The sequence below is a fragment of the Zalophus californianus genome, chromosome 6 (genome assembly GCF_009762305.2).
Source record: "Zalophus californianus isolate mZalCal1 chromosome 6, mZalCal1.pri.v2, whole genome shotgun sequence".
NCBI lineage: Eukaryota > Metazoa > Chordata > Mammalia > Carnivora > Otariidae > Zalophus > Zalophus californianus.
The window spans coordinates 57000286-57144464 of record NC_045600.1 but is presented as its reverse complement, the minus strand read 5'-3'; the positions used below and the strand labels follow the sequence as shown (position 1 = coordinate 57144464).

Sequence of the window (144179 nt, the reverse complement as noted above, 5' to 3'; positions counted from 1 at the left end):
TTTGCTAAGATGGAACTTTATTTTGGCAGACAATAGCACAACTCTAATGTATCAATTTAGTCAACATTCTATTAAAATAAATATATTTGGAACAACTGGGTAGTTTTTTGTTTGTTTTGTTTTGTTTTTAATAGTAAAGGAGCACTTTTTGAAAACACCTTAAATGTGTTTTTGTATGTTTGGAGTGGTATTCAAGGGAAGCAGCATCAGAAGGGACATGGGTTGGTATGAGGAGACAAGGTGGTAACAGAATCCATTGAAAATCTATTCTACTACAGACTGATAGAAAATTTAGTTGTGATAAAAATGATATTTCAAAATGGTATCTAAGGACATTTTAAAATGGATGTTCTAAGTGTCTTTAATACCTCACCATTGTTAAACTGGACCATTTCCTTACACCACACACAAAACTAGACTCCAAATGGTTAAAAGACCTAAACGTGAGATAGGAGTCCATCAAAATCCTAAAGGAGAACACAGGCAGCAACCTCTTCGACCTCAGCCGCAGCAACTTCTTCTTAGAAACATCGCCAAAGGCAAGGGAAGCAAGGGCAAAAATGAACTATTGGGATTTCATCAAGATAAAAAGCTTTTGCACAGCAAAAGAAACAGTCCACAAAACCAAAAGACAACTGACAGAATGGGAGAAAATATTTGCAAATGACATTTACCACAAAGATACAAATGTAGGGATCCGAAGGGGTACGTACACCCCAATGTTTATAGCAGCAATGTCCACAATAGCTGAACTGTGGAAAGAGCCAAGATGTCCATCGACAGATGAATGGATAAAGAAGAGGTGGTATATATACACAATGGAATATTATGCAGCCATCAAAAGGAATGAGATCTTGCCATTTGCAATGACGTGGATAGAACTGGAGGGTGTTATGCTGAGTGAAATAAGTCAATCAGAGAAAGACATGTATCATATGACCTCACTGATATGAGGACTTCTTAATCTCAGGAAACAAACTGAGTGTTGCTGGAGTGGTGGGGGGTGGGAGGGATGCGGTGGCTGGGTGATAGACACTGGGGAGGGTGTGTGCTATGGCGAGTGCTGTGAATGGTGCAAGACTGTTGAATCACAGATCTGTACCTCTGAAACAAATAATGCAATATATGTTAAGAAAAAAAAAAGAAGAAGATAGCAGGAGGGGAAGAATGAAGGGGGGGGAATCGGAGGGGGAGACGGACCATGAGAGATGATGGACTCTGAGAAACAAACTGAGGGTTCTAGAGGGGAGGGGAGTGGGGGGATGGGTTAGCCTGGTGATGGGTATTAAAGAGGGCACGTTCTGCATGGAGCACTGACATAACAATAAAAAATTAAAAAAAATACCTCACCATTGTTTAAATGCAGTTGACACTTGAACAGTATAGCGGTTAGGAGTGTCGACCACCTGTGCAGTCAGAAATCTATGCATAATTTTTGAATCCCAGAAAACTTAACTACTCATAGCCTACTGTTGACCGGAGGCCTTACCAATAACATAAACAGTTGATTAACATACATTTTGTATGTTTTTTGTGTTATATATTGTATCCTTATAATAAAGGAAGCTAGAGAAAAGAAAATATTATTAAGAAAATCATAAGAGATGCCTGGGTGGCTCATTTGGTTAAGCATCCAACTTTTGATCTCAGCTCAGGCCCTGATATTAGGGTCATGAGTTCAAGCTCTGCATTGGGCTCTATGCTGCGCTTGGAAACTACCTAAATAAAAAATCATAAGAAAAAATACATTTACAGTACTGTATGCCTGTAAGGGGGACCTGGGCAGTTCAAACCCATGTTGTTCAAGGGTCAAGTGTATTTATTATTACTCTTTTATTGGTGATGGCTTTGTACTCACTGTTATTTTTACTTGAGTGGCTTTAAAAACCAACAGTGTGAAGAAATTAATGTAAAGGGTTGGTATAAGAAGATCTGTATTCCAGGGGCTAATGGCATAGAGCCACATAGGTGAAAATAAGGGAGATTAAGTTAGAAATATCAGGTTAGCAACAGGAAAGTGATATTTGAATACCCCAGCATATTTAAACTGATAGCAAATATTTGACAATCTATAGGCATATCAATTAGTGGCTAAGGCATTTGCTTGTTTGTTTTTTAAGTATAAGGACTCTGATAAAGACTTCTGATTCTGTACACAGTCTTTTTGGCATCTGAGTCTACTTCTATAATATCTATCTTAATCTTGTGTTGCACATATGATGTTTGAAAACTGATGAATCTTGTTAAATTCTCAGCTGTAGATTAAATACCTACCAGCACACCTATTCATTTTCCTCAGGTGCTGTGGGACTGCTTCAATAGAGAGGAAGCATCCATTTTGTGCTAAGCTAGCAGAAACATTAGAAATCAGTTAGTCAAGGTCATTCCATATACTCAGGGTAATTCAAACAGACTAGAAGAAGCCTCAGCTCTTTTGATCTTCTTTCTGTATGCATTGAAAAAAACATATAGATGATGAAAATAAAAATGTTAAAGAAAATAATATCCCTTGGTCAGTTCATTCAAGGGTAGTTCTGAAACAGCTAAAGTAGAGAGGTGGCTTCCTCATCTAAGCATTGGACCCTGAACAGCTGTTTGCAGTAAGCTTATGTAACCTTGGCACTGTGCTGTGCTTGTAATTGAAGTTCATCTTTATGGGATTTCAGCAGAGCCTGGTCAAAGAGGTTGGTCATTAAAGGCAAGAAGCACAGCAACTTTAGTAAATATAGTAGAAAGAAAAGCAATTTTCCTTAGCAAGGTGTTACGGAGAGAACTTTTGAAATTTATCTTAATTTAGCCTTCAGAAGATATGACCTTGCTCCTACATCTTGCTGTAGAGTTGCCTTTTGATGTACTTGCTTTACATACTAAGGGAGATGACTGTGTTACCTTAATTGAGTTTGTGTTCTATTGCTTTCTCGGTAAATTCTATTTTAGTAGCTTTATAAATTGACCATAAAAACCTACACTAGACTGAAATTTCAGGGACCTAGGAGAAAACTATTTCTTTTATTTAAAAAGACATTTATTTATAAGGTTCAAGGTCATTTAGGTATTAATTTTCTATAACTCTTAGAGTTTATTTGTTTTCCTCTTCAGAAAATAATATTCTCCAACTTTCAGTAAAGGAACACATCATCAGTTTAGGTGCAAGCATAGGATGTAGTGTAAGAATCACAAAAATCTGATTTTAGGGCACCTGGGTGTCTCAGTCGGTAAGCGCCTGCCTTCGGCTCAGGTTATGATCCTAGAGTCCCGGGATCGAGTCCCACATCGGGGTCCGTGCTTAGCACGGGTTCTGCTTCTCCCTCTGACCCTCCCTCCTCTCATGTGCTCTCTCTCTCATTCTTTCTCTCAAATAAATAAATAAAATCTTAAAAAAAAATCTGATTTTAGAAACCCTGGAGAGCAGTAGTACCTTGAGAAGCTGAGTAATACAGCAATCTGCCAGGAGGTAGGGATTTCACGGGGCAGGTAATGTTTGGGCACAGTTCTAGTTCAGAGAGCTTTAACTGAAAATTTGCAAAGCTGCTCAGCTAGGAACAGAAGATGCTGTGATGAAAAGAGGAAATCATGTCAAACTAGGTGGGTTCCCTTTCTTTAGCTCTTTGAATATCCCCTATCACTTTTCTTTTCCTTTTTTTTTTTTTTTTTTGCCACCATTCCAGGGCATGAACCTAGGGGATACAATGCCCCATTACATGCATTCCTCCAAGTTCTAGACCTTTCCACATTTCGGTCTTGCTGCTTTGTGGCCCTCTTTTCCTTATCACCCTTTCCTGATGTCCACATATTAGACATACACGTTGGCTGAAGTGTACAACTGAATACGGCTATGGTCTCTGGTGCTACAATGATCACATGAAGATAGGATACAGAAAAGCACAAGTGCTCTTTCCTGCTGCTCAAGTGTGACCAGTCTTAGCTGGGGGCTTGCTGATCTTATTTCCCTTTCATTTTAGAAGTCCCCCACTTCCCCCCACCCCCACAGCCTGGCCCTTAGGGTATGGTTTTTCCAGGTAATCCCATCAGTGAACTGTAAGTATATAAAGATACTTACTGCAGACACACAAGGAATACTTGACCCACAGAACAGGAAGCCTGTGAAAATAGATGCAGAGATAGGAGTAATATGGCCTCAGGGCAAGGAAGCCAAGGATTGCTGATAGTCATCAGAGGATGGACAAGGCAAGGGCACTTTCTCCCATGGAGCTTTTAGAGGGGGCATGCCCTTGCTGACACCTTGATTTGGAATTTTTGGCCTCTAAAACTGTGAGAGAATAAAATTCTGTTGCTTTAATCTACCAAGTTGGTGATAATTTATTGTAGCATCCATAGGAAATGAATACAGATTTTGCTTCTGGGAAGTGGGATGCTGGTAATAACAAATGCCTAAAAGTGTAGACAAGGGTTTAGAATTAGATGATGGGTAGAGGTTGGGAGAATTTTCAGGCATATAATAGAAATAAAACCTAGATTCCAGTGAGTGCTCAAAAGGAAGTAAGGACCACGAATGAGAAAATTTCTTAGAGAATACATATATTGTCATGAGCAGAGTGCTGATAGAAATAGGAATGTTAAAAGTGTTTTTGGTGAGGACTCAGAAGGACATGGGGAGCACATTATTTTAAACTGGGTGAAAAGTGATCTTATACAGCTGGGACAAAACTTGGCTGAATTGTGTTCTATAGTAGTAGGCAAAATAGGACTTGACTTGTTAATGAAGGCCTTGGATATTTAGCTGAGGAGATCTCCAAGTAAAGTGTTGAAGGTATGGCCTGGTTTCTTTTTTTCTGATTACGGTGAAGTGCAAGAGGGAAGAGATAAATTGAGGAAGAAACTGTTAAGGCAAAGCAACCAGCACTTGATGATTTGAGAAATTTGCAGCCCATCCAGATTGTAGAAAATGCTAATGTTAGGAAATTTACTGTTAGGAAAGCATGCTCTGGAGAGAAGCCCAAAGTGTAGCTGGACCACCTTTTGCTGAAAGGATTACATGTGTTGCTCATGGATTCACACAGCAAATAGAGAGGGAGTTATCCAGGAAACTTCTGTGGAGGACCCGCTTGTCTAATGACATGAATCCCCTGGACATACACAGGAGAGCCGCCACGTTTGTGAGAATGTGGCCTGTACTGAAAGGGATTGAGACAGGATGAAATAAAGGAAAGCTGTCTTTTCCCCTAGAGCCTCTAGAGGCAGTGCAACCCTGCTGACACCTTAATTTTGGGCTTCTCATCTCCAGAACTGTGACAGAACAAATTTCTGTTGTTTTAAGTCCCTAAGTTTATGGTAATTTGTTATGGCATCCCTAAGAAACTAATAGTGTATCGACTTCAACCTGCTTTTTTTGTCTGAGGAACCGAAGCTAAAAAGGTCATGGTTGCATATTACACCTTTGGATTGGTGGTGACAACCAGACCCACTTCTCGACATTCCCTCCAAGTCAGCCGTTATCTCCAGGCATTCCCAGAGGAGCTCATTGCTTATTGTCAATTCCCAAGTTGTTGGAGCACCTCCTTGTTAGCTTCTACTTCTTTCACTCTTCTTTATTTTCTCAAAAAACACATTAGCTTAGTAAAGCACACACCCTACTCTTTACCCTCATTCCCGTCATCTGGTCACAGGGATCCCCCTGCTCCTCTTCCTGCACTCTGCAGCCCATTCCTCTTTGTAATGTATCCCTGCAGGAATTCAAATGTACATTTGCATTTTAATGGAAATATAATTGACTTCCCCAGAACATTTAAATAATTAAGACCTAACATTTACATTTTAATCCAGATACCCGCTATGGCCCTTTTTAACTTTTGGGGAAAGAGATCTTTTCTGACAGGTAAAAAATTGTAGTTATGTGCTCTGAGCACCTACTGTGTGCCAGGCATCTTGTTAGTCACTTTGTAGATTTCATAGCATTTAATCCTCACAGTAGTCTTTAACTTCAACCCCAGTTTTCAGACTAGGACCAAAGACATAGAGACAGTAGGTGATCTACACAAGCTCACATGACTCAGGGAACCATAGTATAGACTAAGAGACCCAAGATTTTTTCTGTCTTCTACTTATGTTTTAGATTTTATATTCTCTACTGTGAAAGCTTGTTATGCAGATTTTTACGTTCTCTCATTTTGGACTATTGCTGTCTCAATGGCAGAAATAATAGTAACTCATATTTGACTTTATTGAGTCAAATATGAGTTACAGTCCAGAAGACTAGACTTCTCACATTTACTATAATGTATGATCTTTACCACAACCTAATTAGGTGCTTACCAGTTTCCTGATTACAGATGAAGAAACTGAATCTTAGGTTAAATATCTTACTCAAAAGCACACCGCTAGTTTGATGTAGGATAAATATATTTGAATACAGATTTGTCCAAATGCAGAGAATGAGTCCTTGACTAAAGAGTACAATAACTCAAGAACTTCAAAGATAAATAGTGTCTTATTATATACACGATCCCAAGTTATAGCAGAATAGCATACTTTGTAGTAAATAGACCGATGTGTTCAATAGATGCTTTTTGGTCACACACCGTATTAATCATTACTAATCAAAGTAAATGGCAGAATGTTATTTATATATCATGACCTTCTGAAAGTCATTTGAAACAGCTTTCAGTTAAAAGGTAATAAAAACTAAATTCAAACTCCTGAAACAAGAATAATGAGAAGAGAGATGAAATCTTGAAGCATGTTAGAAATAAGACAACAGGCCCCAAATGGTGTGGCCCACATCACCAGTGACTTAATTACAATTGCAACTTTCCCAGAAATGGAGTCTTAACCCAGTAAATCAGAAGTCACTTGGTCAGCACTAGTTAGGTCATCTGCCTGGTAGACCTCTGACATTCGCTAAAGAAAAATAACTTTGCAATAACCAACCTACTTTTTTGTCAGTATAACTTCCTTGTTCCTGATCCTTTCTGCCTAAAAAGTTTTTCATCTTGTACAGCTCCTCAGAGCTCCTTTCTATCTGCTAGTTTGGATGGTTCCTGATTCGAATCAATTTTTGCTCAAATAAACTCTTAAAATTTAATTTGCCTCAGTTTAACTTTTAGCAAGCACAAATGAAAAAGGAGAATAGCTGTGAGGAAGCTTGGCTGAATAATCACCCCTTAGATATGTGCCAATGTGAAGCGTTCTTATTTGAAACTCTCCATGAGCTATACTTGGCCTTGAGTACCTAATCTTTGTTAAGAAGATAGCTTATATGGTGTTCCAGTTTAAATATCAGCCCAATTCTATAATTTTTTTTAAGCCAAATCTTTGCCACTTTCCAATTTATAGGATCAGTCTCAAGTTCAACATAGTCTGAATAGATGTAACAGTGAGTTTCCTGAAGGTGTAAATCTGTAAGTTTATTTTCCCATACTCTCTCTTTCCTCCGGGGCCTGCTTTCCCATTCCTGCCCTGGACTGATGACATGTGTCTAGACTGTGACTGTGTGCATGGCTGGAAATATCTACATGCATGTGGCCCTGAATCAGTGGGAGGCAAGTTTGCTCTTCATTCGCTGTTGGTCACTGCTGCACTTGTGTGAGCCTGATTATTGATTCTCTGAGTGACCAGAGTCTATGTTCTGAGTCTTAGCTGCAGTATAGTTATTGATCCTCTGGGGCTCTGCTCAGCTTTGTTGTGCACAGTAAATTGTCCATAGTAAATTGTCTTGCTACCAAAGATTAGAAAGATGAGACCTCTTGCTTCTTGGGTCCGTATGCACTGTTGAGCACCCATTCTACTTCTTCTTGATTGAAGAGGTTCTCATAAATCTTAGCCATGCCGGCTCTCAGCTTTACTTGCTTTTACCTCTCCTGGCAGCTTTAGTGACTCAGCAAATGACTTAGCAAATCAAGAAAAATGCCACCACTTACTACATAGCAGTAGATAACTGTGCAAGCGCCCCTACTCTGCCCCTCACTGAGGGAATGAGTTGAATGACCCTTTTTCCTCCATAGCAAGATGAGTCTTATAAGCAGTTGATAATGCTCCACATTCTGCTAAAGTCAGTGTTCCATATGCTGTTCAGCCCCCTTATATAAAAGACAGTGATTTGTAGACTGATCTTCAGAATTTGCTGGAATATTTTGTTTTAATAAGCCCCAAGAAAAGATGGTTAGCAACACAGTGGGCTTCTAATGTTTTGTTCTCAGCTGAAGCTATTCCTATAGTGACTCTAGGCGTTCTGTTTAATTGTTGATATGAGAGGGCTGTGTTAATAGTTCTATGGCCTGGCTGAACATTAGACACCCCTGGAAGCATTTTCACACTACTCAGCATCCACCCCAAACTACTAAGTCAGAATTTGGGGGAATATTTTCCCAGCACAGTATTTAACCAGTGGGATAGAAGGGAAGCCCAGTGAAGATGAGTGAATATCCTGTTTGCTCATTACAACCTCATAATCTCATAATAGGAAGAAAATATTTTACTAGAAAACTTGAAGTGAAGAAGCTGACATAATTGAGTAAAGGCTCTTCGTTCTTAGCTTCCAGGTAGCCAAGTAAAGAGAGAAACAGATTGTATAACTCCATCTTCAGTGTCTAATTAAAGGACAATAATTATTCAGAGTTAAAACTTTTTTTCCAGATAGAAGGAATTGACAACATGAGTCTTAATCTAAGGAACATTCAAAATCATGATGGTTCATGTCTTAGATAATGCTTTTATAATATAAAAAAGTGCTTAGATGTATTGCTATTGCTTTTATTTTCAATAAGAACTGAAAACTAATATATAATGGTGGAAAAGTTGACAATGATGTGATGTCATTAATCCACTCTGATTTTCCAGTCAACATGTTAGTTTATAGATGCTAATGATGCTGTATGATCATTGTTTGGGCAGTCATGTAAATGAGAATGTTGGGAAAGGATGCATTTGCCTAGATTGGCTTGAACACCCCTTTTTTTCTTCCCTGAATGGGTTACTTTGAAAAAGAATGAAATGTAGATATGTTGATGAGTTTTGTAACTAGAAAAATTAAGTTAATATCTGTTTCATAATTTGCTACTTATGCAGTCTTGGAAAAGTTGCTTAATTTATTTGAGCCCTAGTTCCTCATTTTTAAACAGTAGTAACAATCTCTCTTTAAATGCCTATTGTGATGATTAGGTAAGAGGTACACACATGTACCTGTAAACATAGGTGAGGATTATTGTTACCATTTAAACTGATCCATTGGGGGAGATTATCAGTTCCTTGGGGGACTTGAATATGTATATGGTCCTGACTATTACATTTTCAGATTCTGGCACCAGGCCTCTCCCATGAAGTACATATCAGAATATACGATGATAACCTTAAAAATTAAATGCTTTGTAAACCTTATTTATTTTGCTGCTGTTGTTTGTCCTTATTTTTAGGTATATAAAGAGCTTTACTTTCGATAAGAGTGAACCCTCAGCCTGTTTGTTTTCTGTAAACACATGAAGTAAAGGCAGAATGAGAATGTGTCAAAAATACTTGTTTAATTTATAATAGGGATTGTCATTGGAGTATTAAGAATTTGATGGATTATACCACAGTCTCTTTCATTTTATGGAGTTTCTTTGTAAAAAAGAAACATTACTATCTTTTCATGGGCTTTTACTACCTTTTCAATCTACCAGCCCTGCCACAAACATCAGATTACTATAACTTAAAAAAATATTGTTCCCTTGTAGCATAATTCATGCTCCTGCAGATTGTGCAGACTGCATCCTTTATGGATTATATTGCTGAAATAGCACATATGTGGTTAAATTTCCTATGGCTTTGGCATTAATACTAATTCTGCTCATGCCTTGGCTGGGTTTTGTGGTCAAGGGATTTAGAAGTGTGTGCGTGTGTGTGTGTGTGTGTGTGTGTGTGTGTGTGTGTTCCCCCCTCCATAAGTAGGAACAAGCACAGCAAGTGTGGGTATTTATTTGTTTTTATAAAAATATCTGCATAAACCCAGCCCAGTCAGTCAGGCCTGTAGCTGTCAATCAGTAGTGTAGGAATCAGCCTTAATCTCTCTCTCTGTTTAAGAGCTCACATTTTTATTGGCATAAATTTCTGTTAGTAAAAATAAATCATCATCCCTCCTCTTTTTCCTTCTCAAGTACTGATACATTTAGAGGAAAGAATTATATGCCTGATGAAACTTAATATTAAACATAAACATTAGTAAGAAATGTGAAGACGAAAGTATCTTAAAATCTATACATTGAAATAACTTGTAGCCTAGCACCCATATTATTGGACCATTTATATTTTGTAATTCACACCAACCTATGATAACTGACTATGGCTATAAATCTCATTTCTTAGGAAAAAATAAGCTTCCAAGGGAAATATCAATTTCATGTCTTACTTTCCAAAACTTCACTGTCTATAAAGTCATTTATAATTGTCACCGGTGAAGTCATCATCATTTTTTTCCTGGTGTCTGTGGACTGGCTAAACCCCTTCTGCTTTTCAATTTTATATTCACCTTTTCCTGTTTCTTCTGGAGAGTGAGCAAAAGGAACTTGTAAAAGACATAAAATGAGTCATCCTTCAACAAAAGATTTCTCCTGAGATGGTACTTCTGAGTGTAAATTGCCTTCTTTCTCATCTGCTCAGAATAAGGACTAGGGGCTGTTTATTCTCTCTACTGCTTTGACTATTGTGCCTATAATCTCTCTCTCTCCCCCACCCTTTTTCTCTGTTAGTTTAGTGGATGGCAATTATGTATTGTTTTTCTAGGTGCCAATTGTAACTGCCATTTTGCTATCACAGTCGTGGGAGGCAATTGTGTATCCTTTTTCTTTTGAAAAGGTTATATATAATCAGTAATTCTATCTATTACAATGGCAAGTGGGTGGTGTCTACAGCAGACTCTCATTTTTCAAAATAAAATGATATATGTGTTAGTTGTCCAACTGTTAAGTGAACTAGAAAAACTTAAAAAGTCAGAAAATCAAATGATATATTATTTCAAAGATTCTTTTTGTTGTTGACCATAAAGAGCAACGCATGGAATTTATAGTGAGACTGTATAGAAAGTCAGATGTACATTGAAAGTATGATGAAAAGATTTACAAAGGTATTTATCTGTAGTTAAGCAAACATGGTATATATTGGTTAGAAATTATATTTAAAATTGGAAGTTGATCTTACCACTTTATACTTATAACTTGACAAATATGACATAATGATTTGTTTTTCTGGTTTTCTTTCTTTCTTTCTTTCTTTTTTTTTAAGAAGATGAGTTGACACAAGTTCAGTGTCTGTAGTTTTGAGAGCTGAGTGCCACACTAGGGGTGCATCATAATGTTTCAGACTTGTTATTCTGTACTTAATTGTTTGTTGTTGACTGGAAATAAGCAATCTGGAATAGGAAATTATAAATACACCAGCTGTTGTGCTGAACAAATCACTTAACCTCTCTGAGCTTTAGTTTTCTAATTTTTAGAATGGGGGTAAAATACTTGCCTCATAGGACTATTGGAATGATTAAATGAGACTTAGAAGATGAAACACTTAGCCCAGTTCCCAGGATGAATGAAAACATGTCATTCCTGTATCTGTGATTGTGAGATAATGGTGATGAAATGTGAGAGCTGAGAAGGACTGCAAAGGTCTTTATCTTACTAGAAGATCAGAGATGTAAGGGGATGTGACCAAGGTCACACAGTTGGTGGCAGACCACTGATAACTCTCACTTAGATCACTACGTATGATATTACAGTCTTACTCTGCAGGATTTTCTGCCAGTAACTCAGAATCCCATATGTTGTCGTCATAGTGCTGCTATTCCATGATAACCTTGTAAATGGCAGTAATCATAGCTGCGGCATTTTTGATTATAAGCAGTAAAGAGAACAAGTAAGAATTTCAAAGAGAACTGTCTTTACTGCTCAGTTTTCTTTGTGAATCTCTGGAATTTGATCTGTGTTGGGCTCAATGGCCAATCAATAGCAAATTTAGGGATTGGGGAATGGGTTCAGATTTCTTACCCTGACTACTAAAGTACATTGCTTCTGACCTGAGGCTACTGAAAAATATATTCTACTTTTTATATGTCACCTATACATTTTATATATACATAATGTAGAAATATTTGTTTTCATTTTTGAAAGGAAATCATTTTTTGACTCTAGAAATCCTTAATTTGTTACAACTTCACATCATTATTTTATCTTTAGTCACTAAAGTTGAAACATTTCAGAATTACAATATCAGTATTTTGAAGACAAGTTTATTCCTCTGATGATTTGGGTTTGGATTGCTTCATGATAGTGCTAAAAATAATTTAGTTATAGAGGTCTCACCATACTGCTAATTTCCCTCTATTAAATAAATCCTGAACAGTTTGATACATAACCATTCTATCCAAATTATGTCCTACAAAATTTCACAATGAAAAAATTTCTACTTAGACTGTATTATTTGGTTAGAATGTTTTCTACTATATATAACAGAAAAGCCCCAATCCCAAAAAGTTTAAACAGAAGAAATTTATTTTGCGATGTAGAGTAGGGATGCTCCAGGGTTGGTTAATTAGGGGAGATAAAGAAGTCCTCAAGAACCCAGTTTCCTTCTATCTTGTCTCTCAGCTATTTTCATTATTGTGGCTTCTTTCCCACATGGTTAAAAGATGGTTGCTACAGTCCCAGTTATCACATGGAGATACAATGATATCCAGCAGCAGAAGTGGGGTCATCCTTTCCTTGTCTCTCTTTCTGACCATAGAAACTTCTTTCAGAAGCCTTTCAGTAGATTTGTTCTTCTGTCTCATTGGACAAAATCACACGCGTCCATGCCAGTGGGGAATGGAACTACCAGGATTGGCTATATTATTCAGGTTGCACTTCTGGCCTTGAGCAGGGACCACTGTTCATTAGGAAGGAGGAGAAAAGGGGCAATGCCTGTTAGATAGGTAACTGAGAGTGTCTGATATTTGGAGGGAGCTTGACAATAAGTGATGGTAATACTAGGCAAGAAAAGAAAATAACAGAGAACTCTGAAAATCATAAATAACATTAATGCTTATCTTTTAATTTATCTGGAGTAAAAGGGGAAGAAATGTAACTTAATTGTGCCATCTAAATGGTTTCTTCTTCTGGTAAATTGTCCTCCTGCTGTTGATGAAGACAATTATTCCATATATGTATTAGAGTCCTGCTAGCTTAATAGATCCCTAATGATATTAGCAGAGTTTGTGCTTCATTATGCTACTTTATAGGCAAAAAAAAAAAAAAAATCATTATTAGAGACACCTTCAAGTATTTTAATGCTATGTACTTACATGTTTTATTTAATTTTTTGTTACAAAAGGCCATTTGGCAATAGTCCTTTATAAGAATCCATTCATTTAAAGAGTTGCAAAATAAATTGTATCTTGTGGGATTTTTAAAAAAATTTCTGGCATTAATTTGATATCAGTGTCTGGAATTTTGTTTTTTGTTTTTTTTTTTTTTTGGTGAGGTCATCACAGTAGTAGTGAGAATTTGAAGTCAGACTCTTAGTGTTTTCAAAGCACACTAATAGTAATAGCACTTAATATCAAAAGTAAAAGAAATACCTGTTCTCTCTATGAAGCCTAAGACATTGGAGGTGATGCATAGGCAAGGGAGGATAAGATATAAACACTCAAGTGAATCCTGGAAGTAGAAAAGTAGAGAGAGATGAGGTGCTTAGAGGGTAAACTAGTTGGAAAGAGGTACAGAGGGTATGGTCAGTGCAGTGTGGCCAGGATACAGGAAGATAAGTTGGAACAGAGACCAGTAGAAAGTCAAGAAAGGTGACAGCACTGAATCCTGATAACATGTGGTCTCAGATATGCCCTGTGTTATTAGAAGAGAACAAAAGAAAAGGGATCTAGATACTTCTTTTTTGGTACATGTTCACTTTTTCTTCTGCAGATTTTGTCCTCATTAGCTACTCATGTTATAAGACTTTGCTTTCTCTGATGCCATTGTAACCTATGGTTTCTTCATCATAAACTTACCATGCTCTATTATAAACATTTTCTGGCTTGTCTGTATACTTCCTTGGACTTTAGTTTTCTTGTCCCTATTTTTTTTCTCAAACCTCTAATACATTCTATATACTATTGTGATGATTTTACTGTATATCAGGGAGAAGAAGGAAAAAATAAAGGAGTTAATATTCATTGAGTTCCCTACTCTGGAGGAGATGCTGGGCTGCATGTTTTCGTCACTCTTTTATTCAGAAATGTATTGTTAATAACTACTAGGGCAATAGTGGTTTTAGGTACTAATAATACCAAGATGTGTTGAGTGAAACATATATAATTTCTGCCCTCACAGAGCTAATAATTTACCAGGTGAGAGACTGACAGTGCACAAATAAATAAGCCAACAAAAAAAGATTTTCTAAAAAGAAGACCAGTTATAAGGTATGTGTAGGAGTACATGTTCAAACTCTTCTTATACCCAGAGAAATGATAGAAAACATATTCTTAGAAAGTTAACTGATACATGGCCACTTTTCAAAATGAGAAAGTGAATTCTCCTTGGACTGAATACTGTGAAACAATCTATGTGGAGTAAAGCAGGTAGGAGCTTCAATAGTAATCTAAGGATGGTATCTCAGATGTCTGCTCCGTGGAGAAACAACACAACCAAACTGCGTGGTGAGCCACCAAAGCTTAGGACACATTCAGGAAAGTTCTATTGTGAAAAATGAGTTCACAGCCCCCCTGCCCCAAAGTAATGAAGATCAGCGTGAAAAAGTGCATTATAGAGTAAAACTAGAAGATCTTGGGCCTAAGAAAACAAAAGAAAGTTCCATGCCTGTTTTTGAGATTCAAATTAAAGCTGGATGAGGATTAGAAATAGAAAGGAAGTTCCATATCTAGCTAACAAATTATGAAGAGATGCTCAAACACTTGGTTTCTGGAAAAATGCAGATTAAAAAACAATGGAATATCACTTTATACTTAGCAGAGGGAAAAAAAAAGGAAAATAGGATAATCATCTAGTATTGTTTGGGACATAAGACTATAGGAACCCCTGTGGGAATGTGGATTGCTGCAGGCATCCTGGAGGGCAGTTTTATAGCACTCAGTGACATTAAATAATGACATTTCCTATGGCCTATAAACTCATGGACTTCTTACCCCCAGAGAAGCAATTCCATAAGTAATGTGTGCGAATATATTTGTTGCAGGCTTATTGGTGGTAGTGGCATATTTGTTGTCATAAGGCAACAAATAGATCAAATACAGTAGAATAGAGTGTAGACTGTAGAACTTTGAACCAATGGCTAGATGGACAAACAACATAGTTAGAGTTCTAAAACATGTAGCAGAGTAAAAACAGCAAGAGGTAGAAGTATGTCTACAAACCAGTAGCATTTATGTCAGTTACACATCCATGCGCACAAACTAGCACTGCATATTTAAAAGGACGTACACAATTAAAGAGATACATATCTAAAGCATTAAAAGGGTTGTCCTGTGATGGAGCAGGGAATGGAGATGGTCTTGGGGGACAAAAAGGATTTTAAAAAAGAGAAAACAGACTAAAAATAAAATATAAATGATGAGATTACTTCAAGAGATAAAAGAAGTAATCACTTCTAAGAAACAAGAATAAGAGATTAGGAAATTGAACCAATTAGAAGTTATGAATATGATGATGCACTTGACACAAAGTACTATGAAGCAAACAGGTCATACGTTCTCATGGAAAATAGTGGTGGCAACGTGGAAATAGGACTCTCCATGGTCAAAAAAGGGCTCTCTGAGCTGATGAAGTTTAAGTCAAAACTAGTAAGAGGAGAAGAAGTCGGCCATGTAAATACTCTTGAGAAGAGCCTCCTCGACACACAGGTTGGCCTGTTCTAGACAGAAAGGCCAGGGTGACTGGTGTGTGGTAAACAGGGGAAGAAGCTACAATTACAGGTTAAGGCATGTAGAGCCTTTGGATTTCATTCCAGTTATAGTGAGAAACCCTACAAGGTATTAAGCAGATGTTAATATTTGATTTACATTTTTTAAGAGTTTACTCTGCTGCTCTGAGTACAATGGAGTAGAAGGGAACAACAGAAAGAACAGGAAGCTGCTTGGGAGGCATTCCATGAGAAAGATGATGTCTTGGACTATAGCAGTGCCATGGAGATGGAGAGAAACAGAGGCAAGATATAATTTGGAGATAGAATTAACAGGAATTACTGATGTGCTGGTTTGGAAAGTGAGGGAGAGGGGAGAATAAAGGCTTTTAGGTTCTTAGCTTGCCATTCACTGACAGAGGAAGAGTAGGTGAGAAACATTTTGAGTTCAAATCAAGAATTTGATATCAGATAGACTACATTTGGCCTCTGGTGAGACATCCATGTAAAGGTGTCAAACAAAGTATTGGATAAAAAAGACAAGAGTGAACATAATGGATTTAAGGTAGAGATGTAAATAGGAGAGACAATTTTTTATGGGCCATATTTAAGCCATGGAAATGATTAGCCAGACAGAGTGTTTACAGGGAGAAAAGAACACTTATACAGAATCTTGAGGAACTCTCATCATTTAGATATCACGTATGGACAGAGGAGCTGGTATGTGATATCAGATATCAGACTGGAAAGGAAATTTTGTGTAATGCCTTCTTTCCCTTTGTCCCTGATTTACATTAGAGAAATTTAAAGACAATTTACCTATTTTCTTCTCACATCCAAAGTGTGTCACACTGACGTCTTAGTAAAAACAAGGAACAAAGCTTTGATAAATTTTTGAAAATCTGGAGTCGTGCAGAACTGTTTTAGAACCCTACTTCTGTCATTTACAAGCTTTGCAGTTAAGGTCATGCTTATTAATCACTCTGATCCCTGTTTCCTTCTGTCGAGTGGAAATAACCTATTTCTTTGTGACACTTTAGTAAGTTAATTTTGAAAAGATCATAATAAGGGTGATCACCATGAGTTATTAATTACCATGAAAGTAGTAATAAAACAAAGTCAAAAATTTTGGCTGCCCAAATTGAAATTAGGTCCCCTGGTCTCTTCAGCTTTATGCCTCTGTGATACAATCTGGGTGATTTATATCAAAGGGCTTATTTCATTTATTTTTCAAGTGGGGTAGGAATTTTCTCATTTATAAACACCGTGCTTTTTAGCACTTGAAGAAATTCAATAAGTTTCCGTTGAACTGAATTTCAAGTGATCATTTGGCTTGCAAATGTATATGTGTGACCCTGATGTTAGCATTCCTTCCTCTTGCTCTAGCCCCTTCAAAGATGACTTCTCACTAGGATATCCAGGGGAAGAACTTTCATGTATTATGTTCACTTCTAAGTCAGTTCTAGTCTACATTTTGATCTGACTTAGGCTAAAAACCTGGATTAGTACTGGAAACTTCTCACAATTTCTTTACTACCATTTTCCTCTCATGATGCTGTTACATTGGGGCTTAAAGAAATGAATGTGAAAAGCCTCTATTCTATTTTATCTTTCCCAGATTCTAATGTACTATTTACAAAGTCTAGATAAGTATAACAGACTTTACCAAGGAATTGATATATCTACTAGAAGTTACTATATGGGAGACAGAGAAATACATTTTAAATCAAACTTTGAAATATGATACTCCTAAACCATGGCAGGAGAATAAGAAGGTTAAATTTATTTCAGATCTCACAGATGTGCCTTAGAGCTTTACTCTTCAGGACCTCTTCAAAGTGTTTCATTCTTCAACACTTCTGCATGTAAGTTTCCATCCCCCTTTAGGAAACCCCGCTCCTGTCCTTGCTTTTGTTAATGGGACATAAAAATTTCCCAGAAGGCTGTGAGGCGGGGTTCTAGCCCTTCAAATCTAGTTCCCTTGGAGGATTCCCTCCAGTAAGATATACTTACTCCTCTCCATTGTTTTTCAGTACCCAATGGGTTACACACATGTACACAAATACAAGTGGTAAAACCAAAATCCCTGTTACAAATAGCAACATTTTCCTCACTTTGATTGTAATCCCGTAGAACCACCCTTCAACAAATGGGAGAAAATGAGTCATTATGTCATGATGTTGAGCATTGTTAGGTATTCTTTGTTTTTCCTATTGTGTTTAGGTTGTGCCTCAGTTTCTCCAGTACATAAAATTCAGGAGCTTTGAAAATTGTAACATTACTTGATGGACAGCACTTCTTAACTATGCAAATCCTCTGCAGTAACACTGAGCTCTTATGGATCTTTCTTTTTTTCCTTCCCTCCCTCCCTTCCTTCCCTCCCTTCCTCCCTCCCTTTCTCTCTCCTTTCTTCCTTTCTTCCTTCCTTCCTTCCTTTCTTTCTTTCTTTCTTTCTTTCTTTCTTTCTTTCTTTCTTTCTTTCTTTCTTTCTTTCTTTCTTTCTCTTGTCAGATTAAATTTTGGGTTACTGTAAATGAAAGAAAGACTACATAAAGAATCATTATCTCTCATCAAAGCAACCTCTAGGAAATTGGAAGGATGTTTTAAAGGAAGTAATCAACTAAAATTTTACCAACTGTAGCTGCAGAACATATTAGGGAAAAAAAAATCAGGACTCATATGGATATATTTCTATAATCAAAAATTCAAATTATTGTGATAAAATATCATTCATTGTAGAAAATCTCAAAAATTATGTTCCTAGACACATAAAGAAGAAATAAAAATAAATGTCACAGTGAAGATATAAAGCCACTGTCAACAATTTGGTGAACATTTAGGTCTACCAACATATCTATAATTTTTCTATTATCTGTATGAAATTTTGATCAAGTTATATTAATCATTTTATAATTCAATTATTCTAAATATAATAAATCACAATAATTCTCACATAGTAAATATTTTTGAGGACTGATTTTTGACTAGGGTATTAGGCTATAAGTATGTGCTGTGATTTAATTTATTTAATCACTTGTTGTTCCACAATTAGAGAGTTTTCAAGAATTGTTTTACTTCTTACAATAATAGTTTAATTACTATTTATATTACTTTACAATAATAGTTGCCTACTTATATTTATTTACAATAATAGTTGACTTGTTATCTTTGCGTCATTTTCTTGCAAAATAGAAAATTGGGATCTAATAATTCTTAATTTTTTTGTTAACGAGGCTCTTATATGATTAAAAAAAATCTGCAGTTATGGGCTAAAGTCACAGATCTGACACAAACATTTGAAAGTAAATCATGGTTCTTAGAAAAATTTTATTAATAAGAAAAACTTTAACTTATGGCAACTATTTCTTCTAGTAATTTTCTCCCTCAAGATACTGAAAAATAGGAATTTACTGTAAGTGTAAGCCATCTTGATGTTTGTGTGTGTGTGTGTTAGGGGGGAGGTCTAAAGCAACTTTATACCAGAAAAAAATGTACCAAGGGAATGTCAGTATTTTTCAGTGGGTCAGGATTAATAGAGCACCAAGTTGAACATAATAATGTTTCTTTGTTAAAAAGATTCATTTTCTCTGTTGGTCATCGTGTTGACATTTCCAACAGATGGCATTATTACACTGAAGAACCAAATAATATAGGCCAGGCATTCTTTTAGTCAATGAACATTTTAGAAAGGAAGAGAAGAGGGGAAGGAATTATTACCTATTGAAGGTGTTCATCCTTTCTATGTGTAATTACCCTTAATGCACACAGCGACCTTTATAGGTAGGTATTATTATAAACTGAGGCTGAAAGAATTTAAGAAATTTAGTGTTCACAAAGCAAGTAAGTGACAGGTCCAGGATTATAATCTAGATCTGGCTGATTCAAAATACCTGGGTGGCTACTATGTTTAGAATCTGTGGCATTACAATGAAAATATTCATTCTATAGAAACAATTTCAAATGAATGAAGTTGGTACCTTCCAAATGTTTTTGGGGTGGGGGAGAGTTTCGAGTTTTGTTGTTGTTGTTTTAATGAAATATTCTCAACTTTTTTTTTTCTTTAAGGATAGAGGCATTTCTGTCCCAGTGGAACAGAGACATCTGAAAATCTATTCCTTTTTAAAAGCAATGAGAATACTCCCCCCATCCCCTCAAAAGTAAAAATCAATGTTTTCAGAACTCTGGGAATTAATTAAATATTGCAACAATCTGGAGAGGGTTTATACAAGAAACATTACTGAATATTGGTAAGAACAGCAATACTGTGGCCTTGTAAGTTGTTCAGTTCTCATTCCCTTTTCCCCAGCACCATGGTAGTTTTGAAAACCAGTAGCCTTGTAGTCATAATAGTTGTGGAATCCAGCAGCTTAGAGATACTTAGAGAAAAGAAGAATGGGGTTGAATATCTCCCAAGTGCCCCATTCCAGGAGAGTTGTTAATATTCAACCTGTCTAGATCTCTGGAAAAGCCCTTCACAGAATGTGTTTATATTCAGTCTGACTCAGAGCCCTACTCAGTGAGAGAAGCTCTTTCCCCTGGAGTCTTTGGTCAAAAAGCCATCAGCATCACAGCTATCTGAGAAAATACCAGTTGACCAAAACAAGAGTCTCAATGTAAAACCTAAATGAAAAATTAGGGAGATAGAATTTCATTGGAGGCTTTTAGAAGCTTGAATTTATTATGGGGGATCTTAAAATCCACGTGCATGTGAGAACTGTCAACATGCCTGGAGAGACCTGGGAGAGCACTGATTTCTCATCTCTGGGTGAATATGAAGTTTATGCAACCTGGAAGCAAAGGCTAAGGTAGAGTTGTAAATCACCAAGCATTGAAGTTTTGCACTGATACTTTTTGCTGATGATCTCTCTGTGTAAAATGTTTACTGGTTCAAGGTATTTAAGGACATTTCTATCCAATCATTAGTTTGCCATTAAGCTAAGCAAACAGAGACATTAGTGGCTGCACACACACAAAATAAAGACTATAAAAACTATAAAAGAATTAGCCCAGGAAAGTTCCAAGCAAACAGTAACTACTATTACAACAAAAACTACAAACAGCAATGAAAATAAATGCTTGGTAAGGAGGAATCTCATTTTTAAAGTTACCACATTATAATATTATAACACCAGTTTTTTGGCAAAAACATTATCAAGCAAGTAGAGAAACAAGGAAATCTGATTCATACAAAGGAAGAAAATCAATCAATGAAAACTTATATAAAGAACAAACTCAACCCATAGGTAAGTAGAAGGAAGGAAATAACACAGACGAGAGAAGAAATAAATGGAAATGGAAAGGCAAAAAAGCGAATCCAGAAAACGAATGTTTGGTTCTTGAAAAGATAACAAAATTGACAAATTATTAGCTAGAATAAACAATAAAGAGCTAGACTCATTACTAGAGTCAAGAGTGAAAGTGGGTATCACTACTGTGAACAATCATGCCACAAACTGCATAACCTTTGTGAAAAGAAAAAGTTCCTAGGAATCCCACCTGCCTCTTTTGAAAAATGGCCCTAACGGTCATATGGAAATGCAAGGAACGCAGATCACTAAAACATATTGAAAAAGAATAAAGTTGGAGGATTCACATTTCCCAATTTCAAACCTTTCTATAAAGCTACAATAATGAAAACAGTGTGTTCACTGGCACAAAGATCGATAAATGGAATCGAATATAAATTCTAGAAATAGCTTCTTACCTTTGTCAATTGATTTATAAAGAGTGTCAAGACAATTTAATGTGAACACAATAGTGTTTTTAACAAATAGTGCTGGGGCAACTAGATTTTTATATGTGAAAAAATGGACTTGGACCCCATGTCACACCATATAAAATATTAACTCAAAATAGATCAAAGTCATATATTTAACAGTCTATATAGCTCTTAGAAGAATCATAGGGGTGATTCTTCATGACTTCGGGTTAGGCAACAGTTTGTTAGATATGATATCAAAAGTACAAGAGACTATATTATATGTCAACCATACTCCAATTTAAAAAATTGACATAAGAGGCAAAAGAAAAAGATAGATAGATTGGACTTTAGAAGCAAAACTTCTGTGCTTTAGAGGACACTATCAAGAAGTGGAAAGGCAATCTACAGAATGAGAGAAAATATTTGCAAATTGTATATCTGATTGAAAAGTATATGTCTAGAAGATAACAATCTTAAAACTCAAAAATAGAAAAGACAACCCAATTAAAGATCGGTAAAGGATTTGAATAGATATTTCTCCAAAGAAGATACAGAAGTGACCTACCTGTTAGCACATGAAAAGATGCTCATCATTAATTATTAGAGTAATACAAATTAGAACCACCATCTGAGATACTATGTAATACCCCTTGATAGCTAAAATTAAAATTAATAGGCAATAACAAGTGTTGGTAAAGGAATGGAGAAATTAGTATCCTCCCATATTGCTGCTGGAATTGTTAATGGTACAGCACTTTGGCGAACCGTTTGGCAGTTCTTCCAAATGTAAAACACAACGTTGCCATGATTGGATCCAGAAATTTTACCCTGTCAGTATAAAGCCCCTGTACACCAATGTTCAGAACAACATTATTCTTACTACCCCAAGTGTAAACAACACAAGTGTCCATCAGCTAATGAGTGGATAATTAAAAGGTGGTATATGAACATTGGGGAGGGTATGTGCTATGGTGAGCCCTGTGAATTGTGTAAGGCTGATGAATCACAGACCTGTACCTCTGAAACAAATAATACATTATATGTTAATAAAAAAAGGTGGTATATCAATACAGTGGAGTATTACTCAGCAATAAACAGGAATGAAGTGCTGATACATGCCACAGCTTTGAAAACATTATGCTATGTGAAAGAAGCTAACAAAAAAGACAACAAAAGACAGCACAATGTATAATTCCACTGATATGTAATGTCCAGAATAAGCAGATCTGTAGACCCAGAAAGATTAGTTGATGCCTAGGCTTGGGGGTTGGGGAAAGAGCATTGACTGACTGCTAATGGGTATGGGATTTTTTTGGGGGGTGATGATTCACAATTCTGTGAATATACTAAAGCCCACTGAAATATACACTTAAAAAAGTGAACTGTATGGTGCGGGTATTATCTCAATAAAACTTACAAAAATATATAACACAAATGCAGGTTTGCTTTTCAAACTGAGATAGAGTGTCCCTATCCTTGGGGGGTGTGTAGGAAGACTAGCATATATTCAATACTTTCTTTGGGTCAATGACTTTAGAAATATGATCTCACTTAAAATGACCATCTTTGTCATATTATTGTTATCCTTGTCATTTTACAAGAAGGAGATGTTATGTTAGAGGGTAACTACTTTCCACAGGGTCACACATCTAATAAGTGCTGGAGCCCAAGTCTGTCTTTTTTGCAAAGCCTGTATACTTTTTATCCTTCATTCTGTGATTCACTGAAAAGATGTTTCATTGTTTTCATTGTTAATGTTGTAGATTGTTCTGTATATATGCATGTTTTTGCTCCAGGAAGGGTGAGAACTGCCCCCATGTTAGTTTTGATTATTGGCAAAAACAAATTGAGAAAAAATGTCAATTTTCTCTTTTCACACCACTTTATTAATAGCTAATTTCAAAGCTGGCCAGCCTGTGACATTCTCTTTGGTATACTGAATAGACTTGGTACTTTGTCGACAGATGCTTCTTGTCTGTCTGCAAAGTGAAATTGAACTACAAAATAAGGAAGACATGTTTCAGGGGAGGGGATTTTTCTTGGTATAAAAATAATTTTCTCTCAAGTTGATTAATAGTGTAGGCCTTCACTTCCACAAAACAGTTTAGAAAAGCAAGAAATAATCTTAGTTTTCAAATATAGGCATTGTTTTGGGAGTTGGTATTATCACATTAAAGTTGAGCTGGTTTTGAGAAAATTATATCTGCATCTATGTGGGGTTTGTTAACATTTTTCAATCATAAAGAAATTACATAAAATATTCTTTTAAGAGGCAGATTACCTTAATACATTGATAATGATTCTCCATACAGAATGTTAGAGGAACAGGGTACTTACTCTCCCTGGGTCTCATTTTCTAAAACGAAGCACTGTATTAGCCACTCCTGAGGGCCCTTTCTTGCTTTTCGATTATATAACACTCTGACTAGCACACAGGCACACCTGCAAACCTGTGGAGTGTTCCTCAGAATCATTAATGATTATTCATGGCAAGGGAAGTGGAGGTAACATTGACTCTGAAAGCTGATCCTTCTCACTGGAGAAGTGCGCTCTTGTGTTACAGTGTTTTTGTGTATGAGAAATGCCACCTGCCAGTACTTGAAGGTCCCTGAGCACAAGGGATCGACTCAGTGCCCTTCATGTTAAAACATCTGCAAGCCTAGCACAGTGTACCTGTGGTGAGGGCTGTAGTAGTGATGCTCACCGTGGTGTTTTTGAGAGTTTCTGCCACACATACCCAGCTTGATCTTCGTCTCTTGCCAAAAGATTCATGACAAATCTAGGATGTCTTTTTTTTTCTTTTAAGATTATGGCTGTTTTGCTTTTAATCAGAATTGTTTTGAAGTACACTAAGCTGAACGTCCTCTTGGTGCCTTACACATATCTTTAGTGGGATTCTATAGTAAAAAAAGAGTATATTATTTGAAAGGAGAACGATATGTGCTAATATTATCTCAGAAAGAAAAATTATAAATGATTCACAGAATCACAAGAGTTTTTATTCTTGATCCTCTTCTTGTCATTGTAGATCAAATTCATTTTTAGTGATATAAGCTACAAATTATTCATGAATTCTCTACTAGCATAATCAAGAGTCGAAAATTAGGACAATATCTAAAAAATTAGGATAATATTTTAAGTTTAACTTTGTTTTTAGTTAGCAAGATGAGATAAAATAAAAATAGATTAATACATCATTTAAAGATCAAATTTGCTTTCAAGCCTGTTCTATTTGTTTCAATTCCCAGGATAGTTTGGGCGAGGACTGGAACGAATCAAGGTTGCCATAATGAGCAGCCATATGCTGGGAAGGGCTGAACAGGATTTCTAGGGACTGGTCATTTTGGTTGCTGGATGTAGGGCTAGCTGTATTCTGAATTATTGCTGCTTATAACTTCAGGAGCTTAAAGAATCAGAAACCAAGAGGAATGAACTAGACACTGTTTGAACCTTAGAACACTTTAGAACGTACAAAGCCATTCTCTCCCTATAATCACATCTTACAATTTTTTTTCTAAGAAAATAAAAATATATGCTCAATGTAAAAATTTTGGAAAATACAAAATACAGAGCGAAGAAGGTTAAAATGTTCTTGTTAATATTTTGGTATGTTTCATTGTAGCTCTGATAGTTTTTTAATAAACTTTTGTACTTAGTGAATCCAGCCCGTATTTGTGAGGAATTTTGCTGAAACAGTTAATAATGAGATAATCCTGGGGAAGTTGTATCAAATGATTCTGTATCCTGAGAGAAACCTGTATTGATATGAAATGAACAAACCTGTTAGAATTTCTAAAAAAGAAAAAGAGTTTTCTTTAAGCCCAAGTGAGGACAGCTGCCCTAGATATATAACCTTCACAAAGAAGAGAGTGCTCCAGAGAAGGGATGTTTGGTACAGGGTTACATATGTTTTTTGTTACGTCAAGAGTTACAGATCACTTTGATGAAGGGCGTTTCGGAAAATTACAAACTTTATCTTGTGGATTTAGTATGTGCAAGGTTGCAGGCTTCAGGGGTACGGGAATAGAACTTAGGGAGATTTTTATTCTTCAGTTTGAAATGTTTCTTGTGGTATTTGCTAACAAAGCAGATGTACAATGTGTGCTCAGGGCTGAAATAGAGCCCATGCTTTGAAGTTGGGTGAAGTCAGTTTGACCTTGGTAAAAGTATAGCTTCCCAGGGAGCCCAGAGGCAGGACCCACAAACATTAAAAGTTGAAAATTTTCTTTCTCACGTTTACAACTGATGAAATGTATGGTAGCTCCTGGTTCACCGGCTTTCTGGGTCTTGTATAGTACAAGCTTCTGAGTTATTTACTTGGGAAAGTTAGGTGCGGTTAATGGGTTACGTCTTAAAAGATAGGCAAATACCTTGGCTTTACTCTATGGAAAAAAGAAGATATTGTAAAAATGAGCAAAGGATAAATATAGGCAAGGATGTGTGGAAGGAAAAATTTCAGGCAAACCTTGAGATGTTGTCCTATGAGTAATTTAGAAAGGCCATTTGAACTGTGTATCAGACACATCTTGCTCACGTTCTCAGATTTTTGTGGTCTCATGTGTGTCACCCTTGGCCACTGCTCCACCTATGTCACTTCTGTGGTGACACACTCCATGAAGGCTGAGTGATACCACTGCCTGAAGCCAGCAACCATACACCCAGACTTGCTGACGTTCCCCAAAGAGTAAAATATGCAATTTGGTAAGTACTGTTTGGAGCATGAAAGAACACTAAAGGTGGCAAGGAGAGCTTTGCTGGGGCTTGAAAATTTAATAGGATTTTGTTAGATGAACAAATTGGAGAGGAGGGATTGCTATGGAGAAGAGAACAGACATGGAGCTCAATTAGGAAGTTGTTGCAACAACAGATAACAGGTAAAATATGATGATGGTTTCAGGATGGTATCAGTGAAACAGAAATAGATGGATTATGGATATATTAGGAATATGGAGTCTACAGTATTTCCTTTGTGGTAAAACAATTTTGTATAGTAGTCAGCTACACCAGACGTTTGGCAAAGGACCTTATGAAAAGAATATTTTGCAAGGTATTTTAATCCAATGTTAATATGTTACCATCAGATTCATCCTCCTCCTAAAATTTATGCTAATTGGTGTTGTAGTTATCGCTGTGTTTAAGTCACTAGGCTCTGCAAATATGTGTCCGACAGGGTTTCATGGTGTGTAAACAGGATTAACTTGTGAGGTGGTAGAAATTATACCTGCTCTCTTCCCAATGGTTTTAGATGGAATATACTTTCAGGTTGTTTCTCCCTTCCACAGATTCAGTGCTTCGAATCCCTGAATATCTAAATAATTATCTTGACATGACTCTTTCAGATATGCTGGTCTAGTTGGTATACTTTGCATGTTATAAACTATAGTCATTTTAAGTTAATGCCTTTAAATTATGAAACCTATAGTATTGTATTATTACTGGCCAAGGCCTTTGTGAGAGGCTGTTATGAGTGCAAAATTTGGTTCAGTTGAGAGGAACATTTGGATGACTTCATAAATATTGATTGAAATACATGCTGGTCTAAGAAAATTACAATTTCCATGGTTTGATCAAATAATGTAGTTCTGCATTTTTTTTTTTTTTTGGTCAAATTTAAGTTTTCCTCAACAGATAGCATTGGAATGCTCTTCTGTTTAAGTTAAACATGGCATCATATTTAATTGTCCAATTATCTTTTAGTGGCATCTTTACTACAGGAGTATATTATCTTGGGCAAAAACAAGTACGTGTAATAAGCAAACCCTTACAACTAGTCTTTTTATTTTGTTTTATTTTACTAAAATAAAAATAGTAAAAACTACTTTTGGCTAACAGTCTAAATTGTTACAATATATAACCAAATGAGCTCAATGTATATGTGCATACACACACACTGATAAGTGTATGCATGTGCACATATACACATATGCAAGCCCATGATGTTTAACCATATCATCAGCTAGTGGAATTAAGCTCAACAGAGCTATTCTATTTGTAGCCATTGTGCATTGTGTTTTCATTAAGTACAGGCAAATAATGAAATAATTTGGTTTTCTCTAGTTAACCTATGGACTAAATCTTACATTTAACCTGAATATTATGAATGTCTGTGTTTAATTAAGGGCATGACAAATGTATCATTTGTTTTAGGGTTAAAAAGAATAGAAATGTAAAGATGTTAAGTAACTAGGCAGGTCACATTTCTTCTTGTGGTTTGTAATATAAGTGAATAAATTATTGCTGACATTATGCTTTCTGAGACAGGTATTGCAATAGCATGGTTGTCAAGGAATGCTCTTAAATCTTTGAGTTAACTTTTTGTTAATACATGCATTTTGTTTGGATAACAAAACAGAGCTGGAGTGATAAAAAAAAAAACAACACTATTTTAAAAATACAACTGAAGGTCACTGCTCTGCCCCTCTGGGCACTGGCATGATTTCTCTCCTAAAGTACCTGGACAGTTTTTAACAAGACACCTTGAGAGACCTCTTTATGTTGGAAAGCAAGAGCCCCCCAGGGTATGGTTTGAAGGAGACTGATGGCTGGACTGCTCAGCATAAGAAATAAACTGTTACTTGAAGGTGGGGGTGACCCAGGAGAGAGAAAGAGGGTCAGAAACATAATAGCAGGTAGGGACAGTAGAGAAATACCAAGAGTGAGAAATTCCTAGGAGAGGGATAAGTAAAGGTCTGTCCTTATTTTTGTTGTTGCTGTTGGGAGCCATAATCATCTGCATCTTGCTCCATCACACACCCATTTAGCAGTGTCTGCTCTATACACAAATTTCTTGGCTAAATGCTTTTTTGATAAATCAAAGGAAAAGGCTGTATGTCTGTGATGGCTGCTGAATACAGAGAAGAGAATAAATATGTTGGGTCAAACACAAATAAGAATTTAGCAAGAGAGGAAATCAGAATTAGAGATAACAGAAGGCACACTTCCAGGTTTGGGGAAAATTCTTTCTAAGGAGATTCTTTTCCCTGGACATGAGATAGAAATTAGAGGAAACCATAAAGCAGAGAATGATGCCTGGATTCTACTTGCCTTGGTTGTTGCTTTGAATCTTCACTTCTTTTGGGGCACCTGGGTGGCTCAGTTGTTAAGCGTCTGCCTTCGGCTCAGGTCATGACCCCAGGACCCTGGGATCGAGCCCCGCATCGGGCTCCCTGCGTGGTGGGAAGCTTCTTCTCCCCCTGCCTCTCCCCCTGCTTGTGTTCCCTCTCTCACTGTGTCTCTCGCTCTCTGTCAAATAAATAAATAAATAAATAATCTTAATCAATCAATCAATCAATCTTCACTTCTTTTATATTCAAAAAGCTTCAACAGCAGTTTTAAATGTAGAAGGATTTGTTCTAACTCCATTCGTGGAGGTAGGTTGGCATTCCTGTGCTCCTTGCTGCTTGGGAATATAGTAGGGAATCTCTGAGACATTTCAAATATTCAGAAAAACTAACAAAAACTGAAAAGCTTCTCATGATGAGGTGACATGAGCTAACTAATCTGTCAAATATCTCCTCTGTGATAGAATTATATCTACTCAGTTGATAATTGTGTAATGGTATCTCATGCCTATCAGAAGCTCTGATTAGCAGTTAGATGTATTTGATGGAAAAAGGAGGAGAAAACAATTATTAAAAATTTCAATTTATATTTCTGCTCTTTCCTCCTGGGCTGAGGTGAGCCTTCTCATTTTGAAGTCCTCAGTGTTCCTTGGGCAGATAATGAGACTACAGAACTCCAACAGAGACAGAGGTCTGTTAACTCCTAAAGCCAATCCCTTCATAGAAGTCTACTTCACTGTGAAATGGGTGGAAGTGGCTCAGCAGTCTTGTTAACTATAGGCAGCTTCTCAAGGATGTCAGTAAAACTCTCAATAGAAGCATCTACAAATTTATGGTGGTGACTACAGACACAGAGCCCTTGAAGATTTCTCACATCTCCTATTGTGGTTTGAAAAGCATGCTTCAAATAGGACCTGGGATGATCGTTGTCTGCTCCGTCACCAGCAAAAAAGATTTGCAGCTGAAACCCAGGATTCGGTCCATCCTGCAGTCCCTGGAAGAATCTTAGTCTAAACCACAGATCTCAGTCAAATCTCCTACTGACTTCCACCCTCCCCACCCCTGGAAAATTGTGCAATATATATTGTCTTTGAATCAGTCCATTTTTTGTTTTGTTTTTTCAATTTTCATATTTTAAAACTGTAGTCCAGAATCTGACTTCTTGATCTTTTTTAAGTACAATGTTCACACAGCTATTTTAAACATTAAGAAAGAACTAGAAAGGGCACAGTTGGCCTAGGGAAGGTATCTAGTCACAGTTTTCATCAACGAACTTTTGTTGAACACCTGTTATGTGTGGAAATACAAGGTACATAGTGATACTTTTGGGACTAGTTTCCTCTTCTAAAATGTGATGCCCTTGAGAATAAGCATCGTCACCTTTTTATTCCCTGCCTGACATAGTGTTCCATACATGTGAGATGAATGAAGAGGTTTCCTTTTTCTCTCTAAAGACTTAAAATATGAGACCTTGAAGGAAGAGGAGGAGAGGCAAGGTGTTGGAGGATTTGGGGAAAGACTGGTCCCTGGCTCCAGCCAACAACTGAGATCTTGAATCTGAGGAAATATCTTTTCTTTGTGGGTGGACAATTTGTTACCTCATTTGGGATATTTGTGTCAGCTCTCAGAGCTCTTAGAAATGCATCCTGCCAAAACAGAGATTCTTTACTGAATCAGAAATAGTGTTAAATAAGTCATTTATTCTTGTGAGTACCCTAGTTAAGATTATATTTTAATTCAGAGGTTTTTTTTTTTCTCCAATTTCTATGATCTTTTTCAAAACATGTTAATGGAGTTCGTGGAGAAAATTCATTAAAAAAGTACTTGAAATCAGCAAATCTGACTTTATCACTAATTAGCAGTGTCTGCCCTGACATCCCATTGGTGGTGTTTTGAGGACCATAACATGTTAAAGTTTTGTTATAAATTTTAAAAGGCTGTATAGGTTCAGATCTTGCATTATAAAACAGTGGTTAAGATCCTGGTACTTGAAGTCAGATCCTGGGTTTGAGTCTTGTTTCTGCCTTGCGTTAATTGTACAACTTTGGGCATGTGACTTAGCCTCTCTCTGAGGCTTCGTTATTTCATTGCCTGATACCTACTAAGTGCTCAGCAGATACTATTTATAATCACAGTATTATTTTTATTGTATTATGCTGCAACTTATTTTAAAGCAAATTTATTCTATAAAATAATATAAAGAACCCTGTGCTGTCAGTCATTTTCTGGGCAAGGATTTAGGGTTAGTTTTCTTGGGAATGCATTATAAGATGATGAATAGCATGATTTTTAAAAAATTGATCTTATAACAAAGAGTAGAAAGTCTTCTATATTAAGAAAAAGAAAGTTATATTAAATTTGTCCAGGTAAGGAATAAACAAAATTCTACCGTGTTACATAAACTGTTCAAACACCATGAATTAACATTCTTTTAGTACATAGGGGATTTTAGGAAAGAAAGAGTTTAGAGTAACAGCGAAGTTATTATATATTCCCTTACAGATAAAATATTGAAAACAAGGAAATGAATACAAGCAAGAAAAATCTAGCCTGTGCTGGCTGAAGTGTACAGAATAGCCCTATTTCCTATACTGCCAATTGTGGTAAGTAATGGTTGTGGTAAAGGCAGTGGTCTGTGTGCAGAGCACGAGAGGGAGGAAGGTCAGAGGGAGAAGCAGACTCCCCACTGAGCAGGAAGCCCGATGTGGGACTCGATCCCAGGACTCCAGGATCATGACCTGAGCCGAAGGCAGTTGCTTAACCAACTGAGCCACCCAGGCGCCCCAAAGAGGACATATTATTGACAAAATTTGAAGACTGTTACTGGGTTGCCATGAGGAGTCTACATAAATGTGTACTATGAAGTAAAGTCAAAGAGTCTTGTGGAATTATGTGAGATAATGGTGGTCTTAGAGGTCATGGCTCTTTAGTATGGGAAGCATTAAGGAAAGAATGGAGTTACATTATTATGCAGCAGCTCTGTCAAGTAGAGCAGAGTGTTTTAAGGGATAGTGCCAATTCCTGGAAGATTTGACAAAGTTCTCTGATTTTTATTGAAAAAAGTATCTTCCAAACTTCACAAAAGATGAATTTTATTGTATTTAAAAAAAGATTGAACTTGACATATTTAACCAATGTGAAGGTGGTAACTAAAGAGAACTCTCCAGTCAATATTAGGAGACATCATCACCCTTTTAAAATACAAATAACCATTTTGTTTCCTTAATCTCCCTCATTTCTTCTTTGGTCTGCTTCTTAAAGGTGTATGATTCCTATTTTTTCTTCAGAGTCTCTCTATCTTCCTCCTTTCTTCCTTTTATTTCTAGTAATTACATTGTCATTTAAATATTATGCTAAATATTCAAGGCACGACTGGATATAAGAAATTAATAAGACCTGATCTTTGCCCTAAGTTCACGTGTTAGGACAGAAAGATAAGATGATTTGTAATAATATGTGATAAAGGCTATGTGCTTTGGAAACATACAAGAGGTGACATTTGAAGTTCCATAAAGTCTAAATGGGTGTTGAGGAACAGGGCATTTCAGGAATGGGAAATGCACAAAGACTCGGCATGGGGTGTGAAAAATGCATAGTGTCTTGGGAGACCCATAAGTCATTTTGTGTGTTTGGAATATAGAATGTATGTTGAAATGTGCAGCAGCTGAAGCTAGATAAGTGGGTAACTAATCATTTTGTATTTTATTCTGCAGGTAGCGTAGAGTAATAAGAGGTTTTTAAGCACTCAGTGGGCTATCTCATTTCTTTTCATGGCTTAACCAGCATCCCTAAATTAGCTATTCCCAAATCTTAATCTGCAGTTCTGACTTTGTTCCTTAGTATCATAATCATATTTGAAACTGTTGACTTATTATTATCCTGCTGTTACTCAAATGAGTCCACTTCAAAAGAACTTACTTTCCTCCTTTAAATTTTTCCTCCATTTGTGGTCCCTTCCTTGTTTCATGTTGCCGTTTCTCTCAAGTCAGCCAGGCTGAACATCTCAGTGCCACTTTTACCTTCCCTCTTTATTTCAATTTCCTGGTAGTCTTCTGTTCACCAAATCCTACCAGTTTTGCTCCCAAGCGCCTCACACCCATTTCTCCATTTCTGTTCCCACTGCCACTTCTATAGGGCTCAGACTCTCATTCCTTCTCATCCAGACTTTTCCAATGGACTTTTAAATGATTTGGTTATTTTCTTTTTCATTTCCAGTCCATTTCAAATATAATGACATCAGAATTTTCTCACAGAAATGGAGGTCTCATCTTATAATTCCTATGCTCAAGGGGCGCCTGGGTGGCTCAGTCATTAAGCATTAAGTGTCTCTCTTCGGCTCAGGTCATGGTCCCAGGGTCCTGGGATCAAGCCCTACATCGGGCTCCCGGCTCCGCGGGAAGCCTGCTTCTCCCTCTCCCTCTGTTGCCACTCTGCCTACTTGTGCTCGCTCGCTGTCTGTCAAATAAATAAATAAAATCTTCAAAAAAATAATATCTATGCTTAAAAACATTTAATGGTTCTTCACGTACAGAATAAAGTACTGATTCCTTAGGGCCACAATGCAGGGTCCATGATCATCATCTGTGTTCTTTCTTTTTAAAAATATCTCCTTCCTTTTTCCTTCTTCTTTTGGTAATCTCTTTCCTAATAAATATTCCTTGTCAGAAATCATCATTCTTAGGTCCACCATAATGCTTTATGCTTAACTGACTGTGCCACCCAAGTGCCCCTCCCCCATCACTTTTGCCATAGTCTGTTTGTTAGAATCAACACCACTACATTCAGCCCACACTCAAGGAGAGTGAATTACACAAGGTCATAAATGCCAGATGGCTGGTATCACACAGAGCATTTATATTTTTAGTCTTTACCTCTGTGTCTAATGATTTAGGCATTGCAGGTCTTTCATAATTATCTGGTGAACTGAATGAAAAACACTATTCCAGTTTGCAACTCAAATTCTATGTTAATAATTTCAGTTAATAATATTTTATTAGAATCAGTCAACTCCTTTGGAATTTTTTATGTAATAAAAAATGAGGGAAAAAAATGGAAAGATAATAAGGGATTCGGTTGGGAGCTCACCAAATGAAACCCTCTCATTTCATTTGGTCAAGATGGCTACAACCTGCTAGATAGGGAGGGACACAGGATAGTGTGAGGGAAATTACCCCATGATACCATTTTCTTGAATTTCACTTGAGGTCAACAATAAAATACATACTGGAATCAGTTCCAGGTAATTTCTTTCTTTTTTTTTTTTATATTTTATTTTATTATGTTACGTTAATCACCATACATTACATCATTAGTTTTTGATGTAGTGTTCCATGATTCATTGTTTGCGTATAACACCCAGTGCTCCATGCAGTACGTGCCCTCTTTAATACCCATCACCGGGCTAACCCATCCCCTCACCTCCCTAGAACCCTCAGTTTGTTTCTCAGAGTCCATAGTCTCTCATGGTTCATCTTCTAATTTTTTTCAATATTTTAGTTATTTGGTTTCTTAATTTTATATAATTGTGTGCTTCTTTAAACATTTTAAAATTTAAGGCATTGCTAGGTTTAAAATGATATTTCTCTATAAGGTATAAATTTGAGGTATTGATAGTTTTGAAATTTAATACTGCTTATTAAAAGTTTCAGAAATAGTGCACTTTTTTTACATTAGTTTAAAATAGTTAACTTTTTATGTCATCTTTATAAGCTAAAGATTATTTTGATAGGTATTATAGGCCCAATTCTTGTGGCCTATTATTGTATTATAGCTACCTCATTTTATAATTCAGAAATATTATACTTTGACTCCAACGAATTATTTTTATATGCCTTTTCAATGTTATAAACAGATTAAAAGAGCATAATGTGAAGAAGAGAATAAATTCTTTTAGAAATATTCCTGGTTTCACTTAAGGTTTTATTCATTACTTAGTTCAAAATAACCTCAGCTTGATCTTTTTTATGTATGTATTATCTATTTTTGAGATGTTTGAGACCAAAAGAATAAAGCCGAAGTTCTCAGGAGCAGCCAAATAATTGCATTTTGAATTTATAAAATCCTTTCTTTTTAAGCCAACAATAGTGATGAAACATTTGCATTTGAACCTGGAACATATAAATTTGAAAGTTTGTAATGAATAAAATTGTGAATTAAATGAAGAGAAATATTACTCTTTTAAAAAAAAAACTTTAATGGAACCATTAAATATGGATTATAAACCAATTTATTTTTCAAGCAACACATTATCAACTTTTTCAGATCCTTACAAATTTGTTCAGATATTTCCTTCCCTAAACTTCTCTCATCTTCAGGTGTGATTTTAAATGCATGTTTTCAGTTCTCTTTAAATATATTATCAAGTCCTATAACCAAGCCCAGTTGTATATATTTATACTTTGTACCTCTTCCTCAATTTGGCTTAATGATCAAGCCCATTTAGAATTTAAGAATTTGGAATATAGGATAAAAATGGATTTTAAACTGGTTACAGGTAATGCCAATTTTACCACATTGTCACCTGTTTTCTCCATAATAAGAAATTAAGCACAATGTCAAATATGAACTAAATTTGATGCTTCTTATAAGAAAGTGGATTTTTTCCCTAAATATTAATGATTATATGGGCACTAAATTTTTCAGAACTGCCTTTGAGATATGTTTGATTACACATTACGTTTTGAAGAAAAATAAGAAAAAATACTATTGATTATTTTTGAGATAGTTATAATAAAAAAAGAATACCCACAGAAATCCATATTGATTTTCCCCAACTGAATTGACAGTTCAGTTGTTCAAGTTGACAAAATTAGCTAAAAGTATAGAACATATAAGAAATGCAAAGCTTCAAAAACAAACAGTATTTTTTTTTTTTTTTGACTAATGGCTAGTTTGTCTTTTTCATTCTAAGAAGACATAAACTGATTAATGGTTTTGACATTTAATTCAGATTTATTTTAAGGTTAGGTAAGTATATTAAAGCAGTATAAAACTTGACAAAATAATTCTGCCATCCCCCAATTTTAAACTATCAAATTGATTTTATAGTCTAGTGAGTTATAACATGGAAAGAATAACTGTAAACTGAATAGATATTAATGGGAGATAAGAAGAAAAGGTAATACCATGGTAAGACTATAAACTATCATATTTCAGACTGTTTCCCTGTGGGAGTTATACTGTTTGGAATATGATTATTAGTGATTCTAACCTTTACTTTTCCATAAGAATTTTGTTATGGCATGTGTTCATATGTGTATACATATTGGAAATGTGTAAGTCGCTAAAGAGTGTACAGTTGACATTACAAAGTTCACAGACATGGGGATAAGTCATCCAAAAGGCCCTTCTCTGGTGGTAACTTGTTCTTATGAACTATGTATCAAAAGAATGTGGTAACTCAGTCCCAATTACTAGTTATGTGATCTTGGACACATTTCCTTAGAATCTCTAAGCCTGTTTCACATCTGTTAAAGACCTGTAATCCTAACTTATCTCTTAGGGTAGTTGTGGGGAGTTAATAAAAATAATACATGCATTGTGACTAGCATAGTGCCTGGCAAATGTAGGCATTCACTAAATGTTTGTCATTATGAATCCTTTCTTCCACAGTTTTTATTTAGCCCTTATATATGCCTCGCAGTACTCTAAGGTCTGGGTATACAACAGTGAACAAAACAGATGAATGGGAAAGTAAAAAGTATACACATAACCAAAATTACTTAAGTAAAATAAATGGTGGATTAGATAATGATAAGTACTAGGAGAAAATAGGTCAGAGAAGAGAATTAGGAAGTACACTGAGAAAGAGTTTGTAATTTTGAATAGTTTGGCTAGAGAAGGCATCACTGAAATGATGACATTTTAGTAAAGACCTGAAAGAGGGGAGGGAATAAGCCATGGGATTTCTGGAAGAAGAGCAGTCCAAGGGGAGGGATTGGGCAAGTACAAAGGCCCTGAGGTGGCAACAATTAGGAATCTCTATGGAGTGCACAAGGTCAGAAGATTAAGGGAGGAGATAATGAAGTAATGGGGGCCAGATGGTGTGGGTCTAGAAGGAGGCTACTAAGACTTTTGACTTTTTCTTTGAGAGATTTAGGAAGCCATTCCTAAATCTCTCAAAGAAAAGGGTTTTGAATAGAGGGTTTTGAATAGAGATGTGACCTAATCTGACCTATGATTCACAGGGTCACTCTGGCTGCTGTCTTGAGACCAGCCTGAAGGGATATGGGCTTGAAGTCAATTTAGGTGAGAGATGGTACCTTGAAGGTGATGATAGCAGTGGAGGTTGTGAACTGTGTCGGGTAATTGATATATATTGAATGTTAAGACAACAGGTTTTGTTAGAGGATCAGGTTAAGAGTGTGTGAAAGAAGGGTCAAAGATGACCCAAGTTTTGGGGCCTGAGCAACTAGAGTGGCATTACTGAGAAGGAAAAGATTGAAAGAATGTATGAGCAGGGAAGATCAGAATTTCAATTTGGCATATGTTATGTTTGTGAATTCTATTAGATATTCAAATGGAGTTGTGGAAATGTAGTTGGATTAATTATACTGGAATTCAAGAGAAAGATGTGGGGTGGTAGTAAAATCTTAAGAGTCTTAGGCATGCAGATGGTTTCTAAAGCCAGGAGACTGAGTGAGATTTTCAAGGGAGTGAAGTGAATGAAGTAGAAAGGATGAACCAGCAAAGAAAATTGAGGGTGAGGATACTGAGATAGGACAAAACAAAACAAAAAACAAGATGCATGATATTCTAGAAGCCAGGGGAGGAGAAGTCAGTGAAATGTAATGAGTCAAGTGAGCTGAGGACCAAGAATTAACCATTATATTCTACAACACAGAGGTCATTGGTTACCTTTTCATTAACCAAAGCCTAAAGTTTCCTGATTGATTCTGCCCTCATAGAGTGCTGTCATCATCTTTATCTGAACCATTTTTTGATCTGCTGTTTTTTTCTGCTGCTGGGCTCCTGTTCATCACCTCTCACTATTCTCATACAGATTTTGATTCTGTTATAAATGAACTTTCCTGTATTGTCATTGTGTCATGGATTTCTTTCTTCACATCCTGGTGCCTTTCTCTACATGGGTTTATAATAGCCATTGTGAGTGGAGACCCCCCCCCCCCCAACTCTGCCTTTGAAGTTCCCTATGATTGTTCTGAAGTATTAGCATTGTTTTAAGGCCACCCGCTGCTTCTCAGTACTTTTTTTTTTTTTTTTTAATCTTTAAGCAAAACCCTTTTCTCTTTTGGTGCTAATATCATGCATCTAATTCCCATGCTCTGCACCACCTCAGTGCCATTAATCTCCTGGCATTACAACTGCTACCCACAGTTACTGGATATTTTGGTGGAGTCAGTCTCAGGCAACTTGAATCATTATAAATAGTACACTGGAAGAGCTCATAGTTTGTCACGTGTTTATTACATCATATGTATATCCCTCATTGTGTCTAAAAAAAAAAAGCAACATTCATTTATATTTATATACTCTTCTGTGACTTTTAAAAACAGACACATCTCATTAACTTTAAAAATACACATTTCATTGAGAGCAGATGTAGAGACCATGAATACTTGATACATTGTAAAAGAAAATTCAGTTTAGTTCTATAAAACTATACTAAGTCCCAAATATGTGCTAAAGCTTAAATTGGGTGGTAAAGGATCAGAATGAATAAGACAGTGTTACTGCCCTCAGGGAACATGTGGGTGGTATATGTATATCTGTGTGTGTGTGTGTGTGTGTGTGTGTGTGTTTGTGTGTGTATGTGTTGTGTTGTGTTGTGGGCTACACAGCACTGAGATAGGCAAGAGACAAACATATTGTCAAAATCTTATACTCATGTGTGCTAAGTGCATCAAGAGCTCAGGTGATCTAAGTGATTAAAGGCATGACAGTTACTTTAATTTTGACCTGTCTTTGTGGGCTACTTCAATACCTGACAACTTAGCTATCTTTAACTCTGGCTCCTCTCTGTTCCTGGCAGTAATTGAGAATCAGGTGAATGGCCTAGATGTGGAGGTGGTCTCACTGTGGTCTCACTGCCCCAAACAATGGGTTCCTGCAGTTTGATAGACACAGTGGCTGGGAGAAAGGAGAGGGGGAAAGGGCTAGGAGTGGGAAAGTACTGAGTGTTTGAGGGAGAAAATGTATCTTAAAATTTCCTTCCTCTTCCCCACATAGAGTTTTCAACCATAAAGAGAAGAGCCTGAGGAAGAGCTCAGTAGAAGGTTGCAGTGAGAGAGGACTCTGAATAGAAGCAGCTGTTAGGGACTGTAGGTGTGTATAGGAACATGGCAGGTCTTGGGGGGGAGGGTGGTCCTGAGTCTTTCACTATAGTCCCTTCAGAGACTGCAGTGCATTGGCTGTTCACCATGTCTGGGTGGGGAAAGATTTCCCCTATGAGGCCTGCCAGGTAAAGCCTTTGTATTTGTCTGTGGTTGGTCCTATAAGATCACACACAGATTTTTGGTCAGGAGCTAGACTCTTCTAAGTGTTACAGTAGAAATAAGCCTGGGATGCTAAGGGATGTAAATGAGAAGAAATTTATTGAGTCTGAGTGTGGGGCAGGGGAGATATCAGAGAAGCTTTCCTGGAGGCTGTGAAGCTTGAGCTGATCTAAATGATAAATAGGTATTGGGCCCGTCTTCTATGAGAAGCATATTCTGAGCTAAGACAGACATATGAGCAAAAACATGGAGGCATGACATAAAGTGTGCTTAAAGATGACAAATTTTTGTGGTAACAAATTACCACAACCTACTGGCTTAAAATAGCACAAATGTATTCTCTTAGAGTTCTGACTGTCAAAGCCTAAAATAAAGGTGTCAGCAGGGCTATATGTCCTCTGGAGACATCAGAAAGCAGAAGCTGCTTTCTCCAGCTTCTAGAGCATTCCTACATTCCTTGGCTTGTGGCCCCTCCCTCAGTCTTTAGCAGCTTAGCATGCTCTCTGCTCTCTGGTTCAGTTCTAAGATTTTCCCTTTCTGACTGTAATCTTCTTGCCTCTTTCTCTCCCCTTGTGATCACATTGGGCCCATCTGGATAAACCAGAATAATCTCCCCATTTCGAAATGCTTAAACTTACATCTTGCAAAATCCTTTTCTTCCATGGAAATTAATGTTTTGATGGTCTTTTATTTAACCCACTGATTAAGGAGGGTTCTCTGTCTTAAATCGTACAAGGCAAACACATGACACCTGACACTGGAATAATGAAATGGACATCAGTTTACTGGTCATATATATTCATAGCTGAGGACACTGCATATCATGTAGGGGGTGGTGTATATAGTGCACGGGGCTGCACCTGGGAATACAGTGACCAAGTGGGGGCTGTGGGAGGCAGGATTTTGGGTTGGGTTCCCGTGAGTGCATGATTCCCATCAGAGAAGAGAATTGCCTTGTTTGAATAATTTTGTGGACTGCAGGGAACTGAAACCCACTACACAGGGAGAAGCAGTCACTGTGCCTGGTGCCCCTGATCAGGAGGGTTGTTTAGCTAGGGAACTTTACCTGCCGGAGCCAAGTGGGTAGGAGACTTGGAGTTGGGCTATTTGAGGCCCTCCCAATATTATTAGGTCTCAAGGCAGTACCTAATACTGAATCTTAATCTCAGGCCTTACACCATAGGTGACATATTCACTGGTTCTGGGGATTAGGATGTGGGCATTTTGGGGAGTCATTATTCAACGTAGCACAACAATTCATTGAGTTTTGCTGGATAATAAATATACAGTTTAGAGGTGAGAGAGAAATGGAAGGAGATGAATTTAGAATAGTTGCTAGAACTTAGGCTATATCTACTGAAGTTACAAAGCTGAAGTACTTATGATTCTATCCTGATAATGATGATGATGATAATAGCAACTAAAAGATCAGCTTACATTTATGGGGCACCTGGGTGGCTCAGTCATTTGAGCCTCCAACTCTTGATTTTGGCTTGGGTCATGATCTCAGGGTTGTGGGACTGAGCCCCAGGTTGGGCAATGCACTCAGATGGAGTCTGCTTGAGATTCTCTCTCTCCCTTTGCCCCTCCCCCCCTTCATGCTCTCTCTCTAAATAAAAAAAATGAAATCTTAAAAAAATAAAATATCAGCTTACATTTAGAGGACACATATCACATGTGCACTATGCTAAGCGCTTGACCTATATTTGCTACTTTAATTATCGTTAGGACACTGTGAGGTTCATCTCCATTTTACAGATGGAGGTTTAGAATTATGTAATTTACTCAAAATCATACAGTCCTAAAGTGATGAGCTGTAGCTCTGACCCAGATAGTCAGCATCAATGTGCTATAGTATCATGCCATAGAGTTAGCTCTTTATCACACTAGTGATGGGGGAAGGGTACATGATTCAAGGGTCCTGGAGCAGGGCACGACATGAATAGGCATTAAAGTCTGTAAGCTTGATAGGTATCATCTATGTATGGAGAGGAATGGTTTAGGGGTCAGTTAGTGAAAGGCGCTAAGCTGTTGAGGATAGTCCTGGCCATCATTCTTTCCTGAAGTGATCAGTCTTGTTCTCTGATTCCCACCCGAAACAAAAGATTTAGCTTGAATTTGGAACATTTGTTGGTCAATTTTTCTTGCTTTACCAGTGGATGATATTACTGTTCATTAGTGGTCAGTATGCATGCACGATGTCTTCTCTTCTGTTACTTGTCCCTATAAATGAAGCACTTTTCCATGACTTGTATGTGAAACACAGAATGGAGGGTGTAGATACAGAAAGCCTCTCTTGGCTTGTTCTCTAATGCCATACTGGGGACACAGTGTTTACTCAGCTGTTATTGAAATGGTATTTTGTTTCCCATTCCAGTATTGTTCCCAGTGAACACAGCTTTAGGATTGGATTCCTTGTGGAATGGGGTGAATGATTACATTCAAGCCCCCCAGTCCCCACACTACACCCCTCAGGTAACTCTTAAAGGCAGAGTATGTTTTGTATAAGAATAATGGTTTGGAACCTGTGTAGTATGCAAATAGGAGAATGTTCAAATTGCTTCTCTCCTAGGCCTTTGGTATTTTTGGGTACTATAATTGTGCATTCACCACCTGAGAGGCTACAAAGGGAAACAGTGATGTTGGGTGAATGAACATTTTAGTACAAAAATAGAAACAACAGGCAACTCATCTCAAAATCCAGAGATCACCTTTGTTAGGAAGTTAGTTGTTATAATAGGAGTCTGAGATACATTTTCTAATTGTCAGCATATTCCATACGACATTAATAGCATTATTCTGAAAGTCCAGGTCATATCACATTAGTTTTAACCTACTCTATGCAGAAAGTATTCAGGAAAAGTAAATACTATCTTAATGGATATTTGTTCTTTTTTCTAGGATAGATTACAATAATAGCCTGGCATTAATTTGACTTTCTACTTTGAACTGCTATTGTTAAATCTCTTAAAACATCTTTTGTTATATGTAGTAAAACATTTAATAAACATTAAAAAAAAAGACAAGATGGGAAACAAAATATGAAATAAAATCAGTATAAGATTTAGGTCCTATACCAAGGTCAGGGACAAAGTTCTGTTCAGTAGAATTCAAGTTATTTTTATAGTACTGTCCTATAATTTGTGAAATGTGTATGTGTTCCTAAGAAACTTCATATGCAGCACCAAACAAATGCTTTAGAATTGGAGGACAATGTTCATGAAAAAAAAATTGAATTAACAACAAATAAGTTTTAATATTTTTTAAAGCAAGTAACTTGAAAAGGAAGGTTATGACCTTGTGTAAAATTATGTATGTGAGAAACATCTTAATATGTGAACATATTTAGCTACTACTTAGCTGGTATTTTTAAAATAAAAACACTCAATTTTGATTTCATGTGCTTTTTTTAATAAAGGGGATTAAGAAAAATATGGTAGAAGTTAAGGCAATGAAAAATATGCATTTGTCTATTTGCTGCAGTTTGTTTCTGGGTACTTTAACGGAAGTTAACAAAAATATAAAAAAAAATAAACACAAGGAAGTGACAAGGTCTTGCAACACAGCAACTAACCAGTGACCATTAAGAGACCACATTTGGCTTCTCTGCAACTGTCCTGACCTGAATGAATTTCAGAATTGCACTTTCATAATGGTGCCATTTTTATGAAGGTAAAAGTTGCATAACCTGACATCCAAAAGTAAGTGAATGTAACAATTTTTTATATGTGAACACACCCTCAGTTTCATCATATTCAGGAAAAGAAGAGAAAGAACACTGGGCTAAAAAGGTGGCAGCCCTTGTTTATAAGTATTTGGACTACAGAAAAAATATAGGAGACAGGATGTAAAGTCACTGACATGATTCCCAACTCCTGGTGTTCATAACCTGTGTGAGTCCCTCCCCTTGAATATGGATGGGATCTGTGACTTGCTTCTAATTAACAGCATACACAAATGCGACAGGATATGTGTGATTATGTTACGTAAGATGTAGCACTGGTCTTGCTGGAGTCACTCACTCCTTTGTTAATTATGAGGAAGAAAGTCACCATGTTGTGGGTTGCCTATGTTGAAAGACCCGTGTAGGAAGGAACTGAGGATGGCTTTAGAAGCTGAAGGTGGTCTCTGGTCAATAGCCAGCAGGACTAAAGCCCTCAATCCCACAACTGCAAGAAACTGAATTCTGCAAAAAGTGGATCATTCACTGGTTGAGTCATTTATGTGACACCACAGCTCCTGCCAACACCTTGAGACTCTACCCAGAGGACCCAGATAAGACATGCCCAGACCCTGACCCACAGAAATGGCATAAATGTGTGTTGTTTTAACCTGTTAAGTTTGCTAACCTAATATATGTTTATATCTACATCATGTCTATATCTCTATGGGTATCTATAGCTCAGAGCTATCTATATTATTGAAGGTTTTCCAGAGAAACAGGACCAACAGGATATGTGTATGTACATATATACAGCTTGTATGTTTGTATCTATAATTGATTGATGTGCCTTAAGGAATTGAATCTCTTACTTATGGAGGCTTAGTGAATCTAAAATCTCATGGGGTAGGCCAACAGGCTGGAGACTAAGGAAGAGTTATAGTTTGAGTTCAAAGGCAGTTTCCTGGCAGATTTCTTTCTGGTTCGGGAAGGTCAGTCTTTGTTCAGTTAAGGCCTTCATCTGATTGAAAGGGGCCCACTCACATTATAGAGGGCAATCTGCTTTACTCAGAATCCACCAACTTTAATCTCATCCAAAAGAATACCCTCACAGAAACATCCAGAACAATATTTGACCAAATATCTGAGCACCACAGCCCAGCCAAGTTGACATCTAAAATTAACTATCACAGCATGTAAGATAGAATCTCTTGAAAGGATATAATCTTAAAACTTCTCTGTATATGTGCTATCTACATAAAACAGCTATATGAATGAATGGGAAATCAGAGCCTACAAATTAAGATAGCCCCAAAGGATACTACACACTCCATCTAGCATGACTAAATATATCTATATGTCTATAGATATATAGATATATAGATATATATTGATATATATATTGATAAACATATATCAAATATAAATTGAAATAAGTGTTTTCATATAAGCCTCCACTTGTAGATTAATGAAATAATGGAGGGATATTGAAAGACATTGGTATAAAACAGCAATGTCCACTGGAAAGAAAAAAAAGATAATAAAAATGTCCTTAAATGGAATAAAAGAATAATACAAATCTTAAATGTGATCTTATAGATTGAGCTGATTATAAAATGTTTTTTGCATTATTAAGCAAGAGGATATTAAAAGTAAAACCAGGATTGTGTATTATAAATACTTGGACCCAAACTAGCTCTTCATTTGCAGTCGGGGATGAGAATTCTGCCATCCTCTGACTACCTTGCTTTTTAAAGAAGCAGTTTAATCCAGTTCAGAAGTGTGTGGATATTGCTGCATTGGAAATTGGTGTTTAGAAATAACTTTTTGCTATTCTGCAGGCAAGGGCTGAAGCTTCGGGAATTGTGTTGATACCAACAATGCTATTCAGTAGTAGCTCTTTGAATATTACCCTGTCGAGGATAGTTTGTCTGATGTTCTGAGGCCTGGGTCTGTGGAGTAGCAGGGCTTTGTAGCTCCTTAATTCTGTGTGTCTAGCAGCTGTCTTTGAAGAGTAGGGAAAGGTGCAAGGTGCCCGTTTACTTTTCTCATTAGTACCAACTCTTGCCCAGCATTCCATTGCTTCTGGTCACCCTAGGTGATGCCTTCTTATAATTGAATTAGCTTTTCAGTACCTGCATAGCATGCCTCATGCTTGGTCCTTCCTCAGCTTTATAGTGGCTTGTCCTCACCAGTCTGCTTTCTCTCCCAGGTCATTTGCCTTTTACTTTCATATGTCTTGTGGCAGTGCTGTGGGTGATATGTTCCTACCTCATCTTGGAAGCCAATGCCAGGGACACAACTTTTGGCTCACCAAAATACAAGGAAAGTCTTATAAGTTTTTTATTCTATGGAATCTATTTTTTTTGTCTCATGGGTGATGACCTGGTGGTTGGAATTTGAAAATCGGTGAACTTGAAATAACATATATTCCAATAACTTTCTTAAATAGAAAAACTTACAACTGGCTTTCCTGAAAGCATTCTTTCTCTATAATTTTTCCTTTTAAAACCTTTAATAATTACATTTAATAATGCCTACTACTGAGATATGGTGTGAACTTTGTACCATGCTCCTGTTGTTTTCTGGAATGTTCTTTTCATATTCTTTCACCTCTTCCAATGTGGTGAAGAAAAGAATAGCAACAACTCTCTGAACAGAAAAGCGACCACTTTCTGGAAGGTAGGACATGAGGAGAAGTGAATCTGAGGCGATATTCGGGAGGGTAGACAGTGGAGGAGGGGGCCTCCCTTGGCCGCTTCTGGCAAGTGATAGAGCAGCGGAGCACAAAATCGGAACTTTTAGAAGTCAGCTCCGCTGAGGGACGTCGCTCCAGGGGCTAAGCGGGGGGTGGAACCCTTGTGGGACAGTGTGGTCTCAGGACCCTCGGGGTCACAGAGACACCGGGGGTGCCTGAGTGTGGCAGAGCTCCCAGGTATTGGAGCGGGGAACCCGGCTACAGAGACGGAGCAGAGGCACAGGCTCTCAGCTTGGGGTTGCCATAAACCGTGATCTGCAGCACGGTCTGGCCACTGCTCCTCCAGCAGGGACCCAACAAGCGGCAGATCCGGGGAGACTCCCCCTCCTCCCCCAGGAGGAGCGATGCGGGAGAGCACCGCAGGAATCTGCTGGGTTTGGAGACTCCACACGCAGTCGGGTGCCAGAGATGGAAACGCTCAGTCACAGGCCGGGTGAGCACAGAGTGCAGCCGGAGACTGGGGAGACGGGAGTGATTGACTGCTTTTCTCTGGGGGTGCACTGAGGAGTGGGGCCCTGAGTTCTCGGCTCTTCCAGGGCAGAGATTGGGAGGCCGCCATTTCTGCTCTCGTCCTCCAAAGCTGTACCAAAAGCTTGTAGGGAACAAAAGCTCCCGAGAGCAAACCCGAGCAGATTACTTAGCCTGGACGGGCAAGGGTGGGCCAATTCCGCGTCTGGAAAAGATATTTGGGAACCACGGCAACAGGCCCCTCCCCCAGAAGATCAGCAAGAACAGCCAAAGACCAAGTATATCAATCAATGAGAACAGTAGAACTCCAGAGCTAGGGGAATACTGCACATAGAATCCATGGCTTTTTTTACCATGATTCTTTCGTCTTTCAAAGTTAATTTTTTTGGTTTTTTTTTTTTTTTTGAATTTTTCTTTTTCCATTTCTCAACCAAAATCTTATCAATCCCTTTTTTAAAAAACATTTTTATTTTTCATTTTTAGAATCATATTCTGTCCCTTCAGAGTAGTTACCCTTATTTTTGGCATATATATATATAAGTTGTTCTCTCTTTAAAACTTTGAGAAACAGTTTCTTCTAACAGATCCAAATATACCCAAATCTCTAGTGTATGGCTTTGTTCTAGTCTCCTGCCTGATCACATTCTCTCCCTTTTTTTTTCTTTGTTTTTAATCCTCTTCTTTCTTTATTCAAATAACTTATCAATTCCTTCTATAAAATTTTTTATAATTTTCATCTTTACAGTCATATTCCATCCCTTCATCAATCAACTCTTATTTTTGTACTTATGTAAGTTTTCCTTTCTTTAAAATTTTGGGAGGCACATTCTTCTAACAGATCAAAATAAACCCCAAATCTAGTGTGTGGCACTGATCTATGCACCAGCCTGATCATATTTGATCATATTCTGTTTTTTTGTTCTGTTTTGTTTTGTTTTTGTTTGTTTTTATCTTTATCTTTTTCCTTTCTTTCCCTTTCTTTTCCCCCAGTTTCAGGTCTTTTCTGATTTGTTTAGAGTATATTTTCTGGGGATGTTGTTACCTTGTTAGCATTTTGTTCTCTCATTCATCTGTTCTCCTCTGGACAAAATGACAAGATGGAAAAAAATCACCTCAACAAAAAGAACAAGAGGTAGTATCGACTGCCAGGGACCTACTCAATACGGACATTAGTAGGATGTTGGACCTAGAGTTCAGAATCATGATTTTAAAGATACTAGCTGGGCTTGAAAAAAGCATGGGATTTATTACAGAAACCCTTTCTGGAGAAATAAAAGAACTAAATCTAACCAAGTGGAAATCAAAAAGGCTATTCATGAGGTGCAATCAAAAATGGGGGCACTAAGTGCTAGGATAAATGAGGCAGGAGAGAGAATCAGTGATATAGAAGACCAACTGATGGAAAATAAAGAAGCTGAGAAAAAGAGAGATAAACAACTACTGGATCACAAGGGCAGAATTCGAGAGATAGGTGATACCATAAGACAAAACAACATTAGAATAATTGGGATTCCAGAAGAAGAAGAAAGAGAGAGAGGGGCAGAAGGTATATTGGAGCAAATTATAGCAGAGAACTTCCCTAATGTGGGGAAGGAAATAGGCATCAAAATCCAGGAGGCAGAGAGAACCCCTCTCAAAATCAACAAAAATAGGCCAACATCCCAACATCTAATAGTAAAACTTATGAGCCTCAGAGACAATGAGAAAATCCTGAAAGCAGCTCAGGACAAGAGGTCTGTAACCTACAATGGTAGAAACATTAGATTGGCAACAGACCTATCCACAGAGACCTGGCAGGCCAGAAAGGACTGGCATGATATCTTCAGTGCACTAAACGAGGAAAATATGCAGCCAAGAATACTATATCCAGCTAGGCTGTCATTGAAAATAGAAGGAGAGATTGAAAGCTTCCAGGACAAACAAAAACTAAAGGAATTTGCAAACATGAAACAAGCCCTATGGGAAATATTGAAAGGGGTCCTCTAAGCAAAGAGAGAGCCTAACAGCAACATAGACCAGAAAGGAACACAAACAATATACAGTAACAGTCACCTTATAGGCAATACAATGGCACTAATAGTTACCCTGAATGTAAATGGGCTAAATGCCCCAATCAAAAGACACAAGCTATCAGATTGGATTAAAAAACAAGACCCATCAATATGCTGTCTGCAAGAGGATCATTTTAGACCCAAAGACACCCCCACATTGAAAGTGAGGGGGTGGAAAACCATCTACCATGCTAATGGACACCAAAAGAAAGCTGGGGTGGCAATCCTTGTATCAGACAAATTAGATTTTAAACCAAAGACTGTAATAAGAGATGAGGAAGGACACTATATCCTACTTAAAGGGTCTATCCAACAAGAAGATCTAACAATTGTAAATATCTATGCCCCTAACATGGGAGCAGCCAATTATATAAGGCAATTAATAACAAAAGCAAAGAAACACATTGACAACATAACAATAATAGTGGGGGACTTTAACACCCCCCTCACAGAAATGGACAGATCATCTAAGCAAAAGATCAACAAGGATATAAAGACGTTAAATGACACACTGGACCAAATGGACTTCACAGACATATTCAGAACATTCCATCCCAAAGCAACAGAATACACATTCTTCTCTAGTGCTCATGGAAGATTCTCCAGAATAGATCACATCCTAGGTCACAAATTAGGTCTCAACTGGTACCAAAAGATTGGGATTATTCCCTGCATATTTTCAGACCACAATGCTTTGAAACTAGAACTCAATCACAAGAGGAAAGTCAGAAAGAACTCAACTACATGGAGGCTAAAGAGCATCCTACTAAAGAATGAATGGGTCAACCAGGAAATTAAAGAAGAACTAAAATAATTTCATGGAAACCAATGAAAATGAGAACACAGCTGTTCAAAATCTTTGGGATGCAGCAAAGGCAGTCCTAAGAGGAAAGTATATAGCAATACAAGCCCCTCTCAAGAAACAAGAAAGGTCTCAAATACACAACCTAACCCTACACCTAAAGGAGCTAGAGAAAAAACAGCAAATAAAGCCTAAACCCAGCAGGAGAAGAGAAATAATAAAGATCAGAGCAGAAATCAATGAAATAGAAACCAAAAGAACAGTAGAACAGATCAACGAAACTAGGAGCTGGTTCTTTGAAAGAATTTACAAAATTGATAAACCCCTGGCCAGACTTATCAAAAAGAAAAGAGAAATGACCCAAATCAACAAAATCATGACTGAAAGAGGAGAGATCACAACCAACACCAAAGAAATCCAAACAATTATAAGAACATATTATGAACAACTATATGCCAACAAATTAGATAATCTGGAAGAAATGGATGCATTTCTAGGGATATATCAACTACCAAAACTGAACCAGGAAGAAATAGAAAACCTGAACAGACCTATAACCACTAAGGAATTGAAGCAGTCACCAAAAATCTCTCAACAGACAAAAGCCCAGGGCTGGATGGCTTCCCAGGGGAATTCTACCAAACATTTAAAGAAGAATTAATACCTATTCTTCTGAAACTGTTCAAAAAAATAGAAATGGAAAGAAAACTTCCAAACTCGTTTTATGAGGCCACCATTACCTTAATCCCAAAACCAGACAAAGACCCCATCAAAAAGAAGAATTACAGACCAATGTCCTTGATGAACATGGATGCAAAAATTCTCACCAAAATACTAGCCAATAGGATCCAACAGTACATTAAAAGGATTATTCACCACGACCAAGTGGGATTTATCCTTGGGCTTTAAGGTTGGTTCAACATCTGCAAATCAATCAACGTAATACAATAACATTAACGAATGAAAGAATAAGAAACATATGATCCTCTCAATAGATGCAGAAAAAGCATTTGACAAAATACAACATCCTTTCTTGATCAAAACTCTTCAGAGTATAGGGTACATACCTCAATATCATAAAGGCCATGTATGAAAAACCTACAGTGAATATCATTCTCAATGGGGAAAAACCGAGAGCTTTTCCCCTAAGGTCAGGAATGCGGCAGGGATGTCCACTGTCACCACTGATATTCAACATAGTATTAGAAGTCCTAGCCTCAGCAATCAGACAACAAAAAGAAATCAAAGGCATCCAAATTGGCAAAGAAGAATTCAAACTCTCACTGTTTGCAGATGATATGATACTTTATGTGGAAAACACAAAAGACTCCACCCCAAAACTGCTAGAACTCCTACAGGAATTCAGTAAAGTGGCAGGATATAAAATCAGTGCACAGAAATCAGTGGCATTCCTATACACCAACAAGACAGAAGAAAGAGAAATTAAGGAGTGGATCCCATTTACAATTGCACCCAAACCATAAGATACCTAGGAATAAATCCAACCAAAGAGGCAAAGAATCTGTACTCAGAAAACTATAAAATACTCATGAAAGAAATTGAGGAAGACAAAGAAATGGAAAAACGTTCCATGCTCATGGATTGAAAAAACAAATATTGTGAAGATGTCAATGCTACAAGCAATCTACACATTCAATGCAATCCCCATCAAAATACCATCTCCTTTTTTCAAAGAAATGGAACGAATACTCCTAAAATTTGTATGGAACCAGAAAAGACCCCGAACAGCCAGAGGAATGTTGAAAAAGAAAAGCAAAGCTGGTGGCATCAAAATTCCGGACTTCAAGCTCTGTTACAAAGCTGTCATCATCAAGATAGTATGGTACTGGCACAAAACAGACATAGATCAGTGGAACAGAACAGAGAGCCCAGAAATGGACCCTCAACTCTATGGTCAACTCATCTTGGACAAAGCAGGAAAGAATGTCCAATGGAAAAAAGACAGTCTCTTCAACAAATGGTGTTGGAAAAATTGGACAACCGTATGCAGAAGAATGAAACTGGACCATTTCCTTACACCACACACAAAAATAGACTCAAAATGGTTGAAAGACCTAAACATGAGACAGGAGTCCATCAAAATCCTAAACGAGAACACAGGCAGCTACCTCTTCCACCTCAGCCACAGCAACATCTTCCTAGAAACAGTGCCAAAGGGAAGGAAACCAAGGGCAAAAGTGAACTATTGGGACTTCATCAAGATAAAAATCTTTTGCATAGCATAGGAAACAGTCAACAAAACCAAAAGACAACCAAGAGAATGGGAGAAGATATTTGCAAATGACATATCAGATAAAGGGCTAGTATCCAAAATCTATAAAGAACTTACCAAACTCAACACCCAAAGAACAAATAATCCAATGAAGAAATAGGCAGAAGACATGAACAGACATTTTTCCAAAGAAGACATCCAAATGGCCAACAGACACAGGAAAAATTGCTCAACATCGCTCGGCATCAGGGAAATCCAAATCAAAACCTCAATGAAATAGCACCTCACACCCGTCAGAATGGCTAAAATTAACAAGTCAGGAAATGAGAGATGTTGGCGGGGATGCAGAGAAAGGGGAACCCTCCTACACTGTTGGTGGGAAAGCAGGCTGGTGCAACCACTCTGGAAAACAGTATGGAGGTTCCTCAAAAAGTTGAAAATAGAGCTACCATATGATCCAGCAATTGCACTGCTGGGAATTTACCACAAAGATACAAATATAGGGATCCGAAGGGGTGCATGCACCCCGATGTTTATAGCAGCAGTGTCCACAATAGCCAAACTGTGGAAAGAGCCAAGATGTCCAAGATGAATGGATAAAGAAGATGTGGTATATATATATATATATACAATGGAATATTATGCAGCCATCAAAAGGAACGAGATCTTGCCATTTGCAATGATGTGGCTGGAACTAGAGGGTGTTATGCTGAGTGAAATAAGTCAATCAGAGAAAGACATGTATCATATGATCTCACTGATATGAGGAATTCTTGATCTCAGGAAACAAACTGAGGGTTGCTGGAGTGCGGGTGTGGGAGAGGGATGGGGTGGCTGGGTGATGGACATTGGGGAGGGTATGTGGTATGGCGAGGGCTGTGAATTGTCTAAGACTGTTGAATCACAGTTCTGTACCTCTGAAACAAAGAAGGCAATATATGTTAAGAAAAAAAAGAAGAAGAAGAAGATAGCAGGAGGGGTAGAATGAAGGGGGGGGGGAATCGGAGGCAGAGATGAACCATGAGGGACAATGGACTCTCAAAAACAAACTGAGGGTTCTAGAGGGGAGGTGGGTGGGATGATGGGTTAGCCTGGTGATGGGTATTAGCGAGGGCACTTTCTCCATGGAGCACTGGGTGTTATGTACAAACAATGAATCATGGAACACTACGTCAAAAACTAATGATGTATGGTGATGTAACAATAAAAAATTATAAAAAGATAAATACAATTAAGATTACCTTTCAAGGTCATTGTGAGACCCAAGTAGGTAATCAAGTTACATGATATTTTTGTTATTTTTAGTGTAGTCTACAAGGAAGGGATTGTGTTAGTTATTGATAGTGCTTCTTTGTATCTTTAGTGTCGACTGTACTTCCTTTAGTGCCTTCTATAACCCAGAGAAAATCTGCATCTTTCCTAGGATCAGAATTACAAATTGTTAGGGCACCTGGGTGACTCAGCCAGGTAAGCATCTGCCTTCGGCTCAGGTCATGATCCCAGGTTCCTGGGATTAAAAACCTAGTTGGGCTCCCTGCTCAACAGGGAGCCTGCTTCTCCCTTTCCTTCTGCCCCGCCCAAAACTCGTGCTCTCTCTCTCTCAAATAAATAAAATCTAAAAAAAAAAAAAAGAATTCCAAACTGTTATCCTTCTGGTGACATTGATTTGATTACATATCATAAAGTGTCCAGCAGGATTTTTATTGTCAGTTTAAAATGAAATGATAGTGTCAGCATTGGAATGCTAGTGGTAGATATTTGTATAACTGATTCCCCAGCTGAGAAGATATATGGACCCTATTTCATTTTTTGGTATGCTCTGGTAGGGTGAGAGGCGAAATTTAGGTCTGAAGCATCCTTATGAGGGTATTCTATATGAAGGATTATTTCTGTAATGCAAAATTGACTGTCACTTTGCATGAATCACATCACATCAAATGAAAGTGATCGTATTTATTCCTTGAGAGTTTGTACATCCACTCTGTGAAGACACGTTGCCAAAATACTGCTCCAGAGTGGAGTAGGGTTAGAGCTGGAAGGGTGAATTTGGCCACTTATTCCTCTCTCCTCTGTCAGTGTCATTAAAAAAAAAAAAAAGGTATTACATAGACCACACACACTTTAGAGTTGATGAAATTTGTCTCTTGTCCCCTTTGTCTTCCATTAATGCCTGAATATAGTTTCCTATAAGCATTAATTATTACCACACACACACACACACACACACACACACAGTTTTTTCTTTTCTTTTCTTTTCTTTTCTTTTCTTTTCTTTCTTTTCTTTTCTTTCTTCTTTTTCTTTTCTTTACTTTTCTTTTCTTCTTTCCTCCCTCCCTCCCTCCTAGGCCCCAGGGGTCTGTGCTTCTCCCTGACTTTGTACAGACTGCTAATGTGGCACCGCCCTCGGTCTTTCCTCCCAGAAAGTGAGCAGCACAGGTTCCTGAATGCTTTACTTCTGGTCTAGTAAAATCACACTCTTTAGGGCAGTTGATTTCAGCTAGATATTAGGAAAAAGCAGTAAAATAAATTCACACTAAGATGCCATTGCTAATAGCTGAATATAGCTCAGGCATCTCAAGTTCTATTTGTAAGACCAAAAACTGGACTGGCCAATACTGGGCTCACAGGAAAGACTTTGATAGGGATCTTTCCTGAGCCCTCTGAAGTCATCCACCAGAAACTAACTTAATCCTACTCGAGATGTAGGCTTTCTTCTTGAATTAAGATTTGAATGGATCACTGAACAATAAAGAGCCTACTCTAAATCTAAAGCAAATCTTGTTTGTAGGAGATTCTTAAACTGGAAGATTAGTGGAAGGCCAATCTAATCTACCAGTAAAGGCCTAAATGAGAACCTTTGCTGGAATTGAAAACAGTAGTTTGACATGGGGTCCTGGTCTATGTCCATTTAAAACAGGTAATAGAAGATCAAAAGGAACAGAAATGGGATGAATGATAGGGAATTGATGGTTTTGAAAGTGTCAAGTCCTTCATTATTATTTTTCAAACATGTATTAAACACAGGGTAGGACACTAGGGTTTCAAAAGTGAAAGGCACAGTCCCTGAACTAAGGAAGCTCCCTCTCTAGGGAGTAGGTTTGCAACTAGATATTTACCTTGTAAACATGTGATACATGCTATGATAAAAGTAAGGACAAGGTATTCTTTTCTTTTTTTTTAATTTTATTTTATTATGATAGTCACCATACAATACATCACCAGTTTTTGATGTAGTGTTCCATGATTCATTGTTTTCTTACAACACCCAGTGCTCCATGCAGTATGTGCCCTGCTTAATACCCATCACCGGGCTAACACATCCCCCCACGCCCCTCCCCTCTAGAACCCTCAGTTTGTTTCTCAGAGTCCATAGTCTCTCATGGTTCATCTCCCCCTCCGATTTCCCCGCCTTCATTTTTCCCTTCCTTCTCCTAATGTCCTCCATGCTATTCCTATGTTCCACAAATAAGTGAAACCATATGATAATTGACTTTCCCTGCTTGACTTATTTCACTTAGCATAATCTCCTCCAGTCCCATCCATGTTGATGTAACAATTGGGTATTCATCCTTTCTGATGGCTGAGTCATATTCCATTGTGAATATAGACCACATCTTCTTTATCCATTCATCTGTTGAAGGGCATCTCGGCTCTTTCCACAGTTTGGCTATTGTGGACATTGCTGCTATGGACATTAGGGTGCATTATGGCCCTTCTTTTCACTACATTTGTGTCTCTGGAGTAAATATCGAGTAGTGCAATTGCTGGGTCATAGGGTAGCTCTATTTTTAATTTTTTGAGGCATCTCCACACTGTTTTCCAAAGTGGCTGTACCAACTTGCCTTCCCACCAACAGTGTAAGAGGGTTCCCCTTTCTCCACAACCTCTCCAACATTTGTTGTTTCTTGCCTAGGGCAAGGTATTCTGAGAGTTCATGTAGTACCTAGTTTAGACTGGGAGTGGCAAGATACAGGAAAATATTCAGGAAAGCTTTTATTTGGTACACTAACATTAACTGAGTTTTAGAGGCAGAATAAATGTTAACTAGAGGAATAAAAAAAGATCTCTTCCACGGTCTTGTTCTTTATCTTAATTGGAAAGTCATTAACCCTGAATTAGTCCATTTATTTGTTTTTTAAAGTATTTTCTCAGTTCACAAGCATATTGCAGGATAAATGAAAGGTTGAAAAAGCAACTGGAGCAAAAAATAAAAACCATTCATATTCTTTTTGAATGCCCAACTGTGTGTACATTTTGGTAATTATAGGCTCAATTACTCATGTGTACATTTCTACCAGTACCACAAATGATGGGTAAAGAAGAGCACAGTAAGCTCAGACAGAAACTATTTAAAGTGGCTCAGCATTCATTAACTATAAAAACTCTAAATTAAAACAAGTGAGATAAATTATGAACATTAATTCAAGACATAGGTATAGATGTGTAATAGAATATCTACTAGGCTTCTCATACGTTATTGGGTCCATAGTAATGTGCAAAGAACTTAAACTCCAGGATAAAATTTATGTCTATCTAGAGAATCACTTTTCCTGAAAGATTTAGGAAAATATAGTTAATAGTAAAACAGATACGAAACAGTCGATGATGAGTTGAGATAATATTTGTATGATGTGTATGTATCTATATACACACCCATACAAATCATATACTTCCTTTACTTCTTTGCTTTATTTAGGAAGAATAATGTGAAAAAAATCCAAAGACTAAAAGACACAGGGGAATGGCAAAACTGTCAGCTATTAGACAGCCTTTATCTTTATTGAATCTCCTTTTCCTTCATTGTTAATAAATATGTTCAAAGTGCTGTTAGATCCATGGTACAAATACTGAGTCATAACTCATCTCTCACTCCTTGTAATTGCGGCATTTTAAAGGCCTTTTAGCAAAGAACATTTGACTTACTCCCCTCAACTGTCCTTTGGCTGACATTTGCTTTTGCTCTCTCTTTTTTGTCATTTTCAGTCATCACAGAGGCTGATGGAAAAGATATGAAAAAAATAAAGCAAGACTGTTCACCTGGTGATGCTCAAAAAACTAACTCTTGTCCTAAATTTTTCACTTTTGGGTGGACATGCATAACTTTGACATGACCCTGAATACATCTGGGGATTTTTAAGGAACAAAATAACAAAGCAGGGTTAGCCACTCCACAGTCTTTGACCCAGAAACAACATGTTCTATTAGGCAGATTGACAAAAGCTTTACATAGGCATGGGGCTGAAAGTAGAGTATTGTCCTGTAGTCTTGCTTCTCTCCACATTTGTGTTTCTAAGTGTATTCCGTTTGACTCGGATAACCAGTGTCAAGTACATTTTCTTTTCTTTCTTTTTTGTTACATAAATTAACCCATTTATTATAGGCTAGCAATGTTTCAAATGGTGAATCTTCTACTGGTCTTTCAACTCCTTCAGTCCTCTGATGGCAGATTTTACCGTGACAGCAGAAGTGATGTTGTAGGTCCAGGCGCCACCAGCGATGGTTTTCATGCAGGAGCCACAATGCCAGACCCCACAGCTCGTCTTTTCATCTTGATTTTGCCACAGAAGGAGCAAGTGTACTTGGCGTGCTGGCTTATTTCAATCTTCTTCATTTTCCTGAAGGGGGCACCATAACGGGTCCCATATTTACCCATGATTCAGACCTTGGTGCGTTTAGCCATGTCGCCGCAAACTAGGTCTGAGCCCAGAGAGTCAAGGACCTTTTCTATAAAGTATACAGAATCAGTGATGTCAGAGTTGAGCAGTTCTTCTTGGTTGGGATCATTTTCCAATGATATCTCTCCTTTTCTATGTTGTTCTGTGTCTTAAAAAAAGAGTAAAAATAAAGAACAGAGCATAAAAATATCTACTTAATTACAAAGAAATTTCTTTGCCTTCCTTCTCCTTCATATCAAATATTTATAATACAACTTCAAGTGCAAAAGTATAAGCCTAGGGACGCCTGCGTGGCTCAGTTGGTTGAACATCTGCCTTTGGCTCAGGTCATGATCCCAGGGTCCTGGGATCGAGTCCCAGTCCCTGCTGAGCAGGGAGCCTGCTTCTCCCTCTGCCTACCACTCCCCTTGCTTGCATTCTCTTTCTCTGACTGACAAATAAATAAAATCTTTTTTTTTTTGAAAGGAAGGAGAAACCTAGCTGTGTATTCTTCCAAAGCAGTGCCCTTACAATGATTGTTTAAAAATTACACTGGCAATGGATGAATCACTAAATTCTACACCTGAAACTAATATTGCACCATATTTTAACTAACTGGAATTTAAAGAAAAACTTGAAAAAAATTACAATGGCAATGAACATTAAGTGAAATTAAAATAATTCCATTTAATGTAATATCATAAATTATTAAATTTATTCTTAAGTGTTGAACTAAGAAATGCAAGAATTGTACATTGAAAACTATAAGACATTGTTGAGAAGAAATGAATGAAAACCTAAATAAATGTAAAGATATCCCATGATCTCGGATTGGAAGACAACATTTTAAGATGGTAATTCTCCCCAAATTAATCTACAAATTTAACACAATCCCTTTCAAAATCTTAAGCTGGACTTAAGATTCATATAGAAATGCAAGAGACTCAGAATAGCCAGATAATCCTGGAAAAGAAAACAATGTTGGAAGATTCAACTTCCTAACTTGAAAACTTACTACAGTGATAGAAGAAGACATGAGTAAACTTTCATGACTTTGAGTTAGGCCATGGAATCTTAGATATGATACCAAAAGCACAAGCAATGAAAGGGAAATTGAAACATTGGACTTTTGTATATGCAAATATATTTGCCTCGAATTATGCCATCAATAAAGTGAAAATACAGCACAAAGAATGGGAAAAATGTGGAAATCATATCTGTTAAGGTCTAGTGTTTGGAATATATAAGGAACTCCTACAACTCAACAATAAAAAGATAACCCAGTTTAAAAATGGGCAAAGGATTTGTATAGATACTACTTCAAAGAAAATATATGGTTCACAAACATATGAAAAGATGCTCAATATTGTTAGTCATTAGGGAAAACTATTACAATGAAATACCATTTCAAACCACTAGGATTACTAAGATTAAAAAGATAATTAAGTGTTGACAAAGATGTGGAGAAATTGGAATCTTCATACATTGCTACTGGGATTATGAAATGGCTAATCCCACTTTGGAAAACCGTTTGGAAGTTCCTAAAAATGTTAAACCTAGATTTATCGTGTAATGCAGCAATCTTACTCCTAGATACATAAATGTATCCGAGAGAAATGAAGATGTACATCCATTTAAAATCTTAAGTGTTCATAGCAGTGTTGTTCATATAACCAAAAAGTGAAAACAACCTAAAAGTCCAACTGATGAATGGATAAATAAAATTTGGTATATCTATACAGTGGAATATTATTAGGTAATATAAAGGAATCACATACTGTTTATGCTGCAGCATGGATGAACCTTGGGAACCTTATGCCAAGTGAAAGAAGAAAGTCACAAGAGGTGTACTTACTCCATTGATTTGAAATGACCAGAGTAGGTAATCCAGAGAAACAAAAGATAGATTAGTGGTTACCAGGGGTTGGGGGAGGTAAGAATCTGCTAATGGGTGGAAGGGTTATTTTGAGGGTGATGAAAATAGTCTAAAATTAGGTTGCAAAATTCTATGAATCTACGAAAAACCATTGATTTGTACACATTGAAAGTGAATTTTATGGCATATGAATTATATCTCAATAAAGCTGTTATAAAGCATTATATAACAAAAGGTTATAAAACAAAATGAGGTTAGGATAAAATTACATATTTTTATAAGAGTTTACAAATATATTTATATTCCTTTTTTCATTTTGATACTGATCTTCCTAGGGGGCCTGTGAGTTTGAATGGCACATATTATGAGAAAAGAAACATGCACATAATGCTTTACTTGTCATATTGCAAAATTTGCTTGGTTCTATAGGTAAAGCTCTGTTTTGCAAATCACTAGCCTCCATTTAAAACACATAATTTCCTATCTCATGAATCTTTTATTGTGTCTAATCAGACTTAAAGAATACGTTTTAATTTCAAAACACTATATGGAGCTTAGTGATCACTTAATTCTTTTATTCATAAGGACACTGAAGGCCAGAAGAATTAAACTCCAAAGTTTAACCACATGATCATTGAATGGATCTGGATTTAGGTGCTGGGTATTGTCTCAAGTCTAGGGAAAAGATCTAAATTTGAATCTCCAAGGTGTCACTTACTAGTGCCCCCTTTTGTAACACTGACCTAAACACTTACGAAAGCGTATTTGTTCAAATAAAGTACAGATATTGGTTGACGTTATTGTTAGAGAATTTCTAAATCTTTTAAAAGGGGAATTGTAGCATTAATTGCCAAAATGACCTATACTTATCATGTTAATACACCAAAGATACCATTTTCTCCTAATTTGTTTAAATCCTAGCACTATCACTTTTTAGCTGAATGATCTTTTTTATTTTAGGAAATAATAATTTGTCATTATCACTTCATTTTACAGTTTTCTTTGGTTTACAGTAATGAGGTCATATTATAGATGAGCCAAGACATAATGAGGTTATAAACATATATTTACTCCTTAGAGGACAGCTTATTTTGAATTTAAATATCCTTGAACATCATAGATCCAACATTCATGAATTAAATTCTTAGATCCTTACTGTGGAAAGGATAACACATTGGCCTAAACCCTCACTGACACAATAACACTTATTCCATCAGTGTGTGCATTTCAAGCTTTATTAGTTTAAGAAGAAAAAGCATTAACATTCATATGACAATGCCTCAGCTATGAAAGGAAGAGGCAGGTCGGTTTTCTCTGAAAATAAAGTCAGCACAAACTTCATTTGAAGTCTTGACATGGGCTTCAGTAATAGAGCTACTTTATGATAAAGATGCATCTATGACCAAAAAGAGACATCTTATCCATAATTTATACACTTAAAATGAAATGTACTTTGGAAGCATGTGGAAGAAGACAAAATACATAGTGACTGGAAGTATATTAGTTACTAGAATGTTGCTGTGATGAGGCAGGAGGTATGAAGGTGAATTACTTCGTTCTGAAGGGTTCTCCTTGGAGGATTAGAAGTGATAGTAGAACCATGACATTTTTAAGTGGTGTGCCTGTGTGTGTATTCTCAGATGTCCAATAAGAAGGAAATGTGTATGCATATGCGTGTCTTTGAACATTAGACATGTTAAGTATTAAAAATGTTAATTTCAAACATTAAAAAATGAAAGCACAATAAAGTATTCCAATTAAATTATATCTAGAATATATAGAAATTATATTTAGAAAGCCTCCCATATTTATGCATATCTTAGTATTCAGAGTATTTCAGAAGCCCTTATACTTTTCATAAATGAATAATAATAGTGGATGCTTAGTGAGTGCACCAGAGAGGCTAGACATCAAATACTTTCAGTGTAGGGTAGTGCAATCAACTGTTTTGACTAACTTAAAAGTCTTTTTTTAACATAATCTTCTTAATCAATTTATTAGTAAGTGCCTACTGCTGTTTTCCAAAGAATAGATAAAAATAATGATATATTAGGAATCACAATTGTACCAAAACATAATTCTTTAATCAAAAACACATTAGGCTTTCCTTACTTAGTAAAATATTCAAACTGATTTTACACCAGAGGTGAAGTCTGTATGCCAAAATATACACATTAAAAAATAAAGTTTCTTAAAGTAATTATTAAAAAAAAAGGATAGTAGGAAGGGAAAAATGACTAACTTAAAAGTCTTATAGCTGCCACTGATTTTTGGAATTGACCACATTGGCCAATTTTCTTTATAGTAGTGTTGCTATAAATAAATATTAATAAATTCTAGTATGCAGATTTGCTTCCTTAATCCATTGTCTCTGTTTTTCTGTAGTTTCAGTTCTTTATTTGTTGCTGTTATTTTATTTTGCTTTCTTGTCTCAGCCCTCTTTGTGCTGTCATTTTAGTATTGTTTACAAGGGCATTCCCTTGTGAAATATTTCACTAACAAGTTTCCCTAAGGCATATTTATTCTAGTTTCCTCTTTTTTAAAACATCATCTTGCTTGTGTTCAATCAAATCAATATAGTTAGCCAGTTCTTTCAATACTCTTCATTGTCATGGAAGTAATGTTTCATTCTAGAGTTTTTAACTTACACCTCTTATTTGCTTTCCTCTCAAATGCACAGAGATGATACAATTCCTTCAAAGTCTGCATGTTGAATGAGTGTATATTGAGAGTGGTTTCCATGGAAACACTAAGTATGAAAGGCTTTATATCTGCCTGCTTTTATCAACTAGTAGATTGATATCTGTTTCTCTGTAGATATTGTCAGTTTATTTCAGAATGCTATGCACATTAATAGTGAAATGCACAAAAATCAGAATTGCTTCACTAGAGACAGTAATGAGGAAGAGAAAACTTAATGTGCTTCAGATAGAATGAAGCATTTATTTCAAAACCCTATGAATTTTACACTGGAGTATGAACTTTTCCTTGGTCTCTTCATAAGGGATTTGCATTCATTTAGAATGATGAAATAAAATTATTTCCCATTTATTTTTGTCTCTTACCATTGTTGATGAACTATAAAATAATGAGATTTTTACTGATGCTTTTTAAAATTGGGTTCTTATTGGAATAAAGTACAATCACTCTTCATGCTTGTATAGAGATAGGTTACACTTCTTCAGTTCTTATGAATTTGTTGATAGGTTAAAATCAATGTGAAATTATTTTATCCTTTCTTTCCTCATTTCATAGAAAAGAGACGTGATATAGGTGATGTTATCAAACTAAATAGACCCCCTGGTGTTTGTGGTAGTATTTGCATAGGATTCTTAAGTTAATTTTGTAGATTTGATTCTAGCTTTTCCCCTTTTTCCATCTTTATCATAAGCTATTGGCCAGACCTTATTCTTTAATGAAAGAGAGAGAGTGTCTATACGATACAGTGAATATGTCAGTTTAGAAAAAAATTTAATGTCAAGTGAGGTAGTGTCCATATAATACAAAATAATAAATATATAGTTTTAATAAACATCTAAAAACGCCAAACCAGTTAATGAAAAAAGAACCTTCACAAAAAACTCTGAACAATCTATATACTCATGTTTCATCTGTCTAAAGTGGAAAATAGACCAAAAATCTGTTCGAGATTTAAAGACTGGTACAAATGACAATGAGGGCTTGGCTATTAAAAATTTAAAAGAGTGGCATTTAGTGGATTTTGGTCCATGTGCATGCTTTCATTTTGGTAGCTCTTCATTTTACTAGCCTCCATTAAGAACAGTTCTTTAAGCTTAAGTTATTCAGACTTTATAAGGTCATTTCTCTTGAGAATAATTTATCTCTCCCATTTACTTTCATATAAATTTCATAAAAAAATATACTTTCTTTATAGAGATTCCCCCCCACCCCAAGTTTGGAGACTATTTTCTTTAATATTCCTTCCCACCAGTTCAGCACACTGGCATACCCTGTTCTCTGCCAAACCTGGCCAGAACTAAGTACCATGTGTGTTGGGTCCAAAGTTCTCAACTGCCTTTTTAACCAGCTATACAAATGTCCTTTCATCTGGGGATCCTGAGTGATTTATGAAGCCCACCCTTGAGTCTGCCACACTTTGTCCTTAACACTCATTTCTGCAGCTTGGTAGTGGGACCATTGGTTAAGATCTCATCAGTGCTAAGCAGCTTTTAGGCAGAAGGGGAAGAGGACTGAGTCTGAGCTTTCTAAGATATCCAGTAGAACTGGGATCATCTGGTTCACAAGCACAACATACTGCTGCATTCTATCACTACTAAATGCAGAGGTTTTCTCAGCTACTACATACACAAACCAGGCAGGATCTGGTTCATACCTGACATTTCTGTGACTCTATGCTACTCCTTCCCCATCATCCCTGATGAAGTTCATCCGAAGTTAGCATTGCCAGGCGCTTCACAAAGTACCAATAGGACCATAAGCACTACAAGACATTGGATGGAGCCCCCCTATAAACCTGGGACTTGCTTTTTCATAGAGAGTAAACTAGCACAGTCTCTCTCTACTCTAGAGCTGGTGACCTGAATCCATTTTTTCCTTGTGTCCTTTAGTAAGGTGTTTCTTCTGTGCTGAAAGGGCCTGGAACTCCTTTCTGAAGATTCCCTACTTGTGATGCAGTAGAATAGCCAACAAGTTTGGAATAGGGCCTAGCATCTGTGGCAGAAGGACGAGGTGGGGCTTACCAAGACATGCTGTTCCCTCCCATCCCCTGGAGTGGGTATTCTTGACTATCACATTGATTATCATATTATCTCGTCCACATTAATTTTTTTCTTTATTGCAATATAATTGACATGTAACATTAATTTCAGGAATACAACATAATAATTTGATGTATGTATATATTGCAAAATGAAAACCACAATAAGTTTAGTTAATACCTATTGCCATACATAGTTACACATTTTTTTCCTTGTGGTGAGAACTTTTAAAGGTCTACCATCTAAGCAACTTTCAAAAACACAATGTAGTATCATTAGCTATAGTTACCATACTGCACATAACATCCTCAGGACTTATTTTATAACTTAAAATTTGTACTTTTTGATCACCTTTGCCCATTTCACTCCCCTACCCTCTACATCTGGCAATCACTTTTTTTTTCTTTTTTAGATTTCACATATAAGTGAGATCATATGGTAGGTGTTTTTCTCTGTCTGACTTATTTCACTTAGCATAATGCCCTCAGTCCATTCATGTTGTCACAAATGGCAGGATTTCCCTTTTTTTTTTTTTTAATAATGGAATAATAGTCATGTGTGTGTGCGTGGATGCACACACATGCCATTGATGGAGACTTAGATCTTTGCCATATCTTGTCTATTGAACATAAAGCTGTAATGAACATGAGGGTACAGATGTCTTTTTGAGTTAGTATTTTTGTTTCCATTGGATAAATACCCAGAAGTGGAATTGCTGGATCATATGGTAGTTGTTTTGTAATTATCTGAGGAACTTCCGTACTGTTTTCCATAGTGGCTGCACCAGTCTACATTCCCACCAACAATGCTTTCCTGTTACTTATTTTTCATGTTATTACCAACATTTGTTCTTTCTTTTCTTTTCTGATAATAGCCATATCTCACTGTGGCTTTGGTTTGCATTTCCCTGATGGTTAGTGATGTTGAGTACTTTTCCAAACACCTGTTGGCCACTTATATATCTTCTCTGAAAAACTGTCTATTCAGATCCTCTGCCTTTTTAGTCAGATGCTTGTTTTTTTGGTTATTGAGTTGTATGAGTTCTTTATGTACTTTGGATATTAGCCCCTTAACAGATAGGTGATTTGTGAATATTTTCTCCCATTCAGTAGGTTGTCTTTTCATTTTTTTGATGGTTTCCTTTGCTGTGCAGAAGCTTTTTAGTTTGATGTAGTCCCACTTGTTTACTTTTGCTTTTGTTGCCTTTTCTTTGGTGTCAAATCCAAAAAATCATTGCCAAGACTGATGTCAAGGAATGAGGCACAGGGAGAGCCCTCCCTCCAAGGTCTCTGGAAAAGATTATAGTTGGCCCTTAGATGTGTGTTTAATTAGAAGCCTGCCCCTCAGGCAGCAGCTGTGAAAGTAAGCTAATAGACCCCTTTCACAGAAAAATGGGGCATTTCAGTCTCTTGCTTCTCTGCTCGGGGAGGTGGCTAGTTAAGAAGGCTTTCTCCATTTGTTATAGTTCTGTGAGACGTATGAAAGGCCACCAGAGCCAGCCAATCAAGGGGCATCCCCGGGTGGCAGCTGTAGAAACCAGGGCACCAGAAGTGTGTACAAGCTCCTTCCCAGGAGATACCGGTGACCTGGAGTGAGGCAGAGGGAGAGAGCAAAGATGGTACCTGCTGGTCTCTGTCTTTGGAGAATATTTCACTAGGCCCCTAGTTGTGTTTTAAGTTAGATGCCTTGTTCCTCAGGCTTGAGCTTTAAGATAAGCAAACAGGACTCTTTCAGGTGTGTTTCAGTCAGCTGCCTCTGCACCGGGGTCTGGGAGCTAGCCAGATGAGCCTGTGGCCCTTTAAGAACTGTTTCTCAGTTACTATAGTTTTGTGGGTCTCACAGATGCAAGCCCCATTGGCTTTCAAAGCCAGATATTTTGGGTCTCATTTCTCAGGCACAGATCTCAAAAGTTGGGGTTTCAGACATGGGGTTCAAACCCTTCACTTCTCTGAGAGCAGCTTGGAATTTTGAGTTCTCCCCGGATAGTGGGTTGCCACACTGGGGGTGGGGTTTACAGTGAGATCATGTCTCTGTTTCTACTACAATATTGATGTAGGTTTTTTCTCATTTACCTGACATATAGGAATTGCTCAGTTACTTTTGGGGTTTCTTTCAGAGGAAATTTTTCCTTACGTAGCTGTAATTCTGGTGTGTTCATGGAAGGAGGTCAGTTCAAGATCCTCCTACATTGCCATCTTGAAATGGAACCCACATTAGTTTGGGTTACCTGTTAGGTCTAACTAGGAGTGAGACATTAGTTGTAACTGTGGTCCAGGGGTGAACCTATGAGGGAGATTGCTACTGCTTCTGAGAACCCCTACCCAGAACCCTCCAAGAAGAGAAGCCAGAGAGTGGAAAGGATAATAAACCTGTGGCCAGAAGGCCTGACATTCTGGGCTGCCAGATCCATGGGCATTTGTATGAATCCCACCGGAACTGAGGAATTCTATGGGAAAGATTCCCTTTACATCCACAATCATCCCTGCATCCAGACCCTGGCCCCAAACCTCCATAACAGGCTTGCCTTAGTTAGGCTTGGGTGTTCCAACTTACACTCTCCAGAAAATCCTTCAAGATGATCACAATTTAATAGCATTGAGATGATAGGTAATGACTTAAGGGAAGGATTTGGCAGAGCTGGCAAATCTTCTGTCTTAACAGGCTACTTCTTTTTTTTTTTTTTTTTTTTTTTAACAGGCTACTTCTTAAATAACCTGTCTTCTCAGAAGTTTTCTCTTAGATTCCACAGATCAAGTGACCCTGATCCTAGAGGTAGTCAGATATCCAGGAAGCCTGGTGGTCTCAGCCTTATTTCAGTCCTTTCTTGTTCTATGCTTATTCATGTTGATTCCAACAAGAGCAGGGCCAGATCAAATCATCAGTTTCATGTTTGAGAAATGGCAACAACAATATATAGGATTTGGTTTATGTCCCTTTTAGTTTGCTTTACTCATACGTACACCCAGTGAAGAAGATATGCATAAAATATACTTCAAGAGTATTAGGTCTCAGTATTTTCCTTTGCTTTTCTTGAAGTTTACACATCCAGAGTTTGGTGGTGTCTGAAACTTGTGCAGAGTGAGGTATCTGCCAAGCCAGTTGGATTTATACTATTTTAAGTCAGGGTGGTTTCTACCTATTACCATTTAAGAGAATTCAGGTGTGTTGTTCCAAGCTGTATTTCTTACTACATTATCAGGCCTACACAGAATTTAGTGCAGCCAGCCTGGCCATGGCTTATCACACATAAACACCTTGGACCAGTCTTTGGAAAGTGGGGTCAAAGGAATTGCTTTGAAATAAATTAGGAATACTTTTATTCAGAAGGTTGGGTCAGGATGGGTTCTGTGATCAGCATCATTTAAGTTCTGCCAGCTTCGTTATATTTATAAAATATTCAGTGCATTGGTAATGCCATAATACTTACATTTGCTACATTATATGCATATGTTCTTTATGCATCATTATTTCAACCATATACATGGATGTGTTCTTTAAATTAAGTATGTATTTTATATGAATTTATGCTTTAAAGAATAAAATTAAAGTATACACATACACGTACGCATGTACATACGCATGTAACTACACATGCACACGAAGCATACCAGGACATAACAAGAATTAAGAAACAGCAATCTTTTTTTTAATTAAAAAAATTTTATTATGTTCAATTAGCCAACATATAGTACATCATTAGTTTTTGAAGTAGTGTTCAACGATTCATTAGTTGCATATAATACCCAGTGCTCATCACAACATGTGCCCTCCTCAATACCCATCACCTGGTTACCCCATCACCCCCCCCACCCCTTCCCTTCTAAGAGTCAGTTTGTTTCCCAGATTCCAGAGTCTCTCATGGTTTGTCTCCCTCTTTGTTTTCTTCCCATTCAGTTTTCCCTCCCTTCCCCTATGGTTCTCTGCACTATTCCTTATATTCCACATATGAGTGAAACCATATGATAATTGTCTTTCTCTGATTGACTTATTTCACTTAGCATAATCCCCTCCAGTTCCATCCATGTCAATGCAAATGGTGAGTATTCATCCTTTCTGATGGCTGAGTAATATTCCATTGTATATATGAACCACATCTTCTTTTTCCATTCATCTGTTGAAGGACATCTAGGCTCCTTCCACAGTTTGGGTATTGTGGACATTTCTGCTATGAACATTGGGGTGCATATGCCCCCCTTTTTTTACTACATCTATATCTTTGGGGTAAATACCTAGTAGTGCAATTGCTGGGTTGTAGAGTAACTCTATTTTTAACATCTTGAGGAAACTCCATACTGTTTTCCAGCGTGGCTGCACCAGCTTGCATTACACCAACAGTGTAAGAGAGTTCCTCTTTCGCTACATCTCGCCAACATTTGTTGTTTCCTGTCTTATTAATTTTTGCCATTCTAACTGGTGTAAGGTGGTATCTCATTGTGGTTTTGATTTGTATTTCCCTGATGGCTAGTGATGTTGAACATTTTTTCATGTGTCTGTTAGCCATTTGTATGTCTTCTCTGGAGAAGAAGACATAGCAATCTTAAAGGCATTTATTATACCTTGAAATGTAATAAATTTATTATTTTCTTATAGTTTTGGATTAATGGAACTCTACATTTATGAAAAACTTTTTATGCATTATTTAAGTTACATTTTTTTATTTTCTTAACAAATGAAATGGTGACCATTGGAAGGTAGGAATGACTAGAAAGAAATGAGCATAGCTTAATCAAAGGGGTTAGAAAATACAGGCTTTCTTACAGCTGAAATGATGAAAAGTATGCGTAAAAAGTATTTTCAAGTGGTCTTTGCTCTTTTGTTACTTGTCATCTACCTCCTTCTCAGCTATAGTGCTTCTGATTTTTTATAGTATTTTTTTCCAGGTAGAAAACTTTGGGTTGCTGGGGTAAAAAGATTCCTATTATTGTAGATAGTATTAAAATGGATTATCATAATCCTTGTCTTTTATTATAGGTATCTTTGTGGAAGCAAAGAATGGAAATAAAAGGATTTGACATTTGTAGAAACCAAATACCTGAAGTGACTAACAAATTCTACTGTTTGCAAACTTGAACTAAAACTGAAACCAATTTTTTTTCTTTTTTCTTTTTTCTTTTTTTTTTGGCTCAACTATTCCCTTCTACTTAAAGTTTTTTGCATTCTTCTTTTATGAACTGGATTATAAGATTCTTCATCTCTGAATTGGTACTCTCCCTGTGGTTTTGTAGTGAAATCAGATTTTCTCTCAGTTAGGTAGAGTCATACTTTATGAATCAGTTCAAAGAAGCAGACATTGAAGCCATGAAGACTGAGCATAGAGACAGAATGGATTTACTATTGTAATCAGCAAATCTCACTCAGAAATGTCCCTTTGACATTTAACAATGTATACTACTGTCCTGCAAAGTAACTAGGCATAAATAGTATATGGTTTAAGAATATGACTTGATTAAGTCTTAATTTTAAACAATTCAATCAATTTAGAATCCTATTTTTTTTTATTTCTAGGTCATTTTTATCTAAAAATAATACTGTTAAAAATTGTGTCTGATTCAACGTGCTGCTAATGAATTTTCTCCTTCTGTCTCTGACTCTATTTTATGTGTCTCTCTGGTCTCGTGTTTTTCCACTCCCATGTCCTGGTCAGGTTTCCTCTCCTTTTGACACCGTGCTCCTCCCTTAGCAGCATTCCTATGTCTCTTCTGTCCTGTGAGGTTGCTGCATATAGCTGCTCTCAACTCTACACTCAATATATCAAATAGGCATAGAAGGTGTTCTGTGAGTTGGACCTCAGATGGAGAAGAGCCAGCAATGGGGTCAGTTGGCTGTGTATGGCCAGCCCAAGGATGCCAGCACAACTGGTACAATTTGTGGCAGAGGAAACAAAGACTGGGCAGGGTGGCACCCCTTGAGCTAGATTTAGGAGCAGGCCAGCCGAGCAGCAATTGTTGAGGAAACCATAGAGACAGGAAGCTGAAATAACACTAAAATGAAACAGAGCCGTTTAAGCCAACTTTCTATGTGTAACTTCTTACATAACTGGAAAAATGTAATTTGGCCACACTAATGCCAAAGTAGACACTACCCTTAAATGGAAAGGAAGAGAAAAAGACATTCTCACAGTGCTGATACATAGGCTAAATGTTTTTTTGCAACCTACTTGGAGTCTGCCGAAGTCAGAAGCTATAGTCTGCTCTAACTCTGAGCTTGAATAACACCTGGTCCACTGTAGTTTACTTGGAAAGAGTGATTTTCACAAAATTTAACCTAAATCTAATTTCTCCAAAATGTTTCCAAGCAAGCAGTCTGGTTTATACCTCTGCAAAAGAAAACAAGAACTACAGAAAAATAGGAAATGCTTTGTTGAGTTTTTTGTTTTTGTTTTTCATAACCTGGGTTCTCCTTAATTGGTGGAGACACCAGGTGAGCAAATTTGTTTTTATATACTATTATTTTAAATTTTATTTTATTATGTTATGTTAATCACCATACATTACATCATTAGTTTTTGATGTAGTATTCCATGATTCATTGTTTGAGTATAACGCCCAGTGCTCCATTCAATACATGCCCTGTTTAATACCCATCACCAGGCTGACCCATCCCCTCACCCCTCTCCCCTCTAGAACCCTCAGTTTGTTTCTCAGAGTCCATAGTCTCTCATGGTTCATCTCTCCTTCCGATTTCCCCCCCTTCGTTTTTCCCTTCCTACTATCTTCTCTCTCTCTTTTTTTAACATATAATGTAGTATTTGTTTCAGAGGTACAGGTCTGTGATTCATCAGTCTTACACAATCCACAGTACTCACCATAGCAATACCCTCCCCAATGTCCATGACCCAGCCACCCCATCCCTCCACCCCCCACCAAACCAGCAACCCTCAGTTTGTTTCCTGAGATTAAGAATTCCTCATATCAGTGAGATCATATGATACATGTCTTTCTCTGTTTGACTTATTTCGCTTAGCATAATACCCTCTAGTTCTATCCACATCGTTGCAAATGGCAAGATTTCTTTTTTTTCCTTTTTGATGGCTGCATAATATTCCATTGTGTGTGTGTGTGTGTGTGTGTGTGTGTGTGTGTGTGTCTGTGTGTCTGTGTGTATATATATATATATATATATATATATATATATATATATACCACATCTTCTTTATCCATTCTTCTGTTGATGGACGTCTTGGCTCTTTCCATAGTTTGGCTATTGTGGGCATTGTTTCTATAAACATCGGGGTGCACGTACCCCTTCGGATCACTACATTTGTATCTTTGGGGTAAATACACAATAGTGCAATTGCTGGGTTGTATGGTAGCTCTATTTTCAACTTTTTGAGGAACCTCCATACTGTTTTCCAGAGTGGTTGCACCAGCCTGCTTTCCCACCAACAGTGTAGGAGGGTTCCCCTTTCTCTGCATCCTTGCCAACATCTGTCGTTTCCTGACTTGTTAATTTTAGCCATTCTGACTGGTGTGAGGTGGTACCTCATTGAGGTTTTGATTTGGATTTCCCTGATGCTGAGCGATGTGGAGCACTTTTTCATGTGTCTGTTGGCCATTTGGGTATCTTCTTTGGAAAAATGTCTGTTCATGTCTTCTGCCCATTTCTTGATTGGATTAGTAGTTCTTTGGGTGTTGAGTTTGATAAGTTCTTTATAGATTTTGGATACTAGCCCTTTATCTGATATGTCATTTGCAAATATCTTCTCCCATTCTCTCGGTTGTCTTTTGGTTTTGTTGACTGTTTCCTATGCTGTGCAAAAGCTTTTTATCTTGATGAAGTCCCAATAGGTTCATTTTTGCCCTTGCTTTCCTTGCCTCTGGTGATGTTTCTAGGAAGAAGCTGCTGCAGCTGAGGTCGAAGAGGTTACTGCCTGTGTTCTCCTCTAGGATTTTGATGGACTCCTGTCTCACATTTAGGTCTTTCAACCATTTTGAGTCTATTTTGTGTGTGGTGTAAGGAAATGGTCCAGTTTCATTCTTCTGCATATGGTTGTCCAATTTTTCCAACACCATTTGTTGAAGAGACTGTCTTTTCTCCATTGGAATTTTTTTACTGCTTTGTCGAAGATTAGTTGACCATAGAGTTGAGGGTCCATTTCTGGACTCTCTATTCTGTTCCATTGATCTATGTCTGTTTCTGTGCCCGTACCATACTGTCTTGATGATGACAGCTTTGTAATAGAGCTTGAAGTCCAGAATTGTGATGCCACTAGCTTTGCTTTTCTTTTTCAACATTCTTCTGGCTATTCGTGGTCTTTTCTGGTTCCATACAAAGTTTAGGATTATTTGTTCCATTTCTTTGAAAAAAGTGGATGGCATTTTGATAGGGATTGCATTAAAAGTGTACATTGCTCTAGGTAGCATTGACATCTTCACAATATTTGTTCTTCCAATCCATGAGCATGGAACGTTTTTCCATTTCTTTGTGTATTCCTCAATTTCTTTCATGAGTATTTTATAGTTTTCTGTGTACAGATTCTTTGCCTCTTTGGTTAGATTCATTCCTAGGTATCTTATGGTTTTGGGTGCAATTGTAAATGGGATCGATTCCTTAATTTCTCTTTCTTCTGTGTTGTTGTTGGTGTATATAAATGCAACTGATTTCTGTGCATTGCTTTTATATCCTGCCACTTTACTGAATTCCTGTATGAGTTCTAGCAGTTTTGGGGGGTGGAGTCTTTCAGGTTTTCACATAAAATATCATATCATCTGCAAAGAGTGAGAGTTTGACTTCTTTTTTGCCAATTTGGATACTTTTATTTCTTTTTATTGTCTGATTGCTGAGGCTAGGACTTCTAGTACTATGTTCAATAGCAGTGATGAGAGTGGGCATCCGTGCCACGTTCCTGACCTTAGGGGAAAAGCTCTCAGTTTTTCTGCATTGAGAATGATATTCGCTGTGGGTTTTTCATAGATGGCTTTTATGATATTCAGGTATGTACCCTCTATCCCTGCACTCTGAAGAGTTTTGATCAAGAAAGGATGCTGTACTTTGTCAAATGCTTTTTCTGCATCTATTGAGAGGATCGTATGGTTCTTGTTCTTTCTTTTATTAAAGTATTGTATCACACTGATTGATTTGCGGATATTGAATGTAACTTGCAGCCCAGGAATAAATCCCACTTCGTCTTGGTGAATAATCCTTTTAATGTACTGTTGGATTATACTGGCTAGTATTTGGTGAGAATTTTTATATCCATGTTCATCAGGGATATTGGTCTGTAACTGTCCTTTTTGATGGGGTCTTTGTCAGGTTTTGGGATCAAGGTAATGGTGGGTTCATAAAAGGAGTTTGGAAGTTTTCCTTCCATTTCTATTTTTTTGGAACAGTTTCAGAAGAGTAGGTATTAATTCTTCTTTGAGTCTTTGGTAGAATTCGCCTGGGAAGCCTTCTGGCCCTGGGCTCTTGTTTGTTGGGAGATTTTTGATGACTGCTTCAATTTCCTTAGTGGTTATAGGTCTGTTTGTGTGTTCTATTTCTTCCTGGTTCAGTTTTGGTAGTTGATACATCTCTAGGAATGCATCCATTGCATCCAGATTGTCTAATTTGCTGGCACATAGTTGCTCATAATATGTTCTTATAATTGTTTGGATTTCTTTGGTGTTGGTTGTGATCTCTCCTCTTTCATTCATGAATTTATTTATTTGGGTCCTTTCTCTTTTCTTTTTGATAAGTCTGGCCAGGGGTTTATCAATCTTGTTAATTCTTTCAAAGAACCAGCTCCTAGTTTTGTTGATCTGTTCTACTGTTCTTTTGGTTTCTATTTCATTGATTTCTGCTCTGATCTTTATTATTTCTCTTCTCCTGTGGGGTTTAGGCCTTATTTGCTGTTCTTTCTCCAGCTCTTTTAGGTGTAGGGTTATGTTGTATATTTGAGACCTTTCTTGTTTCTTGAGAAAGGCTTGTATTGCTATTTACTTCCTCTTAGGATGGACTTTGCTGCATCCCAAAGATTTTGAACAGTTGTGTTCTCATTTTCATTGGTTTCCATGAAATTTTTTAGTTCTTCTTTAATTTCCTGGTTGACCCATTCATTCTTTAGTAGGATGCTCTTTAGCTTCCATGTATTTGAGTTTCTTCTGACTTTCCTCTTGTGACTGAGTTCTAGCTTCAAAGCATTGTGGTCTGAAAATATGCAGGGAATGATCCCAATCTTTCGGTACTGATTGAGACCTGATTTGTGACCTAGGATGTGATCTATTCTGGAGAATATTCCATGGGCACTAGAGAAGAATGTGTATACTGTTGCTTTGGGATGGAATGTTCTGAATATGTCTGTGAAGTCCATTTGGTCCAGTGTGTCATTTAAAGTCTTTATTTCCTTGTTGATCTTTTGTTTAGATGATCTGTCCATATCAGTGAGGGGCGTGTTAAAATCCCCTACTATTATTGTTATGTTGTCAATGTGTTTCTTTGATTTTGTTATTAATTGGCTTATATCGTTGGCTGCTCCCATGTTAGGGGCATAGATATTTACAATTGTTAGATCTTCTTGTTGGATAGACCCTTCAAGTAGGATGTAGTGTCCTTCCTCATCTCTTATTACAGTCTTTGTTTTAAAATCTAATTTGTCTGATATAAGGATTGCCACCCCAGCTTTCTTTTGGTGTCCATTAGCATGGTAAATGGTTTTCCACCCCCTCACTTTCAATCTGGAGGTGTCTTTGCGTCTAAAATGAGTCTCTTGCTGACAGCATATCAATGGGTCTTGTTTTTTTTATTCAATCTGATAGCCTGTGTATTTTGAGTGGGGCATTTAGCCCATTTACATTCAGGATAACTATTGAAAGATATGAATTTAGTGCCATTGTATTGCTTGTAAGGTGACTGTTACTGTATATTGTCTGTGTTCCTTTCTAGTCTATGTTACTTTTAGGCTCTCTCTTTGCTTAGAGGACCCCTCTCAATATTTCTTGTAGGGCTGGTTTCATGTTTGCAAATTCTTTAGCTTTTGTTTGTCCTGGAAGCTTTTTATCTCTCCTATTTTCAATGACAGCCTAGCTGGATATAGTATTCTTGGCTGCATATTTTTCTTGTTTAGTGCTCTAAATATATAGTGCCAGTCCTTTCTGGCCTGCCAGGTCTCTGTGGATAGGTCTGTTGCCAATCTAATGTTTCTACCATTGTAGGTTACAGACCTCTTGTCCTGAGCTGCTTTCAGGATTTTCTCTTTGTTTCTGAGACTTTTGAGTTTTACTATTAGATGTCAGGGTGTTGACCTATTTTTATTGATTTGAGGGGTTTCTCTGTGCCTCCTGGATTTTGATGCCTGTTTCCTTCTCCAAATTAGGGAATTTCTCACTATAATTTGCTCCAGTATACCTTCTGCCCCCTCTCTCTTCTTCTGGGATCCCAATTATTCTAATATTGTTTCGTCTTATGGTATCACTTATCTCTTCAATTCTGCCCTTGTGATCCAGTAGTTGTTTATCTCTCTCTTTCTCAGATTCTTATTCTCCATCATTTGGTCTCATATATCACTAATTCTCTCTTCTGCCTCACTTATCCTAGCAATTAGAGCCTCCATTTTTTATTACACCTCATTAATAGCCTTTTTGATTTTGACTTGGTTAGATTTTAGTTCTTTTATTTCTCCAGAAAGGGTTTCACTAGTATGTTCCATGCTTTTTTCAAGCCCAGCTAGTATCTTATATAATAGCTAGATAGCTAGTATCTATGTAATCATTTTTCTTAACTCTAGTTTTGACATCTTACTAATCTGTATTGATTAGGTCCCTGGCAGTCGGTACTCTGTGCTCAGCCAGCCTGTGACCGAATGTTTCTATCTCTGGCACAAGATCCTCTTTGGAGTCTCTAAACTCAGCCTATTCCTGTGGTGCACTCCTGCACTACTCCTCCTGGGGGAGAAAAGGGAGTCTCTCTGGATCTGCCACTTATTTGGTCCTTGCTGGAAGAGTAGTGGTCCAACTGTGCCCCGGATCATAGTTTATGGCAACCCTGAGCTCAGAGCCCACTGCTCAGCTTCGTGCCTACAGCCGACTTCCCTGCTTCAATACCTGGGAGCTCTGCTGCACTCAGGCACCCCTGGCCTTTCTGTGGCCCTGAGGGTCCTGAGGCCACACGGTCCCAGTGAGGGTTCCATCCCTTGCTTAGCCAGTGGAGTGACATCCCTCAGCACAGCAGACTTCTAAAAGTTCTGATTTTGTGCTCCACTGCTCTATCACTTACCGGTAGCTGGCTGATGGAGGCTACCTCCCCCCGTGGTCTATCTTCCCATATATCGCCTTGGATTTAGATCTCCACATGTCCTACCTTCCAGAAAGTGATTGCTTTTCTGTTCAGAAAGTTGCTGTTATTCTTTTATTTTTTAATTTAATTTAATTTGATTTTATTATGTTATGTTAATCACCATACAATACATTATTAGTTTTTTTAACTTTATTATGTTATGTTAGTCATCATACAATACATTATTAGTTTTTGATGTGGTGATCCATGATCCATTGTTTTCCTGTAACACCCAGTGCTCCATGCAGTACATGCCCTACTTAATACCCATCAATGGGCTAACCCTTCCCCGACCCCTCTAAAACCTCTAAAACCCTGATTGTTTCTCAGAGTCCGTGGTATCTCATGGTTCATCTCTCCCTCCAATTCCCCCCACTTCATTTTTCCCTTCCTTCTCCTAATGTCCTCCATGCTATTCCTTATGTTCCACAGATAAGTGAAACCATATGATAATTGACTTTCTCTGTTTAACTTATTTCACTTTGCATAATCTCCTCCAGTCCCATCCATGTTGATGTAAAAGTTGGGTATTCATCCTTTCTGACGGCTGAGTAATATTCCATTATACATATGGACCACATCTTCTTTATCCATTCATCTGTTGAAAGACATCCGGCTCTTTCCACAGTTTGGCTATTGCAGACATTGCTGCTAGGAACACTGGGGTGCATATGGCCCTTCTTTTCACTACATCTGTGTCTCTGGGGTAAATACCTAGTAGTGCAATTTCTGGGTCATAGGGTAGCTCTATTTTTAATTTTCTGAGGCACCTCCACACTGTTTTCCAAAGTGCTCTACCAACTTGCATTCCCACCAACAGTGTAAGAAGGTTCCACTTTCTCCACAAACCTCTCCAACATTTGTTGTTTCTTGCCCTGTCCATTTTTGCCATTCTAACTGGTGTAAGGTGGTATCTCAGTGTGGTTTTGATCTGAATTTCCCTGATGGCTAATGATGATGAATATTTTTTCATGTGTCTGTTAGTCATTTGTATGTCTTCTTCAGAGAAGTGTCTTTCCATGTCTTCTGCCCATTGTTTGACTTATTTGTTTTCTGGGTGTTGAGTTTGAGAAGTTCTTTATAGATCTTGGATACCAGCCCTTTATCTGTAGTGTCATTTGCAAATATCATCTCCCATTCTGTGGGTTGCCTCTTTGTTTTGTTGACTGTTTCCTTTACTGTGCAGAAACTTTTTATTTTGATGAAGTCTCAAAAGTTTCACTAGCTTTTGGAGATGTATCATGAGAGAAGTTGCTGTGGCCAGTGTCATGGAGGTTACTGCCTCTGTTCTCCTCTAGGATTTTGATGGATTCCTGTCTCACATTGAGGTCTTTCATCCATTTTGAGTTTATCTTTGTGTGTGATGTTAGTGAATGGTTGAGTTTCATTCTTCTATGTGGCTATCCAATTTCCCCAGCACCATTTATTGAAGAGACTGTATTTTTTCCATTGCATATTTTTTCCTGCTTTGTCGAAGATTATTTGACCATACAATTGAGGGTCCATATCTGGGTTCTCTATTCTGTTCCATTGGTCTATATGTCTGTTTTTGTGCCAGTACCATGCTGTCTTGGTGATCACAGCTTTGTAATATAGTTTGAAATCGGGCAACGTGATGCCCCAGCTTTGTTTTTCTTTTTCAACATTTACTTGGCAATTCAGGGTCTTCCTGATTCCATACAGATTTTAGGATTGTTTGTTCCAGCACTTTGAAAAATGTCATTGGAATTTTGATCGGGATGGCATTGAAGGTATAGATTGCTCTGGGTAGCATACACATTTTAACTATGTTTATTCTTCTGATCCATGAGCATGGAATGTTTTTCTATCTTTTTGTGTCTTCTTTAATTTCTTTCATGAGTGTTCTCTAGTTCCTAGAGTATAGATCCTTTACCTCTTTGGTTAAGTTTATTCTGAGTTATCTTATGGTTTTTGGTGCTATTGTAAATGGAATTCTCTAATTTCTCTTTCTTTTTTTTTTAAGATCTTATTTATTTATTTGACAGAGAGAGCGAGAGAGCACAAGCAGAGGGAACAGTTGAGGGAGAGGGAGAAGCAGGCTCCCTGCCAAGCAGGGAGCCCTACATGGGGCTCGATCCCAGGACCCTAGGATCATGACCTGAGCCGAAGGCAGGCGCTTAACCATCTGAGCCACCCAGGCGCCCCCTCAAATTTCTCTTTCTACAGTTGTGTTGTTAGTGTATAAGAAAGCAACTGATTTCTGTGCATTGATTTTGTATTCTGCCACATTACTGAATTGCTGTATGAGTTCTAGTAATTTGGAGGTGGAGTCTTATGGGTTTTTGACATAAAGTATCATGTCATCTGTGAAAAGATAGAATTTGACTTCTTTGCCAATTTGAATACCTTTTTGTTGTTTTTGTCTGATTGCTTTTGCTAAGACTTCTAGTACTATGTTGAACAATAGTGGCGAGAGTGGGCATCCTTGACGTGTTCCTGATCTTAAGGGAAAGGCTCTCAGCTTTTCCCTATTGAGGATGATATTCGCTGTGAGTTTTTCAGAGATGGATTTTAAGAACTTGAGGAATGTTCCCTCTATCCCTATACTCTGAAGAGTTTTAATCAGGAAAGGATGCTGTATTTTGTCAACTGCTTTTTCTGCATCAATTGAGAAGATGATATGGTTCTTCTCTGTCCTCTTAGTAATATGTTCTATCACATTGATTGATTTGCGAATGTTGAACCACCCTTGCATCCCGGGGATAAATCCCACTTGGTTGTGGTGGATGATCCTTTTAATGTATTGTTGGAACCTGTTAGCTAGGATTTTGTTGAGGATTTATGAATCCATATTCATCAGAGATGTCAGTCTGAAATTCTCCTTTATGATAGGGTCTTTGCCTGGTTTGGGGATTAAGATAATGCTGGCCTCATAAAATAAGCCTGAAAGCTTTCCTTTTGTTTCTATTTTTTGAAACAGCCTCAGCAAAATAAGAATTATTTTTTCTTTGAATATTTGGTATAATTCCCCAGGGAATCCATCAGGCTCTTGTTTTTTGGGAGGTTTTTGATCACTGCTTCAATCTCGTTGCTGGTTATTGGCCTATTCAGGTTGTCAATTTCTTCCTCTTTCAGTCTGACAGCTTATAGGTTTCCAGGAAGCCATCCATTTATCCAGATTGCTCAGTTTATTGGCATATAGTTGTTAATAATAATTTCTAATAATTGTTTCTATTTCCTTAGTGTTAGTCATGATCTCTCCCATTTCATTCATAATTTTATTAATTTGGGTCCTTTTCCTTTCTTTTGGATATGTCTGGCCAGTGGTTTTTTGATCTTATTAATTCTTTCAAAGAACCAGCTTCTAGTTTTGTTGATCTGATCTACAGTGTTTCTGGTTTCTAAGTCATTGATCTCTGCTCTAATCTTAATTACTTCTCTTCTAATTAGTGGCTTAGGCATCGTTTGTTGCTTTTTCTCTAGTTCTTTAAGGTGTAGAGTTAGTTGGTGAATTCGGGATTTTTCTATTTTTTTGAGTGAGGCTTGAATGGCTATGTATTTCCCCCTTAGGATCGCTTTTGCAGTATCCCGTAGGTTTCAGACCATTGTGTTTTCATTCTCTTTGGTTTCCATGAATTAAGTTCTTCTTTGATTTCCTGGTTGACCCAAACATTCTTGAGCAGAGTGGTCTTTAGTTTCCAAGTGTTTGAATTTCTTCCAATTTTTTTCTTGTGATTGAGTTTCAGTTTTAAAGTCTTGTGGTCTGAGAATACGCAGGGAATAATCTGTCTTTTGGTATCGGTTGAGACCTGATTTGTGGCCCAATATGTGGTCTATTCTGGAGAAAGTTCCATGTGCACTTGAGAAGAATGAGTACTCTGTTGTTTTAGGGTGGAATGTTCTGTATATATTTATGAGGTCCATCTGGTCAGTGTGTCATTCAAAGCTCCTGTTTCTTTGTTGATTTTCTGCTTAGATGATCTGTCTGTTCCTGAGAGTGGAGTATTGAGGTCTCCTACAATTAATGTAGGAGTATTGATAACGTATTGTTATCAATATGACTTTATTTTGGTTAACAATTGGCTTATGTAGATGGCTGTTCCCATATTGGGGGCATAGATATTTACAATTGTTAGATCTTCTTGTTGGATAGACCCTTACAGAATGATATGTCCTGTCTCTCACTACAGTCTTTAGTTTAAAATCTAATTTGTCTGATATAAGAATTCCTAGCCCAGCTTTCTTTTGAGGTCCGCTGGCATACAGTATGGATCTCTATCCCTTCACTTTCAGTCTGGATGTATCTTTAGGTTCAAAATGAGTCTCTTGTAGACAGCATATGGATCCAATCTGCAACCCTGTGCCATTTTATGGGAGCATTTAGGCCATTCATGTTGAGAGTGATTATTGGAAGATATGAATTGCCATCATGTTGCCTCTGAAGACCTTGTTTTTGTAGATTGTCCTTGTAAATTTCTGTTGTATATCACTTTTGGGGCCTTTCTCCTTTTATAGAACCCCCCTTAATATTTCTTGCAGGGCCAGCTTAGTGGTCACATATTCTTTCAGTTTTTGCTGGTCTTGGAAGCTCTGCATCTCTCCATCCATTCTAAATGACAGCCTTGCCGGATAAAGTATTCTTGGCTGCATGTTCTTCTCATTTAGTACCCTGAATATGTCTTGCCAGGCCTTTCTGGCTTGTCAAGTCTCTGTGGATAGGTCTGACGTTATTCTGATGTTCCTCCGTCTATATGTAAGGAATCTCTTCCCCCTAACTGCCCTTAAGATGGTTTCCTTGGTTGTAAGATTTGCGAGTTTTACTATTACATGCCAGGTTGTTGGCCCGTTTTCCTTGATCTTGGGAGGGGTCCTCTCTGCCTCTAGGACATGAATGTTTGTTTCATTTCCCAGATTAGGGAAGTTCTCAGCTATGATTTGCTCAAATATATCTTCTAGTCCTCTGTCTCTCTCCACCCCCTCTGGGATTCCAATAATTCTGACATTGGCATGCTTCATGGTTTCACTTATTTCTCTGATTCTATTTTCATGGATTCTGAATTGTTTTTCCCTGGCCTCCTCTTTTCCCTTCTTATCTATTAAATTGTCTTCCAGGTCACTAATTCATTTTCTGCCTCACTTACCCTAGCTGTTAGATTATCTAGATTAGATTGGAGCTCCTTGATAGCATTTTTAAGTTTTGCCAATTCAGCTTTCATTTCTGCCCTTAGAGACTCTATGTTGCCATTAATTGATTTCTCCATTCTAGCTATTGTCTTCACAATGGCTACCCTGAATTCCATCTCCAACATCTTGGTTATATCTGCATCCATTTGTAAATCTGTGGCATAAGTCATAATCTCTAAATTCTTTCCTATTTTGGGAGCTCCTCCTCCTAGTCATTCTGTTGATGGGTGGTTGAAGGAATGTATAGAGTCCAAATTATTGACCACAACCCAAGCAAGATGCACTTGTTTTCTAGGGACCTTAGGGTTGCTGGCCTCTTGTTTTCCCAGCCTGTTTTCCAGCGGAGGCGCCTGCCATGCTGTTACTTAGGCAACCCTGTTTGGGCAAACCTGCCCTGCTCTCTTGTGGTGAGGGTTGGGCTCAGTGGGAACCAGTGTTTTGGGTTTTTTTTTCTCTAGCAGTTTTCCCTGGCGGCTTTCTGCTTCTCTTCTGAGAGTCAGAGCAGAAGAGATTGTTTCCATCCTCTGCCTCAGAGGAGAGAGTTCGTAGTCTGTTCTTCAGTGAGCTCTTCAGGTCACACTCTCCTTGTTTCTGTCTGTGCTGCTATAAACTGCAGTGTCCTGGGTTGTGCGCCCCTCAGCAATGCTCCCAGTCCTCACCTTCAGGTTGGGGCTTGTGTCTGCCCTTTGTGCTTCTAAAACCTCCAGCCACCCCCAGTTCGGAGGCACAGCCCCACCCCAGTTTCAGTCCGGGGGGCTGCCCTAAAGTCCTTTCCCTGCCGCTACAGGTCTGCGAGTCTGTGCCCCAGTCCCCAGCACAGGAGGCTATCGCTCACCGTCGGTGTAGGATCCCCACAGCCAGGCTCCCTCCCACTCCATTTATCCTCTGATATCTGCCTGGGAATCACAGCTCCCTGCCTTGTACCTCAAAACCAACTGCCTATGATATTCTGTTTGTAGAAATCCAGATCAATCTTCTTACATCTCAGGCTGATTTCATGGGTGCTCAGAGTGGTCTGGTAGATATCCAGCTCAATTCTGGGCACCAGTTGGAATAGGGTCCCCTACTCCTCTGCCATCTTTTCCCCCCAAGCTCGAGTTGCTGGTATTCTTTTCTTTGATCTCCAATTAGTTCGTAAGTGTTCAGAATGGTTTAATGCCTATCTAGTTGAATTCTTGGGACCAGATGAAATTTAGGTCTCCTACTCCTCTGCCATTGCTCCTCCTACCTTTTATACTATTTTTTAAAAGATTTTATTTATTTATTTGACACAGAGAGATATAACGAGAGAGGGAACACAAGCAGGGGGAGTGGGAGAGGGAGAAGCAGGCTTCCCACAGAGCAGGGAGCCTGACGCAGGACTTGATCCCAGGACCCTGGGACCATGACCACGAAGGCAGATGCTTAATGACTGAGCCACCCAGGCGCCCCATGAATAGACAGTTTTTCAAAGAAGACAGATAGGTGGCCAACAGGTACTTGAAAAGGTACTCAACATCACTAACCATTAGGGAAATGCAAACCAAAGCCACAGTGAGATATGGCTATTATCAAAAAAAAAAAAAAAAAAGAAAAAAAGAAAAAAAGAAAAGAAAAGAAAGAACAAATGTTGGTAACAATATAAAAAATAAGTAACAGGAAAGCATTGTTGGTGGGAATGTAGACTGGTGCAGCCACCATGGAAAACAGTACAGAAGTTCTTCAAATAATTACAAAACAACTACCATATGATCCTGCAATTCCACTTCTGGGTATTTATCCAATGGAAACAAAAATACTAACTCAAAAAGACATCTGCACCCTCATGTTCATTACAGCTTTATGTTCACTAGCCAAGATATGGGAACACAAGCAGGAGGAGTGAGAGAGGGAGAAGCAGGCTTCCCACAGAGCAGGGAGCCCAATGCGGGGCTCCATCCCAGGACCCGGGACCATGACCTGAGCCGACAGCAGACTCCCAATGACTGAGTCACCCTGTTACCCCTATACTATTTTTGTTAATGCAGAAATCATCTACCTTCAACTCCGTAACAGTGTGAAACAGACATTTAAGGAATATAATTTTAAAGTGGTAGTAAAGTATTAGCTTTCCAAGGTGCCTGCATATATTTATGAAACTGAGAGTGAAAAAAGTCAGGTCTTGGTGAGAGCTGAGAGGAGAATGTGGGTGTTGGCATCACTGAGATCTAGGCATTCTTTGCATAGACAGGGAATGAACTAGTAGAGGTGCACCATAAGAAAGGGATTGCTTTCCTTTTGTCTTATTTCTAGAACTTCCAGATGTGGGAAATTATGGGTAGTGTGGAGAAAAGAAGGGATGTGGCAGAAGTTGAAACAAGACTGAGAAATTGCATGTAGAGAATGGTGTCTGCAGAAGCTCTGTGTTCAACTGGCAAGCAGATAAATGAGAAAGAGGAACCAAACAGTGCAAAAACTGCATTTTTAATTATGATAGTATATAAAAACAAGCATATTGTAAATTCATCAACTGATGTTGGAACTGTTGAACTAATGCAAGCCACATCAGATTTGTGGACAAGGTGAAACATGCACAGGAGAATGAACCAAGAGTTCAGAACTGAGATTTGTTGTGAAAATAAAGATCTGGGGAAAGTATATGTAAAGGCCACAATTTCGAAATGTGGTTTCAATGATAAATTTTCCATATTTGTTAGTCGAGAGCTATGTAATGATTATCAGGTGCCAGGTATTGTTTGAAGAGATTAAATTGACCCAGATTTTCTGGAGTCAATAAGTGATACATAAAGGAAAATAGCCCATACAAGAGGAGGCAGGAGCTTTAATTAACATGGTTAAGAAAGATATCTCTGAGAAGGTTGACTTGAGTCATGTGGAGTCAAGTTGTGCAAAGATTCTGGAGAATAGCATCATAACAGAAGAAATAGCAAGATAAGGGCCCTGAGGATGGGAATGATCTTTGTCCATTAAAGGGACAGAAATAAGAAGAGTGTGGCTAGAATGTAGGGAATGCAGAGAATAGATTAGAGAGGTAGGTGAGGGCCAGATTATATAGGATTTTAGAAGACCCAGTCAAGTTTTATTCTTGTCATTCTGGGATGTCATTGGTGAGTTTTTAGAGATAGAGAAAGTAGTGATATAAGACACTGCGTACCTCTGAAACAAATAATACATTATATGTTAAAAAAAAAAAAGAAGATAGCAGGAGGGGAAGAATGAGGGGGGGAATCGGAGGGGGAGATGAACCATGAGAGACGATGGACTCTGAAAAACAAACTGAGGGTTCTAGAGGGGAGGGGATGGGGGGAGGGGTTAGCCTGGTGATGGGTATTAAAGAAGGCACTTCTGCATGGAGCACCGGGTGTTATATGCAAACAATGAATCATGGAACACTACATCAAAAACTAATGATGTAATGTATGGTGATTAACATAACATAAAAAAAACGAAATACAAAAAAACAACAACAAAAAAAGACACTGTGGAAGATGGGTCACTGGGGATTAAGAGTGGGAGACCAGGAAATCTGTTAGGATGTTAATGTGGTATTCCAGGTGAGAGATGAGATAGTTTACATTAATTTGTACCAATAAAAAAGACGAGAAATGACTCAATTGGGAATGCACCTTTGAAGTAGAGACAGGAAGAGTTAGTGATTCTTTAGTTGATGGGTGTGAGGAAAAAAATGAAACGTACTCAAGGGTCAATCCAAGTTTTTATATTTGAGTAACCATATGAATGGTGTGCCATTTATTGAGAGAGGGAAGGTTTGAGGCTAAGTGCATTTTCTAGGCTAGAGTTTATGTTTTACTTGGGCTTTATTAGGTTACAATGGTGATGACATGTAAGTAGGTAGTTTATGAATCTGGGGCAAAGGTGAATTGACCAGTCTGGATATACAACTTGGAAGATCATCAGCATAAATATTATTTAAATCCATTTCATGAAAAGTCACCTAAGGAGACATAGTGTCAAGAAAAGGGTCAAAGTGAGTCTGTGGGGTCAATCCAACCTTTAAAAGTCTGACTAGAGAGAAGGAGGGGGCAACAAAGTGAACTGAGAAAGTATGAGCAGGGAAGCAGTAAGAAAATCTGATAACTGATTACCAGCAGTACGTGAATGCTTTCAATAAAAAGAAAGGACTCAAACATGTGAAAATTGTTAAGAAGTAGAAGATGAAGATGGAGTACTAACCACTGGAGAAGTACCTCTTTTTCTCATGTGATAATCTCTCCAACTTGGGCCTCTCAATCTCCATCTGTTGGTGGAGCCCTGACTCAGTAACAGGGAAGCAATCCTATCTCTAGATCAATCAGTGATTCATATTATTGGTGTTTTATTTAACCTTACTAACCTATTGCCTGAGGCTTGCTCCTCAGTGACTAGGGTGACCTTGTGTCCCTGTTTGCTCAGCTAAGTCTCAGATAATGCTTTTTAGTGCTTCATTTTATGACCAAATTGTATGATGAATTATATGGTCACCCTACCACTAATCCTGAGTTTGAAGCATCAGGGGCAAGGACTCAGTTATAGGGGAAATATATTCTGCTTATGTGAAGTGCAGAAGAGTTTTTGCTGCTTTTGGCTTGCAAAGCAGCTGAGTCCTCTGAAAACTGTAGAGATTTGGTGAAATTCCAGATGTAAGTTGATAGTGACAGGTCTGGTCAGGTTCAGGAGTCAGGCTTTTCCAAACTGCATTTCAGTGAATGGAATTGAGGGTTAAGGAAGGAATAATCCTACATTCATATTGCTCATGCACAGGCTCATGAGATACCTCACTTAGGTGTTCTCAATTTGGCTCTTGATTTGGATTGGTTTCAGTGCCTCCCAACATTTTTCATGCCATTGTCCATATTGAACATGATAGTGTATTTGCTGTTCATTGGAGTAAATGCACCAACACGATATGCCTGGAGGATACAAGTACTCAGTACATGAGTAACCCATTCACCACACAGGAATGGGTCATAGCATGCTACTGGGAAAGCTGCATGAGAGACAGGCCCTTTAGGAGGCAGGTGAGAGAGTCCTGAACAATTTTACAAGAGGCAGGGGAAATAGCCACTGCAACATAAGACTGAAAATGCCTGCTTATGAGAGAGTGGACACAGCTTTACAAGTGGAGCCCCACTGGATCCCATACTGGAGGGGACAGTGTTTGCCATAAGAAACACATTTCAAATTAGAATTAGTGAGTGTTGGGGCGCCTGGGTGGCTCAGTTGGTTGGGCGACTGCCTTCGTCTCAGGTCATGATCCTGGAGTCCTTGGATCGAGTCCTGCATCGGGCTCCCTGCTCGGCAGGGAGTCTGCTTCTCCCTCTGACCCTCCCCCCTCTCATGTGCTCTCTCTCTCTTTCTCATTCTCTCTGTCCCAAATAAATAAATAAAATCTTTAAAAAAAAAGAATTAGTGAGTGTCAGCTATCACCATTATACATTTTCCATAGATTGAGAAAAGACAGTAATGTTTCCAATGCTACTCTCTAAGAGAGTAACTTGTATTGGTAGATTCCTCCCCCTAACAAGATAAGATGTACAGAGCAGCATAATCGAAATCTTTATGGGCTAGTCTTCCATTTGAGTTTATGTGCTTGGATTCTTAAAAACAAACAAACATACTGTTGTAGATGGACTCCAAACTGACTTTCTACCTACTTTTGAGTTCCTACGCATTGGCCTCTATGAAACTATTACCTATGATAATGGTTCTATGGGCTGGAAATTGCCTTATTTTCTAAATTTGGAGGCTATGGGCCAGAGTTGCAAAAATCTCTTGTCTTACTAATGCTTTGAATTCTTCAAAGTAAGGCTCAAGAGAAATTTATTGTTGAATAATTCAACGACTTAATTCCTGAAAGATACACTGATTCCAGTGAAAGAGCCTAAACTTCAGCTGTGAGAAGAACCCTAACTATAACAGCTGAGACTGGATAGAATTAGAAGGTTTGGAGGGGGGTAATTGTTGAATGTTAATTAATTCACAGAAGCAAGATATTTTAACTTTGGATGTCATTTGGGCCTTTAAATTTGGGCTTTAACTTGCAAAATGATTTAATTTTTAGATTGTTTCTCTCAGAAAATTTTATAATGGAAGAAATTTTATATTCAAATTTTCAGCTTCTTTTATACTGGAGATATTTTATGGTTGGAATCTCTTGATGTTATCATTCGATCTCACTGCAGAACCCCCTACTGGACAGTGTGGGTTGGAAGTAATTCAGGATGGGAAATATCATAGTGAGATTTTTGGCCTTTAGTGTGAAGTGAATATGTTACAGAGGATTTCTGATTAACCTTTGTTCTAACATAATTCCTTCAGGGAGGTAATAGCCTTCTGCAGTGCCCGTCTGCCTGTGTGAGACTTCGTACTGCCCATGCACCCTTGCCAGCTGACTGTTCTGTTGCTATTTCAAGACACACTCTGATTTGGGATTCAGCATGAAATTATGGTAAATGGCCCTTTCACTCAAATACATGCAACTCCTGGCATTAGACTTTCCTTAGTGTGATTGTCTCAAAGTACTTAGCCTGGTTTTAACCCATGGACTTAATTACAGGATGTGGCTTTTTACTTTAGTCTGGTCCTGGGTTAAACGATTCCTTCTCTTCCTTGATGTGCCCCCTTGTCATCCAAGGCCTGGCCCTGACACTGATCACACAGTTGTTCTACCATGGCGTGAGCCTGTCAGTGTAACCCAGGCCATAACTTAATGTGTGTGTTTGTATCCAATCTGGACTTCTTGAAGAAGGCAGTTTGGCTTGGTTTATAAAAAATGCTGGTTTATAGGAATACATGGAATCAAAAAGTTGAAAACAAAAAGTAAATCCATTATCTCAACAAAGCAATATTTTTATTTCTCCCCAATAGTAAATAGTAAGAATATTTTAAAAATTAGGAATTTCATATGTTTGAGATCACTTATCTCATCATTTTGCAGATGTAATAGAACACCAGAGCTGCCAAGGATTTCTCCCTTCCTGTTTCTTCCATTTCTTTTTCTGCAGATCAGGGATGCAGATCCAGATCCTTCTGACTTGAGAACCTGGGCCCCAAACCTCTGTGATTCACTGCCTCTCTCTATGTTTTATTCCACATGACCTGCCTCCTACTTCCATACCTTTTACGAATTTATTCCCAAGGATGGGACACTGATTTCCCTGAACCAAATGAGAATAGTAAATGGTGTCCAAACAGGAAATGCCAAGTGTCATGGAGCATAACTTGGAGGTGAACTATGGAGCTGGGAAAATTCTAGTTACTTAAAATACCATGTTTTGTTTTTTTGCCTTGGATCCGATATGGGTTAAATGCAGACTTGCGTCAGCAAGATCTGGGTTTCCTTCCCAGATCTATCACTCATCATGACCTGTGGAAGGCTACTTAAACTCTTAGACCTTCAGTCTCTTCATGTATAAAATGGGGAACTAGGTCTGCTTTCCATTGGCTTTTTGTGAGAATTAAATGAAATGATTCTTAGCACAATGACAGACTCTAGTAAGAGCTCAATAAATGGGAAACATTAGAGTGACACTGCTCTGTGTTGTGAAAAAAAATTGGTTTGAAGTTCATTGTTGAGTTTGCTTCCTTATCTTTTTGTAAGGAAAATTCTGTTAGATGGAGAATTTGTCTCCTTAGGGAGCAGTTCATGCTGGTGCCAATGCTTCCTATAGCTAATCACATGTTAGACTTTGTGAGGAGATTAGCATTATAAAAAGGAGGGGCAAAGAAGTCTTCCCTCTGGACCAGACTCAAACTAAGTATTTGTGACTTACTTGAGGCAGCAGGTGCTCATTTCATGTACTGAAATCTCCCTCCCTTCCTTCCTTCCTACCTTCCTTCCTTCCATTGTGAGATATGCCATACATACAGAAATACCATGATTTAATAATCCATTTCACTTTTTATTGACTGTGTCCATCAGGGTTCCTTTAGAAAAGAAGCAGAACAACCATGAGCATTTTGAAAATAAAAGATTATAGACATAGACTTCTCACAAATATGAGAGTAACCTGGAAAGTGAAGTTCTAAAAGGGAGAGTTCAGGCATCAGAGAGAGAGTGTGTGTGTCATTAAATAGCTCCCTCCTTAAACAGTGTCACAAATAGCAAGTCAAAACTTGCAGAGGAAACACGAAAGTGGAACACAACTAACCACCAAAGTGGGATATGAAGAAGGAGCTTGTGGAGAGGTGTCTGCATTAGGAAAGACCAAGCATTTGGTGGTAGACTTAAGGGGCCAAATTTATTAGCAAGGCCAGCAAGGGGAAAGACAAGCTGGACATGAAATGGAGAAGAATGAGAACAAGCTGGGAGCCATTGGGCACCTCTACATTTCTTAGTTTATTTACTACCTGACCATAACGATCTGAGAATAATGGCAGCTGCTTTTCTTCTTCTTTCCAGATCTCACAGAAGTCCTTTCTTTAGCTTACTCTTACACAGAACTATTCAGGAAAAGGGATTCTGGAAAATATAGTTCCCAGTTTAACTAAATTGACATAACATGACTACCACATTAATATGTGGGTTATTTTCAATTGTGGTAAGCAGGAGAGTGGTCCCTCAAAAATGTCCCAGAACATGTGAATATGTTCCCTTTCATGGCAAAATGGATTTTGGACTTTGCCAGAAATGATTAAGGTTGAGGACCTTGAGATGGGACACTTATTCTGGATTATCTAGATGGGCCCAACCCAGTCTCATTATTACTTAAAAGGGGAAGAACCTTTCCAGGCTAAGGTCAGAAGCTGAGTGTGACTTATGTAAGAATGATCAAAGATATGCCATGTTGCTGGTTTTGAAGATGGTGGAAGGAGGCCATGAACCAAGGAAAATGGGTGGCTTTAGAAAGTGGAAAAAACAAGGAAATAGATTCTCCCTACTACCTTCAGAAAGGGATACAGTTCTGCTGTCACCTTGAGTTTAGCCCTGTGATGTCTTTGTCAGACTTTTAAACTATAGAACTATAAGAAATTAAATTTGTGTTGTTTTAAGCTACTAAGTTTGTGACAATTTTTTACAACAGTAGCAATTGAAAACTAATATACCAGATTCTTCTGCTATGGACAATACTGTTATTCTCATGCTTGTACATGTATCTTGGGTTCATTTAGACAAGGTTTTATACAGTATATTTTGGAAGCATATTTCTAGAAATGGAATTTTTGGATCCTAAGATATATTATCTTCAAATTGCATTCCAAAGTGATATTAATTCTTTATAAAAACAAAGACAATTACCAAAACCTGTTGGGATTTTGACTGGGTTTTCATTATATTATTGACCATTTAGGGGGTATTTACCATTTTTGTATTAAGTCTTCTAATTCCTTCACATAATCTTTCTCTCTCTTCTCTAATACAGATATTCAATAGTTTTCAGTAAAATATTAAAATGTTATAATTTTCCCTCCAGAAGTCATACACAAATTTTGTCCTTGGCATTTTATATTTATGCTCTTTTAAATGATCCATTAAAAATTGTAGTATATCCGCTATTGCTGGAATAAAAATAGTATTGATTGCTATATATTGATTTGAATCCACCAATCTGTCAAAACTTGTATGTATTCAAATTGTTTTTAAAAGTTTTCTTCACATACCATCATATCATCTGTGAATAATCATAAGAGTGATAGGGGATTTTTCTTTTTCCTATTCCAATCTAATTAAAATTTGTTTCTCTTTCCTCACTGCACTGCCTAGGACCACCACTGAAATATTGACTGGAGTGTGTAAGAGTAAAACAGACATCTGTGTCTTGAGCATGACTTCAAAAAATGATCTCAGTATTTTGCCATGAAGTATGAGGTTGATTGTAGACTTAATGTGTTTTCATAGATATCATATCCTTTAGCAGGTTAAGGAAGTTTTTGTCTTTTTCTCATTTGCTAAGAACACTTTTTCATGATTGACTTTATATTTTAGAGTAGTTTTAGGTTCACAACAAAACTAATGGAAAGGGTACCCATATATCTCCTCCCAACACATGCACAGCCTTCCTGTCTTTATCTGTTTGGCAGCTGTGACAAAATACCATAGACTGGGAGCCTTAAACAACAGACATTTATTTTTCACAGTTTGGGAGGCTGAGAAGTCCAACCTCAAGGTGCCGACAGATTTGGTTCATGGTGAAAGCTCACTTTCTGGTTTGCAGATAGCCACCTTCTTGCTATATCTGGGAGAGAAAGAGAGAGAAGAGGGATGGGGGGCAGGGGAGGGAGAGGAAGAGCTCTCTGATCTTTTCTCATTAGGGCACTAATCTTACCATGAGGACTCCACCCTCATGCCCTCATCCAGACCTAATTAACTCCCAAAGGCCCACCAACAAATACTGTCTCTCATACATAGGGCTTCAACATATGAATTTTGGGGGAAACAATTCAGTCCATACCATTTCCCCACTGTCAACATCCCACAGTGGAGTGGTACATTTGCTCACAGTTGGTGACCATTGTTAACAACTGACACATTACTGTCAAACAGGTTCTTTTAAAAATGTAATTAATGAATGTTGAATTTTATCTGTCACTTCTTTTCTGCACCATTTGTGTGACAGCGTAACTTTTTTTAACCTGCTAATGTGGCAGATAACATTAGTTGATTTTCTAATACTAAATCAACCTTGCATTTCTGTGATAAATCAAATTAGTTCTGCTATATTATCTCTTTTTTAATTTTGTTGTATTTATTTTGAGAAAGTTTTGCTTAGGACTTTTGTATACCTATTTGAATTAGAGTAAACTGAAAATTTCTTTTTTAGCATTGTTGTCTATAGGTTTGTAATAAGAATTATATTAGCTTCACATAGGGTAAAGAGCATGTTTCATCAACTTTTAGTCTCTGGAGGAGTTTTGTAAGATAAAAATGACTTGTTCTTAAATGTTGGAGAGCAAGTTTGGGGCAGGGGGAGGGGGTTGTTGCCCATGGAATAAAAGAATATGCCAGGCTTTTCTTTCTTCTTCAGTCAGTTTGGTAACATACTTTTCTAGAACTGTCTTTTCTCTAAAAAATTAATTTCTTGCATAAGTACTTGCAATATTCTCTTATCTCTTTAACATCAACAGAATTTATAATTAGCTCCTCTTCCTTTATTTCTTACACTGGTGATCTGAGCTTTTTCTTTTTGTTGATCATTTACTAGAGATTTTTCGTTTATTTTAGTACTTCCAACCAGCCAACTTTGGCTTTGTTGGAACTTTTATTGTATGTTTATTTTTGTTTCATTAATTTCTGTTCTGATCTTCATTATTTACTTCTGTTTGGGGGTTTTCATGTGCTGTTCTTTTTCTAAAAATTTGACGTGGATACTAAGATAATTGATTTTCAGTCTTCTTATTTTCCAGTGCTTGTAAGTATGTTTATAAATTTCCTTCTAATTGAAGTTTTAGCTGTATCTAAAATAATTTGGTACTGCAGAATTTTGTTATTATTTAAAACATTTTTTCAGTTATTATTTCTTCTTTGACTCATGAATTATTTAATGGTTTCTTAATCTTAATAATATGCAGGTTTCTAGTTACCTGTTTATTATTGATTTTAGTTGCATGAAAGCTAGAAAACATGCCATATTGATTTCAGCCCTTTGAAATTTCTTGAGATTTGTTTTATGGTATACTATATGGCCAAAATTTGTTTATTCACAAAATTTATATAAATGTATGCACATACACAAAGTTACATATATGCAAAGTTTTATATGTGTAGATATATATAGATGCATATATATCTTAACAACTGAAGAATACACATTAAAATATACATACACAAAAATATATATAATTTTTAATATAATTTTATATAGAATCAATATAAATTAATATATATTTCTCTCTAACTGGGAAATATGAATTCAAGGGTTGATTCCTAGAGTTTTACTCCTGTATTTGTGGTTAATAGTAGCTGATAAGGTCCCCTCTAATAAACTTTAAGAGCAAGCAGTTTTACAGTGATGTCATTTTCAGGAAACCAGATTTCCTTTAGGTGTTCCTGAGGTTTACTTTACTTTATGGCATTAGAGGGTTTAGGGGTTCCTGAGGTTTTTAATTCTGGTGAACCACTTGAACTTATTGATGGTAATCTTGAGTATACACATTAAAACTTTATGGTATCAGGCCATGTTAGTCTATAAAAGGGCAGAGTCAAATGAAAGGTAAGATCCATAGATTAATGGGGCATCTGGTAACCAGATCACTACAGCAAATTCCTTTAGAAAAAATAAGACATCTAAGACGGGTTTTATATGATTGTCATGTTTACTCAAAGTACCATCTGCATTTAAGTAATTACATTGCTTCCAAAGTATACAAAAATTATGAACCACCTCAAAAGCATATCTGTACAATCTGTATACACATTTGTTCTCTTATTTCCATTGACTAGAAGGTCCAAGTAAAGACTAGAGTTTCAACAACTTGTGCAGATTTGGCTTCTGGCAGAGCGTTAGATTTGAGTGGGACTGAGCAGATTAGATTTATAGCCAAGTTAGCAGCCTCCCTGTTTGGTTCCTTAAATAGGAGGTCAATCTAGAAGAAAAATAGTGAGTGTTTTCAGTCAAGAGTAAGGTATGAGTAACCTGAAAAATCATGAGATAAAATACATATTTTAAAATGAATTCACAGAGGCCCTGGTTAACTATGCTGTCACTGCCACTGCACGTGGACGAGAAGGGCAAGCTTTTTCCCTGGGGTCAATGAGAGACTATCATGAATAATAGGTTTTTACTATCCATTGTGTATGGAACATCCAAAACTTGACCTGATCTTTCAGGTACAAATAGGAAAAAAAAAAAAAAGATTTATAGTAACTGGGGAGTTTAAAAATGAGGTCTTTTAAAGGGAGTTCTTTAGGTTATAAAAGACAATCTAGTGTCTACTCAAGGAAAGGGCTTATGTGTGTCAGGGATTATCACATCAAAAGAGTGTGGAATCCAATATCTATAGTATCCTATGGGTCCAAGAAATCCTTTTAGTGATTATCCAGGTAAAATCATAATTAGCTTCCAGTCTTTGAAGGGAAAGAGGCTATCCATTTTGTCTGATGTGACAGCCTTGTTAATGTACTTAGGTGTGACAAAATTGGAGTTCATAGGTAGATACTTTGTGTTTCTTTTATGGTCTCACTATTCTGAAGTGAAAGGAATTCTGTAAAACTCTCAGAGAGCATAACAGAAGATCATCAACATATTGTGTGTAAGTGGATTCCTGGGAATAGAATATCTGTAAGTTTGTGATTAAGTATTTGTAAGGAATAAGAGGGTACTTCTGTAAACCCCAGGGCCTAACTATTCAAGTGTATTGTTGATTTTCTCAAGTGAATGCAAATAGATACCATAAGTCTTGGGTATAAGTGTATACTAAACAATGCTGGGTGTAGATCTAATGCCATAAAGTAAACAGCTATGTCAGTGAGAAAGAATACGATGATATTGGGGCTGGGGAACACTGGGAAGCAGAGAAGCACAACCTTTTAATGGCCTTTAAAACTTGAATAAGGCAGCAGCTACACCTATTTATCTTTTTGATGGGCAGAACAGGGATAATACAAGTGCTAATACAGGGATTAATGAGTTGTTTTATGAGATACACAGATACAATGGGCCACAGCTCTTGAGTAGTCTCTCTTTTTAGTGGGTATTGGGTTAATTTCACTAAGGATGCAGCCAGATCATTTGAGGTCATTAAGGGTTCAGCCTCTTTATGTGTCCCACATCTGAACTGTTTTTATCCCAGAAGCTCTTGGAGACAGATCCAGAGATTGAGGTATCAATAGAGGATGTTTCAGTAATAAAATCTGTGCTATCATCAAATTGTAGACACAATTTTTGTTCAGAAAGTGGCTTTCTGATCCAAATTGATTAAGGAATCTCAAAACAGTAGGTTTTGTCCTAGCAGATTCATTGGAGAGAAATCCCTAAGCAGAAAAGCATGTTGACTAGAGTACAGTGTCCCAGACAGATAGGAAATAGATAAAACAGGAAGTAGTTGAGTTGAGAACCTTGAGGGGTATTTGAGATTCTTAGCCCTGAAATTTTTGTTATTCCAAGGAAGGAATAACAAAAAAGTCATAGGGTCAACTAGATATGGAATATAATGTTTGTGCAAATACCATGGAAATGTCTCCTTTTCATCATAAGGGTGATTTGGGGCAGAACAGAAATCATCTATCCTTGGAGAATATTCTTCTGTTAGACAAATTTTTCCTTTGACTTTTGATATTCTCAGTTATGGCAGGGCTAATGTTCTTCCATTATCCCTTTTCTTATGATATGAATGTGTTTTTTTCTACATTAGACTTGGAGGTGACCTTGTTTCTTAATCAGAAGAAGTATTAATTTGGTCTGCATTTTTTCTGTTTTTGTAGTCCAAGTGTCTTCAAAGATTTTTGTTTTGTTTCATTTTTGTTTTCCTCTCTCTCTCTCTCTCTCTCTCTCTCTCTCTCTCGTGTGTGTGTGTGTGTGTGTGTGTGTGTGTGATTTGTCAGCTTTTGTAATTCAGACAGAAGGCAAATAGAACATCTTATGTTCTGTTTCCTTATTAAATCTGTCACTTCAGTTTTAAAACCATCAACAAAGCAGATACATAGGGTAGTTATAATGTTTTCTCTGACAGAGATTAGTATAGTTTCTAAAAATGATAGTGCCACAGTCTCTAAAGTCTAGGATAAATTGATTTTTCCCTGTTCACAGGACTAAATTTTTGACCAATTTTGATAGAAAAGACTTCAGAGATAGCAGCTATGAGATCTTATACTCTTTTATATCTTTCTTGTTATCCATTTATGTTCAAATTTTGATCCATATGTTTCACATAATTCTGTAATCAAGCTGTTCTCTCTCTTTTTTTCTAGTAAAACCAGATTTTTGTTTTTCTGGGTCTTGTGAGGAGATATATTCATTGGTAAGGGCAGGGAATATCAGACTACATGATCCAAGGACAATTCTCAATTCTTCATTAAAATTTTGTTTTTCAATGTGAGTTAGAAAAGCATAGGTCTGAACTTCACCAATATTTGAAGGTATAATCCACTGGAGTTAGGGTGATGCTCTCCAATTACATTAGAAGATATTGTGAGGACTTGTCATCTGTGACAGGGTTTATGAACGGTTAGTAGGTAAGTGTGACTGACTTATTTATTGTGTAGCTGGAGATTTGTACCTCTTAATCCCCTTCATCAATTCTGCCCATTCCCCAGCTTCCCTCCCCCTGGGAAACCAGCAGTTTGTTCTTTGTATTTTTGAGTTTGATTCTGTGTTTATTTGTTTTGTTTTTCAGATTCCACATATAAGTGAAATCATATGGTATTTGTCTTTCTCTGATTTATTTCACTTTGCATAATTCTCTTTAGGTCCATGCATATTGTCACAAATAAAATTTTTCTCTTAAAATGCTCTTCATATAAAATTTTAAAATACTGACAATGGAATATTTGGAGTCTTTGAGTCCTTTGATTTTTAGGCACTATACACAGTGGATTATCCTATTTATATATCTCAGGTGCTCTAATTGGCCACTGAAGTTCTGAATTGTTCTTGGGAAAATCCTGCCAGAATTTCAAGTATTTGGTGGTATTTGGTCCCATGACATTTGTAGATGTAGGAAAACTGAACAATGATGGCAGGTTCATTGAATGACTACAAAATGTCCATTTTCAAATAACAATAATAAATGAGGGACAAACATTCAGGCCCTGAGAATTGCAGGACTACTCCCCCAGCTCATTCATGAGAACTCTGAGTAGTGAAACAAATAAAATAAAGGGTTTTCACATAGTACAATTAAGAGGAAGAACAAAAGCTTAGATAGTGTGTATGCAAGGAGTGAAGCCCTTGTCTGGAGCAGGATGGAGTCCTCTGTTCAGTCATTGGGACTAAGGAGCAATGAATGTGGGCAAACGCATATATTCAGGATGCAGGGTTCAACTGGAGGTTCATTATCTTTTTCTACTGCCTCAGAACATTTCAATCATGGCTTCTCATTAGAATAATCAGGAGAGCTCTAAAAATATGAATATCAAGCACTGATGTAACCCCAGAATGATTAATTTACAGTGTTTTTAAAGCTCCCTAAGTGACTCTAATATATATCAAGAACCTCTGCAATTCACGAAGCTTCTGCAAGAATTCAAACAATTCTCCCCCACATAGGGAAAACCTGGTTTGGGTTTTATATTAAAAAAGTCTTGTCTCTGTTTTTCCCCACTGTTTTAATATGTCAGTTCTTTGACAAGTGTATTATCTTTGTGTGGTTCACCCAAGGAGTCTATGAAAACAGTATGGAGATTTCTAACTGAGGAAAATCTAAGAATAAGAGTTTGGCAATGATTTTTCTTTGAATATTTGAGCCACTCAGTGCCAGAGTAACTTAGCAATATCATGGAAGTATATACTTCGTTACTTAATACTTCCTTTCCTTATTTGCTAGATCTACATTCAAGATCAGAATATGGTCTAATCTGTTCAACTATTTGAATTTCAACCCTGCAACAGAATGTCTGTAGATATTTATTTTGCTGCTGATTTTGACTATACAGGATAGTGTTACTAGTTGTTTAATAAGCTAGTCTGATAAATGAATTATTTTTAAAATTGTAAATTTTTCAGAAACACTTTTACACACCTCTGGAGGCAAGGGAAACAAGCAAAAATGAACTGTTGGGACTTCATTAAGATAAAAATTTTCTGCACAGGGAAGGAAATAATAAACAAAACTTTTAAAAGGCAAACAACAGAATGGGAGAAGATATTTGCAAACAACATATCTGATAAAGGGTTCGTACCTAAAATCTATAAAGATCTTATCAAACTCCACACCCAAAAACCAATAATCCAGTTGAGAAATGGGCACAAGACATGAAGAGACGTTTTTCCAAAGCAGACATTCAAATAACTAAGACATGAAAAGATGCTCAACATCACTCATCATCAGGGAAATACAAATCAAAACTACAATGAGATACCACCTCATACCTGTCAGAATGACTAAAATTAACAACACAGGAAACCACAGATGTTGGCGAGATTGCAGAGAAAGGGGAACCCTCTTACACTGTTGGGGGGAAGGCACACTGGTGCAGCCACTCTGGAAAACAATATGGTGTTTCCTCAAAAATTAAAAATAGAACTACCTTACAGCTCAGCAATTGCACTACTAACTATTTATGCAAAGGATACAAAAATACTGATTTGGAAGGGCACATGCACCCCAATGTTTACAGCAGCATTATCAACAATAACCAAACTATGGAAAGAACCTAAGTGTCTATCAACTGAGGAATGGATAAAGAAGAGGTGTTAGATCACTCACACACACACACACACACACACACTGGAATATTACTCAGTCATCAAAAAGAATGAAATCTTGCCATTCACAGTGACATGGATAGAGCTAGAGTATATAATGCTACATGAAATAAGTCAGTCAGAGAAAGACAAATATGATTTCACTCATATGTGGAATTTAAGAAATAAAACAGATGAACATAGGGGAGGGGGAAAAAGGGAGACAAACCATAAGACTCTTAACTACAGAGAACAAACTGAGGGTTGCTAGAGGGGTGGTGGGTGGGGGGATGGGCTAAATGAATGATCAGTATTAAGGAGGGCACTTGTGGTGAGTACTGGGTGTTATATGTAAGTGATGAATCACTAAATTCTACTCCTGAAACTAATATTACACTGTATGTTAACTAACTAAAATTTAAATAAGAACTTTAAAAATAAAATGTTATTATTGGCTTTGTTGTAAAGTGCCATGGATGTACCATAATTATATACAACCCTAGATTACCTCTGATGTTCCATAATTATGACCAGTGATACATGTTATTGATTATAAAGCCATTTAGAACTGGTCTATGTTCAGATTTGAGTAGCTATGTGCACTGTAATTGCTTTGGTAATAAGTTTGTGTTATATTTAAGTGCTTAAAGGTAGCTTTCCAGCTAATGAAAAATCATCGTTTGCACTTTTGCATTTCTAGTTCTTCCTATTATAAATGCATCTGCCATATCAGGAAATAATTTCTTTGAAATTCCTGAAAGTCTTGTGTAACTATTAGGAGGTACACAGAATTTGCAAGGAGAATTTGGACAGAAAGGAGAAACTAATAAAGTTATATCATTTGCATTATGAAAAAGCTTGAATGCTCAATACTGGCCCAGGGACATTTATCTTACTCTTTTAATTAGTTTATTGATAGGATTTGTGGATGACATAATTTCTATTGTATAAATTTATGAAAATGTCTTAACTAATGTGTACCTAATTATATACAGTAATATTAATATTTAAAAATGTTTTTAAATATTAACTAATTTTAATTCTCATAACTATCAGAGATGTGAGAATGCCAGCATAAGGGAAATAAATATAAGACTTTGTTCTGACTTATTCCTCTGTAGAGATCAGGAGATGTGCTCTTTCTGCTTTGTTTTCTTTTTAAAATTTAGGTGTCAAGTCCCCCAGTATATAAGGCATTTAATGACACATAGGCCTAGTACTCTAAAGGCACTGAAGTAGGTGTTATATAAACCAAGGTATATATGTCCTAGTATGCACTTAGTATCTTTCATTCTTTTATATTAATTTTGCTGTGTTACAGGGACTTGTGGTGAAGTATTTTATAGTGGATTTGCACCAACAAAGGACTATTGTTCAAGGACCACTAATCCCTAGTCTGTACAGATATAATCTGTATAGATTATAAAATATAAAATCTTTAGTAACAAAGAATGTTGTTAAAAAGGGTGCTTATTATATAAACATTTATTCAGTGTAATTAAATTTAATAATTCCTATATAAAGTTTAGCATGACAAAAGTAAAGCCGCTTTAACGGATAATGACCATTCTTTTGAAAATTAAAATACTGAGAACCTTAATGATTCTTTCTCTCTTTTTCTTTTTCTCCCTTCCTTCCTTCCTCTCTCTCTCTCTCCCCCCCCTCCTTCTTTGAGTGGGCTCTGCCCAGTAGGATGTGGTCAGAGGTTATGTGCCCTGCCATGATAGTTTTATGTGTTAACTTGGCTAGGCCCTAGTATCCAATGATTTAATCAGACACTAATCTAGGCGTTGCTGTGAAGGTATTTTGTAGGTGCCAGTTAACATCTAATCAGTTGACTTTAAGTAGAAGAGATTGCCCTGATTAATGTGCATAGATCTAATCCAGTCAGTTGAAGGCCTTAGGAACAAAAACTCAGTTCCCCAGAGAAAAAGAAATTCTGCCTCAAGACTAGTCAATGCCTCTCTGAGTCCTGCCAGCCCAACCTATGGATGTTAGATTTGTCAAGCCTGTGTGAACCAGTTTCTTAAAATAAATATCTTATTTTATTTTATTCAAATTATTTAAATCAATTCTTGATTCACAGAGCAGAATTATCCCTCATTGCAGAGATTTGGATTAGTTTTAACATATCATGACATGGAGTTCTTTTGTACATCAATTTATGTACATTTTTAAGGAATACAGAAAAGGTTTTGAGGTTTTTGTTTTTGTTTTTGTTTTTGTTTTTGTTTTTGTTTTGTTTGGAACAGGAAGATTGAGTAACTTTTAAAACTTTATGCCTAGGCATCTTGACCAAAGCAATAACATGAAAAGACTAAACACATCATTTCCTTTTTAATAAATTTAATGAAATAGAGTATGAATAAGTATGTAGATTAGTTAACAGTAATATATCAGTATTGATTCCTTAGTTGTGACACATGTACTAAAATAGTGTAAGATATTAATAGGGGAACTCAATGAGGGATATGTGAGAACTCTATACTAAGAAACTTTTCTGTTAATCTAAAATTATTCTAAAATTAAAAATGAGGGGGGAAAAGATGGCAGAGTAGTAGGGGACCCTATTCCAACTGGTCTGTGGAATTGAGCTCGATATCTACCAGACCACTCTGAACACCCACGAAATCATCCAGAGATATAAGAAGATGGATCTGGATCTCTACAAACAGAATATCACAGGCAGTTTGTTTCAAGGTATGAAGCGGGGAGCCATGATTCCATGGGCAGATATTGGAGGATAAACAGAAGGGGGTGGGAGACAGCCCTCAGGATCCTACACTGCCTGTGTGTGATAGCCTCCCACGCTGGGACTGGGGCACAGACTCACAGACTGGTAGAGGCAGGGAAAAGACTTTAGGGCAGCCCCCTGGACTGAAACCTGGAGTGGTGGGGCCGCACATGTGAACTGGGGGCAGCTGGCAGTTTTAGAAACACCAAGGGCAGAGATGAACCCCAACCTGGAGGCAAGGACTGGGAGCGCTGCTGAGGGGCACACAACCCAGGACGCTGCAGTTTATAGCAGCACAGACAGAAACAAGGAGAGTGTGGCCTGAAGAGCTCACTGAAGAACAGACTGTGATCTCTCTGCTCTGAGGCAGAGGGTTGGAAATGATCTCTTCTGCTCTGACTCTTGGAAGAGATGCAGAAAGCTGCCAGAGAACAAAAGCCCCAAAAAGCCAGTTTTCACTGAACCCATCAGCTGCCACAGGGGGCAGGGCAACTCTGTCCAAACAGGGTTGCCTGAGTAACAGTATGGCAGGCGCCTCCCCCAGAAGACAGGCTGGGAAAACAAGAGGCCAGCAACCCTAAGGTCCCTAGAAAACAAGTGCATCTTTCTTGGGTTGTGGTCAATAATTTGGACTCTATACATTCCCTCAACCACCCATCAACAAAATGACTAGGAGGAGGAACCCCCAAAATTAGGAAAGACTCAGAGATTATGATTTATACCACAGATTTACAAATGGATTCAGATATAACCAAGACATTGGAGATGGAATTCAGGGTAGCAGTTGTGAAGACAATAGCTAGAATGGAGAAATCAGTTAATGGCAACACAGAATCTCTAAGGGCAGAAATGAAAGCTGAAATGGCAAAATTTTAAAAATGCTGTCAATGAGCTCCAAGCTAATCTAGATAATCTAACAGCTAGGATAAGCGAGGCAGAAGAATGAATTAGTGACCTAGAAGACCAGTTAATAGACAAAAAGGGAAAAGAGGAAGCCGGGGATAAACAATTTGAGATGGCATAGGCTTGCAGGCCACTTGCGAGCCAGGGTCATTCAAGGACTGCAGTGAGAGTTAGGAAAGCCAGGCAAACCTGAGCAAGGAGGAGAAAATGTTCTCTTCCCCTTATCTCATGTTGCAAGTTCTGAATGCCTGGATCTGCAAGAAGTGGCTCTTGCCTAGATTAGAGGCATTCCTCCTTAGGACAAGAACATACTGTTCCTTGAAGAAGGGTGGCTGGGAGAATTCTTTAACTCTGCAAACATAAACAGAATACATACTGTTCTTGATAAATTTTGTGTATCTTTCTTCAAGGATGTTAGTTTAATCCCATTATGTGTGAAAGTACATATTGTTATGCTTACCTGATTGCTGCAAGTATATAGCTGTGTGGAAAATAAACGACAGCATGCAGTTGCAAGTGCTGCCTTTGCTCTGCATCCCCTGTGTCCCGGTTCTTTCGCGACCCTTACCCAGGGACCCCAACGCACTAGACGTTGACAACAATTCAGAATCCATGAAAACAGAATCAGAGAAATAAGTGAAACCATGAAGCGTGCCAATGTCAGAATTATTGGAATCCCGGAGAGGGTGGAGAGAGACAGAGGACTAGAAGATATATTTGAGCAAATCGTAGCTGAGAATTTCCCTAATCCGGGGAATGAAGCAAACATTTGTGTCCTAGAGGCAGAGAGTGTACATTGCCAGAGAGTGTACAGTGTACAAGTGTACATGCCAACACCCCGGCATGTAATAATAAAACTCGCAAATCTTATAACCAAGGAAACCATCTTAAGGGCAGTTACGGGGAAGAGATTCCTTACGTATAGAGGGAGGAACATCAGAATAACATCAGACCTATCCACAGAGACCTGGCAAGCAAGAAAGGCCTGGCAAGACATATTCAGGGTACTAAATGAGAAGAACATACAGCCAAGAATACTTTATCTGGCAAGGCTCTCATTTAGAATGGATGGAGAGATGCAGAACTTCCAAGACCAGCAGAAACTGAAAGAATATGTGACCACTAAGCCAGCCCTGCAAGAAATATTAAGGGGTGTTCTATAAAAGGAGAGAGACCCCCAAGAGTGGTATGGAAAAGAAATTTACAAGGACAATCTATAAAAACAAGGTCTTCACAGGCAACATGATGGCAATAAATTCATTTCTTTCAATAATCACTCTCAACGTGAATGGCCTAAATGCTCCCATAAAATGGCACAGGGTTGCAGATTGGATAAAAAACAGGACCCATCCATATGCTGTCTACAAAAGACTCATTTTGAACCTAAAGATACATCCAGACTGAAAGTGAAGGGGTAGAGATCCATCTTCTATGCCAATGGACCTCAAAAGAAAGCTGGGCTAGCAATTCTTATATCAGGCAAATTAGATTTTAAACTAAAGACTGTAGTTAGAGACACAGAAGGACATATCATTCTTAAAGGGTCCATCCAACAAGAAGATCTAACAATTGTAAATATCTATGCCCCAACATGGGAGCAGCCATTAAGCCAACTGTTAACCAAAATAAAGAGTCATATTGATAACAATACATTAATTGTAGGAGACCTCAATACTCCACTCTCAGTAATAGACAGATCATCTAAGCAGAAAATCAACAAAGAAACAAGAGCTTTGAATGACTTACTGGACCAGATGGACCTCATAAATATATACAGAACATTCCACCCTAAAACAACAGAGTACTCATTCTTCTCAAGTGCACATGGAACTTTCTCCAGAATAGACCACCTACTGGCTCACAAATCAGGTTTAACCAATACCAAAAGATTGAGATTATTCCCTGCATATTCTCAGACCATAATGCTTTAAAACTGGAATTCAATCACAAGAAAAAGTTTGGAAGAAATTCAAACACTTGGAAGCTAAAGGCCACTCTGCTCAAGAATGTTTGGGTCAACCAGGAAATCAAAGAAGAACTTAAACAATTCATAGAAACCAATGAGAATGAGAGCACATTGGTCCAAATCCTATGGGTTACGGCAAAGGCGGTCCTAAGGGGGAAATACATACCCATCCAAGCCTCACTCAAAAAAAAAAAAAAAAAAAAAAGGAAAAATCCTGAATTCACCAACTAACTCTACACCTTAAAGAACTAGAGAAAAAGCAACAATGATGCCTAAGCCATGCATTAGAAGAAAAATAATTAAGATTAGAGCAGAGATCAATGACTTAGAAACCAGAAACACAGTAGATCAGATTAACAAAACTAGAAGCTGGTTCTTTGAAAGAATTAATAAGATTGACAAACCACTGGCCAGACTTATCCAAAAGAAAAGAGAAAGGACCCAAATTAATAAAATTATGAATGAAAGGGGAGAGATCATGACTAACACCAAGGAAATAGAAACAATTATTAGAAATTATTATCAACAACTATATGCCAATAAGCTGAGCAACCTGGATGAAATGGATGCCTTCCTCAAAATCTATAAACTCCCGACTGAAATAGGAAAAAATTGACAACCTGAACAGGCCAATAACCAGTAACAAGATTGAAACAGTGATCAAAAACCTCCCAAAAAACAAGAATCCAGGGCCTGATGGATTCCTTGGGGGAATTTTACCAAACATTCAAAGAAGAAATAATACCTATTTTTCTGAAGCTGTTTCAATAAATAGAAACAGAAGGAAAGCTTCCAGACTCATTCTATGAGGCCAACGTTACCTTAATCCCCAAACCAGGCAAAGACCCCATCATAAAGGAGGATTTCAGACCGATATCCCTGATGAATATGGATTCCAAAATCCTCAACAAAATCCTAGCTAATAGGATCCAACAATACAATAAAAGGATCATCCACAATGACCAAGTGGGATTTATACCCCAGATGCAAGGGTGGTTCAACATTCGCAAATCAATCAATGTGATAGAACACATTAATAAGAGGAGAAAGAAGAACCATATTGTCTTCTCAGTTGATGCAGGAAAAGCATTTGACAAAATACAGCATCCTTTCCTGATTAAAACTCTTCAGAGTATAGGGACAGAGGGAAAATTCCTCAAGTTCATAAAATCCATCTCTGAAAAACCCACGGCGAATATCATCTTCAATAGGGAAAAGCTGAGAGCCTTTCCCTTAAGATCAGGAACACGTCAAGGATGCCCACTCTCGCCACTGTCATTCAACATAGTACTAGAAGTTCTAGCAACAGCAATCAGACAACAAAAAAAAAGGTACTCAAATTGGCAAAGAGGAAGTCAAACTCTATCTTTTCACAGATGACATGCTACTTTATGTGGAAAACCCAAAAGACTCCACCCCCAAATTACTAGAACTCATACAGCAATTCAGTAATGTGAAAGGATACAAAATCAATGCACAGAAATCAGTTGCTTTCTTATACACTAACAATGCAACTGTAGAAAGAGAATTTAGAGAAAGAATTCCATTTACAATAGCATCAAAAACCATAAGATAACTCAGAATAAACCTAACCAAAGAGGTAAAGGATCTATACTCTAGGAACCACAAAACACTCATGAAAGAAATTGAAGAAGACACAAAAAGATGGAAAAACATTCCATGCTCATGGATCAGAAGAATAAACATTTTTAAAATGTGTATGCTACCCAGAGTGATCTATACCTTCAATGCCATCCTGATCAAAATTCCAATGACATTTTTCAAAGTGCTGGAACAAACAATCCTAAAATCTGTACAGAATCAGAAAAAAACCCAATTCGCCAAGGAAATGTTGAAAAAGAAAAACAAAGCTGGGGGCATCACGTTGCCCGATTTCAAACTATATTACAAAGCTGTGATCACCAAGACAGCATGGTACTGGCACAAAAATAGACACATAGACCAGTGGAACAGAATAGAGAGCCCACATATGGACCCTCAACTCTGTGGTCAACTAATTGTGGACAAAGCAGGAAAAAATGTCCAATGGAAAAAAGACAGTCTCTTCAACAAATGTTGTTGGGAAAATTGGACACGGCTATATACAGAAGAATGAAACTGAACCATTTCCTTATACCACACACAAAAATAGACTCAAAATGGATGAAAGACATCAATTTGAGACAGGAATCCATCAAAATCCTAGAGGAGAACATAGGCAGTAACCTCTTTGACTTCGGCTGCAGCACTTCTTTCAAGATACATCTCCAGATACAAGACTAGTGAAACAAAAGCAAAAATGAACTTTTGGGACTTCATCAAGATAAAAATCTTCTGCACAGTAAGGGGAACAGTCAACAAAACAAAGAGGCAACCCACAGAATGGGAAAAGATATTTGCAAATGACACTACAGATAAAGGGCTGGTATCCAAGATCTATAAAGAACTTCTCAAACTCAACACCCAGAAAACAAATAATCAAGTCAAAAAATGGACAGAAGAGATTGAATAGACATTTCTCCAAAGAAGACATACAAATGACTAACAGACACATGAAAAAATGTTCATCCTCATTAGCCATCAGGGAAATTCAGATCAAAACCACATTGAGATACCACCTTACACCAGTTAGAATGGCAAAAATGGACAGGGCAAGAAACAGCAACTGTTGGAGAGGTTGTGGAGAAAGGGGAACACCCTGAAACTGTCGGTGGGAATGCAAGTTGGTACAGCACTTTGGAAAACAGTGTGGAGGTGCCTCAGAAAATTAAAAATAGAGCTACCCTATGACCCAGCAATTGCACTCTTGGGTATTTACCCCAAAGACACAGATGTAGTGAAAAGAAGGGCCATATGCACCCCAATGTTCATAGCAGCAATGTCTGCAATAGCCAAACTGTGGAAAGAGCCAAGATGTCCTTCAACAGATGAATGGATAAAGAAGATGTGGTCCATGTATACAATGGAATATTACTCAGCCGTCAGAAAGGATGAATTCCCAACTTTTACATCAACATGGTTGGGACTGGTGGAGATTATGCTAAGTGAAATAAGTCCAGCAATGTCAATTATCATATGGGTTCACTTATTTGTGGAACATAAGGAATAGCATGGAGGACATTAGGAGAAGGAAGGGAAAAATGAAGGGGGGGAAATAGGAGGGAGAGATGAACCATGAGAGACTATGGACTCTGAGAAACAAACTGAGGGTTCTAGAGGGGAGGGGGGTGGGGGGATGGGTTGGCCCGTTGATGGATATTAATGAGGGCACGCGCTGCATGGAGCACTGGATATTATAAGAAAACAATGAATTGTGGATCACTACATCAAAAACTAATGATCTCTTGTATGGTGATTAACATAACATAATAAAATAAAATTAAAAGTTTATTTAAATATTTAAAGTCAAAGCAAAGATGGCTAAAAAAAGGAATGTCATTTAATTAAATTTAAGGATAAATCCAAATAGCAAGTAGATCATAATTCTCAGGAGAGGGGAAATCATATAATCTCTACTGAAAAAACAATGCAAGTATATTATCAGGAATTTGGTAGACATGCAATCAGAAGAAAAAGTGTAAGATTAAATTTAGTGTCTTTGAGATAAGCTTTTCTGAGACTGTCTTCCCTCAGCAGATATTTAGACACAGCCATAATGTTCAACTTTGCCTTCTTTAGCCAAGATCCTTGGGTAATAGATCTCCCTTCTCTGTTTCCATGGCAGACCATCTGCCTTTTGTTCACAAAGTAAGTTTCTTTCCAAAAAGAGTAGTTAAAAGAAATTGAGCTTCTTATGAAAACATTATAGTTCTTCCAGTTCTACCTCCCTGAGATTGTTCTTAAACCAGTGTTTTCAAGTTTGGGTTGTTTCCATTTCTTTTTCTTTTTCCAACAATGTTTTGAAGAACACTTTATATATATAGCTCTATGTACTTTGCAGTTATTTTTAACTGTAATTTCTTAGATTTAGGCCAAGAAATATATAAGGATTTTGGTGCATTTTGTTAAATAGTCCTTTTGAATATTTGTTTCACTTCATGTTTCCAAAAGCAGTAGGTGGTAATGCTCATTTCCTGACATACTTGACAATTTGGTTTTATCCTTAATTATTTTTTTTAAATGAGAAAATTAACAATGGTATCTCTTGGTTTGCCATTTTTACCACCTCCTTGTGAATTTCTCATTTCTGTTCTTTGCTCAGGCATTCTGATTTTCAGACATCAGTTTCTGTAACTTATTAACTTGTGCACAGACTCCTCTTTTAGTGCTGAGAAAATCTGCTTTCAGATCCTGAAGGCCTACACAGTGGTGAATTCATCTCGAGAGTCATCTTGAGGCCCGGACCTCCTCAGGCAACACATTTCTTTCTTAAACATGGTCCTTGACATTTAAAATTAGAAGAGGAATTACTCCTGATTGTTGCTTTTCTATTGTGCTCTACACTTATCACTTTTCAAACCTTAGCGCCCCCTCCTTTTTACTTTACCAAGTGCAGAAATAGCTTATTCTCACCATTAGCCATCTGCCAACTGTATACTTTTTACCCCAAAGCCAGTGCCCATCACTGTAATGTGGCTGTAAATGTGGCTATTTCATCTTAATCTTCACTCTACATGTGCCAAAGTGTCCATCCTTCTCCAACCCCTATTCAAGAAACATGGTATATTTTGGTTTTCACTCTAAAATATACATATTTTTTAAGGTTTTTGAGAACATAAGTAAAGTTAATTCAAGCTGTTTCTTCAGGGCATATGTGCTGTAGTGGGATTTTGTTTTAGTCCTTCAGCAGAAAGACTGAACTAATATGCTGGATGTTGATGATTCTTCTTTTACCCTTAATAATAGTAAAATTTATGCTCAAAAAGCTTTCCTCAAAGTTCTTTCTTTTAGGTCTTTTGTGTATATATATATATATATACATACATACACACCTATTTCTCTAACCTCTTTCCCATATGGATTTTGAAGTCTTATGAAATCCCTCTTGATATTTATCTTGCCTTCCCTTACCACTTTATGTACTTGACTAGCAAGGAATAATAATTCATAGAATCTCAGGAGTTGCTCAGTCACTGTCTTGAAGCAGAATGCTATTTAAATATATTTCAGAAGAGCTGTTTGTAAAATGAAAATGAATGTCAACCCAGGCTTTATGGATGTTCTATATAGCGAATAGATTTCGAATAGATTTCGCCTTAAAAATTGTAGTGTTATCATTTTCAGGTATTGACTGAGCTGTGGCAAATCTCTATCCAAGAGATCATGTAAATGAATTGACACAGCAGGTCAAACTTTCTGTTCAAAGACTGAGTTTTGTGCTGAACCAGAAGGCCAAGTAAAGCAAGACATAGTTACCATCTATACTACTTTTACTCCAGTGGTTTAATCAATCCCTTCCTAAGCATTAACCTTAAGAAATTTTAAAGGGAGAGTACTTATTCCAGTATGGTGGGCAAGTTTTATGTAATTTTCATTTGTCCTCTACTGTCCTTTCCTGATGTAGTTAATTTGTCCATGCTAATCTTAACACAAAACATGACAATTAAGATCACTTCCTTAGTTATTGTGATTGGCAATTCTTTGGCTTAGGGACTTTAAGAACTTCAAGTAAGCACACTGAAAGGGTTGGACTTCTTGGGACCCTTGGAATCAGGAAGTCTGTGTTTTCCACTTTTTTTTCTCCTGTACTTAAGATGACTATTTTTCCTGGGTCTGCTTCAAAGCCTCTGTGTCCTTCAGAGTTTTTGGCATATAATAGAAATTTCAGGTCTTTTCCAAAGGAATTTTTCCCCCTTTAGCTTTATTAAAAAGTTGTATTAGGTCACTTCTTATAGGATTCTATAACTTACTATATTTAATTATTTTAAGCCTAGGAAAGCCATCACCAAGACATCATGGAGATTATATCAAGGGGGGATGCAAGTTATTATCCTAGACCAATTTTCTGTCTACTATCTTTATTCTTTGTATCTCTGTCATATATCCTTTCAGCTATTTGCTAATTTAGATGAGGGAAAAATTAGAGGACAAAAAAGAGTTTGGAAAATAGGATTGGGTCTTTCAGTAGCAATACAAGATCCAGCTAGATAGTGAGACGGGAGTCCATCAAAATCCTAAAGGAGAACACAGGCAGCAACCTCTTCGACCTCAGCCACAGCAACTTCTTCCTAGAAACATCGCCAAAGGCACGGGAAGCCAGGGCAAAAATGAACTATTGGGATTTCATCAAGATAAAAAGCTTTTGCACAGCAAAAGAAACAGTCCACAAAACCAAAAGACAACCGACAGAATGGGAGAAAATATTTGCAAATGACATATCAGATAAAGGGCTAGTATCCAAAATCTAGAAAGAACTTATTAAACTCAACACCCAAAGAACAAATAATCCAATCAAGAAATGGGCAGAAGACATGAACAGACATTTTTCCAAAGAAGCCATCCAAATGGCCAACAGACACATGAAAAAGTGCTCAACATCGCTTGGCATCAGGGAAATCCAAATCAAAACCTCAATGAGATACCATCTCACACCCGTCAGAATGGCTAAAATCAACATGTCAGGAAACGACAGATGTTGGCGGGGATGCGGAGAAAGGGGAACCCTCCTACACTGTTGGTGGGAATGCAAGCTGGTGTAACCACTCTGGAAAACAGTATGGAGGTTCCTCAAACAGTTGAAAATAGAGCTACCATACGATCCAGCAATTGCACTACTGGGTATTTACCACAAAGATACAAATGTAGGGATCCGAAGGGGTACGTACACCCCAATGTTTATAGCATCAATGTCCACAATAGCCAAACTGTGGAAAGAGCCAAGCTGTCCATCAACAGATGAATGGATAAAGAAGATGTGGTATATATAGATACAATGGAATATTATGCAGCCATCAAAAGGAATGAGATCTTGCCATTTGCAACGACATGGATAGAACTGGAGGGTGTTATGCTGAGTGAAATAAGTCAATCAGAGAAAGACATGTATCATATGACCTCACTGATATGAGGAATTCTTAATCTCAGGAAACAAACTGAGGGTTCCTGGAGTGGTGGGGGGTGGGAGGGATTGGGTGGCTGGGTGATAGACACTGGGGAGGGTATGTGCGATGGTGAGCACTGTGAATTGTACAAGACTGATGAATCACGGATCTGTACTTCTGAAACAAATAATGCAATATATATTAAGAAAAAAAAAAGAAGAAGATAGCAGGAGGGGAAGAATGAAGGGGAGTAAGTCGGAGGGGGAGATGGACCATTAGAGACGATGGACTCTGAAAAACAAACTGAGGGTTCTAGAGGGGAGGGGGTGGGGGGATGGGTTAGCTTGGTGATGGGTATTAAAGAGGGCACATTCTGCGTGGAGCACTGGGTGTTATGCACAAACAATGAATCATGGAACACTACATCAAAAACTAATGATGTAATGTATGGTGATTAACATAACAATAAAAAATTATTAAAAAAAATCCAACTAGATAAAAATAACTTGAAACTTTTCAGAAATTATGTTTTAAAAATAAGCCCAGAGAGCATCTCCTCCTAGAATTCTTTCCTTTCACCCCCTGATAATATAAAAGACCTTTGTAAAACTCAGCTTATTTTTATCACAGATATTCTATTTGATTTTAATTATTTGTTTCTGTTTCCTCAACTGGGCTATGTTTGATTGTAGGTCTGTATCATACATTACTTTATCCCCAGCTTCCAGCACAGCACTCTTATATAGTAACCAAACAAGGTTATCTATAAAAGTAACTGGTTTTAAGGGCTTTTCTCTCTGCCATGACCTAATTGAGTATTCAGTACTACCTATATGGAATTCTTATTTAATCCTCTTATAGGCCTTAAGTAGGAGGTTTTATTATTGCCCCCATTTTTATGATGATGACCTGAAGCATAGAGAGTTAAAGTTAAGCATCTTACTTAAAGTCGTATAATGATTAGGCGGTGGAGTGAGGATTCAAAACAAGGAAGTTCTCTCATCCCTAACCACAATGCTGTACTGTTCCTCAGCATGAACAAATGGTGCTTCCCGAGTAATTTTGGCTTGAATCCTAAGATGCTTCAAAAACAGAATTTTGACACTTAGCACCAAGCTGAAAGTATGGATGTGCTATCAGATACAGCTGCAGCAATGTTGAGAAATCTCCCCTTGATTTCCTTTGTTGGATAAGCTGATGTGGAATTAGAGGTCTGAGAGTTGGGCATCCAGAGAGCCAGAAAGAAGAGACAGAGTTCTCAAATCAACCTGATAATTAGCTCTGAATACTTAAACTTTTTTGGTCAGCTAGTTAATCCTAGATCCTTTTAGCACGTATGCACAGTTTGCATGCTTTTCAACTCGCATCGCACCTCCGGCCGGCCTTTACTGTGCTGTGTTTTAGTGTAGAGCTCATTGTGCTCATCTTGACCTTTTCTTGAGTTTTCAGTTTTAAGTGCGAACTATATCTGGTGAGAACTTGAAGTGGAAATCATTTGGAATTATAGTACCTGCAATGCCTCTGAAATACATTAAAAAGAACAATAGCTGTGATAAAGTATTCACAGCTTCTAAAAAATGTATTCATTTATGTCCGCTGAGCATTGCTGAACAGTAGGTTTATTTAAAGTTAAATTACCTTTATATTCCCTTGCTTCTATTCATTTCAGAGCAGTAGGATACTGTAGCCAGACTTCCCTTGAGCAACCAAAAAATTAGAAACCCCTATAAAACCCAGATATTTAACTGATTGCTTCAAACAATTGCTTTGAAAATGCAGTGGTGTTTTTGATGAAAGACCAACAAGTAAAATTTTTTATCAAACCCATTCTTTAGAGGAATAACTTTTCAATTGTTCATCTAATTGAAGGATATGAATATATTCAGAAAATCCTCAGATGAATTTGTGATGCAGTCTGCACAAACAGCGTATTACAAAATTATAACAAATAGGGTTAAAAGGGAAGTTAACACCACAATGCCAAAGCAGTTTTGTGTAGGTTCCTAATTAACTATTTCATTGCATTGTGTCCTTTGTGAGTGCTCATGAGATGGCAGCAGACTTCATGACATGCAGCGTGGAGAGAATATAAGCTCTTTTGCTCAGATCTCTAGACGGCTGCTTCTTTAAATTGGGCTGCCAACTGGCATCTGGGAAGTCATCTCTGCAATATTTTAAGACTGGAGAAATGGGTGATTAGAGCTCAGCATTTAAAGTACTTCATTTTTAGTGGCAGTTTTGCAGAATTTTCTTCTTATTCAATAGTGAATATAAGGAAAGTCACTCTTCTATTATTCGAAAAATAACTGAATCATCTATGACTTTTTTATTTTTGCTAATCATTTAACTCTAATTTTAAATATTCCACTCCAGTGTGTTTAAATTCAATTGTGTGTTTAAATTCAATTGTGGTGAGGATGGCAATAATAATCCAATTGGAAAACTGGGTGAACCATTTTTAAAATGGACACGCAAACCTAATTATTTGATTAAATGGTATACATTTCTTTGGAATTCTATTTTTTTAAAGATTTATTTAGAGAGAGAGAGTATGCGCGTGAGACGGAGGCATAGAGGGAGAGAGAATCTCAAGCAGACTCTGCATTGAGCTGGGAGCCCAATGCGGGGCTTGATGCAGCGCTGGATCTCAGGACCCCTGGGATCATGACCCTCAGATCATCACCTGAGCCAAAACGAAGAGTTGGATGCTCAACTGACTGCACCACCCAGACACTCCTGGAATTCTATTCTGTAGAGAGAGAGTAGGAAGTCTTTTCTGGAGTATGTCTTAAAAATTGTCAAAACTTGCCTATTCTAATGAAATCTTACCATCTAATATAAATAGCCCTAGAGAAAAACTGTTTCTTATCCTATGTACGTGAGAAGGTTTAATATCTAGGTCAGGAAATTTTATGACTCTGAAAGTAACTTTTCCCTATTTTATGTCCAAAAATGAAATGGCATTTTCTTAGATTCTCAGCAAAGACAATTGAATATATATCTTCACTAGAATTCTGCTGTCCTGATGAAATTTGAGGGACATTAATGAAAACTGTCAAATACAATATAATCTTTAATCTGGGAGAGGTGACAATGTATAAAAAGTGACTCATGTAAATGTAGAATATAAATAAAATTGCTAAAGAAAAGAATAACTTCCTGTTTGCCTCCAAAGGTTAGGGCTTTATTCCAAACTGTAAACACCTCTAGCTCACCTCTCGATATGAACAGTATTTTTATTCAAGAATGGCTAATAAATTTCTGAGCATCCAACTTGACTGACTAAGGCTGTTTCAGCACTAGTTCTAAAATTATATTCAATATTAATAGTATATGATTATAAGTCTCATATAAATATAAAGATTTATTTGAGGTAAGTGTCATAGAAAAGTAAAACATAAAACTTTATTATTTGATATTTTTAGTTTAGTATTTTAGATTATTTAACCTTTTTTTGGCTGCTACTTAAGCCAATGTTTACTGGGGTTATGAATTTTTCCTCTATCAATTCTATTGTAAATAAAGAATAGCTGGTCAGAGTGAATTTGTTTTGCCTTGGATCACCTTTGTGTGGAGATGATCTAGGAGAGAAGAATTGAGTTGACTATACTGACCAGTTGAAAGGATGTGATCTCAGAATGGATCCCTCCATTTCTATCTTCCTTTCCTTCCTCTGGCCACTGTGGCTGCCCAGTTAACAGTATGGATCATGAGACAAATGTATTACTAGGATGTTCTCTCTCATTCTCTATTTATGGAGTAACCTATGTAAGTCCTGTATATCTTATTCCTAAATAAATGAACAAGGCATGATAACTTATTGTAATTCTCTTTCACAGAGAATTACACGCAGAGACCTACCTAAGAGTAGGTCTTGCAGTGGATCTGGCTGTCTTTTGTGTGAATAAAACTTCAGTGATATTTGTTCACTTTTTTAACAGAAAATTTTGAGAATGAATGGAAATTATGAGGAAGATATGCACAGTAATTTTTAATAGCATGGGATTAGGAGTTAATAAGATGTGAAAAAATTAGCTGAATGGCTCTGAACTTGTTACATAATTTTTTAAAGATTATTGTACCATCTATCAATTAAGGATAACCATAGTATCTGACAGGATTGTTGTAGGGTGAAATAAGACAATATCATAAATTCCTTAGCATTATGCCTAGCATACTAAGGGCTTAATAACTTGTTATTTCAAAATTTATATCATGTAATAATTGAAACCAAACAAACTGAGAATAAAAATAGAATCTCAGACTTTATAGACAAAAAGTAATTTCTTAAGCCATCACCATATAGCTATGTAATTATTCCCACAGAATGAAATAACAAATATTTTTAAAGCTTTAAATGTTGTTTTCCTCATAAGATTGACATTTAAGAAAAGATCTTATAGTTTTCCAAGCCAAAAAAATCATCCTTTTAACTATGTTTTTGTTAAGATATACAATTTTAACTATAAATGCAGAATATTGCAGAAGGTACTCTTCCTTTTACCATGGTTTTTCCAAACATATTGTCTATTTCTTTTGAGGAGTTTATACATTAGCAATGAAGTATATTTGTATTTAACTGGTAATCATATACATATACATAAATATATACTTACACATATATGTATATGTCATATATAAAATGACTGTGTGAGGTTTTCTGTAAGGCCTTGATGTAAGAAGGAATTTTCAAAAGTAATTATGAAACTCATGCTTTTCCTGATATAACATTTTTGTGCCAAAGTTGTAAAACATTTTGGCTGTCTGTAACTAGTCAGCAATGTATGATTTAATTTCGATTTTCATTTCTTTGTATTTGTAGGCAAAGCATTTCCTATTTAAATCAGATAAGCATTTTCTAATGTTCTAGGACTTTACTTAATTCACTGTGCATATGGTGGCTTAATTCACCTATTCATCTCCTGCCCCATTTCCAGACCTGTCCTAATAGCAGTCACTGTTTTCCTCATCTTCTAAACTGAGCATCCTGAGTCTGCATCTCTGCTTTCAAAAAACAAACAAACAAACAAACAAAAAACAACTGTAATACAATATCCAAGCTGCTACAGAAAAGGATTAAAATGCTGTAAACAGAATAAGGACACGTCTTTTTGTATAGTCTTTGAAATTTAAACAGCCATTATTAGTTAAAAGGATAATTTCCTTCTGCTTGCCTCCAAAGATTAGTACTATATTTCAAATAGTAAAAGAGAAAGACTCTTACCTTGCTACTTTTGATTAGGAAAAGCAATTGTAGGCAGATGAAAGATCAGAAAAACCTCTATAAATATTCTTTCTTCAGAGGTAATGGAACTTGGGACTTGTGAACCAATTAAAAATGTTTTTCATTTTGAGTCTCTGCTTCTTGGGTATTGAATATCAATTCAAAGCTGGATTGAAAATCAGAGATGTGCACAAATCTCATACTGGCTCAAGTAGGTCCAAAATATTCCAGCAACCCATTGAGGCATTGAGAGCCATGTTTTCATCTCAGTCTGAGATTCTTTAGCTGCCAAGAAACTAGAGGGGGTGGGATTTTTATCCCAAGATATCACTCATAACACAGATGCCAGAGTCAGCCACTGACATCCCTGGCTAGTCCTGTGGAACTCCAGTCGACAGCTGGCTGCTTGGGCTGCCAAAACAATCCACAATATTTTGAACTTCTGCCTTCATTCAGGTTTCCAGGCTTTGCAGAGAGATGGGAAACAAATAGTCATTACATTTCCACTATCGTAAAGAAAGCCAGAAGATGCCATTTAAGAATGATTTGCAGCTTGGAGGAAGGAAGATAAACTTTCAGTGATACAATCATGGGCACCATTAGCCAGTGAGCAAATAAGTAAAAGGACTCCCCCTCTTGGAATATACAGGCTCTTAGGAACAAGGCTGAGTCATTAGATACAATTTTTGTGTGAAAGAAAATATGCCTCCTTCTGCAGGTAGAGAGAATAGCTTGGCACGTCCCACTCACCTTTGTGACCACTCTATGTGGTAAACCTGAGTCTCATAAGCCTTTAGGGCCCACATGAATTTCTTTATAGGAAAGATTGAGAAAGAATGAGAAAGATTTATAGAAAGAATGCCTTTGGGCATTCTTAACTTATTTATCCAGACTTACTGTCATTATAATTACTCAGATATCTACCTTTAAATATCAGAAGGGAAAAGCCTGTGTGGTTTTCCCTTTAAGTGATGTAGATCTGAAATATCAGGTGCAAATAAGAAGTAGGATTCCAACATGATCTGATCTATTATCATACAGTTGGCTTTAGCTTAACAGTGTAATGGGTTTATAAGGGATAATTTAAAACATTCCAAAATTAGACCTCAACACTTAAAAATATGTCAACATATCACAATAGTTCATAAGACCAGTGAGTGTGCTAGTTAGTTCTAGCTATATCACCACCTACTGTGTTATTGGTACAAAATATGTGTTCCATGAACATTTATTGGCAGAAGGAAGTAAGGAAAGGAGGGAGAGAGAAGGGGAGGATGGAAGAGGAATGAAGAAAGACAAGAGCTTTTAAAAATGTGATAACATCTAGAAACTAAAGCTAACCAGATTTTTTTTGAAATTTCTAACATAATTCTTTTACCTGCAGAAGACTTAAAGACAATTTTAATATATAAGATAAATTATAATTTTTGATCCACTTGTTTCTGTTAAAATATTTTCCTGAGAGAAAAACAAAGGTACTAAAGACAAAGTAAAGTATCATCTGGGTATATTGAGTAAAGCTCATAATAATCCCAGGCCAAATGGCTTATAACAAGAAAGATAAAATAGTTATTATAGAGATTAGGTGAAAATCAACATAACATTGTAGCCAAAAGCCATAGAATTGATGGCAGCAATACATACAGAGAGGGGAAAATACCTTTTTTAAATGTTGAAAGTTTATGAGTCAAAAATAATCTACAATTTAGTTTCCAAATAATCTATTTCATTCAAATTTTTACTTTAAGTAAATTATGTTTATTGATTACCTATTAACATGTCAAGAACCCTGCTTTAAAAAATTGTGATCTCAACTACAAATATATCAGGAGAATTGACTAGAATTTAGAGGCGTTAGAATGAGAATATAAATCGGCCTCTTAGACACAGAGGGAGCAAGAATTCAGACTGCTGCTAGTGTTGTGGAATGTCCTGGGATATGATTTAATGCATGAAGAAAATGTACTTTGAAGAGACAATGAAAAACTAGTCTCAAGAGGGATTTTATCTATAATTGCATTTTATGTGCTAGAATTACGAGACAAAGGCAAGGGCATTGCCTGAGTGTTGAGTGAGCTAAGGGCAAAATCTGCCTTTGACCAGAGTGGCCTTAGGAAACCAGATCTTGCCAAAACTACAGTATAGGATGCTGCAGATGTAATAGGGCTTATCAATGATGCAGTTTTGAGTGTTCAACACATTTTCAATATGAAAATTAAACTGGAACAATGGAGGTGCCATGAGGAAATGACAGAGATTACAATTGTTATATTTGAATTAGGAAATTTCTTTACATTGATAAGCTGGGCAGATAAAAAGGTAATAGTAGGAATGTGAAAGAGTGTGTGTGTGGAAAATTGTTGTGTAGTAAGACTAGTTGGTGACAAATTTCAACCAAACTGTCAAAAGCCAGTAAAAAATTGTTTTCCATGGTGGGGGTGGGGGGATTGTCTTTTAATGCCAAACCCTTGTGAATAACAAAATTCTTGACTTTCAGGATGCTCGGACTCAAAGTTTCCCATAGGCTATTATGTTAATTTCCTTCCTTTGTGACTGAGATCCTAATATGTTAATATTATTAATTAATTACATATATAATATTAATATTGAGTAGACATTCAACAACACTATAAAATACATCACAGAGTCCTTAAGGACAAAATGGACTCATACTAGACATCTACCTTTTATTCAAAAGTCCCTTCAAATAGAAATTAGTGGGGATATCCCTCAGTGGGACATGATTTGCTTTACTTCCTGCTAGAGCTGTCCATGTATGTGAGCTTATTAGCCTGCACTGCGCAGGTGTGTGTATATCTATGTGGAAAGGGATGAGACGTTATTTTTTTTAAATCTGTTAAACCTTCTGAATCCATTTATGATTTCTCTTAAATTTCATGTCAGGAATACACATTAAAATGTAAATAATTACTTCATTTTTTAACTGATGTTTCTCCCTCTGTGACAGTGATGGCCTCTGGCCACCACAACACAGAAGGCGTTAGAGGTCATAGCGATAGTGAAATACCACATACTTCAGATTTATGCCATTTGTATTTTTGAGTGAACACTGCATGCTGGCACAGTATTAGATTCTGTGAGGACATCAAAGAAATAGAAGAGATTACTGTTGTCCGCAAGGCAAGAACAGTTTTACTGCACTTTTCTCAAGTGAAAATGTAGCTCCTGAATTGGTCAACTTTCTTGGGAGTAGCGTGTTTTCCTTTCTAAAGATCTCATAAAACATTTTTGTTCATACCATCCCACCGGATGGAAAGATTCAATGGAAACTTCACATAGATTTGGTGGAATGGGCGGGGGAGGGGGAAGTGGGGGGAAATACCAGAATGTCAGCACTTCATTGAGAACAGAACAGTCATGCCAGATAAGATGTTGAAAGCCTGTAAAACTGGCTTATGACAAAGGCAAGAACACATTTATTTGTGATTTCTCTTCAACAGTTCTGTGACAAATTTGTTGCATTTGTACGGATTTTATTGGCTGCCTTAGACCATTGATTTGAGAATTCATAGTCATCCTTTTTTTCTTCTTTTAAATTTGTTCAACTGTCTAAGGCAGAGGGTAAAAGTTGGAATGGGGGTTTAAACTTTTTTCATACTCTGTGAGCTCTTGAATACAGATTTTTACAGAAACCACTGATATATATTAAGATAATGATTCTGGGTCTCAGATAGTGGGAAAGAATAGATAAACTACCTTAGCACAGAATGAGATATAAAATCCATTCCTAGATGGGGAATATCTTGTGAATATATATATTAACAAGACATTATGAATACATTAAAACAATGGAAGGAGTTTAAGTAGGGGTAAGTAATAGGCATTTATTCCCTAAATTATCCTTAATGTTCAACAAAGAGAGTAAAGGAAGATAAGTCTGGAAGTACAAACGGGAAATTACAAAATTATGAGGGAATTTACTAAGTTATAGTAGAATTAGTATTAGTAGAAGGGGCCAGAAGCAAGGAAGAGAAATAGCAATCAAGTAGGTATAGACTGTCCAGGGAGGAAACCATGTAGTCTGTAAGGGAACGTGTAAGTATAGTGTAAATATAGATTATTTGCCCTTAGGACATTTTCTGATTTTCCAAAATTCAGCTTTGGCACCTGAGTTTAACCTGAGATTTTTTTTTATTTCTTCTGTCACTCACATTTTCATTTTTAAAAGCTATAGTAATTGAGGGACACCTGGGTGGCTCAGTCGTTAAGCATCTGCCTCTGGCTCAGGTCATGATCCCAGGGTCCTGGGATCGAGCCCTGCCTCGAGCTCCCTGCTCAGAGGGAAGCCTGCTTCTCCCTCTCACACTCCCCCTGCTTGTGTTCCCTCTCACTATATCTTTCTCTGTCAAAGAAATAAAAAAAATCTTTAAAAGCTATAGTGATTAAAGTACAAATTGATAAAATGTTTTTTCTAAAGTTGCACAGACAGAAGCTGAAACCACAAGCTTCTGTATCTCCAATAATTTTGCTCTAAATAGTTGGGAAAATGAACTCTTTATTTGGATTAAGAATGGGGATGTTTCTGGGAATAAAGAGCTGCTTGTTATTGTCTCCTGACCAAAATCAAACCAAGTGGACTGAGAAATGATTGTGTCTGTAAGAATGCCTAAAAAAAGCCAGTGTGAGATAGTAGGAGATTTTCACTATGTATAACCAATAGAAAACTCTATAAAATAAGATTGTTGTTATGATAATGGCTCTGGTACGTTGGGCTGTTTCTTAACTCAGTACCTGCCTTAAATGACCAAGTTGTTGGAGCTGAAGTTAATGGTGGGCTCTCTGATGTTTTATTCCTGAAATAAAATAAGATCTCTGCTTCTTTTGATATAAAATGCTTTAAGCTCATATGTATTAATTAGATTTTGTAATATTTTATTATTTCCTGCCCAGAAATTTTATTCAGGAAAATGTATTATTGTAAGCTTAAGATATTCATTTATTGGGTGATTTAGTTGAAGACAATTTACAGTTACAGTATTTAAAATAGAAATGATTCCCAGCCTACTTTGCACATTTCATTAGACTGGAGAAAAAGAGAAAACTATAAATTATACATATTTCACAGACACATTTAAAAGAATTTAATACCAGAATTCCTTTATAATATTAGAAATCATGGTCCAAGAAAGGGCTGTTAGAATGGATTTTTAAGTCTTAAGGCCTAGAACACACACACACTGTCACAGTTCATGGTGGAGTGAGCTGATAAATGCTTTGAGGGTCACAAGTGTACATAAATTTAGGAATTGTTGCCTCTCCCCAATTTATAGTGTGAAGAGGTAAGAGAGCCTTCTTTAGGGTTAACTCTGAACAAAAGACAAGGTCTGAAGCATCATAACTCTGTGATAATTAGAATCACCAAGATGGATTTATCTTCTCTTTTAGCTGAGTTTCTCATCAATACTACTCCTTCGCCCTGGCCCTGCTCCCAACCCATGCGATGACTTGATGCAAATCTTTAATTGGGCATCATACTGAATTATTTCATTGCATAATATTCCATTATCATCCGGAGAATTTGCATGAGCATAAAGTTGATAAATAAAAGTTCTGATTCCTGTTTCTAAAACCATACTATTTACAGGTGGATTTATTATGAAATTAATAAAAAGCTTAAGCTTCAGTTCCCTTTGCTTCCCCTGGTAGAGGTCCTAGTAACAAATTAATGTGGTTGAATAATTTTATAAGTTTTCAAAAAAATTGTTTTAACTGCAGTTAGTTAAGACCCACCAACTTGTATCACACTTCCTGTTCATTACACTTTTCCTTTAGTCAGGTGGTATTATGTAATGGTATGTTTGGGTTGTAGCTAAAAGGGAAGATGAATTTAGTGGGATGTATTTATGTTTTATAGTCATTTTGCTTATAGTTATTGCTTGCTATCCTGGTATAGGAATGGTGTATACAATTGCTCCCACAGTCACTGTGCTGATTTACCCGACTTTGTGAGCCTAAGTTGTAGGACCAGACGTCTCATTGCTATACAAACATGGCCCTGGGCAATGGAAATATATGGATAGTGGCAGTGAAACTATTTTAGCCATCTGGCAGCAGAATTAATTTATGGAACCACTTTCAGTTATTGGCACATTTGCTAGTGAGTGTTGAGTCAAAGAATATTTAAGATTAGTCATTTCACAATGAAGCATGAAATGCTAAGAAATTGTATAGTTTATATATGAAAGAAATGAGAGATTTTCAAATTTGACAACAATCATAAATATGTAAATATATAATATTTTTAATAAGCTATGAAGCTGAAACATTTCTAAATTATTGGTATTAAAATTAAATTAAATATTAAATATTACAAAAATTATTTTTTAAATTTATTTTTTGAATCCAAGTATAATTAACATACAGTGTTATATTAGTTTAAGGTATACAATATAATGATTCAACAGTTCTATATACTAAGGTTAAATATCATTTGGAATTTATCTTAGGGTATGATATGAGAAGTAGATCCAGTTTTTTTCTTTTTAGTTATTCTCAAGCCATTTATTTAAAAAAATCTTTAAAGCCACCTTATCGCATGTGAAATTCTGATATGCAATTGAGTTTACTTCTGGGATTTTCTATTCTGTTCAATGGTTCTTTCTTTATATTTAAGCACCAGGACCACACTATTTTAATTATAGAGGCTTTATATTCTGTTTAATGTTTGATAAAGCTACTGTCATCATTTTTTTTCCAGGCTATCTGAGCTTTTTTTCTTTTAAATAAACTATGAATCACATTAAATTTTTACTTTAACTTAGGATATATTAGGATCTTTCTTAGTTTCTAAGGCTTGTTATAACAAAGTTCCATAAACTGGATGACTTATTTATTATATCATAGTTCTGGAAGCTAGAAATCCAAAAATCAAGATGTAGGTCGGTCTATACTTCCTTCTTAAAGTCTCTAGTGGAAGATCCTTCCTTGCCTCTTCCTAGTTTCTGGTGTTTGCCAGAAACTTTCCAATCCTTGGTGTTCTCTGGCTTTGTTGGACTCATCACTTCAATCTCTGCCTGTCATCACTTGTCTGTCTTCTTCCTGTACATCCCTGTCTTCTCAGGACACCAGTCATACTGGATTAGGACCCACCCTAAAGACTTATCTCCAATGACTCTATTTTCAAATAAGGCCACATTCATTCACAGGTTCCAGGTGTTAGGACTTTAGCATATCTTTTGGGGGACCCACTTAAGCCCATAATAGTATCTTTATGATGTTGTCTTACTATCTCAGAAAATGGAGTGCCAATGTATTCACCTATTTCAGTATGGTAAATGGAGTCTCCTATGATATCTTCTGACATTTTTGTTTTTGAAGATTTTACTTATTTGTTAGAGAGAGAGAGAGAGAAAGAGACTGCACAAACAGGGGGATCGGCAGGCAGAGGGAGAAGCAGGCTCTTTGCTGAGCAAGGAGCCCAGTGTGGAACTCGATCCCAGGACCCTGGGATCATGACCTGAGCCGAAGGCAACCGCTTAACCGACTGAGCCACCCAGGCATCCCAGACATTTTTATATGTATGAAGTTTTTTGAGTTCTGCAGGTTTATTGATAACATGCCATTTGTTAAATACTCCAACTATTTGTAGTAAAATGAAAATATACAATTGTAAGATTGAAGTATCTTATCGTTGCAAAATATTATTTTGCATTCTGCATTGCAATTGTAAAGTCTCTCATCCTTTCTTTCCTCTGATTGTACTTGTGGATACTTTCAACACAATGTTTAACATTAGTGGAGATATTGGGCAGCCTTTCTTTTTTCCTGACTTCAGACTTTTTCATTAAGATGCTAGATGTTGAGGGGTGCCTGGGTGGCTCAGTCGGTTGAGTGAGTACCTTCGGCTCAGGTCATGATCCCAGAGTTCTGGGATCGAGCCCTGAGTCGGGCTCCCTCCTCAGCAGGGGAGTCTGCTTCTCCCCCTCCCCTTGCTCATGCTCTCTCTCTCACCCACTCTCTCTTTTTCAGATAAATAAATAAAATCTTAAAAAAAATGCTAGATGTTGAGATAAGGTATGTGTGTGTATGTGTATATGTATATTTGTATTATTACAAATATTTGTAAGGTGAGCATTTCTATACTTTTCATTGTCAGGATTTGAGAACTATTACATTCATTTCAAAAAGGAAATTTGAATTTTTTTTCTTTTTCTATGCTCTAGAAAAATTAGCATCTTACATAAAAGCATTTTTTTAACAGTAAGTTACTATAAAGCCATATGGACCTGATACTTTTCCCTGGGGGAGCTCTTTAACTACTTTCTGTATTTTCTGTTGTCATTGTTCAGTTAAAACTTGACCAGAGTCAATTTTGGAGGGTATTTTTATATAAAAATATCAATTTCTTCTGTTATCAACTTTGCTTGAATGGAATTGTATGAAATACAAAAATGTATTCCATCTTAAAAATATTAAGTCTTCCAATCCGTCTGAACATAGAATGGTTTTCACTTTAACAATATTAAATCTTCCAATCCATCCAAACACAGGGTGGTTTTTAATTTACTTAGGTCTTATTTAATTACATTCAACAATATTTTGTAAGTGTTGTTATATACATCTTATACATCTTTAATTAAGTGTAATTTTAAGTATTGAGTTATTTTGCTGCTCATATGAATGGAATTGTTTTCTTAATTGCATTTCTTATTCATTGTTAGAGGATAGAAATAGATTGATTTTTGTATATGGATCTCCTATCCTGCAACTTTGCTAAGTTCATTAATTCTGGGATTATTTTTATTTATTCTTCAAGATTTTCTATGAACAACATCATGTCATCTGTGAATACAGATAGTTTTGCTTCTTCTTTTCCAATTTGAATGCCTTTTATTTCTTTTTTGCCTAGTTGCTGTGACTAGAATCTCCAGGTAAGAGTGGACATCTTGCCTTCTTCCTAAGCATAAAAAGAAAGAATTCATCCTTACCGTTAAATATAATATTATCTGTGGGTTTTTCATAGATAACAGAGTGAGGTATTTTTTTCTACTGTCATATTTTTTGAGTGTTTTTATAATCAAAGGGTGTTGGATTTTGTCAAATGCTTTTTCTGCTATATTGTCCTTTATTCTGTTAATTTGGTGGTTATATTGATTGATATTCATGCATTAAGTCAATACAATTCATGTATTAAGTCAAGGGTAAGATTGAATTTAGTGGACTAAATTCCACTTAGTCATGGTAAATAATCCTTTTTATATGTTGCTGGATTCAATTTGCTATTATTTTGTTGAGCCTTTTGCATTTATATTCATAAGGAATATTGGTTGGTAGTTTTCCTGTGATGATTTTGTCTAGTTTTCTTGTCAGTATAACACTAACACAAAATAAGTTAGGAAATGTTGCCTTTTCTATTTTTTGGAAGACTTTAGATAGCACTGGTTTAAATTTTTGATAGAATTCTCCAGTAAAGCCATCTGGGTGTTGGATTTTATTGTGGGAAGTTTTTGTGCTAATGTTCTTTTGCTGCTATAAACAAAAACTTAGTGGTTTAAAAAACACAAATTTATTATCTTACAGTTCTGTATATTAGAAATCCAGCACAGGTTTTGAAGAGCTAACATCAAGATATTGGCAGTGCTTCCTCCTCCCCCACCCCTTGAGTTTCTGGAAGTCCAGAATTCATTTCTTGCCTTTTCCAGCTTCTAGAGGGCAGCTGCATTCCTTGGCTCCTGGTCCTCTTCATCCATATTCAAAACTAGCAAAGTTGGACCTCTCTGATCATTCTTCCATAGTCACATCTTGGCTTGACTCCAGCCAGAAATGGTTCTTTGCATTTAAAGACCTACATAACTAGATTAGAACCACTGACTGGGGAGATTATCTCTCTGTCTCAAGTTCCTTAATTTAATCATATATGCAAAGTCTCTTTTTTCCATGTAAGGCAACATATTTACAGGTTGCAGGGTTTAAGACACGGACATAATTCTGCCTACCAGATTTAAAACTGACTTATTCAATTTCTTTAAATGTTATAGGTCTATTTAGATTTTCTATTTCTTTCTGAATCTCTTTGGGTAATTTTTGTCTTTCTAGAAATTTGTACATTTGATCTAGATTATCTAATTTGTTGGCATACATTTCTTCACATATTTTTCTCATTATTGTTTTAATATCTTTAAGATTGGTGATGATGCCCCTCTTTCTTTTTTTTTATTATGTTATGTTAATCACCATACATTACATCATTAGTTTTTGATGTAGTGTTCCATGATTCATTGTTTGCGTATAACACCCGGTGCTCCATACAGTACATGCCCTCTTTAATACCCATCACCAGGCTAACCCATCCCCCAACCCCTCCCCTCTAGAACACTCAGTTTGTTTCTCAGAGTCCATAGTCTCTCATGGTTCGTCTCCCCCTCCGATTCCCCCCCTTCATTCTTCCCTTCCTGCTATCTTTTTCTTTTTTTTTTTAACATACAATGTATTATTTGTTTCAGAGGTACAGATCTGTGATTCAACTGTCTTACACAATTCACAGCGCTCACCATAGCACACCCTCCCCAATCTATCACCCAGCCACTCCATCCCTCCCACCCCCCACCACTCCAGCAACCCTCAGTTTGTTTCCTGAGATTAAGAATTCCTCATATCTGTGAGGTCATATGATACATGTCTTTCTCTGATTGACTTATTTCGCTCAGCATAATACCCTCCAGTTCCATCCACGTTGTTGCAAATGGCAAGATCTCATTCCTTTTGATGGCTGCATAATATTCCATTGTATATATATATACCACATCTTCTTTATCCATTCATCTGTCGATGGACAGCTTGGCTCTTTCCACAGTTTGGCTATTGTGGACATTGCTGCTATAAACATCAGGGTGCACGTACCCCTTCGGATCCCTACATTTGTATCTTTGGGGTAAATACCCAGTAGTGCAATTGCTGGATCGTATGGTACCTCCATTTTCAACTTTTTGAGGAACCTCCATACTGTTTTCCAGAGCAGCATTCCAGCCTGCATTCCCACCAACTGTGTAGGAGGGTTCCCCTTTCTCCGCATTCCCGCCAACATCTGTCGTTTCCTGACCTGTTAATTTTAGCCATTCTGACTGGTGTGAGGTGGTATCTCATTGAGGTTTTGATTTGGATTTCTGCTGAGCGATGTTGAGCACTTTTTCATGTGTCTATTGGCCATTTGGATGTCTTCTTTGGAAAAATGTCTGTTCATGTCTTCTGCCCATTTCTTGATTGGATTATTTGTTCTTTGGGTGTTGAGTTTAATAAGTTCTTTCTAGATTTTGGATACTAGTCCTTTATCTGATATGTCATTTGCAATATCTTCTCCCATTCTCTTGGTTGTCTTTTGGTTTTGTTGACTGTTTCCTAGGCTGTGCAAAAGCTTTTTATCTTGATGAAGTCCCAATAGTTCATTTTTGCCCTGGCTTCCCTTGCCTTTGGCGAAGTTTCTAGGAAGAAGTTGCTGTGATGCCCCTCTTTCATTCCTGATTTAATAAATTGAGTCCCTTTCCTGCCTCCTCCTTTCTCTCTCTCTCTTAAAAATTTTCTTGGTCAGTTAGGCTGAAACCTGATTAATTTTGGTGATCTTTTAAAAAAACCCTTTTGTCTTCATTCAATTTCTCTACTGTTTTTCTACCTACATTCTGATCTTTATTATTTCTTTCATTTTGCTTGATATGAATGTAGTCTGTTTTTCTTTTTTTAGTTCTTAAGGTAGAAGTTTAGGTTAATGATTTGAGATATTTCATTTTTTTAAGGTAGATATTTACAGCTATAATTCCCCTTTAGGAAATACTTCAGCTGAATACCATGTTTTTGTTGTTGTTGTTTTATGATGAAAAAATTTATATTTAGATTTAGCCAGCTAGACTCAGTTTAGATGATCTCAATTTTATTGGCAACAACCAAAGCATCATAGTCAGAAGCCAGTTGAACCTATGCCTTCTTCCCTCCATCAGACCTGATCAGGGTGTTGACCTTGGCCATGTCAGTGTCATAGAGCCTCTTCACAGCCTCTTTGATCTGGTGCCTGTTGACCTTGACCTTCACAATGAACACAACTGTGTCATTGTCTTCCATTTTCTTCATGGTTGATTCAGTATGCAGCGGGAACTTGATGATGGCATAGCAGTCAAGCTTGTTTCTCCTGGAGGCACTCTTTTGAAGATATTTGGGTTGCCATGGGAAGGTAGGTGACATGCAGATTGTGTGTGTGTGTGTGTGTGTGTGTGTGTGTGTGTGTGTGTGTGTGTGTGTGACTGTGGATGCCTTTCAGCACTGCTTTCTTGGCTTTCAAAGGCTTTGTTTTGGCTTTGGCTTTGGGAGGGGCAGGGGCTTCCTTCTTTGCCTTTGGTGCCACCTTTGTGAAAGGGATTTTGAATACCATAAGTTTTAAGTGTTGTTTTTGTTTTATTCATAGTAAAGTATTATCTAATTTCCTTTGTGATTTCTTCTTTGATCTATTGGTTATCTAAGTGTGTTAATTTCCAAATATTTGTGAATTCTACAACTTCCTTCTGTTTTAATTTATAATTAAACTGTTGTCAGAAAAGATACTTTGAGGGTGGCTGGGTGGCCCAGTTGGTTAAGCATCTGCCTTTGGTTTAGGTCATGAGCCCCCTGTCAGGCTCCCTGATCAATGGGGAGTCTGTTTCTCCCTCTGCCCCTCCCTCCACTCATGTTCTCTCTATCTCATTCTCTCAAATAAATAAATAAAATCTTAAGAAAAAAAGAAAAGAAAAGATACTTTATATGATTTCAGTCCTTTGAAATTTCTTGGGTCTTATTTTATGAACTAACATTTGGTCTATCCTAGAGAATGTTCCATGTACACTTGAAAAAAATGTGTAGTCCACTGCTCTTGAGTAGATGTGCTTTATTTCTAGCTGGTTTCTGATGTTGTTCAAGTTTTCTATTTTCTTATTGTCAAATGTTAATCTTATGGAGGATCCCTTTGTTGTGACAAGTCACATGCCACAAAGAACACTATTTTTGCTGAGATTCAGCCATTTTTCTTGAATCAGTGGCCCTGGAATTATTGCAATCTTTTGTTTAATTTCTAGAGTTGTGAAAGTGTTGCTTTTCATAATTTTTCCAGTGTTCTTCCTGCTTAATAGAGAAGAGAGAGAGATAATATATAAGTACTTCTTTTGGACATTTTCTGTTTCTTTCCTACCATAACCAATATTCAGTCTTGACCTGTCCGTTGCCCCTTACTATCTTCATAACTTCAGCAAATTCTCAAGTCCTATATTTCAGAATCTCTGTTTGTAAAAGAGGTACTATAATGCCCACTTCATAGAGCTCTTGTGAGGGCAACATGTCAAGCAATTAGTAGAATGTACCTGAATGCAGTACATGCCAAGGAAATGATAGCTTTTAGATGTCACTAGTTAAAGGAAACACTTTCTTTCCCTTTCCCGACAGAGGATGGTACAGAAGTTTCTTTGCGTCCAGATTTCCAGACTACTCAGACTGTTTAGTGATGCTGATTTTAGTATACAACAATGAGAGTACATGTGGTGGTCTTTCTCACAGTTGTGAATTCTTTTGCTGAGTCACTGGTCATGTTCAATTGAATATTTACCTGCCCTACTCACTTTGAAAGCTGCAGAGCACATGGTTCTGAGAACTTATAGGTTTTACCAAATAGAAAATAATATTGATTTTTGTTTGGGATTGAGGTTTTTTTTAAAAGTGCATTTCTTGGGGCACCTGGGTGGCTCAGTCATTAAGTATCTGCCTTTGGCTCAGGTCATGATCCCAGGGTCCTGGGATCGAGCCCCACATTGGGCTCCCTGCTCCACAGGAAGCCTGCTTCTCCCTCTCCCACTGTCCCTGCTTGTGTTCCCTCTCTGGCTGTGTCTCTCTCTGATAAATAAATAAATAAATAAATAAATAAATAAATAAATAATAAAATCTTTAAAAAAAAAAGTGCCTTTCTCTTTCTATGGTTTCTTTTATTCATCAGAACATACTGGCAATTGGATATGATCTGCTATTGTGCATTCCTGAGTTACCTTATATGTCTGGTAAATTAGCCTTGGTCTTTTATAATTAATGTCTACTAAGAGTCTTGTGACACATACAAAACTTGATCATTTGTCATTTTCAGTGACAATTCCTCCTTCCTCCTCTTTTAAGTATAATGTTTACAATAGGGAAATCCCTGTCTTTCATTGTAGAAGTCAGAGGAACTCCATCAACTCCCTTGTAGAAAGAATATATGCACTTGATACGGACTTGCTTTTCAGAACATTTATGTCTGGAACTGAATTTGTAGCAGCTGAGGCAAAATCAAAGTGCCGGTTAAAATCTGTCCATTTGTGGACTCAGCAGCAGTTTGCCAAATGATGGTGGAAGCATTGTTCTGGGTAATTATTGCTTTTGGCCTTCTAGAACTGCTTCAGTTTCTGCTCATTTTCCAAAACGTTTCCTTTTATAGTTGGTCTATCATTGGTCCCTGTTTCATAGAACTAAGAATCCCATTAGATGAAAAGGTATGCATAATCTGGCCCACCCTTCTTGGTAGCTTCATTATTTTGCCTGCCACTCTAGCTTAAATACTCTGTGCCTCAACCACACTGAATTTCATGTTATTTTTATAAGTAGCAAGTTCAGTTTTCAATAACACCTGTATTAGTTTTATGTTATTGACACAACAAATTACCACAAACTTAATGGTTTAACCAACATTTTTTTTAATTACAGTTCTGTTGGTCAGAGGTCTGATCCAGCTATCACTGCACTAAAATAAAGATGTTAACGGCATTCTCCTCTTTTCTTGAGGCTCTGACGAATGAACCATTTCCTTGCTCATTTGAATTGCTGGGAGGATTCAATCCCTTGTGATTGTAGGACTGCCGTCCCTGTTGTTGGGCTGGCTATAAACTAAAAGTCATTCTCAACTTCTACAAGGCCACAGAATTCTTTGACTAATGGTTCCCTTTACCCATTTTCAAAGCCAGTAATGACAGGTCAAGTTCTTGTCATGTGTCCCCGTTCTAAGCCATCTTCCATCATTGTGTTTCTCTTTGACCACAGGAAAGGTTCTTCACTATTGGGACTATGCAATTATATATACATATAATACAGGATAATCTCCCCACATCAAAGTCTATATTCTTAATCACATCTGTAAAGTCCCTTTTGCCATATGAGTTAACATATTCACAAGCTTCAGACATTAGGCAATGGACATCTTGAGGGACCATTATTCTACCTACTACAGTCCACTCTTTGGCTTCAAATGATTCACATTCTTCCCACATAAAAAATACATACAATTCATCCCACATCCCAAATCTTCCAAAAGTCTTGATGCATTACAGCATCAACTCAAAGTCCAAAGTCTTACCTAAATCTAATCAGCTGAAAAATCTCAAATATCATTATCTATATCATCCAGATTAGGTATACATGAGGCTTTGATAATCTGTCTTTGGCATATTTTCTCCCCATCTATGGACATGTGAAACTAAAGAGCAAATTATCTGCTTCCATAATATGTGATGGGACGGATGTAAGATAATACTAATAGACATCCTGGTTGAAAAAGGGATAAAATGGAAGGAGAAAGGAGTTACCAGTCCCAAGAAATTTTGAAACTCAACCTGGAAAACTGTTATTAGATTTCAAGACCTGGGGCTAATCCTTTATAGCTTGTGGCTCTACCCTCTAGGCTCTAGGCTCTCTCCTCTGAGTCATTCTTCTTTTTCTCATAAAAGGCAGCAAGTGTTTACAGCTGATGGTTTTATCAGCTTGTTTCCTGCCAGTAATATTTGGAAGGGAGGGTGGGGTGGTGCACAGCTATGGCCTTCTTTTATTTGGGACTCCTTGTTCCTTTTGGTCCAAGCTGGTGGTGTCTCTGCTTCTATAAAGTACTTAAGAACCTTGAGAGTCTCCTGTATATGTCACTGTGATTTATGTCATTAGCAGGAGGATTGTCCATAGATCTTTCCTAGATAATCGCATTCTTATTTTTGACTTTTGCTGAGATGGCTGAGGGATAATGCCCTTAAGTTTCCTAGATCCTTTCCTGGTTTAAATGAGATCTGTGATCCACACTTTTAGTCTGTTCAAAGAGCTTTTCATGTAACTGAATACTCTGACCCCTTGATCTTTCTGAGACAAAAGTTTGTAGAGCTACACTCCTGGGTGTGTTTTGTTTTGTTTTGTTTGTCTAGAGCATGCTTCCTAACTGTGAATCTCTTAATTTTAGCATTTTTTGTGATCTGGATAGTCTGAAAATTTCTCAAATCCTGAAGTTCTGGTTCCTATTCATTTAACATTTTTTTCCTCTTCAATTCTCCTATTTTTACAATAAGCCTCAAGAAGATCATCTAACACTTGCTTAGAAATTTCCTCAGCTCAATATCCAGGTTCAAAATTCACAAATTCTCTTTTCTACATAACTGCAGGGCAGAGTTCCACTAAGCTTTCTGCCACTATATAATAAAGGATCACCTTCCTCTAGTTTCTAGAAACATGTTTCTCATTTCCTCCTGAGCCCTCACTGGAAGTACCTTCTGTGTCCGTATTTCTAACAGTTTATTCATGATGGTTCATATATCCTCTGAGCAATTTAGTTTTCATCTACCATACTCCTTACTTCATTCTGAGTTTTCAACAACAAAGTCATCAATATCCATATTTCTTACAATAGTCTGTTCAAATCACTCTAGACATTTTCTGTCATAATCCTCAGATAGATGAATGAGAAAAGAAATATTAATAAATTACAAATTTTAAAAACTGACAAATACCTTAAACTTATAAAAATCCAGAAAATTAACATGCTATTTTTGTTAATAAACTGCCTAAAAAACCCCTGTAATACTTTTCTCCCCCACAACTTGGTAATCTACCCTGCAATTATCCCATCATATTCTAATAATTTTATGATATCTATTATATTGGAGAGAAGAAAAAGATAATTTGGTTATTCCTCTAACATCAATGATTGTTTTTTTTCTTATTTTGATATGTTAGGAATGTTTATGTCTCACAACTTGTAATTGGAAATGTCATGTAGAGTTTTAGAATTATAAGTTGGTAAAAGCTTTTTCAAGTGTTTTCTTATCTGACTTGTAAGATTTCAGGGCACATACAGTTTTCCCTTGTATTTTCCAATCTCAAATACTATTTGAATTGTTCATGGTCATTAATCAGCTTGTCATTGATTCATTATAGCTATATATTATGGGGATTTTGTTGGGTTAGTGTCACTATTTTGTGTCAGCTGAGAAATAAATTTAAACATATTTCCCATTTGTTAATATGACTTCACGTCTCTTCATGAACTAGATTATAAAAAAAATACCAGAGTCTTTTCAATGTAACAACCATTGATTTAGTGATGAATATATTTATACAGGAGCTTTATCATTGGAGTAAATATTTTTTAGGTCATTTCAGTTTTGAGGTGGCATTTTTGTAAATAATTTCAAGGAAATGCAGTTTTCATAAGAACAAGATGCAACAGATATACTGATATGACCTCATACACTGTAATGCATCAAATATGTGACCTCACACATAGAATACTCCCTCTTTGTAGTACTTCTACAGATACAGAAATTCTGATAAATTTTATTTTGTATGATTCTCACAAAATATTTATTGTGATCATAATTGTATAAACTGCATCATTGAGTGTAGGTAGAAGAAAACTTCTGTTTTGACTAGCTGACAATAAATGTAGAATCTTGCACCAACAGTCTTATATGTATGATTAGTAGAAGAATTTTCCACGACTAAATTCTGGTTCAGTACATTTCAATCCTTTTTATCCTCTCTTATCCATAGATTTATTCCTAGATGCTATAGAATATGTTCATTTGCACTCCCCAGTTCTCACCTTTATGTCACGATGCCAGGTGAATCATCACATCAGTAGTTGGCATATAGGAGAATGGCTAGCAATAACTTAACTATACATATATATAAATATATGTACATATATACGCCATTAGACTCTACCTAATCATATTCTCAATTTAAATGATCTTAAGTTGGATCCCAAAAGTACCCACAGGTGTTCCAGTGCCATCAAGTAGGAGGAGAATTCTGATGGAGGGGAAGACAAGGTAAAGAGAAATAGTAGTCAACTGATCTTAGTTAAAATACTTTACTTCAGGAAATTTCGCAGAAAGATTTGAACGTGTGAACATATTTTTAGGACCTTCCCCAGGTCTTCGAAGGGGTACAGGCAAATAAGGGACCATAACACTTCAAGAAAAATTCCCTCTTCTAAGAAAACTGATCCATCCTAGGCCTTCTGTAACTCAGCTGATGGCAGTTCCATCTTTCAAGTAACTCAGTTCAAAGAACTTGAAGTAATTTTGATTTATCTCTTTCATTCAGTTTCTATATTTATAAGTAAATCCTTCAAAATATACTCAAGACTCCAAATGTTTCTTCCCATCCCACTCTATCATTGTGAACTGAGCTGCCATCAACTTTCATTTATATTATTTTAATAACCTCCTAATTCATCTCTCTTATTTTACTCTTACTGTCTTTCAGTCTACTCTCAATATGGTGATTCAAGTGCTCTATTTAACATTCGGTTATGTGTAAGTCAGATCATGCACTTCTCTGCTTAGCACCCCTGCATGGAACGTATTCTTAAGTAAGAGCCAAAGTCATTATTGTCACCTATAAGGCCTTCTTGATCTGATCCCCTTAGTTCTTGACCTCATTTCCCTTTACTCTCTTCCTTTTCTTTGCTGCTGCAGCCAGGCTGGTCTCTTCACTTCCTCAGACATGCTAGGAAGTCATATAGCTTGTAGTCTTAGCCCTCACAGCTCCTACTGCCTGGAGGGACCGTGTTCAGACAGAGCTGTTTCCTCACTTCCTTCAGGACTTTATGCAAAAGTTACTTTAGTGAGGATTTCTCTAGCCTTTTCTACTATAATTTTCCCCTTGTATTCTGCCACAGATTCTTCAGATTACTTTTCTTGCCTTAATTTTTAATAATTATCATTTTCGAAATGAGTATGTGCTTTATTTTTATTTTTTCATATATAATCTATATTTACTACTAGAAAATAAGCTCCATGAGGCAGATATGTCTCTTTTGTTTATTGTGCCCCTCCCCCCAATGCCTAGAAGGATGCCTGGCATAAGGTAGGTGTTCAATAAATATTTATAAATGCATATTCATCAAAAAGGAATGAATTTTGATCTGGGGAATACATAGTCATCTTTTGTTTATCAACCTCTTGGACTGTTCCCAAGTCCTTCAAACTGGAATTAATAATATTAATGTGTTACCATAGTATTTTGCAATGACCTATAAAATATCATAATCCTGATGGAATTGTACTTAGTTGTTTAGCATTCTTCTTTACTCTTTACAATATGAATTCTCTTAGGTCAGGGTCTGTGTTATGATCACTTTCATATTCTGAGTGTATAGTCTATTGACTATAACTGGTAAGAATTTGAATACTATTCATCAAAATAACCGTGAAACTAAGTGAATATATTGGCTAAATGCCAGTAATAAATTTTATTCTGAGGCATAGAAGTAAAAGTTGTTCTTTCCTTGAGGGAGAACTCCAGATAAAAAAAGACTTGACAGGGGCGCCTGGGTGGCTCAGTTGGTTAAGCGACTGCCTTCAGCTCAGGTCATGATCCTGGAGTCCCAGGATCGAGTCCCGCCTCGGGCTCCCTGCTCAGCATGGAGTCTGCTTCTCCCTCTGACCCTCCTCCCTCTCATGTGCTCTCTCTCCATCTCTCATTCTCGCTCTCTCAAATAAATAAATAAATAAAATCTTAAAAAAAAAAAGACTTGACAGGACAGAATCTTTAATTGGAAAACCCAAGTCAGAGAATCCTTGGGAGTTCTATGCTCAGCAAGAAAGTAGCACTTTAGTTGCTACAGAAGTTACAATCAGAGAGGAGTCCATAATGGATTACTCAATTAAACCAGATGTTTACAAATCCTGAAGCATGTAATAAAGGCAGTCTTGGGCATAAAGGCCTTTTAGTATTTTTCATGTCAAAGGGGGAGAATAACTTGAAATGTTCTAGACATCCTCTTCATTTGAGGATTGCATTCCAGAGAAGCATCTCTCCAAGTGTATAAAGAAAATTTTGTTCATAGGATATTAGTAAGGTTATGTAAAAAGAAACATGAAGGACCTATTAGGTGAAATAAAGCTAAAATTATTTCTTTATTACAGGATTCCCCCCCAGCCTTTGATATGTGTTGTGATTCACCAAGGAGTAGATACAGAAGCCCACATTCCCTGAAAATTTTTGTTTACAGAACTTATTTTTGCTTATTTTTTCTTTGGCACCTTTATGTCTAAATATTTTTTAGAGGAGGCTCCACAAACAGCAAATCTTGATGGGACATATGGTTCTGGGGAAAAGGTGTCAATGACAAAGACCCTGGCTTTAGATAATGTTCTTCATGGGTTGACACCACGTGTTGTGACAATAAACCAGCAAGAACCATCATTTTATGGCACAAAGCCTTAACATTCATGCCTATTCCTGAGTCATGTATTTCATTGGTACATTCAATATTTATTTCCCTTTAGGAAGACATATCAGCTGATTGTTCACAGGATCGTCAAGTGCTACCTTAAGGTGAGTTATTCTGAGAAGCTACTTTATACCAGAGTAGTTCCCCTATGGATTTCAGTGGTTTGAAACTACTGCAGTCACTTTGCCAATGATTGTAGGTATTTTCAGCCACTGTGATCAAAATATTTTGCAAATATGGAACATTTTTCTGCTAATCCTGTTTGGGACTACCCGCATTCTCATTACATTGTTTTTTCTCCCAATGAAATATTCTCTGTATTTGGAATATTCTTTGTATCTGAAATATTGCACAAGATGGTGTAACAGCTGTGTGAGAAGCTGGTTGATTTCAGAGTCATCTCCAACCTTGTGATTGTCCAAATTCCAAAAGAGAATGAGTATGATTATAGCCTACATAAAAGTTACAGGCTACAGAAGGGCTGGCTCCAAATCAAATGCCAAATGATGCCACCATGTATTGTACTTTAGACTTGTCTAAAGCTGAGCATATAGAAAACACTTGATTTAATTCAACAAATATTTATTGAGTACCCATTATGTACAAAATAGTTTGTTTCATGCTAATCCCTGGAGCAAGATGACAGTCTCAAAGTTTAATCAGCAAAGCATTTATTGGACACCCACCAGGATGCTTCTCTTCAATACCACTATAATTCTATGTAGTGAACACTCATCCAACCCATATGAGCAGCAAATAAAGATAATTGAATGGATGTAATTGGGAGAGGATTAGTAATGCTGACAGCCCAGTCACTGTAATTTCACATCAAGTGCCCTTTTGATAAATCTACATAAGAGAAGTCAGACGTGGTTTTGACAGGGGTGGATCCTGACAGGAATATGCCAGGAATTTTACCAGTTATAGATCAATTTCCAAGTAATTGGAAGCTGAGTGATTAAAACCAAATAGAGAGTTAAAGTTTTAAGCTGAGGTTATCATTTTTAAGAGCTGGTAGGGAACATAAAAGAAAAATCCAATGTCAGCAAGGTGAGTGCTCAAATGAGTCCAGGTGTAAAGAAAGCTAGAACTGTCAGATTCTGTGGTGCAATTCAGGAAAGGGTTCAGGACTGAAAATAGAATCAAACCATACTTAATATTCGATGAATATCAGCAAGTGAATAAAGAGATGAACCCAAGTTAGGACCGGAAACCAAGTCAGAAAATCTAGAAAAAATACTAAAGAGAACAACATGAGCAAAAGTTAATGTGATTTTTTAAAAAAAGATTTTATTTATTTATATGAGAGAGAGAGAAAGCATTAGCAGGGGGTGGGGAGAGGGAGAAGCAGACTCGGAGAAGCAGACTCCCCACCGAGCAGGGAACCTGACATGGGGCTCATTCCCAGGATCCCGGGATCATGATGAGCAGAAGGCAGATGCTTAACTGACTGAAGCACACAGGCGCCCCTAATGTGATTTGAATGATAGGAGAAGAGGGACCTAAGGGGAGGACAACGTTAGAGTTTGCTCTTTTGTTTCCATGTAGAAATTAATGCAAAAAAAGTCTGGCTTTAGGGACTCCTCAGGAAGTTTAGATGAAAGATTAAGACATATGATTTTTTTTCTTTTCTGAAAATGAGCCCCTGAGTAAAGCAATCTATAGTTGTACCCATTCCATCAACTAAGCAGAAAAGAACAGGGTCCAGGGGGTGTGTCCCATATATTCTGGTTCATCTGGGGGTGTTGGCAACAGATCATTCCAGAGAACTGAGGTCAGAAATTTACACTCAGTATCCCTTCCTCACCTATATTTGGGCACTTGATTGCTTTTTCTCACTCAGTAGAGGAGGGTGGTGGCTCTGTGATAAGGTAGACATGCTTGTAGAAGAATAGTAAGGATCACCTCAGGCTTATTTTCAACTGTGTGCTCTAGAGTCAAAGTGAAAATCGCTCTTAGATCTATTTTTGGCAACAAAGATAGTTGCCAAAATACAAAGTTTGTATTGCCAGTGTGTATAATATTATGTGTTCTTTGTAGTCAAGATTTCACGTGATCTCTGCATTCAGATAAAAGTGAGGGGTAAAAACTTTATTGACTTCCCCTAGTATGTGATCTAGTGAGTTAAGGAAATCTTTTCTGAGTATTTAATAGTTACACTGAAACTTAACAAGCCTTATAGTTTGGTAACAAGCAAGCTGTGATGGAATGTGCTTTTTCTAGCATAGTGGTAACCTGCATCTACACACACAAAATGACCGAGCTGAGCAAAGAAAACATCCTGACATCAGAAAACATCCATAATAACTTCAGTGAATAAAAATCATATGAAATGAGTGTGATGTTATCACTATAGGTGGCACAAGCTATTAGTAACTAACACTCACAGACACTTGCAATATGTCAGACGTTTCTTATACCTTAATTCGTTTAATCCTGACCATAGCCTGAGAAGAGAGCTACTATCATCCTGTAGGCAGAGTAATGAAATGTCCCAATGCTGATCGTCTGATCAGGTAGGCACTGCTTTTAAATACAGGTCTGATTTCAAAGCTTATTACATCTTTATCCCATATTTCTTTGCTAGTGCCTCTTAAATGCACATAAAAGGAGGTACAAGGGGTTTAATGGTTGTAGCAGATGCCCTTTGAGCTCTGCATCACATCCCTTGGCTACCTCTGATTTCAGCCTGTATGTAGCTGGGTGCAGTCGTCCAATAGCTCATTTCAAACACTCATGCTTTACTGTCTCAGTGTTGTCCCTGAAACTGCGGGGATTTTCTTAGCTTGGTTGAGTTTGTGGGGGTTATAACACCCCCTGGAATAGCCCTCACCTAATGGATGAGGGTAGTCTGGTACATAAAGGCCCCAGTCCGCTCTCCTTCAGAGGGATGTTTCTGAGACAACTGCTACCTGATTCCTCCCAGGGTCTGTGGGGGATTAAGACACAGCTGTCCACAGAGGTGACCAGCTTCATAAAACACACTTCAGTTTTCTTGCTTTTCTGTCTTTCTCCACTCTTTCAATCTAACTTCCTGAGATTATTTCCCAAATAAATCACCTCCATCTCAGTCCTTGTGTCAGGTTTTTCTAACAGGGGAATTCAAACTAAGATGGTGATTTGAAACATTGGATTTTTAAGTACAATTTTACACTGCATTTCTGTTGGAATCTGTTAGATCTTCAGTAAAAAGTAATATGATATGACATTCTACTTGTATTTTACTACCACATGGGAGTCCTCAGGTATTTCATTTAAAAAAAAATGAGCAAAACATGCATAAAACACAGCATAAAATCTGAAGGAAATTTAAATACTATGAAAAATACCATTGGAAACATCTGTTATTATAGAAAGTCAACTGCAGAGTTAAAAGTATTAAAGGCCAAATTCTAATTGTACCAAGTATATTTATAAAGCCACCATTGTATCAAAAAATTATTTATGCCAACCCCAGTGATTTTATATAATTTCATTGATATTTATTTGACCATCTCACTGATATCATAAAATAAAAAGTAACTTCCCATAGGCTATTTTTAATGGATGCCTCCTGTAAACAAATTTTATTTTTAAATATTTTTTAAAATTTATTTTATTTTATTTTATTATGTTATGTTAATCACCATACATTACATCATTAGTTTTTGATGTAGTGTTCCATGATTCATTGTTTGCGTATAACACCCAGTGCTCCACGCAGAACGTGCCCTCTTTAATACCCATCACCAGGCTAACCCATCCCTCCACCCCCTCCCTTCTAGAACCCTCAGTTTGTTTCTTAGAGTCCATAGTCTCTCATGGTTCTTCTCCCCCTCCGATTTCTCCCCCTTCATTTTTCCCTTCCTGCTATCTTCTTCTTCTTTTTTTTAACATATAATGTATTATTTTTTTCAGAGGTACAGGTCTGTGATTCAACAGACTTACACAATTCACAGCGTTCACCATAGCACATACCCTCCCCAATGTCTATCACCCGGCCACCCCATCCCTCCCACCCCCCACCACTCCAGCAACCCTCAGTTTATTTCCTGAGATTAAGAATTCCTCATATCAGTGAGGTCATATGATACATGTCTTTCTCTGGAGGGTATTATGCTGTAAACAAATTTTAAAATGTAATTTGTGTTATTTAATTCAGTGTGTTGTGTAGATGTAGCAATGATTTAGAATTTATCTGAAGTGAAATACCTCATGATCTTGTTTCCTTAGAAAATGCCACATATTTTTCAGAAATAGTCTTCTAAGCTTTTTTTCTGTCACTCACATATATTTCAGAAGCAATCGCTGTAGTAAAAGGTTAGTCTTTGAAGGGTTTCTATGTTTTTCCGTCCCCTTAAAGTGTCAAATATAGGGACATAGAAAGAGAAAACATATTGTATTGAATGATCTGTCATTCATTGGAAGGTGATGGATGGGGTCAGTCTCATTCAGGCAGTAAATTCACATCCATTTTCTCAGAAAGCTTTTTGACAGAGTTTTGGAAGTCCTCTCTTTATGTAAAATATTACCTCCTTCCTATTGCTCCTCTATCCATTTCCTCCTCCCTCATTTAGAAGGCAGTGAAATTTTAGTTACATTGAAGATCTTTTTAAAAATCAAAACACCTGATATGTTTAATGAAAGTCAGTGCTTTGATAATCTAGAACTTGCCAAAGAAAATGAATTACTCTGAGTTGTCTTCTCATCAAATTCATTAAAATGAGTTAGAGGCAGAGGTAATTATTTGTTTCACACACTGAGAAACAGGTGTGGATGCTATTTGGAGATCCAAATGAACATGCCAATTAGTACATTAGTTTTATGTGCAAATGTAGTCTCACTTAATTGCTGTCTGAGAAAATTTGCCTTTTTTATAAAGTGAGTTTTGGAAAACTATACTGCTGTTCATTCACGAGCTATGATGATGGAATGCTAATGAGTGAAGAGAGAATGTCTACACACTGCATCTGGACCTTTTTGGAAATGCCAAATTTGCAATGCTCTGGGTTCTGCCCCCATGATTAACACTTTGCATTATTGTATGTATCACTGGGGATATGGTACTGCCTACTGCCTAAAGCACAAAACTATAGAAATCAGTTCTGATAGAACATATATGTGTTGATGATGGGAAATATAGAAAAATATGAGATATTTTAGAGGAATTTAGGCAGGAAACGGCAGAAAAGCAAGGCCTCTCAGATCTGATACTGCATTTCAAGAGAAAGAGCAAAAATTTAAAAAAAATTTGTTTGAAATAAGCTTGCTAAGGATTAGTGTTGAGATTCCTGATTTTTGGTTTCTTTTCCCTTATATTTTTATTTATAATCTAATGGAAGAGAGTGAGAGGAAGGAGGCTAACTTTGTGAATGCTATCATCTGACATATAAGTTATGATATTTTTAGGTCAGGAAGATTATAAATATTCAGCAGAATGAATTTCCATGAAGCAAGCAATATATAAAATAATTTATTATTTAGAAACCTCAATTATGCCATGTAAGTTACTATTTGTGGTAATTGGTTGGTGATCTAGAAATAGCACCTCTGATGAAAAATGCTGGTGCTCTTACAACCCAGCCACTTGTTGGAGCATCTCTGTGCTTTGTTTAGGACATGAGGTTATAAGGGTATACAAGGGTTGTCTTGGCAGGGATGGGAAAAGACATGCCATTCTTTCCTGAGCAAATTTATAGCAGTTATAAATACTGGGTTTGTTCAGAGCTCTTTGCTTTTGCAGCAAATAATTGGAAATAATTTTTAAATATGATTTTTGACAATGTTATGTTTTGAAAAAACTAGTTATAGAAGTATAGAACAGAAACCGAGAAACAGACTCTTAACTATAGAGAACAAACTGATGATTACCAGAGGGGAGGTGGGTGTGGGGGTTAAATGGATGATGGGGATTAAGGATGGCACTTGTGATGAGCACTGGGTGTTATATTTAACTGTTGAAACACTAAATTCTACACCTGAAATGAATATTACTCTGTATGTTAACTAACTGGAACTTTAATAGAAACTAAAAAAAAAAAAAAAAAGAAAAGTATAGACCAGGACATACTAGTAGAAGTTAATCTAATCTAATCCCTCTTGTTCAGGGATTGTAGAAGCTGGTTTACCTGGTAGTTGTTACTCAGCCTGTACACAAAAGAGTCAATTTTAAAAACATTTGCTACATAATATGCAGAATATTTTTTCATTCAAAAATATTACTTAAGCATCTCCTTTACTACATCTTGGGACAAATGAAAGTAAGCTCAAATCTATAATTGGTTCTGCCATCCCTCAACAAACTTACAGTCTGGTTGGGAAGACAAGGCATAGTTGCATGAATAAAACAGAGTAACTAAAAAGAAGAAACCAGAGTAGCAGGCTATGTAATCCACATACATGAGAAATACAGTTATTTTATATGCAATTAATATTTTTTTCAGAGCAGTTTTTTTCTCATAATAACTTCTTGATTGAAACAATGATGATCTTTTTTCTCTATTCTCACCATCCTTTGGCTGACTTTTTGATATTTCTTAAAAAAAGAAAAGATGGCTTTAGCTTTTCTCGGTGTTTATGGCCTGTCATACTCCTTTGGTCTAATTAACTGCAGATAGAATGAGAAGAGCTTAGAGTGTTGTTATCATCAACAACTTAACATCAGTCTCTCCTGTTGAACATCTCTAGTGAATATATTTTTGTTTCCTCTGATATTGTTCCTAATTCTCTTCATTTTACATGTATGCTTTTGCTTGTTGTTTCTCTTGGCTTAGAGTTAAGTCTGTGTGCTTCTTGGAAAGGAAATATTTGTTGAGAAGCTAAAAAAGCAGTAAGTAGAATTTACAGTTGGTGTTAAGTTTGATATCAGTGATACACTTCATTAAAGAAAACAGATTTAAATAGCCTCTTCAGTCTATATTAAACTTTATATAAGGTCTGAATGTCTGTAGCATTTATTTGCCATATTCTAGAGCTAAAATAAGCATTTCTGAGAGACAAGACTTTGTTCTGCTGGTATAATAGTCCATTTTGTTAATCATAGGCTCCCAGCTGCTTCTTAATGAGATACAAGCATAATTCAGAGAAAAATAGACTAAGAAACCAAGACTATTAGTAGCAAACGATGTAATAAGAGTTAGAAAGGAAAGAATATGAGCCACCAAAGGATTTTTTTATCAGGCTACCCTGTGGTACACTCTTACTGTGGGCAGACACAAATTGATATTCAACATTACATTGAAAAGTTACCAACTGTTAAATTGGCAACTTTATGATGGCAGGAGGAGAGGAGAGAACTAAAAATTCTTGCAGCTCTGTGTAAAAGGCATCTTTAGATTGATATTTGTAATGTTTTAACTTTTTTCTGGATAATTAAAAAGATTTTTGATCCAGGTTGTTTGAATTGTGATTACTGTCAAGAGTGCTTAAGCCCAATAGATATATTGGAAATAGTGTAATTTTTCAAATGTTATAAATTGATCATTTTACAAGATATTTTCTGTCTTTTTTAGTATGTAATCACTCACAGGTTAAATTTGACACCTAGCCAATGCCAAATATACTTTAGATGCATATCTGTTTTTTGCACAAGCAAACAGAATTCTGGTAGACAGGTAGAGGGTATCCACTCACCTGAAAGATGCTGGAGTAATCTATCTCTCATTTTGTTGAAGAAAGTCCTCAAGGATGTCACCCAAAGTGAACAACAGCACTTGGAGGAGTTCACGGAGCATAAGCATCCCATGTACAATAAGTAGGTTAGCCCCAAGCAGGTCCTAAGAGATATTAGAGTTGGACAGTCACAAGGAAATGTCTGCCTTTCAAATTATCATGACGATCAGTGGAATTATATAAGGAACAATTTCAGCTGAAATTAAAAGCTAAATACACGATGGACTTGTCATTTTATTGGCAAGATATTTTTAAACACATGCAGCCATCTAGATACTCATTCGTTTTCTCAGGAGGTTATGCCGTTGCTGTGAACA

At 37.1% G+C, this 144179-nt stretch overlaps 1 pseudogene; it reads right to left on the bottom strand.

Annotated features, from left to right (window-relative positions):
* Positions 1–56087: 56087 nt before the first annotated feature.
* On the bottom strand, positions 56088–115927 carry LOC113909850 (annotated as a pseudogene).
* Positions 115928–144179: the final 28252 nt, after the last annotated feature.